The sequence below is a fragment of the Stegostoma tigrinum genome, chromosome 27 (genome assembly GCF_030684315.1).
Source record: "Stegostoma tigrinum isolate sSteTig4 chromosome 27, sSteTig4.hap1, whole genome shotgun sequence".
Taxonomy (NCBI): Eukaryota; Metazoa; Chordata; class Chondrichthyes; order Orectolobiformes; family Stegostomatidae; genus Stegostoma; species Stegostoma tigrinum.
Genome location: NC_081380.1, coordinates 46,896,670 through 47,040,848, shown reverse-complemented (window position 1 = coordinate 47,040,848; position 144,179 = coordinate 46,896,670). Strand labels below are relative to the sequence as shown.

General features: G+C 44.4%; 2 protein-coding genes across 2 annotated transcripts in view; one reads left to right on the top strand and one right to left on the bottom strand.

Moving 5' to 3' along the window:
* Window positions 1-29,493, bottom strand: part of lrrc75a (leucine rich repeat containing 75A) — a 62,010-nt gene extending 32,517 nt beyond the window's left edge. The window contains exon 1 of the mRNA XM_048556756.2: window positions 28,913-29,493. Within this exon, the coding sequence (XP_048412713.2) occupies window positions 28,913-29,170 (258 nt within the window). The 5' untranslated portion in view covers window positions 29,171-29,493. The remainder of the gene's footprint in view (window positions 1-28,912) is intronic.
* Window positions 29,494-56,334: 26,841 nt separating this feature from the next.
* crk (v-crk avian sarcoma virus CT10 oncogene homolog) lies at window positions 56,335-105,710 on the top strand. Its single transcript, XM_048556757.2, has 2 exons — window positions 56,335-57,471; window positions 97,710-105,710. Exons 1-2 carry the CDS (start codon window positions 56,695-56,697, stop codon window positions 97,845-97,847), a joined length of 915 nt encoding a protein of 304 aa, XP_048412714.1. The 5' UTR covers window positions 56,335-56,694; the 3' UTR covers window positions 97,848-105,710.
* Window positions 105,711-144,179: the final 38,469 nt, after the last annotated feature.

The window sequence follows — 144,179 nt, the reverse complement described above, 5'->3', positions numbered from 1 at the left end:
ATTTTTGGAGCCTCTCTATTTAACCAGTAGTTTCCTTTTGGTTCTTCCCACCGAAGTGAGTGACTTCACACTTTCCAGTATTTAATTCCATCTGCAAAAGCATTTCCATCATCTCACACTATCTATATCCCCTTGTGTCCTCATCACTACGTGACCCTACCTTTTTTTTGCATCATCAGCAAATTTAGACGCCATTACACTCTGCCCTGCTTCGTGTTATGAATATAGACAGTACTAGCAGTGATTCTTGTGTGTTAACCAATCCTCAATCCATGCTCATACCTTATCCCCAACACAGTGAGCTCCCATCTTGTGCAATAACATTTTTTGTGGCATTTTATCAAGTGCCTTTTGGAAATTCAAATATATTACATCCATCAGCTCCACTTTATCAACTCAGTATGTTGTATCTTTAAAGAACTTCCTGGCAATTTTGTCAAACATGACTTCCCTTTCATAAAACCATTAGACTCTGACTGGTTTAAGTTTTTCTAAATGAGCTGTTATTTCTTCCTTAATAATGGATTCTAGCATTTTTCCAATGATAGATGTTAGACTTATTGGCCTGTAGTTTCCTGCTCTCACTCTCCCTTCCTTCTTGAACAAGGCCATCAGATTAGCAGTTTTTCAAACTGCTGGAACCTTCCTAAAATCCATAAGGGATATTTTGACCCATACGTCCATTCTGTCTGTAGCCACTTCATTTAAAGCCCTTGGATGGAGACCATCAGGTCCTGTCAATTATCTGTTATTTGTCCCATTACTTTGTCAAATACTTTGTCCTTCATGATAGAGTCTGTTACACGAGCTATCCTTCCATTAGTATTGTGCTTACCCAATATCTTTTAAGATATTTCCACCAGCAGGAACACTGATGCAAAATATTGCTTTAACACCATCTGCCATTCCCCTGTTCAAGGTTACTCACTTTAGTTACTTTTTAAAAATCTATTCGTAGAAGCACTGCTGTTTGCTTTTATTTTCTTGCCAATTTAAGGTCAGGGCTGAGGGAGTGGGCACTGTCGGAGGGTCAGTGCTGAGGGAGGGGGCACTGTCGGAGGGTCAGTGCTGAGGGAGCGCCGCACTGTCGGAGGGTCAGTGCTGAGGGAGTGGGCACTGTCGGAGGGACAGTGCTGAGGGAGGGCCGCAGTGTTGGAGGGTCAGTGCTGAGGGAGCGGGCACTGTTGGAGGGCCAGTGCTGAGGGAGGGCCGCACTGTCGGAGGGTCAGTGCTGAGGGAGGGCCACACTGTCGGAGGGTCAGGGCTGAGGGAGTGGGCACTGTCGGAAGGTCAGTGCTGAGGGAGTGCCGCACTGTCCGGACAGTCAGTGCTGAGGGAGGGCTGCACTGTCAGAGGGTCAGTGCTGAGGGAGTGCCGCACTGTAGGAGGGTCAGTGCTGAGGGAGTGGGCACTGTCGGAGGGACAGTGCTGAGGGACGGCCGCAGTGTTGGAGGGTCAGTGCTGAGGGAGCGGGCACTGTTGGAGGGTCAGTGCTGAGGGAGGGCCGCACTGTCGGAGGGTCAGGGCTGAGGGAGTGGGCACTGTCGGAAGGTCAGTGCTGAGGGAGTGCCGCACTGTCCGGACAGTCAGTGCTGAGGGAGGGCTGCACTGTCAGAGGGTCAGTGCTGAGGGAGCGCCGCACTGTCGGGAGGGTCAGCGCTGAGGGAGCGCCGCACTGTCGGAGTGTCAGTGCTGAGGGAGCGCCGCACTGTCAGAGGGTCCGTGCTGAGGGAGCGCCGCACTGTCGGAGGGTCAGTGCTGAGGGAGCGGGCACTGTCGAAGGGTCAGCACTGAGCGAGGTGCCGCACTGTCGGAGGGTCAGTGCTGAGGGAGCGCCGCACTGTTGGAGGGTCAGTGCTGAGGGGAGAAACATCTGCTGAGCTCCTCATTAACTTATTTGTTCATAATTCAACAGTGCAGCTGGTAATTTTGTTCCCAGATCAGAACTCGTGCATAAGCAGGAAATCACAGGAGATGCATTTATACCCCACCTGCTAACTGGCAGAACTGGTAATGTTTCTTATGGGACCTCATTAAACAGAGTACTGGTCCTTGGGTGTGCATTTCTATCTTTTAATTTTCCAGGTGTAGAATGAAGAAAATATTCCGCCCCAATGCCTGGATTACAGGAAGGAGAGGCTGGCCTTGAACAGCATACACCACACATTCGCCTGCGGCTAAATGGGTTAAATTGTGGGGACAGGTTGCACAGACTAACTTGTAAATCCTTCAGTCACAATCACCTCATTGTGGTACTTGAAATGATAACAGCATCTCCTGGGCCACAGAGAGTATCCATTTTCACTGCAGCTGGTGTCCAGCATCCACAAGGAGGGAGAGAACCTTAAAGTGATAACAAAGTGTGGAGCTGGATGAACACAGGAGGCCAAGCAGCATCTTAGGAGCAGGAAAGCTGACGTTTTGGGCCAAGACCCTTCATTAGAACCTTAAAGTCTGGGTGCTGTCATGAAGCACTTTCTCAAACAAAGAAAATATGGAACATTGTCCCTGTTACCATCACTGAATCCCCCACTATCAACATCCTGGGGGTTACCACTGACTCAACACTCAACTGGGCTCATCATATCAACACAGTGGCTATAAGAGCAGGTCAGAGATGAGGCACAGTGCAGCAAATAACTCACCTCCTGTACACCATCTGCAAGATACAAGTCAGGAGTGTGATGGAATACTCCCCACTTGCCTGGATGGAGGCAGCCCCAACAACACTCAAGAAGCTTGTCACCATCCAGGACAAAGCAGCACCCCCCCCACCTTGTTTGGCACCACATCCACAAACATCCCACTCCCTCCACCGCTGATACACAGCAGCAGCAGTGTGTACCACTTACATACATGGAACACCACCAGTTGCACGTTCTCCTCCGAGCCGCTCGCCATCCTATCGTCATTCCTTCAGTGTCGCTGGGTCAAAACCTTGGAATTCCCTCTCTGAGGGCACTGTGGGTCAATAGGCGGGCTGCAGCGGTTCAAGAAGGCAGCTCCAAAGCATGTGGCAACAAAGCTAATGCAGCCAGCAATGTTCACATCCCACAAATGCATTTTCAAAGAAGGCTCATGGTGCAGGGTGCCAATTAAAACATTTAAGACTGAGATGAGTACACTTTTATTGGGGTAGGGAGTCAGCATCGTGAAGCAATTATGATGGATAGAGTTGAGATGCAAACAATCATAGTATAATTGAGTGACCCAGCAGGCTCAAAGGACTGAGTGGCCCTGTCCTGCTTCTAAAATATTTATTCATAACATTGCATGCAGTTGGCAAGTTAACCCACAGTCCATTATCAACCTCAGTAAATATTATAGCTGAAAGTTTTAGCCTGTTGGTCACGATGCAGACACTTTCCTGCAATTAACTGCAAATCCTGAGCCAGAGCTGCAGCCTAAAGCCTGTCCGTGGGATATCTGTGTGCAGAGGGGAGATGGATTTACTGCCAGAGGCTAACAGTACACGAGTTAGTTTAACAGAGTAACAGCTGTATAAATAGGAGCGAAATATTCACAGTATAGGAAAGGGAAAGATAGGGGAGAGAATCACACACACTCTCACAGACAGTCTCACATGGACACACACTGTCACCCACACACTCTCACGTAGACACACCCCACACCCACACACACTGGTGAATGGACGAGACAAGAGAGAGACGATTGTAGACGGTTTTTGTCCATTTGTTACTGGCCATGACTCGTTGCAGTCTTTGAAAATGTAGGATTCAAGACTGAGAAACCCAACCTTACCACAGCTGAGCGCAAGCTGCTTGGATAATACGGCCATGGCTGTTTAAGAGTAAATATCTGTAATTATAATAAATGTGACTCTGTTGAAGCATGACTAAGGAGTGTGATAGGAACTGTGATATTTAACACTTGTTATTATCTTCTTACAGCTTCTGTGAAGGGAAATTTCTGTTTCTATCATGCCGTAACATTCTCGGGTAGTGTCAAAGCTTTTTACAACCTAGTTTCTACATTCACTCAGAGGATGTGGGCATTGGTGGCTGGGCCAGCATTTACTGCCCATCCTGAATTGTCCCTTGAGAAGGTGGTGGTGAGCTGCCTTCTTGAACCCACTTGCTGGGCGGACCCACAATGCCTTTAGGGAGGGAATTCCAGGATTTTGACCCAGCAACAGGGAAGGAAGAGAGATATGGTGAGTGGCTTGGAGGGGAACTTGCAGGGGATGGTGTTCCCATGTACCTGCTGCCCTGGTCCTTCTGGGTGGAAGTGGTCGTGGGTTTGGAAGGTGCTGCCTCAGGATCGTTGGTGAATTTCTGCAGTGCATCTTGTAGATAGTACACACTGTTGTTACTGAGCGTCGGTGGTGGAAGGAGTGGGATGTTTGTGAATGTGGTGCCAATCAAGTGGGTAGTTTTGTCCTGGATGGTATCAAGCTTCTTCAGTGTTGTTGGGGCTGCCCCCATCCAGGCAAGTGGGGAGTATTCCATCACACTCCTGACTTGTGCCTTGTGTAATGACACAGAGACAGGCAGTTGAACCCAATCTGCCATTCTACCACTGTATTCACGGTACAATAAAACTCAACTGTTAAAGACGTAAAATGGTTCCTAACCAGGCTTTTCAATAACCAAACCCTTACTTTGTGAATAATTAATTGTATGCACTGGCTTCGTATCGCAAACAAAAAACTTAACAATTTATTGGAAACAAAATAAATTTAGCAAGAAAAAGAATGAAACAGGATAATCAGATTAATATTCATGATGAGACACAGACAATTGATGAAGGCAGGGCAGTAGATGTTGTCTATATGGATTTGGCAAATCATTCAACAAGGTTCTGTATGGTCAACTGGTTAATAAGGTTAAATCTCACAGGATCCAGGGGTACTAGCCAATCGGATACAAAACTGGCCTGAGGGTAGGAGACAGAGGGTGATAGTGGAGGGTTGCTTTTCAGACTAAGGTCTGTGCCACAGGATCAGTGCTGGTTCCACGCTTTATGTCATTAATATAAATGATTTGGATGTGAATATAGGAGGTATAGTTCGTAAGTTTGCAGATGACACCAAAATAGGTCATGTAGTGGACAGTAAAGAAAATGATCTCAGAATAAATGTGAGGTGTGACATTTTGGAAAGGCAAATCAAGTAGGGCTTATACAGTTAAGGGTGGGGCCCTGGGGAGCGTTGCAGAACAGAGAGACCTCAGGGTGCAGGATCCTTGAAAGAAGAGTCCAGGTAGACAGAGTGGTGAGGAAGGCATTTAGCATGCTTGCCTTCATTGGTCAGTGTGTTGAGTATACAATTGGGAGGGTCATGTTAGGGCTGTACAGGACATTGCTTAGGCCACTATTGGAATACTGCATGCAATTCTGGTCTCCCTGCTATCGGAAGGACGGTGTGAAACTTGAAAGGGTTCAGAAAAGATTCACAAGGATGTTGCCAGGGTTGGAGGGTTTGAGCTACAGGGAGAGGCTGAACAGGCTGGGGCTATTTTCCCTGGAGTGTCTGAGTCAGAACCTTAAAGAGGTTTATAAAGTCATGAGGATAAATAGCCAAGGTCATTTTCCTGGAGAGGGGGAGTCCAAAACTAGAGGGGCACAGGTTTAAGGTGAGAGGGGAAAGATTTAAAAGTGCCCTAAAGGGCAACTTTTTCACACAGAGGGTGGTGTGTGTACGAAATGAGCTGCCAGAGAAAGTGGTGGAGGCTGGTACAATTACAACATTTAAAAGGCATCTGGATGGGTATAGGAATGCGAAGGGTTAAGAGATATGGGAAAAATGGATCTAGATTTATTTAGGATATCTGGTTGGCATGGGCGAGTTGGACAGAAGGGTCTGCTTCCGTGCTGTACAGCTCTATTACTCTAACTGCTTGAACACGTGGTCTCTTCCAGACTTACTAGAGCCAATTCTCAGGTACTGATCTCATCAATAGCCAACTTCTGTTATCTGTTGAAACACTATGCTTTCCCCAGAGTCGCTGTGTCTGTTGGAATCCTTTTAATCAAGAATTAGCCTGTAATTAGCTTCCAGGCCCGGCCTCCTTGAGAAACAAGAAATTGTTTCTTTCTTCGTTGTCTGTTCTTTCCGTTTTACCACAGTCTGTCCCAAAGTGCACAAGTCACCTTCAGCTCCAATCCAAAATTCATTGAAGAAGATTAAAAATAATGAGAAAGGGTTCTAACACTTGAGGATGGTAGACAAACTTTGGGGAGGCAGGAGTGACTTAAGTGTGTTTGAGTAGTCACACAGAAAATACAACAGGCATTTTGAGCATACTGAGATCCCAAATCAGAAATTTTGTGTCTTTTTTTATGTTGGTTGAGGGATAAATCTCTGGTCCCCGACCCTGGGAGGAACTTGCATCATCTCTAAATAGCGGCTGTGTGACCTTATATCCAAACAAGGGTGAAACCAGGAATTGGTTCACATCTCATCCAAAAGGTCAGTACCACCAAGTGGAGCATCCCTCCACCTGCAGATGTCCTGGGAATGCCAGCGTGGATTCTGGCACTTGTCCCCTGAGGGGGTTTGAATCCACACTTTAAAGGAAGGTGCCATTACTAGAACACTTCAGTATGAAATCATGACGAAAAAAAACCTGGCAATGAGGAAGACTGCAGAATTTTATATAAAAATCAGATTTACTTGAAGATGTGTCAAGAAATATGACCTTTCTTCTATAATGCTTGGTTGAGATTTTAACATGGATTGGAACTGAGATAAGTGAGGCCAATCATTTTATTGCAACATTAGCTGAAACTTTAAAATATGCCCCTGAGTATTCTCTGGGGGAACGGCTGCATCCTGTAATTGGTTTCATTGCTGGGATTCAGAGCGACTTGGAGCTCTGCTTCACACAAGGACATTGACAGGAAGAAGGAAGGTGCCCAGAAAGGCACATCATGACACTGCAGAAACTGTGTGAGTGTTCTATTAATACACAGACATGCTGGAGCATATCATAGCTCGATCCTTGTGGACAGCAGAACATCAGGGGTGAAGTACAATGTCATGAGCAAGCAGGATGAAGGCCGTGATGATTTGTCCATCCAGATGCGTCCTGGTCCATGTTCGGCAGCTGTGGGGATTCAATCCAGCCACAGCAGATTTTTTTGATGTAAAAAAACAAAATATGAACACATAATTTTGATTAAAACATTCATGGCCAGTGTAAATTACACGGCATGCATCCCCCATTTATGTTACAGGGAATAACAATCTGTACATATTATAGGGACATACCAACCTGCTTGTATATTATGGGAAAATACAGTATTGTGTATACGAAAACAGCAATCCTGTGTACATTATAGAGAAAGGTAGCCCCTTTGTGCATTATGGAAAGTAACAACCTCCATATATACAATAGAGAATAGCAGTCTTTGTGTACTGTACAGAAAATAGCAGTTCCTGTCTCTATTATAGAGATTAGCAGCATCTTTGTAGATTATATCGCATAGTGGTCCCTGTGTATATTGTAGAGAATAGCAATGCCTGTGTATGCCATCAAGAATAGAAGCCCACTGGTACATTATAGAGAATAACAGTCTCTTTGTATAATAGAGTATGAAAACACATATATCAAGCACATACTGTGCATGTGGCAAACTGAATTAGTGCATTTCATGATGCTGAAGAGGAAGGAAATGGTGACACTGACAGGAGCAAATGATATGAAACATTTATTCACAACAGGACTGAGTCCCATGAGCATTGCAATGATGCTGCAGAGGTGTATACACTGCTTTCGATCCAGTCAAGTGTCTGAAATTAGTCAAGGGGGCCCTTTGCTTTCACATAAACACAGAATAATGTGCTGATGTCCTCTGAGCTTCCATCAGGCTGATTTAATGCAGCATTAATGGTTCAGCAATAAGCCGAAGGCTTTGATTGAGAGAGCTCAGGGCTTGATATGTCAGTCTGACACTCCCCAGTCAGTCAACAGCTCAACTGTGAACCACTACAGTAATTCCATCAATCGATCCAATAGCTTCACACACACTGATTCATTTCAAAATTAGATCTCAAATTTACCGACATTTTCTTCAAATTGCCCGACATTTTCTTCAAATTGCCATATGTACAGTAGTGCCATTCGTCCCAGGAGGGACCCGATTGCAGTGCCGCTCTTAAGCAGGTGTACCCCAGATACGGGCAGTCCATCTGGATGTTGCAGTTATGACACAGAATTCAGAAATGGCATATGGTGGAACAGAGACAGGTGTTGGGCATGGTGTCCCCTGCCCTTGTAGTAACACACAATGCTCTGCTTATATTGAGCAAACCCTCCTTATCAACTGGTATAGGGATAGTCAGAAATATCATGTGAGAATTCATGTTAAGGCTATTCAGACTGATAACCTCGCAAATCTTCCCATGACTTCATGCTGTTCTCCAGGGATCCCCAGAGTGTCAGTGCTGAGGGAGCGCCGCACTGACGAAGCACCGCACTGACGGAGGGTCAGTGTTGAGGGAGCGCCACACCATCAGACGGTCAGTGCTGAGGGAGCGCCGCACTGTCGGAGGGTCAGTGCTGAGGGAGCACTGCACTGTCGGACGGTCAGTGCTGAGGGAATGGGCGCTGTCAGAGAGTCAGTGCTGAGGGAGCACCGCACTGTCGGAGGGGCAGTGCTGAGGGAGCGCCACACCATCAGAGGGTCAGTGCTGAGGGAGCGCCGCACTGTCGGAGGGTCAGTGCTGAGGGAGCGCTGCACAGAGGGTCAGTGCTGAGGGAGCGGGCACTGTCAGAGGGTCAGTGCTGAGGGAGCACCGCACTGTCGGAGGGGCAGTGCTGAGGGAGCGCCGCACTGTCGGGGGGTCAGTGCTGAGGGACTGGGCACTGTCGGAGGGTCAGTGCTGAGGGAGTGGGCTCTGTCGGAGGGTCAGTGCTGAGGGAGCGCCGCACTGTCGGAGGGTCAGTGCTGAGGGAGCGGCACACTGTCGGAGGGTCAGTGCTGAGGGAGTGCCGCACTGTCAGAGGGTCAGTGCTGAGGGAGCGCCGCACTGTCGGAGGGTCAGTGCTGAAGGAGCGCCGCACTGTCGGAGGGTCAGTGCTGAAGGAGCGGGCACTGTCAGAGGGTTAGTGCTGAGGGAGCGCCGCACTGTCGGAGGGTCGGTGCTGAGGGAGCGCCGCACTGTCGGAGGGTCGGTGCTGAGGGAGCGCCGCACTGTCGGAGGGTCAGTGCTGAGGGAGCCCCGCACTGTCGGACGGTTAGTGCCGAGGGAGAGCCGCACTGTGGGAGGGTCAGGGCCGAGGGAGCCCCGCGCTATCGGAGACAAAACCCTTTACAACAAATGCAAAACCAGCCCTTGTATTCACAGCAGATTACTCGTGGAAGAAAAGCACGAGTTTCTCCTAAGCAACTTTCCACAATCATCAGCTCTGATGGAAACTCAGAGGGTACCTGAAAAATTCTGTGCCTGTCATTTATTGGAAAGTTGCCTGTGGGATCTTGCTTTGCAGCTGCCGCATAAAACGGTCACTGAACTCCAATGTAAGACATTTTATCTGAAATGTGGTCTTTATTCATTCAATGTGATGCAGATGACATTGTCCCCGAATTTCCCAGAGGGCAGTTAACAGTCAACTACATTACCGTGGGTCTGGAGTCACATACGGGCCAGACCAGGTAGGGAGGGCAGATTCCCTTCCCTCAAAGGCATTAGTAAACCAGATGAGGTTTTTCAACAATTACAACAAACTATACTAGATTCATGGTCACCATCACAGAAATGAGCTTTCACTTCCAGATGGATTAATTAAATTGAAATTCCCCCAGCTGACTTGGCAGGATTAGAACCTGTGTCCCAGAGCATTAGCCTGGACTCCTGGGTTACTGATCCAGTGACATTGCCATTACATCACTGTATCCCCAAGGATGACACTTAATAAATGATTTAATTATGTTCATTTATGATGTAGCTTTAGCTTCTTGCACATTAGGCTTGATGATCGTGCACTGTTGATTAGACAAGAACTTTTCCTTCCAAGAAACCAGCATTTGTAATGCCAAGGGATCGGTGAGCTGGTGGTCTCAGCCAGGGCGTGGTATCACCTTGGGCCTCTGATTACAGAAAAAGGAAGAAAATCAGACTCCTTCTGACTGACTCCTCACTACAAACTTCAGCCAAGAATACAGATGTTGTGCATGAATGGACAGCTGTGATGCCCCATTCATGGAACAACTGGCCAACAATCAATGAGTAAGCATGCACACGTCCAGCAAGCAATTAGACCATATCCCAGGTTCCATTCCTCCTCAGGATGTGCCTAGTCCCTGGCAAGGCCCAAGATGTCTTTTGAGAAAGACTGAAAACAGGAGCAAGTGTAGGCTATTCGGCCCTTTGAGCTGCTCTGCCAGTTGTTGTGATCATGGTTGATCAATAGCCAGTTCCTGCTTTCCCCCCATATCTTTTGATCCCTTTAGCCCCAAGTGCTATATCTAACTCCTCCTGTATTGGCCTCGAACATTTCTGTGGTAGAGAATTCCACAGGCTTGCCACTCTCTGGGTGAAGGAATTTCTCCTCACCTCAGTCCAAAATGATTTACTCTCTATCCTCAGAGTGTGAACCCTGATTCTGGCCCCCCCTAACCCCCCATCATTGGGAACGTCCTTCCTACATCTACACTTTCTAGTCCTTTATTTTATATTTTATAGGATTCTAAAGATGCCCCGTTCTCAATTTCTGAACTCCACTGTATACATTCCTAATCAAACCAGTCACTCCCTGTACGTCAGTCCCACCATCCCAGGAATCAGTCTGGTGAACTTTCACTGCACTCCCTCTGTAGCAAGAACATCCTTCCTCAGATAATGATACCGAAACTACACACATCCCAGTGTCCCAGGTGTGGTCTTACTAAAGCCCCATGCTCCTGTACTTACATCCTCGCACTGTGAAGACTGACATACCTTTTGCCTGTATCACCTCTCGTACCAGCATCTTACCTTCAGTGACTGGCATACAGGACTCCCTGGTCTCATTGTACATTCCCCTCTTCCTATTCATGACCATTCAGACAATAACCTGCTCTCCCCTTTTTGCTCCCAAGGTGGATAACCTGACATTTATCCACATTATACTGCACCTGCCCGCTCACTCAGCTTGTCCGCATCACACTGAAGCTTCTCACCATCCTCCTCATAGCTCAGCCTCGCACCCAGATTTGTGTCACTTGCAAACGTGAAGATATTACATTTACCTCTCTCATCTAAATCATTCATATATCGTGAAGAGCTGGGGTCCAGCACTCATCCCTGTGGAACCCTGTGAGTCACTGACTGCAATTCTGGAAAAGACCTGTTCACTCCTATACTGTTTCTTGTCTGCCAATCAGTTCTCTATTCATTTTTATACACTATCCCAATCTCATGCAATTTACTCTTACATGCTAATCTCTTATGTGGGACATTATCAAAAGCCTTCTCCACTGGACACCTCTCTATGAGTTCCATCCTCAAAGAATTCCAGGAGATTTTCAACCATGACTACTCTTTTGTAAACACATGCCAATTCTGTCCTGCCACTATTTTTCCAACTGCCCAGTTATTAAATCTTTTGTAATGGACTTGCATTTTTCCCACTATTGACATGACAATGTGGAAAATGAGAGCGTGCAAAAAGGTGAAGGAGAGCAGCCCGAATGATGCAGACCTGGCATAGATCTCAATTTCTGTTCACAGCTTCTGTTTCCAATAACAGCTGCTGTGCGTCTTTTATGGCAACGGAATCATTCAATGAGAAATAATTTGACAAAAGCAGAAGTGCTTCAGGTCATAGACACTGACTCACTTCACAGTTTCTCAGGAATGAAAATTCAGTGTAACAGATGCTGAAGGGCGCAGATGAGACCAATCTTTAGGACAAAAAGTTCCTGTTACTCAAACCCAAACTCTTGCCAAAGGTGACGAGGAGTGAATCTGAATGAGTAGATGTAAGTGGTTCAGAATATTATTGTCAGAGATTAATATCGAGCATATGCAGGCTGCATCTTGACTTTAAACAAAATGTGGGTTCATGTCTAGTTACAGATGAAAAGGATGGAACGATGTGAAGTTTTTAGAGACCTTGGTCAGATCACAAATGAAAAACTATGTACAGTTCTGATTTTTACATCATAAAATAAATATAGTGATACAGGAAGGTGAAAGTTGAACTGGGAGATTATAACAATCAGGAAAGAGTGAACTACCTGGTAAATAAAAACTGAAAGAACGGCGGATGCTAAAAATCAGGAACAAAAACAGAAGTTTCTGGAAAAGCTCAGCAGGGTCTGGCAGCATCTGTGAATGAAAAATCAGCGCCAACGTTTCGGGTCCATTCCTCAGTTCTGACAGACCTGCTGATCTTCTCCAGCAGCTTCTGTTTTTGAACTAGCTGGTGTTCTCTTCAAAAAAGAGAAGGCTGAGGTGTCACCCGATCAAGGTTTTAAAATCATGAAAGAGTTTGATAGAACAGATACAGAAAATGTTTTAAATTGCAGGAGCTACCAACAGAAGATAGTCACTAAGAAATCGAATGGAAATCCAAGAAAACATCTTTCGATACAGTAACTGGGAAGAAGGTGGGACACACTCCCGCAGGGAGTGGCTGGGGGTATTGTGATGATACACTGAAGTAGGGCATTGAATAAACATGTGAGGGAGAAAGGAATTCGGAGATGCTAACATGAAGAGAAAAGTCTTTAATGCCTTTCACAACCTCAGGATAATGAAAGCGATGAACTACTTTTGAAACGTAGTCATGGTTATAAAGTAAAAACTCTTGTCAGCTAAAAGATGCATCACAGTGACTTATCCAGCCTTCTTCAGAAGCATCTTCTAAACCTGTGATCACTCCCACCAAGAAAGACTAGGGTAGCAGATACATGGGAACATCACCCCCTTTAAGTTTCTCCTCAAGCATGCAACATCCTGACTTGGAAATACATTGCTGTTCCTTCAATGTTGCTGGTTCAAAATCCTGGAATTCCCTCCCTGAGGACCTTGTGGGTCAACCCATAGCACACGGACAGCAGCGGTTCAAAAAGGCAGCTCACTCCAGGCTAATGAGAGATGGACAATACATTCACATCCCATGAACTACTGGAAAAATGCATAGCAGCCGATTTTCACACAGCGAGCTCTCTCAGATTGCAATATGATAACAACCAAGATAATCTGATCTTTAAAGTGATGTTCATGGTGGAATAATGATCAGTCTGTACACATATTCTCCAAAGTTTCCTCCTGCCTGGCCCTGAAAGCACATCTCTCACCAGTTATTCTCCTCTCTCCTCTCCCATCCTCTCCAAACTCAGTCTGAGACCCAAGATAACAAAGTGTGAAGCTGGACGAATACAGAGATGAAGGGTCTAGGCCCGAAACGTCAGCTTTTGTGCTCCTGAGATGCTGCTTGGCCTGCTGCGTTCATCCAGCTCCATACTTTGTTATCTCGGATTCTCCAGCATCTGCAGGTCCCATTATCACTCAGTCTGAGACCCAACTCTTTATGTCGGGAAAAAACAATAATTTTGAAACGGTGAGAGACTGAGACATGTTGGCACTCGGAAGGACCTCAGTGTACCTACATTACAGAAAGCGAACATGAACATCAGGAAGAAATTACAAAGACAAATAGCATTTTAGCCTTTATTACAAAAGGACTGGAGTAATGAACACTGACTGCAATGACATAGGGCAGTGATGACGCCCTGCCTGTAATATACTATCAACACTGTTTTCCTAACCCCAGGCAGGATATAGGCACCTTACAGCGAGTGCAACAGTGTGGGTGCAGACAGTTGTCCTGAGGAGAGACTGAAGATTGTGTTTCTAAAGTTTAAGAGAATTAGAGGTGACATATAATTACCAGAGGGTTTGACTGGGTAAATGCTGAGAAATTGTTGCCCCAGCTGACAGTCTAAGACACAGAGTTACAGCCTGAGAGTAAAGGGCTGATCATTTCCGATTGAGAGAAGGAGAATGTTCTTTACGCAGACAGCGGGGAATCCTCGGGACTCTCTATTGCAGGGTAGGGGGTTAGTTTGCGTGGTGGGAGTTCAGTTGTTGAGTACATCCAAGACCGAGGTGAATAGGTTTTTGGACACTGCGAAAATCAGGGACAGGGGGCTATAATGCTAAGATGTAGCTGAGGTAGAAGATCAGCCATCACGTTATTAATTGGTGAAGCAGATTCAAAGAGCTGAATGGCCTCCTCATGTTTCTGTTTCTTATATTCTAATACTCACTTGACTCTGTTCAATTAAAATACTGACCACCTAAGACCCCTTCATGGTTCTTATGTCTTTTGATATTATTAACTATTCCCTCTCCTGTTTATGCACTCCTTCAAGTTTGCTATTATCACCCAAAAAACAAACCTGAGTCTATCTTTGCTGCGATTACACATTTTCCACGGATCTTTCCAGCCTGGCACTCAATTAAAACTAATAATACCCGATTTAGCTCTGAGGAAGGCAAGCTTTTACTTCTCCTTTAACATGGTTAGGCACACCAATCTCCTCCAATACCTCTTAGCTATCTTCCAACTGAACAGCATTGCACTTGCCTGGCTCTAAACCAGGCAATCATCCAAGCCGGAATCTGAATTAAGAGCAGATGGAAGTTTCTGGTCCTTTGGTGCTTGCTCACCATTCATTAAGTTTGTGGCTGATCTAGTTATTCTGCATTCCCTTCAATAAAGCCCCATTTACTTATAATAATAATGTATCATCTCTGCTTAAGATTTGTCAAAACCTGTCTTCATATCCTTTCAAGAAAGGGTGTTCCAAATATTCAGACACTCTTTGAGATAAAAGTTCTCCTCTTCTCGGTCTTAAATGAATGGCACTCCCACCTTACTTTTAAACAGTGACCTCTCATTACAGCCAGGGAATGACGAGAACCAGGGATGACTGTTAGGTCACATATTCTTCCCATCACCAAGATTCCGTCCCTTTCGCGTGGCCGAATAAGATGAAAGACAAAAGAGAACATTTGAGAAATGTGACCCTTCATTTACTCAAGATAAGCCATTGCAGCAGCCTCAGGCCTTTCCCAACTTAATTTTGTAATCTTATAACAAGTATGATTATCAGATTGTTTTGAATAAAAAGATCCCATCATCTAATAGAGGGCTAGTTTTGAGAATATACATTCCATCAGCTTAGCGTTCAAACTGTTCCGCTGTGGAGAGATTGTCGGACTGATTCTAATGGTCGTAAGAATCTGGGTCCATTCCCTTCACCACATTTAACTTCACACTGTAACCGCCAGTGAATGCCACCTACCTCAACAAATCTGGACACACTGTGCTCAGAAGGAACACACAAACTAGCGTGTGCTTGTACACACACACACACACACACACACCGAACTTGTGCGCGCGCGCACACACACACACACACACACAAAGAGCGCACGTACACACCCCAAGCGCACGTACACACACACGCACATACTGAGCATGTGCGCGCGCGCGCACACACACACACACACACCGAGCGCGCGCACGCATACACACCCACACACACCGAGAGCACATACACACACACACACCGAGCGCACGTACGCATGCACACACACCCCGAGCATGCGCACGCATACAAACCCACACACACCGAGAGCACGCACACACACACACCGAGCGCACGCACGCACACACACCCCGAGCACATGCACGTACACATACACACACTGAGCAAACGCACGCATACACACACACATACACTGAGCACACGCACGCACATACACACCTCGAGCGCACGCATGCACACACACATACCCCGAGCGCACGCACACTCACACACACCCTGAGCGCATGCACGCACACTCACACACCCACACCGAGTGCACGTACACACACACACTGAGCATGCGCACGCATACACACACACACACGCCGAGCGCACGCACGCACACACACACACACACACACACACACACACACACCCACCCCGAGCATACGCACGCATACACACACACCGAGCGCACGCACACACATACACACACACACCGAGCGCACGCACGCGCACACACACCGAGCGCACACACACACACCAGGCGCACGCACGCACACACCGAGTGCACGCACACACACACACCCCCACACCGAGCGCACGCACACACACACACCGAGCACACGCATGCATACACACGCACCCACCGAGCGCACACACACACACACACCGAGCGCACGCACACACATACACACACACACCGAGCGCACGCACGCACGCGCACACACACCGAGCGCACACACACACACCAAGCGCACGCACGCACACACCGAGTGCACGCACACACACACACCGAGCGCACGCACACACATACACACACACACCGAGCGCACGCACGCACGCGCACACACACCGAGCGCACACACACACACCAAGCGCACGCACGCACACACCGAGTGCACGCACACACACACACCCCCACACCGAGCGCACGCACACACACACACCGAGCACACGCATGCATACACACACACACAGAGCGCACGCGCACACACACACACACACACACACAACCGAGCACACGTACACACACACACACACACACACACGGAACACGCGCTCGTACACACACCCCGAGCATGCGCACACATACACACACAGAGCGCACGCACGCACACACACACATACACACACCGAGCACGCACACACACACCGAGCGCACGCACACACAGCGAATGCACGCAGACACACAGACCCACACCGAGCACACGCACACACACACACGCATACACCGAGCGCACGCACGCATGCACACACACACCGAGTGCACGCATACACACACACATACACACACACACACAGAGCACACACATACACACACACACACAAACAAACTCCCATCACTTCTAGCTTCTGTGTTAACTCCTCATCTGCTGAACCCAGACGAGCAAACAATACAGCTCTGTAAGAGATATCGTAATATCAGCCAGATGGTTGACACAATTGGTTAAATTGTTCAGAACTGATCAGGTGCTGCCAACATCTCACAGCGAGAATAGATTCAGCCGAGGAGAAAGATTCTAGACTTTTCCATCTGCTGCCCTACATGGAGTCCTGGAGCAAGTACACAGGCTGTAAACACAACCAGATGTTTTCAAAGGAACGAGCCTTCCCTTTTGTTGCTGAAACTGAAAACAACAGAATTGAACCCAAGGTCCATACTGAAGCCTCTGCCCTCCAACGCTGCACTCGAGTATATATAAAGCATGGTGACATGCCTCAAGAGACAAGAGTCTGCCTGGGACAGGAAGTGATTTTTGATTTCTCTGTTTGTACAAATCTGGGTTCACTGCCTCATTCAGGGGAAAACCAGATATGAGCACCAGGGAAAGACAAATTAAGGTCCTGCATAAATTACAGCCAACTTTGATCTAAATTGGCGGCAAAGCCCCCTTTGATCACTAACAGCGTGAGGCAATGTGCAGTTTCACAAGTCCAGGTTCACATTCACACTTCCATATCTGTCCTTTATAAATCAATTAAATATTTTTAGCCTATTGTCATTTATTTTATTGATTCTTTCACAACATGGGGTATGAGCCAGCACTTATTGCCCCAACCCAAACTGCCCTTGACAAGGTTGTGCTGAGTTATCTTCTTGATCCCCTGCAAGTCCCTGTGCTGTACGTAGAGCCACAATATGCTGAGTGAGGGAATGCCAGGATGTTGACTCAGCAACACCAAAGGAATGGTGATGTACTTCCAAGTCAGGACGGTGAGTGGCTGGGAGGGGAGCTTGCTGGGGGTCATGTTCCCATTTACCTGCTGCCCTTGTCCTTATGGATGGAAGTGATTGTGCATTTGTAGTGTATCTTGTGGAAAGTACATTCTACTGCTACTAGGCGTCAGTGATGGAGGGAGTGGATGTGGTGCCAATCAAGCGGGGGCTGCTTTCTCCTGCAAAGTGTCAAGCTTCTTGGTTGAGTGTTGTTGGGGCTGCACCCATCCAGGCAAGTGTGGAGAATTCCATCCCACTCATGACTTGTGCCTGAGAGACGACGGACAGGCTTTGAGGAGTCAGGAGTTGGGAAGATGCTTCCATTGGTAGGAGAGTCTAGGACCCGAGGGCACAGCCTTAGAGTAAAGGGAAGACCTTTTAGAGCAGAGATAAGGAGAAACCTCTTCAGCCAGAGAGTGGAGAATCTATGGAATTCACTGCCACTGAAGGCTGTGGAGGCCAGGTCATTGGGTACATTTAAGGCTGAGACAGATAGGTTCTTGATTATCGTGGAGACAAAGCAGGAGAATGGGGGTGAGGAACTGATCAGCAATGATTGAACGGCAAAGCAGACTTGATGGGCCGAATGGCCTAATTTCTGCTCCTATGCCTTATGGTCTTATGGAGTTGAATTTCTTGCTGCAGAATTCGCAGCCTCTGACCTGCTTTTGTAGCCAAAATATTTCTATTGTTGGTCCAGCTCATTTCTGGCTAATAGTACCTCCACAATGTTGACAATGGGAATTCAATGATAATAATGCATCTGAATGTCAAGGAGAGTTGGTTAGTTATATCCTCAGGTGTTCCTGGTGCTGCTCCTGACATACCCCTCACACTCTCCATTGAGCCAGGACTGACCCCTTGGCTTGATGGTAATGGTTGAATGGGAGTTATGCCAGGCCATGAGGTTACAGATTGTGCTGGAGTACGATTCTGCTGTTGTCGATGGCCCACAGCACCTCATGGATGCACAGTCTTGAGGTGCTAGATCTGTGAGAAGTCTGTCCCATTTAGCACAGTGATAGTACCACACAACACCATGGAGGTTGTTCTCAATGTAGCTTTGTCTCCAGAGGGACTGTGCGGTGGTCACTCTCACAGACAGATGCATCTGCAGCCAGCAGATTGGTACGGATGCAGTTTGATACATCTTTTTCTCTTGCTGGTTCCTTCACCACCTGCCGTGGCCTAGTTTAGTAGCTGTTGACCTCTAGAGGCACAATGTCACGACCAGAGAATCAGTTTTGCGATGTTCATTGAAGGACAAACATTGACCAAGTCACTGGGAGGAAATCCCCTTCACTTACTCAAAACAGACGCTGTGGAATCCATTATGTTCACCTGAGAGGCTCAAAGGGACTTTGCGTTAACATCTCAGTTCAATCTTCCACCACACTGTTCCCCCATCAAACACTCCCAGGGCAGGGACAGCACTGGGTTAGATACGGAGTAAAGCTCTCTCTACACTGTCCCCCATCAAACACTCCCAGGGCAGGGACAGCACGGGGTTAGGTACGGAGTAAAGCTCTCTCTACACTGTCCCCCATCAAACACTCCCAGGGCAAGGATAGCACGGGTTGGATAGATTAAAGCTCTCTTTACACTGTTCCCCATCAAACACTCCCAGGACAGAGACAGCCATGGGGTTAGATACAGAGTAAAGCTCCCTCTTTGATGGGGGACAGTGTAGAGGGAGCTTCACACTGTAACTGACCCCATGCTGTCCCTGTCCTGGGAGTGTTTGATGGGGGACAGTGTAGAGGGAGCTTCACACTGTAACTGACCCCATGCTGTCCCTGTCCCTGGGAGTGTTTGATGGGGGACAGTAAACACTCCCAAGACAGGGACAGCATGGGGTCAGTTACAGTGTGAAGCTCCCTCTACAATGTCCCAATTAAACACGCCCAGGGGCAGGGACAGCATGGGGTCAGATACAGAGTGAAGCTCCCTCTACAATGTCCCAATTAAACACGCCCAGGGGCAGGGACAGCATGGGGTCAGCTCCTTCAACATTTCCCCAAAAATGTGCTTCTTTACTATTCCAAACTGCCAAGAGGAGAAATAAGTTTTGATTCCTGGGAGTGGGTCTGATAAAACCCAGGCCCAGTAGTGAAAGGTGAGTGGGCCCATCAGTTCCCACGTTCCATTCTCAGTTCCCACTCCCATTCTCTTCCAGTAATGTTTGCTGAAGCCAGGACTTCCACCATGGGTTAAAGAGAGCTCAGCTGTGAAATCTCAGCTCCTTCGTCAGGCCAAAGACTGACTGTCATGCACCAGATGAACTTTGCACAGAGACAGTGGGAACATTCAGCTTAAACTGACCTTTCCACGAAAAGCTGTGCTTTTAAGGATCAGGAGAGCAGCTGTTTGCTGCTCCTGGTGCTGTCTATTCTGAGCCTGGGAAACATCTGGCCATTCTGTACATGAAAGGCATTTCCCTGACCCAACCACTTCAGTCCACTCATGATCAGCAGTAAAGTGATGAAAAGGGTCACTAACCGTGCTGTCAAGCCGCATTAAGTCAGAAACTGACGCTCAGTCAGGTCCCAGCAGGACCACTCAGCTCCAGACCTAATGAACTTTTCAAAATTCATTCCGGGATGTGGGCATCTCTGGCTGGGCCCAGCCTTTATCACCTCATCTCTAGTTGCCCCTTCAGAAGGTGGTGGTGAGCTGCTTTATTGAACCGCTGCCATAGGCAGACCCACATTATCCTTAGGGAGGGAATTCCAGGGTTTTGACCCAGTGACAGTGAAGGAACAGCGATATATTCCCAAGCTCAGGAATATACGGTGTGTGGGTGACTACGCTTGACATCAACACAGTGTTCCACCCAGGTTTGTTTTTTATTAATTCAGGGGATGTCAGTATCTCTGGCTTGGACAGCATTTATTGTGCAGAGGGTAATTAATAGTCATCCCCATTGCTGTGGGTCTGGAGTCACATGTAGGCCAGACCAAGTAAGGATGGCAGTTTCCTTCTTTAACAGGCATTGCTGAACCAGATGGGTTTTAACAGCAAAGAGCAGTTATCATACTTCCAGCCAGCTTTTAATGCTAGATTTTCTGTGGAATTAAAATTTCACCAGCTGTCTGGTGGGATTCGAACCCATATCCACAGGATGGTGACCTGGAATCTGTGATTAACCATTCCAGTGACATTAACACAATGCCTTTGCCACTCCCTTGCAGAGTCTGAGCAATACTAGAGTCAATGTGAATTAAGCAAGAAACAAGACCCCCTTAATTCGTTGGAGTCATACCTGACACACAGGGAGATGGTCACGGTTGTTGGGGGTCAGTCATCTCAGCTCCAGGACATTCCTGCAGGAGTTCCTCAGGGTAGTGTCCTCAGCCCAACCATCTTCAGCTGCTTCATCAGTGACCTTCCCTCCATCATAAGGTCAGAAGTGGGGATATTCGCCGATGATTACACAATGTTCAGCATCATTTGTGACTCCTCAGATACTGAAGCAGCCCATGTTCAAATGCAGCAAGATCTGGACAGTATCCAGGCTAGGGCTGACAAGTGGCAAGTGACGTTCACGCTGATCATGTACAGACTAATAACCATTGCCTTTTGGTGTTCAATTGCATTATCATTGCTGAGCCAGAGTCCTTGAGTTTTGAAGCACTGAAAGAGGCCTTTCAGCCCATATAAGTAGCGAGTCATGCTCAAATGGCTGAATGACCTACTACTGTTCCTAAACACTACAGGTTCACACCACAACCACCAAGATCACGGGGACACGCCTCAGGAGAATCCCCACTCTGACATTTATCTACAAAGTGTCAAGTCCACTATATAACCTGCAGAACAACAGCTGAGGCAAGCTGACAGTTTTTAACCAAGAGCATTTATAGCACCGAAGAAGGCCTTTTGGCCCATTAAGTTCATGCCATCCCTCAGGTAACCAATCCAATCAGTCTCAGTCCCCTGCTCTTTCCCCTAGTCCTGTAACCTTACTCCCCTAGAGGGCCCTTCAATTTCCTTCAGAATTCTTTGACTATCTCCACTTTATCACCAGTATGACTGTGGCAACCAGAGCTGGATGCAGTATTCCACTTGTGGCCAAACCAGAGCTTTGTAAAGGTGCGGCATAGCTCAACTGCTTCTATACTCAATGCATCTGTTAGAAGCCCAAGGTCTTTGCTGATTGCACTGTTTCTCAACATGTCCTTCCCACTTCAAAGATCAATGTATTCGCATCCCCAGATCTCTCTGTCCCTGCACACTCTTTAGAGTTAATGTCATTTAATCTGTAGTTCTTTTTCCTGTCCCATCATCTCCATTACATTAGAACAGACAGGCAAGTGGAAATCCATTTTCTTTTTAATATGGTCTTGTGATGAGAGAGTTGCTGGGGAGGGCAGCCTTTATCCCATAGGAAGATAATAGTGAACAACTTTCCTGAACCACTCCTTGCTTTGCTCTGCTATTTCAGAGAGCAGTTAGGAGTCAGTCACGAGCATTGTGGAGAAACTCAGTGTGTCTGACAGCATCTATGGACGTAAAGAGCTAGTATTTCAATTCCAGTATCATATGTAGGACTTTACTTGGACTTGAAATGTTAAACCTTTTCTCTCTCTCTCTACAGATGATGCCAGACCTGCTGAGTTTCTCCAGCACTTTCTGTTTTTGCTTCTCATTTCCAATATCCACAGTAATATACTTTTGTGTCTGTAGAAGAGTCAACTGCAATGCTGTGGGTCTGGACTCACAGGTAGGATACCAGATTCTCTCCCCCTGAAAGGCATTGGTGATCCAGATGGGTTTTTGCAACAGTCTAGCTGTTTTGTGATTATGAATGGAATTAGCATTTTATTTCAGATTAATTAAATGATTGAAATTAAAATCTCCCAGCTGTTGTTGAGGAATTTGAACTTGTGTCTCTGGTGCATTTGTCTGGCCTAATGGATTTACTGGCCCAGTAACACGATCACTCCTCTCCTGTCCTCACTGGTCTGCTTTATTTGATTGAATTACATACACGGTTACCAGTTCTCCCAGTTTGGTATCACTAACAAGCTTAGAAAGATTTCCAATATATTCCAATATCCAAGACTCTACGTATAATTCGGAAAAGCACTGCTCTTAACCCTGACCCTTGGAAAACCCTGAAATGCCACCATAGTTTGGCCTTTGCCTATGATGTGGCGATGCATGCGTTAACTCCTGTAATGTAAAAACTAGGTGGGGGTAATACAGTTTATTTTAGCTGCTGCTACATGCATATATTACAGTCACAGACATTTCAGTGTCTGGGCTAATACTAGGCTTTTTAGTTAAAACAGTAGCACACTTTCATTAGCATGTCATGCTTCAAGCGGCTTCAGTTAAGATGGAGTTTCAAGCCCTCAGGTAACATGCTGTGGTATATAATGATGACACCATGAACATGTCTCTTAAAGGTCTACCTCATACTAACTGTGAGACATCAAACACCCACTGAAAAATAACCATTTACCACAACTCTCCTTAAGCCAAGTTTTTCTAAGATTTTATCAACCATCCGTTGTCATGAGCCTCATTCTAGTGATATATTACAGAATGTACAGCACAGATTGAGACCAATGAGTCCTGGCCTATGTTTCTGCTCAACACAAACCTTCTCCTACATTTCCATATCACCCTCTCACCATCTCCCTCATGTCCCTTCTCCCTTGTGTTTATCCAGCTTCCTCTTGAATGTATCAGTTTACCTCAACAAATCCCTGCGGGAGACTGCTCCATCCTGTCCCTGCTTGCTGGGGGAAGAGGTTTCTTCTGAATTCCTCAGAGATAATGGGAACTGCAGATGCTGGAGAATCCAAGATAATAAAGTGTGAAGCTGCATGAACACAGCAGGCCAAGCAGCATCTCAGGAGCACAAAAGCTGATGTTTCGGGCCTAGACCCTTCATCAGAGAGGGGGATGGGGTGAGGGTTCTGGAATAAATAGGGAGAGAGGGGGAGGTGGACCGAAGATGGAGAGAAAAGAAGATAGGTGGTGAGAAGAGTATAGGTGGGGAGGTAGGGAGGGGCTAGGTCAGTCTAGGGAAGACGGACAGGTCAAGGAGGTGGGATGAGGTTAGTAGGTAGGAAATTGAGGTGCAGCTTGAGGTGGAAGGAAGGGATGGATGAGAGGAAGAACAGGTTAGGGAGGCAGAGACAGGCTGGACTGGTTTTGGGATGCAGTTGGGGGAGGGGCTGAGCTGGGCTGGTTGTGTGATGCAGTGGGGGGAGGGGACGAACTGGGCTGGTTTTGGGATGCGGTGGGGGAAGGGGAGATTTTGAAATTGGTGAAGTCCACATTGATACCATTGGGCTGCAGGGTTCCCAAGCGGAATATGAGTTGCTGTTCCTGCAACCTTCAGGTGGCATCATTGTGACACTGCAGGAGGCCCATGATGGACATGTCATCTCAAGAATGGGAGGGGAGTTAAAATGGTTCGCGACTGGGAGGTGCAGTTGTTTATTGCGAACCGAGCGGAGGCATTCTGCAAAGCGGTCCCCAAGCCTCCGCTTGGTTTCCCCAATGTAGAGGAAGCCACACCGGGTACAATGGATACAATTGGCAGATGTGCAGGTGAACATCTGCTTAATATGGTAAGTCATCTTGGGGCCTGGGATGGGGGTGAGGGAGGTGTTGTGGGGGCAAGTGTAGCATTTCCTGCGGTTGCAGGGCAAGGTGCCGGGTGTGGTGGGGTTGGAGGGCAGTGTGGAGCAAACAAGGGAGTCATGGAGAGAGTGGTCTCTCCGGAAGGCAGACAAGGGTGGGGATGGAAAAATGTCTTGGGTGGTTGGGTCGGATTGTAGATGGCGGAAGTGTCGGAGGATGATGCGTTATATCCGGAGGTTGGTGGGGTGGTGTGTGAGAACTTCACCAACACCTTCCCCCCAACCTCAAGTTCACCTGGGCCATCTCCAACACATCCCTCACCTTCCTGGACCTCTCAGTCTCCATCTCAGGCAACCAGCTTGTAACTGATGTCCATTTCAAGCCCAACAACTCCCACAGCTACCTAGAATACACCTCCTCCCACCCAACCTCCTGCAAAAATTCCATCCCCTATTCCCAATTCCTCCGCCTCCGCCGCATCTGCTCCCAGGATGAGGCATTCCACTCCCGCACATCCCAGATGTCCACGTTCTTCAAGGACCGCAACTTACCCCCCACAGTGGTCGAGAACGCCCTTGACCACATCTCCCGCATTTCCCGCAACACATCCCTCACATCCCGTCCCTGCCACAGTCGCCCAAAGAGGATCCCCCTCATTCTCACATACCACCCCAACAACCTCCGGATACAACGCATCATCCTCCGACACTTCCGCCATCTACAATCCGACCCCACCACCCAAACTATTTTTCCATCCCCACCCTTGTCTGCTTTCCGGAGAGACCACATTCTCCGCGACTCCCTTGTCTGCTCCACACTCCCCTCCAACCCCACCACACCCGGCACCTTCCCCTGCAACCACAGGAAGTGCTACACTTGCCCCGACACCTCCTCCCTCACCCCCATCCCAGGCCCCAAGATGACTTTCCATATTAAGCAGATGTTCACCTGCACGTCTGCCAATGTGGTATACTGTATCCATTGTACCCGGTGTGGCTTCCTCCACATTGGGGAAACCAAACGGAGGCTTGGGGACCGCTTTGCAGAATACCTCCGCTCGGTTCGCAATAAACAACTGCACCTCCCAGTTGCGAACCATTTTAACTCCCCTCCCATTCTTTAGATGACATGTCCATCATGGGCCTCGTGCAGTGCCACAATGATGCCACCCGAACTCATATTGACTCATATTCCGCTTGGAAACCCTGCAGCCCAATGGTATCAATGTGGACTTCACAAGCTTCAAAATCTCCCCTTCCCCCACCGCATCCCAAAACCAGCCCAGTTCGTCCCCTCCCCCCGCTGCATCACACAACCAGCCCAGCTCATCCCCTCCCCCAACTGCATCCCAAAACCAGCCCAGCCTGTCTCTGCCTCCATAACCTGTTCTTCCTCTCATCCATCCCCTCCTTCCACCTCAAGCTGCACCTCAATTTCCTACCTACTAACCTCATCCCAACTCCTTGACCTGTCTGTCTTCCCTAGACTGACCTAGCCCCTCCCTACCTCCCCACCTATACTCTTCTCTCCACCTATCTTCTTTTCTCTCCATCTTCGGTCCGCCTCCCCCTCTCTCCCTATTTATTCCAGAACCCTCACCCCATCCCCCTCTCTGATGAAGGGTCTAGGTCTGAAACGTCAGCTTTTGTGCTCCTGAGATGCTGCTTGGCCTGCTGTGTTCATCCAGCTTCACACTTTATTATCTTCTCCTGAATTCCCAATTGGATTTATCAGTGATTATCTCAACTTTGTTGTGGGCTCCCCAAACACATTTTCTACAGTTAAGGAAGTACATTTCTGAAGTGAATTCACAAGCTGAGGATGTCTCTGCACCTCTGTCAGCATTCCACCAGCATGGATATTGTGCCCAAGTATCTTGTGTGGCAAAATGAATCAAGAGCTTTAGACAGTGAGAATGAAAAATATGGATCACAAACCGAATTAAATAGAAGAATGACACCATATTTAAATTAGTCAAAGGGTCAAAGCAATGGCTCCCCTCAGCAGCTCCTGCTGGTTTAACATTGACCTGTGGTTGGGACAATCCCTGGTACACTATAATCCCTGAACTGTGTTGTTAACTGATTTCAACTGGCACACTGTGAGTGGCTCCTGGAGCTGAAATGGAGAAGGTTAACCAGTCAGGGCTATTACCACAATCACTATCAACGGCCTCAGCTGGAAACTGAACAAGGACTGGATTGAATTGAAACTTGATGGCCTTCATAGTTGAACAGCTATTTGAAGCTGTATGTCCAGTTTTATTTATGAAAATTGATGAGGATGTCTTCCTCGAGCTCATTCTATTGAAACCCATAGTTCAAGTGTCTCTGGACCAAAAGACTGAAGAGGAGCAGCTTAAAGAACTGAGGAATGGCCATATGGCCCCTCATAGTTACAGCACACAGGAGCATTGTTTGGGTTATTCATTCCTGGGTCTGCATCTATCAAGTGACTGCAAGCGTCCAAATATAAAGGACACCATCTCACCCAGAAAAAGAAGTCAAAATCAAACAGCACAAATCCGAGCTGAATTGAAAGTTCTGACGAGGAATGAGAAGATCGCACACTGGCTGAGAACAGACAGATCATAATGTTGTAAGGCTACAGAAGCTGTGTGCCTGAAAATTAACTTTTAAGCCCAGCAAACATTCAGTGGAACTATTAAACTCTGTGTGTTTTACGTTCCTCTCCATTCAAGGGAGCTTTTAAAAGAAAGCAGAGCATGACTTGGTGCTCAACAATGATTGCTAAAGCCCACTGTGACAGGGACATGGCACCAAGCATCAAAGTATTGGAATTATTGTCTGCTTGGTTAGCTGATGCACCTCTGGTGAGGATTCAGCACTACGCCCAATCTTTAACCGTTGATTCATTATTGATCATTAATTCCTTATTCATTAATCCATCCCAGTCTATTTCTGTAGTTACTGTACAAGATAAACATGCACATTAACACAGATATAGAAAGTTAAAGAACATCACGAGTATTTTCACACTTTGTTTTTGGAAATGCTGGGAAGTTTCAATCATTAAAAAAAGGGAGGTGGCCATTCAGCCCTTCATATCTATGCTGGCTTTTCAAAACAGCTTTCCAATTAGTCCCACATTGCTGCAGCAGAATATGTAAAGCTCTAGTTGTTCTTCAGTTATATGGGGCCATGATCTGATGAATCCATTCGCAGTTGCTGACCTAAGCCTATAGGTCCCTAAAATTAGCTTCAGTTCCCCTGGGCTAAGGGAAGAATGAGTGAAGGGATCCTGATCAGGTTTCCATTCGAGCAGAGCCCTGCTGGAAGTCGTAAGTATATGTGGTAGGGTGGTGTGGCACAAGCTGAACATGAAACGGCCCTTGGCTGTGAAAGTTGAACACCCCACAGATTGATCAGCCTCTCACATGGGAAACAGAAGCCTGAGTGGGATAAGGGAGGACTGGTCAGGTTGACCTTTGAGGAGGTGAATGAATTAGAAGGGGCTGGGAGTGTGGGGGTAGGCTTAAAAGTTAATTTTCAGACACACAGCTTCTGTAGCCTTACAACATTATGATCTGTCTGTTCTCAGCCAGTGTGCGATCTTCTCATTCCTCGTCATCTGTTTTATCAAAATGGACTTTGGATGGAGAAAATGTGTGAATGAAGAGGTGACAAAGCCATGTCAGGGGTTCATTCGCTGACCCAGTGAGGGTGCAGCACACAGCAAGGACCAATCGTTACCATTTGGAGAGGCAGTTTACACATTCTCTTCACTGTCTCTGTAAGATCTTGCCACCCGGCCAAACACACACTGACCCCCACCTTGCGGGCATTCACCCCCACACCGTCAGGGAGGTTTCAGCAAAATGGAATTACACAAGGGAATGAGGGAGGAAGAGCATGGAGGCACTGAGGAGCGAGTGGAGGTGACTCCAGTGGCTGGAATAGACGGGGCAGGGGGGTAGGGGCCGAGGCAGGGTGGGGTGGGGGGTGGAGAACAGGGTAGGGAGGGGAGGGGAGGAGGATGAGCTGGAGAGGGATTGAATGGTCAAGGGGGAAAAGAAGGGGAGAGGGCGGGAGGAGTAGGGGAGGGAGGATTGGGAAGGGGAGAGAGGACAGAGAAGGAGAGGGAGGATTGGGAAGTGGATGGAGGATTGGGAAGGGGAGGGAGGATTGAGATGTGGATGGAGGATTGGGAAGTGGATGGAGGATTGAAAAGGGGAGACAGGATTGGGAAGGGGAGGGAGGATAGGGAAGGGGAGAGAGGATAGGGAAGGGGAGGGAGGATTGGGAAGTGGATGGAGGATTGGGAAGGGGAGGGAGGATTGAGATGTGGATGGAGGATTGGGAAGTGGATGGAGGATAGGGAAGGGGAGAGAGGATAGGGAAGGGGAGGGAGGATTGGGAAGTGGATGGAGGATTGGGAAGGGGAGGGAGGATTGAGATGTGGATGGAGGACTGGGAAGTGGATGGAGGATTGGAAAGGGGAGAGAGGATTGGGAAGGGGAGGGAGGATTGGGAAGGGGATGGAGGATTGGGAAGTGGATGGAGGATTAGGAAGGGGAGGGAGGATAGGTTCCAGCCCTTGGCAGCCATATGTACCCCGAGAGAGGGAGAATGAAAGGGCACTCACCTGCCGCAAGGTCCTCAGTAGGTTCGAGGCCTCCTCCTGCCGGCCTTGCTTGGCCAGGGCCGCCATGTCCTGAATCATAGCAATCCGCCTCTGGTAGGGGGGAGCCCCCGGGCTCCTGGTGCACTTCTCCCCGGACTTCAGCACCAAGCCCCGGAGGAAGTCTCCTCTGTCCCGACCTGGGGGTTTCTTCCTGCAGCTCTGAGGGACACCCTCCGCCTCCTCTACAAACTGCCTCCCTTTGCTCTGCCTGCCTCCCATGGCCGAACTGCCAGCGCGCCCGCAAACTTCAGAGCAGCATTCCCGAGCGCAAGATCGAGCCAGATCCCTGCCGATTGGAGAGCGGCATCTCGCACCATCACTTGGGAACTCGCCGGCTCCCCAGATATCGATCGGAATCGATTAGAATCGGGCTGACAAGTCAAACTAATGGAAGCAGCGTGCTGTCGGTGAATCCAAGTTTCCCGGTGGGAATGCTGATCAGTTTGCGGTTCTTAGAGACATTCCGATGGACTAGGCGGAGTATCGATTAGAATCGATGCGGCAGGGGTTGGTGCTGGTGGTGGGGACGTGGTGGGACGTGGTGGGGGTGGGGGGGGGGGGGGCGGTAATGCTCGGAGAGTGCATCAGGATCGGGGGCAGAGACCGCCCCTGGCCCCAGCCGGAAAAATCGCATCGATTAGAATCGGAAACGAGAATCAATGGAACAAACCCAAAGCGGCGGGGGTTGGGGTTGGGGTTGGGGCTGTGGGGGGGGGGGGGGTGGGGGGTGAGTCCCCAGCGACCTGCCGCCGCACAAAGCGGAGCCTCACCCTCGGGGGAACCGATTCTAATCGGCTGTCGGGCTGACTGAGAGTGGACGTGCGCTCCCCGGGCTGCGATCGGGCAGACTTCAAAGCGCCTCCCGCTTTCGGCAGCGACTGAAATTCACAACAAGAACCCCGGCACGAAGCCGATACCCGTGTGCTGGGGCGGAGTTTGTAACCTTCCTCCCGGGGACGGAGTCCCCACCCCATCAGTCAGCAACGAGCACCCCTTTCCCGGGGCAAACTTGCATTCGTGTGGCGCCCTTCCCGGCCCTCAGCGTGTTCCAGTGCCACTGGGTGTGCTGAGCAGCAATAACCGATCTAACCGCGACAACACACTAGCACACAGCAAGATCCCACAATGAGTGATAAGGTCGAACAGCAGCTTTTGGGATGTGCACATTGGGGAGACGCCCAGTTTGTCTAAACTAGCTTCTCTGCCCACTTCGGAGCCAAATACTTTTTATTCATTAAAATCCGGGGGAACTGCGGCCGCTGTAAATCAGGAACAAAAACAGAAGTTGCTGGAAAAACTCAACAGGTCTGGCAGCATCTGTGAAGAAAACATCAGAGCCAACGTTTTGGGTTTGGTGACCCTTCTTCAGTGCTAATAACTCTGATTTTTCTTCACAGATGCTGCCAGGCCTTCTGAGCTTTTCCAGCAACTTCTCTTTTTGTTCTTTTTTAAATTCATTTTCACTGCTCATCCAGCATTTATTCCCCGTCCCCAGTTGCCCCTTGGGAAGGTGGGGGTGAGCTGCCTTCTTGAACCGCCGCTGTCCGTGTGCTGTGGGTTGACCCACAAGGTCCTTAGGGCGGGAATTCCAGGATTTTGACCCAGCGACAGTGAAGGAACGGTGATATATTTCCAAGTCAGGATGGTGAGTGGCCTGGAGGGGAACTTGCAAGGGGTGGTGTTCTCATGTATCTGCTGCCCCTTGTCCTTCCAGGTGGAAGTGCTTGTGGGTTTGGAAAGTCTAAGGACTTTGGTGACATTCTGAAGTGAATCACGTAGATAGTACACACTTACGCTTCTGAGCACGGGTGGTGGAGGGAGTGGATGAGAGAATTCAGAGGATTAAGAATTAAGAGCATCCTGAACCAGGACTCCCAAATCTTTCTATTTCAGATTTCTGAAGTTTCCCCATTTAGAAAATAGTCTACGCCTCTTCCTGTGCCTCTAAACTGCCTTCCAAAGTGCATAACCTCACACTTTCCCACATTGTATTCATGTGCCACTTCTTGGCCCAATCTTCCAGCCCACCCAAGTTGTTCTGTGGCCTCCCCACTTCCTCAACACTACCCTGTCCCTCTACCTGTCATTGTGTCATCAGCAAACTTAGCAACAATGTTCTCAGTTCCTTCATCCAGATCACTAATGTATAACGTGGACAGCTGTGCTCCCAACATGGACCCCTCCACTAGTCTCCAGCTGCCATCTCTTTATCCCTCCTCAAACAAAACCTGAACTTGTTAGAAAATCTCAGCAGGTCTGGCACCATCTGTGATGAGAAATCAGAGTTAACATTTTGGGTCCAGTAACCCTTCTTCAGAACCGTTTGTCCCTACTCTCTGCCTTCTGCCTGTCAGCCAATCCTCTACACATGCCAGTCCTCTGGGACCCTCCCTGACTCCAGTGATTCCTGAAAAATCATCTCCAATGTCTTCACAATCTCCTGAGCTATCTCCTTCAGAACTTTGGGGTGCAGTCCAGGCTAGTGACAAGCTTCTTGAGTGTTCTTGGAGCTGCACCATCCAGGCAAATAGGAAATATTCCATCACATTCCTGATTTGTGCCTTTTGATGATGGATGGGCTTGGGGTGTCAAGAGGGCAGTTACAAAAATCATGATGTTTTGCCTCATTAAATTGAGTCGGACCAGGCAACAGGGATGACAACTTCATTTGTACAACAATTATTACGACGTCTTTAATATAATGAAATTGTATCTCTTGTTCAGCAGATGAGGGAGGCTTATGTGACGATGAGACGAGATGGTTCAGATGAGGTGATGGAGAGTTACAAATTAGCTAGGAAGGATTTAAAGAGCGAGTTCAGAAGAGCAAGGAGGGGACATGAGCAGACATTAACAGGTAGAATAAAGGAGAACCCTAAAGCTTTCTATAGGCATGTGAGGAATAGGAGGATGACTAGGGTAGGAATAGGGCCAGTCAAAGACAGAAGTGGGAAGTTGTGTGTGGACCCTGTGGAGATCGGAGAGGTGCTAAACAAATATTTCTCATCTGTCTTCACTCAGGAAAAGGAGAATATTGTAGAGGAGAAGACTGAGTTACAGCCTTCTAGAATTGAAAGGACTGAGGTAGTAAGTAGGAGGTGTTATCAATTCTAGAAGGTGTGAAGGTAGATAAATCCCCTGGGCCAGATGGGATTTTTCCAAGGATTCTCTGGGAAGCTAGGGAGGAGGTGGCAGAGCCTTTGGCCTTGATCTTTGAGTCCTCATTGTCTACAGGTTTAGTACCAGAGGACTGGAGGATTGCAAATGTTGTGCCCTTGTTCAAGCGGCCAATAGGGTTGACCCAGGTAATTATAGACCTGTGAACCTTACGTCTGTTGTAGGAAAAGTTTTGGAAAGGATTATAAGAGATAGGATTTATAATCATCTAGCAAGCAACAATTTGATTGGAGATAGTCAACATGGATTTGTCAAGGGCAGGTCGTGTCTCACAAACCTCATTGAGTGTTTTGAGAAGGTGATCAAGCATGTGGATGAGGGAAGGGCAGTTGACGTGGTGTACATGGACCTCAGTAAAGCCTTTGATAAGGTTCCACATGGTAGGCTATTGGAGAAAATACAGAGGCACGGGATTGAGGGAGATTTAGCAGTTTGGATTAGAAACTGCCTTTCTGTAAGAAGGCAATGAGTAGTGGTTGATGGAAAATATTCAGCCTGGAGTCCAGTTATTAATGGTGTGCCTCAAGGATCTGTTTTGGGACCACTGCTCTATGTCATTTTCATAAATGACTTGGACGCAGGCATAGGTGGATGGGTTAGTAAATTTGCAGATGATACTAAAGCCAGTGGAGTGCTGGACAGTGTGGAAGAACGTTGCAGGGACACTTGGATAAACTGCAGAATTGGGCTGAAAGGTGGCAAATGGAGTTCAATGCGGATAAACTTGAGGTGATTCACTTTGGGAAGAATAATAGGAAGGCAGAATACTGGGTCAATGGAAAGATTCTTGGTAGTGTGGATGTGCAAAGGGATCTTGGTGTCCATGTACATAGATCCCTGAAAGTTGCCACCCAGGTTGATAGTGCTGTTAAGAAGGCTTATGGTGTGTTAGGGTTTATTGGTAGCGGAATTGAGTTCCGGAGCTGTGATGTCATGCTGCAACTGTACAAAATGCTAGTGCGGCCTCATTTGGAATATTGCGTGCAGTTCTGGTTGCCCCATTACAGGAAGGATGTGGAAGCATTGGAAAAGGTGCAGAGGAGATTTACCAGGATGTTGCCTGGTCTGGAGCAAAGGTCTTATGAAGAAAGGCTGAGGGACTTGGGTCTGTTCTCATCGGAGAGAAGGCGGCTAAAGAGGGGATCAGAGAATGGTAAGGGCTTGGAATGCCCTGCCTGCCAATGTAGTTAACTCAACCACATTCGGGGCATTTAAACAGTCCTTGGATAAGCAGATGGATAATGATGGGATGGTGTAGGGAGATGGGCTTAGATTAGTTCACAGGTCGGCGCAACAGCGAGGGCCAAAGGGCCTGTTCTGCCTGTATTGTTCTACGTTCTGTATTTCAATCTGTTTGACAGGAGCATTATGAAACAAATTAAAACCCCCCTCGCTACATAAAGGGACATCAGGTGGCAACTGCACAAAGCTTAGTCAAAAATGGACGTTTTAAGAAATATTGCAAAGGATGGGAGAGAGAGGCAGAGGGTATTCTACAGTTTGAGGCCAAGGCAAGACAAGTGGTGGAAACATTAAGTCAGAAGTGTTTATGAGGGTAGATTTGGCAGTGCGCAGGGATCCAAGAGGGTTTTGGGAGTGGAGGAGATTACAAAGATAGGGAGAGGTGAGAATAATGAGTAATCTCTAAGAAAGGGTAAGAATTTTAGAATTGAGATCTAGCCGGTTTGGGAATCAGTGTGAACAATTTGAGGGGTAATAGACAGACAGAATGTAGTGAGAGTTAAAGTGTATGCAGCAGAGTTTTTAGATACATTTCAGTTTGTGGAATCCTTAAACACTTCCCAGAGACAGGGAGGGAAGATTTGGGGATAAATAATTCTCAAACTTTCAGACAATGGGCATAGGCAGACATGTAGATGCTGAGTGGCAGTTGGAGGACGCCCTTGTACCAATCTAATTTTTCCCTTGTGTTAAAATATTTACTTACATTCATGGCGCTGTGAAATAGAGACTACTTTTAAATTAAATCAAAATGGAAAAACAACACCATTTATCATCTCCTCCCACACTGCGCACTGCTGCGAGATAAATATGCTGCTGTGACTGCTCCACTCTGCTGGAAAATTCTCATTTCTATTTAATATTGTCCCTCGATATTTCTGGGCATTTATCCCTCCTTGTTAATTAACAGGAAGAAAATTCAGATTCAAACTGAAGGAGTGAACAGGAGAAAACGGGTGAGTGGGTGGATTGTGAGCATGGGGGGAAAGATGGGCAGGAGAAATGGGAGAAGGAGTGGAGGCACAGTGGAACCAGGGAGAAGGAGAGAGTCAGTCAGTGGCAATAGGGATGGACAAGGGTCGGGAATGTGGGGGAGAGAGAGCAGTGCTGTGTGAGAGGTGAGGAGACAGGTTCAGAGTGGTTAGGGCAGTAGGGGAGGAAGGAGAAAGTTGAAAGGGGTGGGGGAGAGTGGAGGGCGAGGAAAAAGCAATTGGGGGTAAGGGCAGTAGGTAAGGATGGAACACAACAGAGAATGGACGAGGGGCTGAGTGATGAGAGAGTTGTGGGTGAGGAAGAGAAGCAATAGCGAGGGTATTCAAGTACAGGAACAAGGATGTCTCGCTGCAATTCTACAGAGTACAGCTAAGACCACACCCACAGGGACTCTCTCAACACGACTCTCTCAAATACTTTGTTACTTTCTGAGTTAGTAGAGGAGTGCATTCGGCCCATTAGGTTTCTGCCAGTGTTCCTGCGCCAAACAAGCCTCCTTTGTATTACAGCACCATCATGTGGCTGTGATGTGCACTACACTAGAATGATGCCCCAAGTGCTGCTGGAGCTAATTCCATTATTTCAATAACGTTCAGAATTACTGTTCAGAATTGCAATCTGAAAATGGAATACTTGTTGAAATATGATGTGCAATAGCTATGTCTCTTCAATGAAGTGTCAAATCCAGTTCTCATCTGGCCTCTCAGTGATTTTGAAGAAGTAATGGGGAGTCCACTCTGGATTCGGGCCAATATTTAACTGCAGTCCACATTGATATGTGAGTATTTAAGGGTGAATGCAAGTGACTGTAATTTAGTTTTGTCATCCTACAATCAGCGGTATGATCCTGACCTGATTTTGTTAAAAATGTACGATCAATTGATAGTTCAGTGTTGCCCACAAAACTAAGCAAACATCCCTGGATTTCTTTGAATGATTTGTATCAGATCTGTAAGCCCAACAGAGACAGGAGGCAAGGTCAGAGTTCAACATTTCATCCAAAAAAATGGCACCTTTGAAACTGCAGTGCTCCCTCAGAACTGAACTTCCAACAGTGAATGTTCTTTCAGCAGCAACCCTCCAGCACTGGAGCATTCCGCCTGTGCTGACATTCCAATGCTGAGGCGCTCCCTCAGCCCTGACCCACCGACAGTGCGGTGCTCCCTCAGCACTGACCCTCCAACTGTGCCCACTCCCTCAGCGCTGACCGTCCGACAGTGCCCACTCCCTCAGCACTGACCCTCCGACAGTGCGGCGCTCCCTCAGCACTGACCGTCCGACAGTGCCCACTCCCTCAGCACTAACCCTCCGACAGTGCCTGCTCCCTCAGCACTGACACCGCGACAGTGCCCGCTCCCTCAGCACTGACCCTCCGACAGTGCCCACTCCCTCAGCACTGATCCTCCGATAGTGCCCACTCCCTCAGCACTAACCCTCCGACAGTACCTGCTCCCTCAGCACTGACACCGTGACAGTGCCCACTCCCTCAGCACTGATCCTCCGATAGTGCCCACTCCCTCAGCACTAACCCTCCGACAGTACCTGCTCCCTCAGCACTGACACCGTGACAGTGCCCGCTCCCTCAGCACTGACCCTCCGACAGTGCCCACTCCCTCAGCACTGACCCTCCAACAGTGTGTCGCTCCCTCAGCCCTGACCCTCCGACAGTGCCCACTCCCTCAGCACTGACCCTCTGACAGTGCGGCGCTCCCTCAGCACTGACTCTCCGACAGTGCCCACTCCCTCAGCACTGACCGTCCGACAGTGTGGTGCTCCCTCAGCATGATGCTCCGACAGTGCGGCGCTCCCTCAGCACTGACTCTCCGACAGTGCGGCGTTCCCTCAGCACTGACCCTCCGACAGTGCCCACTCCCTCAGCACTGACCCTCCGACAATGCCCACTCCCTCAGCACTGACCCTCCGACAGTGCCCACTCCCTCAGCACTGACCCTCCGACAGTGCCCACTCCCTCAGCACTGATCCTCCGACAGTGCGGCGCTCCCTCAGCACTGACCCTCCGACAGTGCCCAGTCCCTCAGCTCTGATTCTTTGACATTCTTTTGTCTACCCGAATTTCTTGCTTCTCTTGGATGCATTTCTCAAAGGAACCACTTCACTCCTGATATTCTAATAAACATTTGATATCATCAATCCATGCCAGTACTCTGGAATACTTTGTCCAGTTCTGGTCACCCAGTTGGAGGAAGGTTTTTATCAACTGGACGGGGTTTAGAAGAGATTTAGCAGGGTGTTGCTGTGTTTGGCGGGTTTGAGTTATTCAGAAAAGCCGGACAGTCTGGGACATTTTCCACTGGAACACAGGGTGTTAATTGGCGACCTGATAGAAGTTTATAAAATAATGTGAGGGATTGATAGAGTTAGCATTAGTTGTCTTTTCTGTTGGATTATGGATTTCAAGTTTGCTGGGCACATTTTTTGGGTGACAGGAGAGGGATTTTAAAAAAGACCTAAGAGGCAAATTATTCGTGTGTGGAATGTAATTCCTGAGGAAGCGATGGATGTGAGTGCAATTACAATGTTTAAAGGACATCTGGATAAGTTTGTGAATGGGAAATGATTGGAGGGATATGCGCCAGGAGCAGGCAGGTGGGCTTGGTTTAGTTTAGGATTATGTTTGGCATGGACTGGTTGGGTCAAAGGGTCTGCTTCTGTGCTGAATGACTCAATGTCACAGAATTTTGCAGTCTGTCTTACACACGGGACACTCCAGGACAGCCCTGCCTTTCTTTTCTCAGTGCTGCTTGATCATGCCCTGCAGTGTGGCTCGTTTTTTTCACTTTTTTCAATTCACTTTTCCCCAGCTTTTTTACCAAATGGGCACCTTCTCGTCGAGCAAAGAGTTGTTGTAGTTATTGTAACTGTTCTTCCCAAGTTTGGTTGAGCACAGCCAAATTGCCAAATCGCAATTGTGTAAAATCCTCTAAGACTTTGTTTGTTAATTAGAAAAAAGTTGCAAAAGACAGCATGACTGTTTTGAGGTTAAAATTGTGATCAAAGGTAATGGGAACTGCAGATGCTGGAGAATCCAAGATAATAAAATGTGAGGCTGGATGAACACAGCAGGCCAAGCAGCATCTCAGGAGCACAAAAGCTGACGTTTCGGGCCCAGACCCTTCATCAGAGACGGGGATGGGGAGAGGGTTCTGGAATAAATAGGGAGAGAGGGGAAGGCGGACCGAAGATGGAGAGAAAAGAAGATAGGTGGAGAGGTAGGGAGGGGATAGGTCAGTCTTTACTCTCCATCTTCGGTCCGCCTCCCCCTCTCTCCCTATTTATTCCAGTTCCCTCTCCCCATCCCCCTCTCTGATGAAGGGTCTAGGCCCGAAACATCAGCTTTTGTGCTCCTGAGATACTGCTTGGCCTGCTGTGTTCATCCAGCTTCACACTTGATTATCATGACTGTTGTGAGGTCTGCGTTACTTTATTTTGTGCTTTTTGTAAACTGTGGACTTCAGAAACAGCAGTTCTTAGCACAGTGTTTGAAGGGGTGGCTCTGTGTTCTGAAAGGCAAGTAATCTGACAGCAATTTCAGGCGTTATGAAAACAAGCAGTAACAGAAATTTATGTTGCAGACAACTTGAGCTCAGGGGTGTGCACACACAGCTCTTGATGGCATCAACAATTTGACAAGTCTATGGACTCGTGAACAGTTATCAATGACAGTGATGTTTTTGCTGCCTGCCTGATTGATACTCAGATTACTGAGCAGCTTGGAGCTGGGAACATGTTACAGAGAGACCAGCTCTTCCCTCGCTCAGGCATGGTCTCTGTTCTCTGTAGTCAAAACTCTGTAAAGCTGTAGGCTGTGACTTTCAACCAAAAAATCAGCAATTATAAAGGAGCCAGCCATCTTGTGTGTCTTATCAACCAGTGGAAGCATCTGGAGAAAGATAACTGATGCAATGGCTGGCCTGCAGCACACGAGTAATAAGGTTATCTCAACAACAGTACATAGGGATAAAGATGACTGAACTGTCTTTCTTGTGTTTCTCCTTTGCACATAACCTATTTTACCCTGCCTGCGTATCTGTCTGTGTGTGTAAGTGGGAGTTTGTAAGGGAATTAGTTTTGAATTAGTTATGTTATGTGCCAACAGTTTATAACTGTTTATCTGTCGCTAGAGTCAAATTACTTGTAATAAGTATCGTTCTCATTCAGTAATGTAACCTAGACTGTACTTTCAATCAATCTTAGTCTGAAAGTCAAGTAAATTGGGGACTCTGTACACTTTATAAAATCTTTACATTTTGTGACAACTCTAGGGATAATGGGACTCATTTCCAGTGCACTATCCAAGTGACTTAATCACTTCACATTGATCAAGTTCATCTGGTATAAAAACTGGAATTTGATTGGCTTTATCAGTCAATGGAACTTGCCAATATCCTTTCAACAAGTCAATTTTTGTAAAAAAAACTTGTCCAATCCTCTCAATTTTCCGATTGTGAAATCAGATATGAATCTGCCTTTTTAAAAACCACATTGACTTTGCACCAATCATCAATCAATGAACTTTGTGACACATCCAATTTTCACTCAAACACAATAGCTGAAATCCAGCTCCTATGGTTCAGTTCAGTAATGCCATTGTCCATCGTGAACTTAATTTCTTCCCTCATTTGAGCTAATATCTTTGGGTTCAGTCTGTAGGGATGTTTGTTTATAGGTAATGCAGCCCTGACATGAACATCAGGTGTAAATAATCACATTTTTCTTGGCTATTCACAAAATTTATTCTTGAGTCTATAATAACTTTCATCGATCACTTCAGTTTTCTGGAAGAGAGTACAATATTACATATCACTTTATAAGCACCTCTGAATTACTCAATTTTTAAAAATTAATTTTTGGGATGATGACATCACTGGCCAGGCAGCATTTATTGCCCATCCCTAATTGGCCAGAGGGCAGTTAAGAGTCAACCACATTGCTGTGTGTCTGGAGTCACATGTACGCCAGAGCAGATAATAGGGACAGCAGTTTCCTTCCCTAAAGGGCATTAGTGAACCAAATGGGATTTTCCAACTACCAACAATGGATTCATCATTAGACTTTTAATTCCAGATTTTTTTTATTGAATTCGAATTTCCACCTCTACCATGATGGGATTTGAACCTGAGTCCCCAGAACATTACCTGAATCCCCAAATTAACAGTCTAGCAATAACGCCACTAGGCCATTGCTTCCCCCAGTCTGATTAACAGAGGGTTGATGTTAGAATTTTCAATTTCTGATTCATTCTGCACTTGTTCTGATATTTTTGTATCATTCCTTATTTCATTTCCCCATGGTAAATACAGTTATTTTTCTAACTATTGTTCTTGTTATTTTAACTTTTGAATAGTAACATAATACTGTAAGGTTTTGGAGTAGATCTGTAGCTCGGGTTGTGGATGTTGTAGTCGGTTGGCTCGCTGAGCTGGTTCGTTGTTTCGCAGATGTTCGTTACCCAGCATGGTAACAAAATGTCTGTGAAATGACGAACCAGCTCGGCGAGCCAACCAACTACAACATAATACTCTCACTGGTTAGTTTTTCCTGTCTGGAATATTCACATCATTGAGTTTATTTTTGCTATGATAAGGTCCAGTGAACCTCACTTCTAATGATACTGCAAAGACAGGTATTAATTCTAACAACTTGTCTCCATCATCAAGATTCCAGGCTTTGGTTTTGACATCTGGTCTAGTTTTCATATTTTGTTGAGCAATTTTCAAATGCTAATTGGCCAACTCACAAACTTGGTTTAGTTTATCTCTGAAACTTGAAACATAGACTGTGTGTGTAATCTCGGCTTTGGTTCATAATTTTTACTTTAATTTTAAGGGTCCTTTTGTCTCACGTCCACACACCAGTTCAAAAGTGCTGTGTCCTGTGGACTCATTACAGGCACCACAAATAGCAAATAACAAGGAAAGCCCATTATCCTCATCATTAGGACATTCCTAACAATAAGCTCAAATCATACTCTTTAAAGTTTGATGCCACAATTCCAATATTCTTTGTGATTCCACATGATAAGCTGAAGGTCTAAGTTGTATTATTCACAAAATATGCATTACTTCTTTGATCATTTGTAAAAATAAATTTGAAAGTTGATCTGATGTATTTCTTTGTGTAATCCACAGAGAGTCATAGAGATATACAGCATGGAAAATCCTTCAAACCAGCTCAGCAATACCAACCAGATAGCTTAAATAAATCCAGTCCCATTTGCCAGCATTTCGCCCAAATCCCTGTAAACTCTTCCTATTCATATACCAATCAAGATGCTTTTTAAATGCTGTAATTGTACCAGCCTCCACAAATTCCTCTGGCAGCTCATTCCATACATGCACCACCCTCTGCATGAAAACATTACCACTTAGGTCCCTTATAAATCTTTCCAGATCTTGTGAGAAATTGAACTCAGTAACCCAGATTAGACTTGAAATCAAACTACAGTACATCTGCAGATTCTCCTTTATCCGCAACATATGTTACTCCTTCAAAAAAGTCCAACAAATTTATTAAATATGATATCACTTTCACAGAATCATGCTCAAAGAAAACCTTGAGTTTTCCTAAATGGATAGCTATAACCTCCTTAATGATCAATTCTAACATATTCTCTGCAAAGACATCAAGCTATCCCACCTTCTTCAATACAGCAGTTACATTTTCTACCTTTCAAGTCTACTGAAACCTTTCCAGAATCTATCTTACTTTGGAAAACTAACAGTACAAATATACTCACAGATAGCAAGAACCGCAGATGCTTCAGTCAGAGATAACAGAGTGTGGAGCTGAAGGCAGTCAGAGATAACAGAGTGTGGAGCTGAAGGAACACAGCAGGCCTGACCTGAAATATAAACATCCTCCTCCTCTGATGCTGCCTGGCCTGCTGTGTTCCTCCAGCTCCACACAGTGTTAGCACTACATCTCTATAGCAATAGCCTAGTGGTATTATCACTGGACTGTCAATCCAGATAATATTCTGGGGACCTGGGTTCGAATCCTGCCTTGGTGGAAGGTGGAATTTGAATTCAAAAAAAATCTGGAATTAAAGGACTAATGATGACTGTGAGCTGATTGTCAGGAAAAACCAATCTGGTTCATTAATGCCCTTTAGGGAAGGAAACTGCCATCCTTACCTGGTCTGGCCTACATGTGACTCCAGACCCACAGCAATGTGATTGACTCTAAACTGCTGTATGGATAACTCAGGATAGGCAATAAATGCTGGTTGTCCTCATCCCTTTAATGAGTGAAAAAGTATCTACTATCCCATAAGCCACCATTTTTGAGGTGGTAGGATGAAGTCCATCAGGATTTGTCAGTCTGCAACCCCACCAGTTTGCTTAGTACCACTTCCCTCCTGATTGTGATTTCAAAGATTCCTGTCTCCTTTCACCTCCTGATTCACGGTTATTTCTGAAATGGTTTCTGTATCCTCCAAAGTGATGATAGAGCAAAATATTTCTAAGTTCTGAAGAAGAATCATCCCAGATCGAGACATTAATTCTGTTTCTCCCTCAATGTGCTACCAGACCTGCTGAGTCTTTCCAGCATTTTGATTTTATTTCAGATTTCCAAAACCAAAGTATTTTACTTTAATTTTGAAGCAAATTATTTGTTAATTTAAACAATTTCCTTGTTGCGCGCTACTAATTTCCCACACTCACTCTCCGGAGGACCAAAACTAAATATACATAGTTTTTTCTTTAAATACCTGTAGAAACTCCTGCGATCTGTTTTACATTTTTAGCCAGCTTCCCCTCAGATTCTAATTTCTTTTTCCTGATTAATCTTTTAGTTATTCTCTCCCATTCTTTATAGTCTGTCCAGTGATCTGACTTGCCACTCATCTTTGTGCAGTTGTGTATAGTTTTCCCTTAGGTTTGATGCTTTCCTTAATTTTATTTTCAGTTAGCCATAGACAATGGAATCTCCCTTTAGAATTTGTCCTTGTCGTACATATACACATATATAAGGGAGGTTGTGGAGGAGGGTTTCTCCACTGAGTCAGTACGGGTGGAAGTCAGAAACAGGAAAGGAGCAGTCACTTTATTGGGAGTTTTCTATTGCCCCCCCCCCCCCCGCAATAGCAACAGAGACACTAAGGAATAGTTTGGGAGACAGATTGTGGAAAGGTGTGGAAGTGATAGGGTTATTGTCATGGGCGACTATAACTTCCCTAATATAGACTGGATGCTCCTAAGTGCAAATAGTTTGGACGGTGCAGATTTTGTCAGGTGTGTCCAGGAAGGATTTCTGACTCAATGTGTAAATAGGCCGACTAGAGGGGAGGCCACATGGATTTGGTGCTTGGCAACGAACCAGGCCAGGTGTCAGGATCTCTCGGTAGGACAGCATTTCGGTGTTGGCAATCACAACTCCCTGACCTTTACTATAGTCATGGAGAGGGAGAGGAGCAGACGGTATGGGAAAGTATTTAATTGGGGGAGGGGGAATTACAATGCTATAAGGCAAGAACTGTGGAGCATAACTTAGGATCAGATGTTCTCTGGGAAATGCATGACAGAAACGTGGAGGTTGTTTAGGGAGCACTTGCAACGCGCACTGGATAGGTTTGTCTCACTGAGGCAAGGAAAGGATGGTAAGGTGAAGGAACCTTGGATGACAAGACATGTGGAACATCTAGTCAAGAGGAGGAAGGAAGTTTACTTGAGGTTGAGGAAGCAAAGATCAATGAGGGCTTGAGAAGTCGACAAGGCAGCCAGGAAGAAATTGAAGAAAGGACTTAGGAGAGCTAGAAGGGGGTATGAGAAAACCTTGGCGGGTCGGATCAAGGAAAACCCCAAGGCTTTCTATACTTATGTGAGGAACAAGAGGATGGCCAGAGTGAGGGTAGGGATAGTGGAGGGAACTTGTGTGCAGAGTCGGAGGAGGTAGGGGAGGTCCTTAATGAATACTTTGCTTCAGTATTCACCAGTGATTGGGACCTTGAGGTTTGTGAGTACCGCGTGAAACAGGCAGATATGCTCGAACAAGTTGATGTTAGGAAGGAAGATGTGCTAGAAATTTTGAAAAACATGAGGATAGGTAAGTCCCCTGAGCCTGATGGGATATACCCAAGGTTTCTACAGGAAGCGAGGGGAGAGATTGCTGTCCCTTTGGCAATGATCATTGTGTCCTCACTATCCAATGGAGTAGTGCCAGAAGTTTGAAGAGTGACAAATGTCATTCCCTTGTTCAAGAAAGGGAATAGGGATTATCCTAGAAATTACAGACCAGTCAGTCTTACTTCTGTGGTGGGCAAATTATTGGGGAGGATATTGGGAGATAGTATTTATGATTGTTTGGAAAAGCACAGTTTGATTAGAAATAGTTAACATTGCTTTGTGAGTTCCTTGTGACGCACATTACTTGTGTCTCACAAGCCTTACTGAATTCTTTGAGGATGTGACAAAACACATTGTTGAAGGTAGAGCAGTGGATGTAGTGTATACGGATTTTAGCAAGGCATTCGATAAAGTTCCACATGGTAGGCTCATTCAGAAAGTAAGGAGGCATGGGATTCAGGGAAATGTGGCTGATGGGATACAAAACTGGCTACCCAATAGAAGACAGAGGGTGGTAGTAGATGGAAAGTATCCTGCTTGGAGCTTGGTGACCAGTAGTATGCTGCAGGGATCTGTTCTGGGTCCTCTGATCTTTACAAATGACTTGGATGAGGAAGTAGAAGGGTAGCTTAGTAAGGATGCCAATGACACAAAGGTTGGTGGAGTTGTGGATAGTATGGAGGGCTGCTGTAGGTTGCAACGGGATGTTGACGGGATGCAGAGCAGGACAAAGAAGTGGCAGATGGAATTCAACCCAGAAAAGTGTGAAGTGATTCATTTTGGAAGGTCGAATTTGAATGCAGGATACAGGGTTAATGGCAGGAGGCCCATGATGGACATGTCATCTAAAGAATGGGAGGGGGAGTGGAAATGGTTTGCGACTGGGAGGTGCAGTTGTTTGTTGCGAACTGAGCGGAGGTGTTCTGCAAAGCGGTCCGCTTTGCAGAACACTTTCCATCATGGGCCTCCTGCAGTGCCACAATGATGCCACCCGAAGGTTGCAGTAACAGCAACTCATATTCCGCCTGGGAACCCTGCAGCCTAATGGTATCAATGTGGACTTCACCAGTTTCAAAATCTCCCCTTCCCCCACCGCATCCCTAAACCAGCCCAGTTCGTCCCCTCCCCCCACTGCACCACACAACCAGCCCAGCTCTTCCCCTCCACCCACTGCATCCCAAAACCAGTCCAACCTGTCTCTGCCTCCCTAACCTGTTCTTCCTCTCACCCATCCCTTCCTCCCACCCCAAGCCGCACCCCCATCTACCTACTAACCTCATCCCACCTCCTTGACCTGTCCGCCTTCCCTGGACTGACCTATCCCCTCCCTACCTCCCCACCTATACTCTCTCCACCTATCTTCTTTTCTCTCCGCCTTCAGTCCGCCTCCCCCTCTCTCCCTATTTATTCCAGAACCCTCACCCCATCCCCATCTCTGATGAAGGGTCTAGGCCCGAAACGTCAGCTTTTGTGCTCCTGAGATGCTGCTTGGCCTGCTGTGTTCATCCAGCCTCACATTTTATTATCTTGGATTCTCCAGCATCTGCAGTTCCCATTATCTCTGACATCTAACCTACACATCCCTAGTCACTATGAGGCAATTTAGCATAGGCAATCCACATAATTTAGACATCTTTAGACTGTGGGATGAAACTGGAGCACCCAGACGAAACCCACACAGATATAGGGAGAATGTGCAAACTCCACACAGATGGTCACTCAAAGGTGGAATGGAACCCGGGTCCCTGGTGCTGTGAGGCAGCAGTGCTGACCACTGAGCCACCATGCCGCTCCTGTTGGAGTTGTTGGAAGATATTATGAGGGACAAGATTTATGTGCATTCGGAAAGGCAAGGTCTGATTAGGCACAGTCAAAATAGCCTTGTGTTTGGGAAATCGTGTCTCACTAACTTGAGTTTTTTGAAGAGGTGGCCAACAAGATGGATGAAGGCAAAGCGGTAGACGTTGTCTGCATGGATTTTAGTAAGGCCACATGGTATAGTGGTTAGTAAGTTTAGTTACGTGGCATCTAGGGAGAGCTAGCCAACTGGATATAAAATTGATTTGACGGTAGGAGACACTGGGTGGTGGTAGAGGACCGTTATTCAGACTGGAGGCGTATGACTAGTGGAATGCCGCAAAGATCAGTGCTTGGTCTACTACTGTTCTTCATTTACACAAATGATTTGAACAAGAACATGGGACGGATGGTTAGCAAGTTTGCAGATGAACCAAAATTAGTGGTATATTGGATTGTGAAGAAGTGTGGAAGAATAATTAAAGCATAAAGAGACAATGTAGCTAAAGTTTAGAATTAGAGGATGGAATGATGGGAAAATAGGTCAAATGATCTACCATCCTTACCTGGTCTGGCACTACAGATGGTTTATGCAAGTAAATGACCTAACAAGCCACTCAGTTTGGTGGCAGCTTGGAATGGGCACCAAGTGCCCACCTCCCATGATATGGAAAATAAAGAGAGGAAAGAAAGATAAGGATAAGTGACTAAAAGCCTGTCAAAGAGGCACACCTTAAGAGTGTCATAAAGGAGGAGAGAGAAGGTGAAAGCTTTAGGGACAGTTGGATACGTACAGGAATAGGAAAAGTTTGAAGGGCTATGGGCCATATGCAAGCAAGTGGGACTAGTTTAGTTAGGAACACGGTCAGCTTGGACGAGTTGGACTGAAGGGTCTGTTTCCATGCTGTATTACAATGAGAGTATAAGATATACATGACAAATTGTTGCAAGACGCTGCAGAAAACGTTAGAACATGTTGTGCAATGTTGCCTTGCGCTTAAGTTACTTCTGCTTAACAGTAACGGCTCAGCAACCACAAGTTGTGAGATCATGACAGATGGCCTGCCTTGATGGGAAGTGGTAATGTTCTCGGTCGCATGTTTGTAAGTTACCTCCTCCCGTGTAAAAACTACTCTATTTCTGTAATCTGTGGAGACTATGGATCTGGCCTTTTGTCAGTGTTAGCCTTTTTACCTTGAAGTCTAAAGCTCCAGTGTGTGACTAAATTAATATCTTCAACAGTACGGTTATCTAAGAGTACAACAGGATCTTGATCAACTGGATCAGTGGACAAACGAGGGGCAGATGGAACTTAATTTAGATAAATGCAAGGTGTTACATTTTGGTAAGACAAAGCAAGGTAGGACTATACAGTTAATGGTAGGGACCTGGGGAGTGTTGTCAAAACGAGAGACCGAGGGGTGCAGGTACACAGTTCCTTCTAAGTGGCACAACTGGTAGACTGGGTGGTGAAGGAGGTGTTTGGTATGCTTGCCTTCATTGGTCAGAGCATTGGGTACAGGAGGAGTTATGACATTTTATGGCTGTACAGACATTGGTGAGGTCACATTTATAATGTTGTGAAGTTGGATAGAGTTTTAGTGGATTGGAAGGCAGGGCATTAGAATATTTGATCTTTGTAATTTGATAAGGGGATGAGTGCATGGTCCTGCTTAAAAAATTATGTGTTTTTTTCTAGGCTTAGAGATTTAAAAATTCTGCAAACAGCACAGCTGCACAGAGAGTTCCTGAAGGGAGACATTTGTATCGAGGGGGTATATTGTGAGCGGGAAAAGCAGCATCTTTTACTAAGACAACAGGCTTTGAAATTTATCCAATTAATTTAAACCAGGCCCTAGATACTAAAACCCAATTAAATTTAAATCTAATGCTTTTGGCAACCCTGCACCAATTCTATCATAAGAAATTAACAGGTCATCAGAAGTATAAAAGAAGAGGGCATTTGAAAATCAGGGTAAGAGCAACTACCATCTAAGAGAAATAACAACCCATTAGCTCTAAAGAGAAACACTGGCTCCACAGAATTCTATCAGCTCTCAGAAAAAAACCGTCATCTAATTAAAGGTACAGCAGCGTTTTATCAGAATTTGACAGTGAAAGGCATTCCTGGTGGAGAATCAGCTGAGAGGGCATGGAGCATCTGGAAGGTGCATCCTGGCTGTAAATTTGAGAGATCGAGCTTTAAATTTTTTTAATGAATTTAGTTTCTATAAATGGGATAAGTATCAATTGGAACAGCATACCATTAGAATTTTGTTTTATTTGGGAATAGTTAGTAGTTCGGGGGAATTTTTGAGTTTGTTGTGGTTCTGTTAATTTGTTAACTATAAGAGTTAGATAAATAAATTGTTACTTGTTGCTTATAAGGTGAGTATCAGAGAGTTCAATTTATTTCACCTCCCATTTATAACAGATTGGGAGGTGAGAGGCAGGTTATACCACTTTTCGCATTTCCTTTAACAGATTATGAGGTGAGGCAAGCTTCTCTGGGGTTTTTGGTTTTTATTATCAGAAGGGTTTGACCACTCCTTCGTCACAGATTGGTGGCTTGAGCCCATGATCTGGTCAGCTCGTGTACATGATCTGGCCGATTCGAGTACATGATCTGGTCAGTTTGTGTACAGGATCGGCCGTTTCGAGTCAGGATCTGGTCAGTTCATATACAGAATCTGGCCGGTTCGTGTACAGGATCTGAATGGATTCGGACAGATTTGGGGTACAACAGATCCCAGCAGATTTAAACAGACTCAGGGATTAGTGTCCTAGATCTTAAATAAAACTTAGGTGAGAAGCAGAAAATCTGTTTAATTTTAGTTACTTGTGTTTGGTTAAATCAAAGTGAGGTAATGGCTCTTTCAGTCACTAAGAATTTTCTGGGGATGGAAAAAGTGACTTTGTGGGTTTTATAAAAGATGAGCAAGGAAAAGTTGCTGGAATTGCCTGACAAGCTAGTGTTGGGATTTCCTTTGTCTTTGAGAAAAGAAGAGGTAATTACAGCAATAGCTCGACTTTAAATTTGCTGGAAAGACATCAGAACCTTTGGAAATGCCTAGAATTCAACTGCAGATGTAGCAGCTTAAACAGGAAAAAGAGTTGTTAGCATTACAGCTACAAGCAGAAGAAAGACAAAAAAGAGCGTGAAGAAAAGGCAAAAGAGAGAGGGTTTGAACTTCAGATATTGCAAATTAAACTGGATAGCCAACTTAAAATGATAGAAGATAGGCTCAGTGAGGAGGAGAGTGATGATGAGCAGATCCATTGTAGCCAAAGACCTGATAAGGATACACATATAAATATTACATTAGATTCCCTACAGTGTGGAACCAGGCCCTTCGGCCCAACAAGTCCACACTGCCCCTTTTTGAAGCATCCCACCCAGACCCATCTCCATCACCCTATAACTCACACACCCCCGAATACTACGGGCAATTTAGCATGGCCAATCCACCTAGCCTGCACATCTTTGGACTGTGGGAGGAAACCAGAGCACCCGGAGGAAACCCACGCAGACATGGGGAGAATGTGTAAACTCCACACAGACAGTCACCCGAGGCTGGAATCGAACCCGGGTCCCTGGCGCTGTGAGGCTGCAGTGCTAACCACTGAGCCACCGTGCCACCCCATGTCAAAACATTACCAAAATTTGATGAAAAAGATGTAGAAACTCTTTTCATTTCCTTTGAGAAATTGGATAAACAGGTGAACTGTTTTGTTTAGTTCATCTATATGGATATATGGGTACTGTTAATTCAGACCAAGTTGGTAAGCAGGGCTAATGAGGTATTTGCAGCTCTGTCAGATGAGGTGTCTAGAGAATATGAAGTAAAACACGCTACTCTGAGTGCCTACAAATTGGTACCAGAAGCATATAGACAACAGTTCAGAAATTTAAGCAAGGAACTGGGTCAGACCTACGTTGAATTTGAAAGAATTAAACAAAGAAACTTCGATTGATGGATGAGAGCATTAAAGATAGATAAGACATATGAGGATTTTAGAGAGATCATTCTGCTGGTGGAGTTCAAAAACTCACTTCCAGAAGTGATAAGAACTCATGTTGAGGAACAGAAATTTAAAACAGTGAGAAGAGCTGCAGAGATGGCGGATGAATATGCATTAGTGCATAAATCAAAATCTAGCGTCCAACAACAATTTCATTCCATGAGGGATAGAAATTGAGAAAGAGGGAGATCCTTCAATGAAAAAGAAAAAGTAGATCACACTGGGATAACAAAGTGTGAAGCTGGATGAACACAGCAGGCCGAGCAGCATCATCTTAGGAGCACAAAAGCTGACATTTCAGGCCTAGACCCTTCATCAGCATCCCGTTAGCTTTTGTGCTCCTGAGATGCTGCTTGTCCTGCTGTGTTCATCCAGCTTCACATTTTGTTATCTCGGATTCTCCAGCATCTGCAGTTCCCATTATCTCTGATCACACTGGGAACAGTTTACCACATGAGAAAAAAGAAAGCTAAGAGGGTCTGAAAGAGGTGAAAGCCCTTAGGTGTTTTCACTGTAATGGAGTGGAACACAAAGTCACAGTGCCAGCGGTTTAAGAAAGACACTGGGAAAGGGATATGGAAAAAGAGGCTAAACCAGTGGGATTAGTTGAGGTAGTGAAGGAAATCCTGAAAGAAGTCGAGGAGCTGCAGGAGAGTGCACAGCCTAGTTGTAGGCTGGATAGCAGGAGAGCTCCCAATCTCTTCAAAGAGATCTCTTCTTATCTCTGTGGATCAGGTTTATTCAGGAAGAATGGGGGAAGAAGGTAAAGAAGTTAAAATATTGAGAGCTACGGGAGCTGGTCAGTCTCTAATAGTAGGAGACTAAAGTATTTGCACTCCTTCTGAAATGTTACCCAAGATAGTGATAATCTGTGGAATAAATGAAGAGAGATTTAGCGTTCCCTTGTGTAAGATAAGGCTGGAGAGTCCCATCAAGATTGGGGGAGTGACAGAGGGAATGATTGAACAAGTGTCTATTCCAGGAATACACTTTGTTCTTGAATGACCTAGCAGGATCAAAGGTGGAAGTGATGCCTCTACCAGTGAAGAAGCCATAGGAAAACCAGGGAACTGAGGAATTAAGAAGAAATTACCCTGGATTTTTTCTGGACTGTGTGGTGACCAATGTCCTTTAGGGAAGGAAACTGCCATTCTTACCTCATCTGGCCTACATGTGACTCCAGACCCACAGCAATGTGGTTGATTCTGAAAACTCTGGGCAGTTTGCTCATGGGGATAACGTATTGGTGCTGTTACCAGTGGTTGGAAATCCCTTCAAAGCAAGGGGTAATGGTCCCTTTCAGATTGAAAAGAAGTTGAGTCAAGTGAATTATCTGGTAAAGATGCCAGATCGGGATAAAATGTATTATAAGGTATGTCATGTCAACATCCTAAAACCTTACTATGACAGGGAAAGGGAACCTGAGAAACAGATATTAGTTACTGCCACTCAGAGTGATAAAATCGAGATATTTCAGATTTTTATATGCCGCATAATCAATTAAATAATGAGGAAGTCCTGAATGAATGAGATAGGGTAGTAAGCTATTTGTCTCAGGAACAGAGAATTAAATTAAGAGGCTTGTTGCAGCATAATGAAGATGTATGTAGAAATAGAATGGGGAGAACTAATACCAGAGTACATGAGGTTATTATAGGGAATGCAGTTCCAATAAAATAACACCCCTACAGGCTTAATCCTCTCAAGGCAGCTCAGGTGTAGAAGGAAGTAGAAGCGATGCTCCAAGAAGACATCATCAAGCCAAGCCAAAGCAAGTAGAATTTGCTGATTGCATTGGTTCTCAAACCTGATGGTATTCAATGATTCTGTGTGGATTATTGGAAGGTCAATGTCATGAATAAATCATACTCATGCCCAAGTGTGAGGCTGGAAGACAGTGTGGAAAATGTTGGACAAGCCATTTACATCACAAAGTTAGACTTACTTCGTGGATCCTGACAAGAACTTTTGTTGGAGAGAGTGAAAGAAGTTTTTGTGTTTGTATCCCCAAAGGTACTGTAACAATTTAAAGTAATGCCGTTGGAATTAAGAAATCTCCAGCCACTTTTCAAAGACTTATGAACAGAGTTGTGGCAGAGTTGACTAATTGTGGCATCTATAAAGATGAATTAGCAACCTTTAGCCATTCGTGGAAAGATCACATGGTGCATTTGGCAGATCTCTTTGAAAGACCAGGGAAGGCAAAACTGCTCATAAATATTGCAAAAGCTGAATTCGTGAAGGCAGAAGTGACGTCCTTATGGCACAACATTGAACATGGATGGATGACACCAAGAAATGTGAAGACGAAGGCCAATGAGGAATATCCAAGACCATCCTCGAAGAAGGAAATGCTACGCTTTCGGAACTGAGCGGATTCTACAGGAAATCTCCACCAAATTTCAGTAGCATGGTGGTACCGCTGAGGAGTTTGTTAAAGGAGAAGATGAAATTTCGGTGGACAGAACAAGGACAGGAGGCATTTGAGAATTTAAAAGCTACGTTAGCTACCACACTAGTTTTAGCCGCACCAAATTTCTTCAAAGCCTTTAAAGTCACCATCAACACAAACAATGTAAGCGTCGGAGATGTGTTGTTCCAGGAGGATGATTGTGGAATTGAAAGGCCAATCAGTTATTGTTCAAAGAAACTCAATATCCACCAGAGAAAATACTTAGCCATTTAAAAATAGTTATTGGCATTACAACATTTTCATGTTTACATTGCAAACAATGTCTTGGAGACAGTCGTGTACTCTGACCACAACAATTTGACATTTTTGGTGAGATTTAAGGGCCAGAACACTAGCCTATTTTGTTTAGCCTTATGATACAAGCATTTAATTTACATATTGTACAAGTTACAGGTCGTGAAAATGTTACTGCGGAAGCGTTATTTTGGGTTTAAAAGAAAAATGTGTATAAGATAGAAACGTTAGTGTTCAATGTTATGTATGTATACAGAATTAGTATGAAAAGTGTAACACAGGATTAATGAGCTATGGATAGAGTAATAGTGGTGTTAAGGTTTAGATAAAAAAGAAGAAAGAATGAAGCCATTTTTCATTATGATTGTTCATTTTTTTCTGAGGGGGATGTGTTGCAAAATTGGGCATACTATTGATGGATTAAAAGGCAGGATGTTAGATTTTTTTAAGTTTGTAAATTGATAAGAGGGAAAAGTGCATATTCCTTTAAAAATAGATGTGTGTTTTTCCTAGGCTTGGAGATTTTAAAAGTCTGCAAGCAGCACAGCTGCACAGAGAGTTCCTGAAGGGAAACATTTGTATTGAGGGGGTATATTGTGGGTATATCTGCAGGAAAAGCAGCATCTTTTACTAATCAACAGGCTTTGAAATTTATCCAATTAATTTAAACTAGGCCCCAATCTAATGGTTTTGACAACCTTGGACCAATTTTATTATAAGAAATTAACAGGTCATCAGAAGTATAAAAGAAGAGGGTATTTGAAAATCAGGGTAAGAGCAACTGCCATCTAAGAGAAATAACAACCCATAAGCTCTAAAGAGAAACACTGGCTCTCATGGAATTCTATCAGCTCTCAGAAAAAAAACCCATCATCTAATTAAAGGTACAGTAGCATTTTACCAGAATTTGACAGCGAAAGGCATTCCTGGTGGAGAATCAGTTCAGAGGGTGTGGAGCATCTGGAAGGTGTATCCTGGCTGTAAATTTGAGAGATTAAGCTTTAATTGTTTTTATTAATTTGGTTTCTAAGTGGGACATGTATCAATTAGAGCAGCTTACCATTAGAATTTTGTCTTATTTGGGAATAGTTTGTAGTTAAGGGGTGAATTGTTCAATTTGTTAGTAGTTCTGTTAATTTGTTAACTGTTGGAGTTAGATAAATTGTTACTTGTTGATTGTGAGTGAATGTCGGAAGTTCATCTTACTTTCACCTCTCCTTTATGACAGATTGGGAGGTGAGAGGCAGGTTATACTAATTTTCGCATTTCGTTTAACAGATTATGAAGTGAGGCAAGCTTCTCTGAGGTTTTGGTTTTAATTATCAGAGGGGTTTGACCACTCCTTCATAACAATAGCACTCTGCATAATTCTCGTCATCCTGCTATAGGAAGAATATTATTAAACTTGAGAGGTGTAAAATAGATTTACAAGGATATTACCAAGTCTGGAGGGTTTGATCTATAGGGAGAGGCTGAATAGGCTGGGGCTATTTTCAATGGAGTGTAGAAGGCTGATAGATGACTTATAGAGGTTTATAATATCATGAGAGTCATTGATAAGGTAAATAGGCCAAGTCTTTTCCCCAAGGTTTGGGAGTCCAAAACCAGAGGGCAGAAGTTTAAGGTGAGAGGGGAAAGACGCAGAAGGGACCTTGAGGGGCAGCTTTTTCACACAGAGGGTGGTACATATATAGAATGAGCTGCTAGAGGGAGTGGTAGAGGCAAGTACAGTTACAACATTTTTAAAAAGACCTTTGGACAGGTACATGAATAGGGGAGGTTTAGAGGGCAATGTGGCCAAACACAGACAAACGGGAACAAAACCAGAAGTTGCAGGAAAAGCTCAGCAGGTCTGGCAGCATCTGTGAAGAGAAATCAGAGATAATGTTTCAGGTCTTGTGACCCTTTCTTAGAACTCAGTTCTAAGGAAGTGTCATGGGACCAAAAACATTAACTCTGATTTTCTCTTCGCAGATGCTGCCAGACCTGCTGAGCTTTTCCTGCAACTTCTGGTTTTGTTCCTGATTTACAGCATCTGCAGTTCTTTTGGTTTTTATTTATATAGACAAATGGAACTAGTTCAGTTTCGGAAACACGGTTGGTAAGGACTAGTGAGGCTGAAGGGGCAGCGGATTGTCTGACTTACAGAAGGCAGAGGCAAGGGATAAAGGGGTCTTTTCCAGGATGGAAGCTGGTGACTACTGGAGTTCTGCATGGTTTCATGTTGAGATCACAGAATCACATCATATGTTAATCATCTGAACAAAGGAGCTGAGGGCATTGTTGTTATATTTGCAGATGACACAAAGATGGGTGGAAGGATAGGTAGTGCTGAGGAATCAGGGAGGATGCAAAAGTACTTGGATAAGCTAGTGTTGAAAGAATTGGCAGATGGAATACAATGTGGGAAAATGTAATTGTGCACTTTGGAAGGAAGAATAGAGGCATTGACTATTTCCTAAATATGGAAAGGCTTTTGGAAATCTGAGACAGAAAGACTTGGAAGTCCTCGTTCAGGATTCTCTTTAAGAGTTAATATGTGGGTTCACTTGGCAGTGGGGAGGGCAAATGCAATGTGAACATTCATTTCCAGAGGGCTAGAATACAAGAGCAAGAGATGTACTGCCGAGGCTGTATCGGGTTCAGGCCAGACTGCATTTGGAATATTGTGGGCAGTTTCCTTCCTCGTATCTAAAGGAGGATGTGCTGATGTTGGAGGTGGTACAAAAAAGGTTTACAATAATGATCCCAATAATGAAGGGCTTGTCATAATGAGGAGTGGTTGAGGACTCTGGGCCTGTACTTGATTGAATTTAGAAAATCGAGGGGGGATCTGATTGGTAATGAGGCCTGGATACAGTAATTGCGAAAAACATGCTTCCACTTTTAGGAGACATTAGGAACCCAGGACACAGTCTCAGCATGTAGGGGCATCTAGAGCTGAGATGAGATGGAACTCTTCAGTCAAATGGTTGTTAATCTGCAGCAATCATTGCCACACAGGGATGTGGAGGCCAAGTCATCGAGCATATCTAAGACAAAGATAGATAAATTCTTGATTGGTAAGGGATCAAGGGTTACGGGGAGAAACCAGGAGAATGGGGTTGAGGAGCATATCAGCCATGATTACTTGGTAGAACAACCTTGATGGGCCGTATGGCCTAATATATGGTCTAAAAACAAATCATTATTATTTCTGAATTCCTCCATGGTATTGTCCCTCCATCTCTCCTGGGTCCTCAATTCTGTTGCTTGAACATCCTAATTTTAATTGATCCACCTGGTAGCTTTGCTATCAGCTCTGTCCAGGCTGCATAATGTGGATTTGCCTTAGTCCAACATATCTACATATTCGCATGACCGCCCTATCGATACATTCACAAAAAGAAACAAACTATTTCATTAATTTTGATGTGAATGCTATGTAATTAACCTAGGGATATTCACCAGGATGATGCCTTGGATAGAGCACTTCAGCTATGAAGGAAGGCTGGATAAGTTCAGGCTATTTTATTTGGAGTAGTGAAAGTTGACGAGTCTGTATCTGGGTGTATAAGACCATGAAGGATATGGAGAGGGTGGACAGAGAGAAAGTATCAAGTGGAATTAAGAACAAGGCACCATAATTTTAAAGTGAAAAGCCAAAAGGCTCACAACCTTTAAAAAAGTAGTTTAATGAACAACTGAAGTGTCATAACATAGAAGGCTGTGGGCCTACTGCTTGATTACGGGACTAGTATAGGTACTAGCATATTTTGACAGTACAGACTCAATGGACCAAAGCACCTCATCGATACTGTGTGATTCTATGAATCAGTGCCCTAAACTTCTCCACCACCCCTCAGTCCTCAGGCCCTACGGCCCTACCTGAGTATCAAACTAATGTCTTTCAGTGCTTCAGTACCAAAATCTTTGTTTGGTAATCCTCCCTTGAATCATGTTCAGGTGTTTCAATATAAAATTTTCGTATGATATTGAAGAAAGCTCACTGGACTCGAAACATTGACTTTGTGTTCTTTTCACAGACGCTGGCAGACCTACATAGTTTCTCCAGCAATTTCTTGTTTTTGTTTGTTTCGGATTTCAGCGTCCGCAGTTCTTTGTTTCAATTTTGTTTGATGATCTGCAGCCCCGGGACCACCCCTGGTTGACTGGGTTGCAGGCGCCATGTCGGTGCAATTGGATATTGCTGGACCCTCTAGCACAAGAAGGGAGTCCAACACGACCTCACCAAGATGGCAGACGGCTATTCCCATCGCCACGAGCTGCCCTTCCGAGTGGTGGGGTCAGCGCTCGCCCTCTCTCTCTCTCCACCCGACCTCACTCCAGGGAGTGCGCGTGCGCAGTGGGGCGGTCCCTTTTAGAGAACAAACGCCCTAATCAAAAGTCGGCGGATAGAAATCGGCTAAAAGGGTCGGGCGCAGTTAACGATTCCGCTGTTCTCGCGCGCTATTTTCCAACAGATTTACAGTGAGAGGGGAAAAAAAATATAAGTTTCACAAACAAGAGGCGGCCGATCTGAGAACTGACGCGGGGGGACGGATTTTATGAAGTAAACACGCGTCTGTTTGCCGCCCGGGGACTTTATATTTTCTTTAGTTTAGTGTGTTGTGAAGGGAGGCCTGAGGCCTAGGCGGCGAGTAGGCCGCTGCCGGCACCGCTGGGCAGGCAGAGCGGAGCTGAGAGTAGCCCGGCCCGGGTAGAGCACACTGAGGGACATGGCGGCTAATTTCGACGCCCAGAAGCAAGAGAGTTGGTACTTCGGTCCCATGAGGCGGGACCAAGCCGTGTCTCTGCTGATGGGCCAAAAGCACGGCACTTTCCTGGTGAGGGACAGTCGCACCATCCCAGGGGACTACGTGCTGAGTGTCAGCGAGAACTCGAAGGTGTCGCATTATATCATCAACAGCCGGCAGCAGCAAGGCCCAGGCCCCGGGCCCGGGCGCTACCGCATTGGCGACCAGGAGTTCGAGAATTTGCACGGCCTGCTGGAGTTCTACAAGATCCATTACCTGGACACCACCACCCTGCTGGAGCCTGTCCACAGGCCCAACGCCGCCTACATCCCCACCAACAGCGTCCCGTCTGAGGAGGCCCACTTTGTCCGCGCCCTCTTCGACTTCCCCGGCAACGACGAGGAGGACCTGCCGTTCCGCAAGGGCGACGTGCTCCGCATCCTGGACAAGCCCGAGGATCAGTGGTGGAACGCGCAGAACAGCGAAGGCCGCTGCGGCATGATCCCCGTGCCTTACGTGGAGAAATGCCGGCCCAGCTCGCTGCTCGGCCCGGCTAACAGCCCGGAGGGCGGCCAGGCGTTAGCGGCCCAGCACCAGCCCTCGCCGGGGGTTGGCGGAGTTGGGCAGCCTGAGTTCGGGCCCTATGCCCAGCCTAGTGTCAGTGCCTCGCTGCCCAACCTCCAGAACGGGCCGGTGTATGCCCGGGCCTTCCAGAAGCGTGTCCCCAATGCCTATGATAAGACGGCCCTGGCTCTGGAGGTAGGTGCCTTGTGGTCCATTCCGTTTCCTCCCCCTTTTCAGCAGTGCTCTGTCAGTCTGGGTATTCGAGTATTGCTGGTCGCTATACTTGGGGAAGGAAGGCAAATATCCGAAGACGGTGAAAAAGTCGATGATAAGTAATGTAAGATTAAGAACTTTCAGCGTTCTGCCCTGGTTTTAAAGAGAAGTCCTATTGGACGTGAAACGTTAACGCCAGATGCTGCTGGGCTTGTTGAATTTTTCTAGCGCTTTGTTTTTTTTTTCAGATTTCTAGCCTCACATTTTGCTTTTATTCTGCTTGAAAATCTGATTTTGATTAGTGTTAAGCTTTTTTATTTGATAACACTCGTGAAACAACTTGGGCTGTTAGGGATACTGTATCAATATTGAGCGCAGTGTTGAAAAGCTGAGATTGTCCTTTTTTTAAAAAAAGAAAGTGAGGGATATGGGGAATCTGGTGCCTTTGCTTATAAAACATTCCAAGGCACGCAATTGTTAGACCTGATTTGACAATGGGTTATGAGATGATATTAGAACAGATGACAATTTTTGTTGGAGGTGAATTTAAATAGGAGCAAATTTAGCAGGGTGGATATCCAAAACACACAGGCCTCAACTGTTGAAGGCACAACCACCAGTAGTGGACCAATTAAAATCAGGAACAAGGGAAATGCCAAGATTGTGAATCTCAGGTTTGTTGAACTCGGGAAGTTTTTAGAATTTAGAAGGCAGTGCTGCTTTGGGCTGAACACACAGATCCGAATTTTAAAATCAAAATGTTGCCTTAACTGGAATGATACTAGGGATGATGATGTGAGGAAAACTGGATTGTTTTCCTTGTGATTTGTGTGCTTACAATCCCAAATGATTTGGATTGAATAGATAAGGATGAAACAGTTTCCTTGTCAGAAAATGTGGAGCTGGAAAAGCACAGCCAGTCAGACAGCATCCCAGGAGTAGGAAAGTCAACGTTTCGGGCAGAGACCCTCCATTAGGATGGGTTTGATGAAGGGCTTCGGTCCAAAATGTTGACTTTCCTGCTCCTTGGATGCTGTCTGACTGTGCTTTTCCAGCTCCACATTTATTGATTCTAGCTTCCAGCACTTGCAGTCGTTACTGTCTCCAATGTCAGAAAGATCTGTAACCAGAGAGCACTAGTTTTATAGAGATCAGAGATAATGGGAACTGCAGTTGCTGGAGAATTCCAAGATAATAAAATGTGAGGCTGGATGAACACAGCAGGCCAAGCAGCATCTCAGGAGCACAAAAGCTGACGTTTCGGGCCTAGACCCTTCATCAGAGAGGGGGATGGGGAGAGGGAACTGGAATAAATAGGGAGAGAGGGGGAGGCGGACCGAAGATGGAGAGTAAAGAAGATAGGTGGGGAGGTAGGGAGGGGATAGGTCAGTCCAGGGAAGACGGACAGGTCAAGGAGGTGGGATGAGGTTAGTAGGTAGATGGGGGTGCGGCTTGGGGTGGGAGGAAGGGATGGGTGAGAGGAAGAACCGGTTAGGGAGGCAGAGACAGGTTGGACTGGTTTTGGGATGCAGTGGGTGGGGGGGCGGAAGAGCTGGGCTGGTTGTGTGGTGCAGTGGGGGGAGGGGACGAACTAGGCTGGTTTAGGGATGCAGTAGGGGAAGGGGAGATTTTGAAACTGGTGAAGTCCACATTGATACCATATGGCTGCAGGGTTCCCAGGCGAAATGAGTTGCTGTTCCTGCAACCTTTGGGTGGCATCATTGTGGCAGTGCAGGAGGCCCATGATGGACATGTCATCTAGAGAATGGGAGGGGGAGTGGAAATGGTTTGCAACTGGGAGGTGCAGTTGTTTGTTGCGAACTGAGCGGAGGTGTTCTGCAAAGCGGTCCCCAAGCCTCCGCTTGGTTTCCCCAATGTAGAGGAAGCCGCACCGGGTACAGTGGATGCAGTATACCACATTGGCAGATGTGCAGGTGAACCTCTGCTTAATGTGGAATGTCATCTTGGGGCCTGGGATAGGGGTGAGGGAGGTGGTGTGGGGACAAGTGTAGCATTTCCTGCGGTTGCAGGGGAAGGTGCCGGGTTTGGTGGGGTTGGAGGGCAGTGTGGAGCGAACAAGGGAGTCACGGAGAGAGTGGTCTCTCCGGAAAGCAGACAGGGGAGGGGATGGAAAAATGTCTTGGGTGGTGGGGTCGGATTGTAAATGGCCGAAGTGTCGGAGGATGATGCGTTGTATCCGGAGGTTGGTAGGGTGGTGTGTGAGAACAAGGGGGATCCTCTTAGGGCGGTTGTGGCGGGGGCGGGGTGTGAGGGATGTGTTGTGGGAAATACGGGAGACGCGGTCGAGGGCGTTCTCGATCACTGTGGGGGGGAAAGTTGCGGTCCTCAAAGAACTTGGACATCTGGGATGTGCGGGAGTGGAATGTCTGATCCTGGGAGCAGATGCAGCGGAGGCGGAGGAATTGGGAATAGGGGATGGAATTTTTGCAGGAGGGTGGGTGGGAGGAGGTGTATTCTAGGTAGCTGTGGGAGTCGGTGGGCTTGAAATGGACATCGGTTACAAGCTGGTTGCCTGAGATGGAGACTGAGAGGTCCAGGAAGGTGAGGGATGTGCTGGAGATGGCCCAGGTGAACTGAAGGTTGGGGTGGAAGGTGTTGGTGAAGTGGATGAACTGTTCGAGCTCCTCTGGGGAGCAAGAGGCGGCGCCGATACTGTCATCAATGTACCGGAGGAAGAGGTGGGGTTTGGGGCCTGTGTAGGTGCGGAAGAGGGACTGTTCCACGTAACCTACAAAGAGGCAGGCATAGCTGGGGCCCATGCGGGTGCCTATGGCCACCCCCTTAGTCTGTAGGAAGTGGGAGGAGTCAAAAGAGAAGTTGTTGAGTGTGAGGACGAGTTCAGCTAGGCGGATGAGAGTGTCGGTGGAGGGGGACTGGCTGGGCCTGCAGGACAGGAAGAAGCGGAGGGCCTCGAGGCCATCTCCATGCGGAATGCAGGTGTATAGGGACTGGACGTCCATGGTGAATATGAGGTGTTGGGGGCCAGGGAATTGGAAGTCCTGGAGGAGGTGGAGGGCGTGGTTGGGTCACGGATGTAGGTGGGGAGTTCCTGGACCAAAGGAGAGAAAATGGAGTCCAGATAGGTGGAGATGAGTTCGGTGGGGCAGGAGCAGGCTGAGACGATGGGTCGACCAGGGCAGGCAGGTTTGTGGATTTTGGGAAGGAGATAGAAACGGGCCATGCAGGGTTGGGGAACAATGAGGTTGGAGGCTGTGGGTGGGAGGTCCCCTGAGGTGATGAGGTCATGAATGGTGTTGGAGATGATGGTTTGGTGCTCGGGTGTGGGGTCATGATCGAGGAGGCGGTAGGAGGTGGTGTCGGAGAGTTGGCGTCTGGCCTCGGCGATGTAGAGGTCAGTGCGCCATACGACCACTGCGCCACCCTTGTCTGCGGGTTTGATGGTGAGGTTGGGGTTGGAGCGGAGGGAGCAGAGGGCTGCCCGTTCTGCGGGGGAGAGGTTGGAGTGGGTGAGAGGGGTGGAGAGGTTGAGGCGGTTAATGTCTCGACGGCAGTTGGAGATGAAGAGGTCGAGGGAGGGTAGGAGGCCTGGGGGTGGTGTCCAGGAGGAGGACTTGTGTTGGAAGCGGGTGAAGGGGTCAGTGGAAGGAGGGTTAGGTTCCCGGTTGAAGAAGTAGGCATGGAGGCGAAGACGGCGGAAAAACTGCTCTATGTCCAACCGTGACTGGTATTCGTTGATGTGTGGTTGTCGGGGGACAAAGGTGAGCCCCTTGCTAAGGACTGACCGTTCGTCCTCAGTCAGTGGGAGGTCTGGGGGGATGGTGAAGATGCGGCAGGGCTTAGTGTGGCTGTCTCCTCTGGGGTTGCTGGCTGTGGAGGTTGTGGGCGGAGCGATGAGGTCGTCGGCCGTGGGCGGGGTTCCGTCGGCCGCACTAGTTTTATAGCAGTTGTCGGTGGACAAGTGATGGAGGTGAAACTTTTTATGGTAAATTATGATCTGGAACGTACTCCCTGAAAGAATGGAGATAAATACGTTATCCACTTCCACTTTGGAATTAATAAATACCTGAAAATATGGCATGGGAATGATGAGTTTGGCCTGGGGTACTAATTGGATTGATCTCTCAAATGGTTGGAAAGAGCCGAATGGACGTGTTTTTTTTGTCCTGATGGTATTCTGCGGTATTGGGATGGGTGCCTTCTGTTGTGTAAGGAGATCGGAAGTACTGTCCTTGGAGCATGACGGGCTAAGTGGCAAGTTTCAACAGGTTTGTGTTTTGTAGATGGTGAAACCTTTCATGGGGTTAGTAACCAGAGGGTGCAGATAACTTGAGATAACAAGGTGTAGAGCTGGATGAACACAGCAGGCCAAGCAGCATCAGGGGTGCTGGAAAGTTGACGTTTTGGGACTAGACCCCTCTTCATTCTTCATTCCTCGGCTGCTAAGGAGGAAACCCGGATGTGAGGCAATCCATCACAACGGACCCCTGAGTTTAAAAACCAGGCAGGAAAACACTGATGCTTCATCAGAGGCTGCACTGAGGATGTTACCAAGCACGGTAGCGAAACGTCTGCAGAACAACAAACCAGCTCGGTGAGCCAGCCAGCCAATCTCAACACCCACAACCCAAGCTGCAGGTCTATTCCAAAACCTTAAGATATTTCAGTCTATGTTCTGGGATGCACTACCTGAGGTCATAGTGGGAATAGATTTTGCATTTTTTATAGTACCTTTGGTCAAGTTCCAAGGAAAGGTTATTTGAAAAATTATTCAAAAAATGTGTCCTTTAACACGGGAAGCTGTGACCACCAATTTGCACACCACCTTATCCTACAAACAGCAGAGATGAATGAGCAGGTAGTCTATTGAGAATTAAGCATGGGTCTAAGAAGCCATGGAGTGAACTTCCTACTTCAAAGAACAATATCGCCCACGGGAACTTTTTCGTGTTCCTCCAAACAGCAGATGGACCTCTGTTCAGTATCTAATCTGAGATGGCAGGATTGGCTTGGGAGAGGATTTTCAGAACTAACAAGTCTTCATTGGTCAATGCATCGAGTATAGGAGTTGGGATCTATGCTGTGCCTGTACAGGACATTGGTGAGGCCACTTTTCAGAATTAGCATACAATTCTGGTCACCCTTCAAGAGGAAGGATGTTGTTTAAACTTGAAAGGGTTCAGAAAAGATTTACAAGGATTTTGGTGGGACTGGAGGGTTTGAGTTATAGAAAGGCACTGAATAGGCTGGGGCTTTATTTCCACCCCCCCCCCCCCCCAAAAAAAGCTTTGGAGGCTGAGGGGTGATCTTTATAGAGGCTTAGAAAATCACGAGGGGCAAGGATGGGGTGAATAGCCAAGGTCTTTTTGCTAAGATGGGGGAGTCCAAAACTACAGGACATACGTTTAAGGTAAGAAGGGAAAGATTTTTAAAAAAGAGCTGAGGGGTAACTTGCATGTTGCGGTTGGTGTGTGTGTATGGAATGAACTGCCAAAGGTTGCCATGAAGGTGGGTACATTTACCTATAAAAGGCATCTGGATTGGTATATGAATAGCAATGGTTTGGAGTGATATGAACCAAATTGATGTCTGGTCAGCATGGATAAGTTGGACCAAAGGGCCTGTTTCTGTGTTGTAGCCAAGTGATGTGTTAATCATGTCAAAAATCAATATTCAAAGGAGTAGAGAGGAATGATGATGGCAAGCTTGGTTAAGGGGATTGGTTTTAAGAATTTTTTAAGGTAACAAAGTTTAGGAACGGAGGTCTTGAGCCTATGGCCTAGCAGCTGAACGCACAGCTGTCACCTTAGAACACTGGAAGTTACAGATGGGGGAAGGGAAAGTTATTGAAAGATATGAGCGTTGAAGTAGTTACTGAAATAGAGAGACAAGTTTGGAACAACTGGGTATAGACAATATATGTGAATCTACCCAGTTGCCCATGTCAACTGAAATATAAATGATTTAAGCAGAGAGAGGTGTGGGTGATCACACGAACAAAAGTGTCTCAATGTTCTGGGAAGAGTCAAGAGAAGTAGCATGTTAAACTAAGGTGACTCTTGGAATGGGGGAGTGAAATATGATTCCTGTGGCTTAACGATGGCACTAAATAGCTGTTTAAGACATCTACTGGAGTTCTAAGCAAATTATTCTGCAAACCTGCTCTTTGCTAACATGACACCCAAGAAACAGCCTGTTAAGGTGTGCAAAAAGATGCATTCTAAATGGTAGGGAGTAATCCAGATACGCATGAGCTTGGGCTTCATGAAGATTTCCTCTTTGGTTAATACTGTGACTGAATTAAAATGCAAACTATATTTGTATGTGACATTTTGTTGAGATTGCAAAAGTGTTTTCTATTAAAATAGATATAGAAATGTTAAGAATAAAGCCAGGGTCCAAGTCACTTGTGCGTTGGCAATATTGGAAAGAGGAAGAAGTCCCTGAACTTGCAGCATGGTATACAGTGACAATGTCTCAACTATCTTTTTTTCCTGGGATAATGGGAACTGCAGATGCTGGAGAATTCCAAGATAATAAAATGTGAGGCTGGATGAACACAGCAGGCCAAGCAGCATCTCAGGAGCACGAAAGCTGACGTTTCGGGCCTGGACCCTTCATCAGAGAGGGGGATGGGGAGAGGGAACTGGAATAAATAGGGAGAGAGGGGGAGGCGGACCGAAGATGGAGAGAAAAAAGATAGGTGGAGAGAGTATAGGTGGGGAGGTAGGGAGGGGATAGGTCAGTCCGGGGAAGACGGACAGGTCAAGGAGGTGGGATGAGGTTAGTAGGTAGATGGGGGTGCGGCTTGGGGTGGGAGGAAGGGATGGGTGAGAGGAAGAACCGGTTAGGGAGGCAGAGACAGGTTGGACTGGTATTGGGATGCAGTGGGTGGGGGGGGAAGAGCTGGGCTGGTTGTGTGGTGCTTTGGGGGGAGGGGACGAACTGGGCTGGTTTAGGGATGCAGCAGGGGAAGGGGAGACCCTGAAACTGGTGAAGTCCACACTGACACCACCAGGCTGCAGGGCTCCCAGGCGGAACACGAGTTGCCGTTCCTGCAACCCTCGGGCGGCATCACTGTGGCAGTGCAGGAGGCCCATGATGGACATCCCATCTAGAGAATGGGAGGGGGAGTGGATGGTCTCAATGCATATCCACATAATTTGTGCAACTTCATTAAATCTTGGCTTAGTTAAAACTAAAGCCTCAAGTAGACTAGTGATTGTAGGAGAAAATCTAAGCCAAGGTCCACCTGTCAGATTAAAAATCCTGGGGCCCTATTTGAAGCGAGCAGAAGAAACTCCACCAGCATTCTTCACCATTGCCATCAGAACACATTGCTTATTTTTTTTTCAATTGTTTAGGGAATTTAATCGCAGTAAATTTCAAATATAAATGACTTGGAACAGTGTTGTGCCTCAGAAGGAAGTGTTATTTTGACCTGCAATTGTTTTAGATGCTCATCATGACCAGGATAGTTCTGGTTTGGGTTGGAGAAGGGGGGAAACTGACTAGTGACTTTGCCTCATCCGCTGTCTTGACTTATCCACCTGACTTTCTCGGAGTGTCAGGTGAGTACAGGATTTGCATTGAATTAACAACCATAACAAATAAGTCGTCTGGCAATGTTCTTCATCCAGTCACGTGAGCAATTGTACCAATGAGAGGTATAGAAGAGTTGTTGATAATTTTAAATACAATTACATTATTACAAAAGGAGAGAGTATACTAGTCAGTGAAGCTGCAGGTCTGTCTGCACACAGCGAAGGACATTGGGCTGTAATGATCAAGAATTTTTACTTTTTTCATGTATTTTAATTCATTTTGATGTTTAGAGCATCTTGTTGATGCTTCTTAACTGACTTCTGCAAAGTTTGTCTGTACTTATTAACAACCCTTCAATTAACTAACATTGTTGATTCCCAATTAAGCATATTTTCCTGGAACAGTTACATCATTCACTGCAAGCAATCCATTATTTTAAAGTAGAAAGGAATGTAAACTTAAATGATGAAAGAGCAATTGAATTTTAGTCAGATTAGTAGACTGTATGCCATCAATTACACTTTCCTTTGCCACAAAGTTTTTGATAACACAATCAAATCCCAAAGTTAATTGAGTACTGCCTTTCTATAATTCAAGTAAAATCATTGCAACATGGCTAATCGAACATAAGCATTTCTCCTGTCGTGTGTTTTTCATTTTTTTTACTGTTTGCTGAAAATGGACTAATGTGAAAAGGCGGCCAGAGTTCTAATCATTCAGTGTTTCTAGTTATTGAAACTTGAGTAATTATTAGATGTAACAAGTGTAGAGGTGGATGAACACAGCAGGCCAAGGAGCAGAAAAGCTGACGTTTCGGGCCTAGACCCTTCAGAAATCCCCATTTCTGAAGAAGTGTCGAGGCCCAAAACATCAGCTTTCCTGCTCCTCTGATGCTGCTTGGCCTGCTGTGTTCATTCGCCTCTACGTCTTGTTATCTCAGATTCTCCAGCATCTGAATTTCCTACTATTTCTAATTATTAGATGTGGTGATTCAAGTGTGATTAAAAAATTATGCATTGCGTAAGTTCTAGCTGGTAACTGGAGAGATGTGTTTGAAAGTACCCTGCATCAAAATTTGTATGTTGTAGTGAATTCTGTCTCAAGATCCCGTGTTTTTCTCTTTTGGAATGCTGTGAGGTTGCAAAAAAAACTTGCCAGTTGAGTTTCAAAAGATCTTGATTTCCTAAAGATCACAAGTGTTTGCAATGTAGTTTAAGATATTCTTGATTGAAATTTACAGCCTCACTTCTCATGCAATCTTGCTACTTGGTAATTCAGCAAAATCTTCAAGCAAGGGGTTTGAAATTTGAGGTAGAAACAATATCGTAGTTATCTTTCAACATCCAAGCATTCTTTTCATACACGTTCGTGAGCAGGATGCAATTTTTTGATGAAAATGTGAAGGGATAGACTTCACAAATGACTTAATTTTGCTTTTGAGCCTCCCAAGTTCTTGTGTGCTAATATGAAAATACATAGGGCAGAGCACACTTAAGTCAAGGTGCTGTTATTGGGATCACCATTTGGCTGAAGTGGAGTTCCGATGGCAGATCTGTAATCATTGGTTTGCATTACAAAGTTAAGAATGTTCTTTTCAAGCACGATGTTGGGATGATATCACCTATAATTGGGTCTGTTTCACAGTTTGGGTAGATGTACAGGAAGCAAATTTCTGTTGTCTTTACTAAACTACCTAGCCGTGATAGTGTGTTGGAAGATATTAGATTTGGAGGCATGGTCTGGTGGGGTTTGAAAACATAGACCATTGAGCTTGAGTGATAGAACATAGAACATAGAACATAGAACAGTACAGCACAGAACAGGCCCTTCAGCCCACAATGTTGTGCCGACCATTGATCCTCATGGATGCACCCTCAAATTTCTGTGACCATATGCATGTCCAGCAGTCTCTTAAATGACCCCAATGACCTTGCTTCCACAACTGCTGCTGGCAACGCATTCCATGCTCTCACAACTCTCTGCGTAAAGAACCTGCCTCTGACATCCCCTCTATACTTTCCACCAACCAGCTTAAAACTATGACCCCTCGTGCTAGCCATTTCTGCCCTGGGAAATAGTCTCTGGCTATCGACTCTATCTATGCCTCTCATTATCTTGTATACCTCAATTAGGTCCCCTCTCCTCCTCCTTTTCTCCAATGAAAAGAGACCGAGCTCAGTCAACCTCTCTTCATAAGATAAGCCCTCCAGTCCAGGCAGCATCCTGGTAAACCTCCTCTGAACCCTCTCCAAAGCATCCACATCTTTCCTATAATAGGGCGCCCAGAACTGGACGCAGTATTCCAAGTGCGGTCTAACCAAAGTTTTATAGAGCTGCAACAAGATCTCACGACTCTTAAACTCAATCCCCCTGTTAATGAAAGCCAAAACACCATATGCTTTCTTAACAACCCTGTCCACTTGGGTGGCCATTTTAAGGGATCTATGTATCTGCACACCAAGATCCCTCTGTTCCTCCACGCTGCCAAGAATCCTATCCTTAATCCTGTACTCAGCTTTCAAATTCGACCTTCCAAAATGCATCACCTCGCATTTATCCAGGTTGAACTCCATCTGCCACCTCTCAGCCCATCTCTGCATCCTGTCAATGTCCCGCTGCAGCCTACAACAGCCCTCTACACTGTCAACGACACCTCCGACCTTTGTGTCGTCTGCAAACTTGCTGACCCATCCTTCAATTCCCTCGTCCAAGTCATTAATAAAAATTACAAACAGTAGAGGCCCAAGGACAGAGCCCTGTGGAACCCCACTCACCACTGACTTCCAGGCAGAATATTTTCCTTCTACTACCACTCGCTGTCTTCTGTTGGCCAGCCAATTCTGTATCCAAGCAGCTAAGTTCCCCTGTATCCCATTCCTCCTGACCTTCTGAATGAGCCTTCCATGGGGAACCTTATCAAATGCCTTACTGAAGTCCATATACACCACATCCACAGCTTGACCCTCATCAACCTTACTAGTCACATCCTCAAAAAACTCGATAAGGTTTGTAAGGCATGACCTACCCCTCACAAAGCCGTGTTGACTGTATTTGATCAAGCCATGCTCTTCCAGATGGTCATAAATCTTATCCCTCAGAATCCTTTCTAACACCTTGCAGACGACAGACGTGAGACTTACCGGTCTATAATTGCCGGGGATTTCCCTATTTCCTTTCTTGAAGAGAGGAATTACATTTGCCTCTCTCCAGTCCTCAGGTACGACTCCAGTGGAGAGCGAGGATGCAAAGATCTTCGCAAGTGGCGAAGCAATTGCATTTCTCGTTTCCCAAAGCAGCCGAGGACAAATCTGATCCGGGCCTGGCGACTTGTCAATCTTAATGTTTGACAAAATTTTCAGTACATCAGCTTCCTCTATCTCTATCCATTCCAGCATGCACACCTGCTCTTCAAAGGTTTCATTCACTACACAGGTCGTTTCTTTCGTAAAGACAGAAGCAAAAAACTCATTTAGGGCTTCCCCTACCTCCTCAGGCTCCACACACAAGTTCCCTATGCTATCCCTGATCGGCCCTACTCTTTCTTTGACCATTAAGTGAATGAGACTGGGTGCATATTGGGACATAGGTGGCAGACTTTTGTTTTGACTTCAGGATTACAAGGGGGAGATTGTAGAAGGCTGTCCAGGAGTGCAGCTGCAGAGTTTAGAGATAGCGAAAGCATAGATGGCAGTTAAGTTGCTGAAATAGCTAGTTTGTGACAATATAGAAATGGATGAAAGTTTGTATTCCAATGTCTATAATCTGTAGCAAAGTTGGTGTGTGGGAGTCCCCTTTGCAGCAGGGTGACCAAATTCAGTTCCCAAATAGGAGTTGACCATTTGTAACTTACCTGCCCAGTATTTGGAATGTTGATGTCTTCAGGGAGGTGATGGTCCAGTGATATCACTGGATAGTTAGTCCAGAGACCCAGTTAATGGTCTGGGCACTTGGGTTCAAATCTGCAGCAGATGATGGAATTTCATTTCATTAAAATTTTGTGTTTGCATATAATGATGACCTCAATTTTTTTTAAAATCAGGAAATACACACTGCCTGGTTCTGTAATGTCCTTTTTAAGGAAGAAAAGTGCCAGTCTTACCTGGTCTGGCCCACATGTGACTCCAGACCCATAGCAATATGAATGACTTTTAACTGCCCTCTGGTCAGTTAGGCATGGGTGATAATTGCTGGTCTGGCCAGTGACCCTGTAATCCCATGAATGAGTTTTTTTTTAAAAAATGGGAGATGGATGCTAAAAGTCTAATAAAATTAAACTAATGGAATGTAGTCTAATGTTTCTAAAATAAAAAGGCATTATTATTTTAGCATGTAATCAATGTTGCATTCCTGTGTGGCTATCTTTATTAGTTGGAGACAACAAATTTCAAGTGTGATTTGCCCTTGCTAACTGCTGGGCAACATTTCCCCAGGGGATAATACTTGTATACTCAGCCATTGTTTCTTGGGGGTCTTCCTGAGGTCTCCAAACTGATGTGATTTTCCCCCTTTCCAATTTCCCTTCACTCATTTTCCCCCGTGTCTAGAACAAGAGATTTAGGTATTGATTCCCTCCTAGACTCAATGGCTTTGTTACAGTGAACAAAAACAAAGTTGCTGAAAAAGCTCAGGCAGTCTGGCAGCATCTGTGAAGGGAAAAATAGTTAATGTTTAGGTCCAGTGACCCTTCCTCAGAACTGGGGGAAGTGTTCTGAGGAAGGGTCACCAGACCTGAAACATTAACTTTTTTTTTCCTTCACAGATGCTGCCAGACCTGCTGAGCTTTGCCATCAACTTCGTTTTTGTTCCTGATTTACAGCATCTGCAGTTCTTTCGGTTTTTATTTGGCATTGTAACAATGTTGACTTTGGCCTTGCGGCAACCATGTGATCAAGTAATGTGAACACACTTAAAATCCATTCATTATGGTTTCTGTTCCACTGCCATATCAAAACTGTTCTTGTCAAACTCACAAATTATGCTTTGCTGGAGTAATGGGCTGGAAACAGACCTGTCATTCCCAGAGTTGTCATAAAACTTAGATTTCAAAGTATGCAAAGTCTCAACTTGGGTCTGACAGGCGGGTAAAATAAACAGGAAGTAGAGATAACAAAGTGTAGAGCAGGATGAACACAGCAGACCAAGCAGGAAGACTGATGTTTCGGACCTAGACAGAAAGTAGACCAGGTTTCTGTAGTAAACAAAATTATTTATTGCAAGTAAAGATTGTAACCACTGGCAAGCAACTATGAAGTGTCAGCATATATCTCTACCAGTTAAAGCTCTTAAATCCCTTCTAAAAACCTCCCTAAATTTTAAAAAGAGAGAGTGGGGGGGAGGGTGCAAAAGAACTGGCAAAACACTCATGGTTCCAGTCCAATGTTTGCTGAGATGAGCATATTGTTTGCCAGGATTTTCTGTTCAAGATAACAAAGTGTGGAGCTGGATGAACACAGCAGGCCAAGCAGCATCTCAAAAGCACAAAAGCTGACACTTCGGGCCTAGACCCTTCATCAGAGAGCCTGTTCTTCAATCTTTTCTTTTGTTCTGTTCTTCAATTTTTAAAAATTTTCTCCAGGTTCTAATCACTTTGCAGGAGGCACAGGTATATGGTATACTAACTGCACCATTGTTAAAGGCCACAGCTTATAACTGATGAGAGAAAATAAACTAGCTTTCTTCAAGCTTTCGATCTTTTACTGGCAAGAAAGACACACCATTTGCCCTGGGATTAGACTGAAGTCATTGTCTTTGATCCCCACCACAAGCTATTACTCCCTTATCACTGATTGCATTCTGCCCTCTGGCAACCGTCGCAATCGCATTGTCATGTTTTGAGACTGAAATGCTCTTTCAACCCCACAGTTCTACCACTGTTAGAACTGCGTATTTCAACAACATAATGATGTCAGGCTGTGTCACAGGCTTTGCTTTCTTACTGTCGAAGATCTTCTCCACATTTCTGCTACTTTCAGAGTTGACTGGTCTAATGCACATTTTAAAATTTATTCTCTTGAGGGATGTGGGTGTTGCTAGTTGGCCAGCCTTTATTGCCTATCCATGGATGTTTTTAAAGTGGTGTGGATTAGCTGTCTTTTTGAATTGTTGCAGTCCATACTCTTACATTCTGTCCTATATAAATGTGAAGTTGTCCAAACTTTACCCTTGTCTTAAATTAGACTGCACTTGCTAAACACATTGACTCCCTATAAAGCAATGTCTTGAATTTAACATTCTCTGTATACTAGGCCACTGTCTCTATCTTACAACCCTGAAACTTCCAATATCTGCCCTTGATTACCGTATATACATGAGTATAAATGGATCTGTTGTAAAAGTCGACCCCTATTTTTGGCCGATAAGATTTGGAAAGTTCCAGATTTTTGTACAATGTCAACCCTAGTTCTTCGCAGATAACAGGTCAACATTTGAGAGTCCAGGTCCTGTGCATAAATGTTACAATGAGGAAATGAGAGACAACAAAATGTGAGGCTGGATGAACACAGCAGGCCCAGCAGCATCTCAGGAGCACAAAAGCTGACGTTTCGGGCCTCGACCCTTCATCAGAGGAAGGGAAATGAATTTTTTTTTGTACTGTGACGTCCAACTCTCACCAACATTAAGCTATGGATTTCGTATGTTCATTATCAAATGAGAACTATAATTAGTGTGACACAAAGTTTATCACTTCATTTCATATAAGAGGCCTATATGCATTTACTTTACTGTAATTACTGTATCACTGATACCTTTCTTCAGACAAGATTTGATTGGATGTGCAGCTGTTGACTATTTCTCACAGCTACAATGATCAGTTAGACTGTATGAGAGTCAAAAATCTGAACTGTTTTTCAGAAATAAAAACTTAAAATGACTTTTTGAAAAATTTAAAACCGTGGACAAGATAAAATGGAGGGAAATGGAAAGATTTAGCGCAAAAACTGAAGATGCTTCAGATCAGTCAGGTGACAACCTCCCTTTGTACGCAGCTTGGTTGAGCTCTGTTCCCCTATAGCTCTGAATTTCAGCCCTTGAAAAGTAGTATGCTTGAAATAGTTGACTCCATAAATTTAACTTAACTTTTAATGTCTTAAAATTTGACTTGTACACATGTGTTTGTACAGGGTAATTCTGGCCTCTTGTGTAGACTGAATTTGATAGCTGTAACCATCGGTAGCCATACTTCGAGTTGCCTGGGACATAAGTTGTGGAATTCCATTCCTACCCTGTATCTGCCTTTTGTTTAGTCGTCTTCCTTTAAGCTGCTGCATAAAATTTTCTCTTCAATATCCAGAAATCCCCAGATTCCATCTGAGAACTAAGATCCGGATAAGCTTGGTCAAAATGGATCACGGGATATGGGAGTGTTGTGGGAAAATGTAGTTGTTACCAGATCAGTTATGATCTGGTTGATTGGTGGCACAAGCTCAGTATGAGTAAACCAATTGTCATTGTCAGTTCTACTTTGTCCTTCATCCAGACACCCAAACCAAAAACTCTCCAGCTGCTGCAATGAGGAAATAGAGATATATAACACCTTGTCTGTTTAAAAGCCCTACATCTATGCAAGTTGATAGGTGCATAACAGAAGTGTTTGAAAGGTTCTGGATGTGAGTTTGCTCGCTGACCTGGAAGGTTAGTTTTCAGACGTTTCATCACCATTCTAGGTAACATCATCAGTGAGCCTCCGAAGCGCTGGTGTTATGTCCCGCTTTCTGTTTATCTGGTTAGGTTTCCTTGGGTTGGTGATGTCATTTCCTGTTCTTTTTCTCAGGGGATGGTAGATTGATTTGGAGCCCATGTGTTTGTTGATGGAATTCCGGTTGGAATGCCATGCTTCTAGGAATTCTCGTGCGTGTCTCTGTTTGGCTTGTCCTAGGATGGATGTGTTGTCCCAATCAAAGTGGTGTCCTTCCTCCTCTGTATGTAAGGATACGAGTGATAGTGGGTCATGCCGTTTTGTGGCTAGTTGATGTTCATGTATCCTGGTGGCTAGCTTTCTGCCAGTTTGTCCAATGTAGTGTTTGTCACAGTTCTTGCAAGGTATTTTGTAGATGACGTTTGTTTTGCTTGTTGTCTGTATAGGGTCTTTTAGGTTCATTAGCTGCTGTTTTAGTGTGTTGGTGGGTTTGTGGGCTACCCTGATGCCAAGAGATCCGAGTAGTCTGGCAGTCATTTCGGAAATGTCTTTAATGTAGGGGAGAGTGGTTATGGTTCCTGGGCCCGTTTTGTCTGTTTGTTTGGGTTTGTCGCTGAGAAATCAGCGGACTGTGTTCATAGGGTACCCATTATTTTTGAATATGCTGTATAGGTGATTTTCTTCTGCTCTTTGTAGTTCCTCTGTGCTGCAGTGTGGTGTGGCTCGTTGGAATAATGTTCGAATGCAGCTTTGTTTGTGGGTGTTGGGATGGTTGCTCCTGTAGTTCAGTGTTTGGTCCGTATGTGTTGTTTTCCTGTAGACGCTGGTTTGAAGTTCCCCATTGACTGTTCGCTCCACTGTGACATCTAGGAATGGCAGTTTGTTGTTTTCCTCCTCTGAGTGTTATACCAGTAAAGGGTATTATTGATGGTCTTGAAGGTTTCCTCTAATTTGTTTTGTTTAGTGATGACAAAGGTGGTGTCCACGTAGCGGACCCAAAGTTTGGGTTGGATGATTGGCAGAGCTGTTTGTTAAAGTCTCTGCATTACTGCCTCTGCTAAGAACCCTGATATCGGAGATCCCATGGGTGTACCGTTGGTTTGTCTGTAGGTTTTGTTATTGTAAGTGAAGTGGGTGGTGAGGCATAGGTCCACTAGCCAAATGATGTTGTCCTTGCTAATGAGGTTGGTGGTGTCTGGTGTATGTGTCTTCAGTTCTTCTAAAATAGTGTAGTCAGTGCTTCTTTGGCCAGGTTGATGTTGATGGATGTGAACAGGGCTGTTACGTCAAAGGAGACCATTATTTCATCCTCTTCTATCTTGGTGTTTTTGGTGTTCAGGAATTCTTGGGTGGAGCGAATGGAGTGGCGGAAGTCTTCTACTAGGTGTTTTAGTCTTTGGTGTAGTTCCTTGGCTAATCTGTAGGTTGGTGTTCCAGGTAGCGACACTATGGGTCACAAACCAGGAGCCCCCCTCAGACCCAAAGTGTCACTACCTGGAAAACAACACATACGGACCAAATACTGAACTACAGGAGCAACCATCCCAACACCCACAAACAAAGCTGCATTCGAACATTATTCCAATGAGCCACACCACACTGCAGCACAGAGGAACTACAAAGAGCAGAAGAAAATCACCTATACAGCATATTCAAAAATAATGGGTACCCTATGAACACAGTCCGCTGATTTCTCAGCGACAAACCCAAACACACAGACAAAACGGGCCCAGGAACCATAACCACTCTCCCCTAAATCAAAGACATTTCCGAAATGACTGCCAGACTACTCGGATCTCTTGGCATCAGGGTAGCCCACAAACCCACCAACACACTAAAACAGCAGCTAATGAACCTAAAAGACCCTATACAGACAACAAGCAAAACGAACGTCAAATACCTTGCAAGAACTGTGACAAACACTACATTGGACAAACTGGCAGAAAGCTAGCCACCAGAATACGTGAACATCAGCTAGCCACGAAACGACAAGACCCACTATTACTCGTATCCTTACATACACGTGAGGAAGGACACCACTTTGATTGGGACAACGTATCCATTCCTAGGACAAGCCAAACAGAGACACGCACGAGAATTCCTAGAAGCATGGCATTCCAACCGGAACTCCGTCAACAAACACATTGGCTCCAAATCAATCTACCATCCCCTGAGAAAACTATAACAGGAAATGACATCACCAACCCAAGGAAACCTAACCAGATAAATAGAAAGCGGGACATAACACCAGCGCTTCGTCGGAGGCTCACTGATGATGTTACGGTGACGAAACGTCTGAAAACTAACCTTCCAGGTCAGCGAGCAAACTCACATCCAGAACCTCCACCTGAGCTACAAATCTTCTCAAAACTTGTTTGAAAGGTTGAAGAGCAGGAGATATTAGATGGGGCAGGGGATTTTTTTGTGAGAGGCCCCAGTAAGACCTGTGGATGACAAAATACCAGCAGGAACTGGAGTATAATAGCTAAGTTGAATACTGATAGTTAAATTTTTACACAAGGGATCAGCTGGGAGTCGGTTTATAACAAAGTGTCAGTAAACAAATCATTCAAATAACGAATCAGGACAGTCAATGTTTTGGTATACACCTTACACTCTTCAGCAGGGCTCCCGGTGAAGAGTGCATACCCAAAACGCCGACTTTTCTGCTCATCTGCCAGACCTGTAGTGTTGCTCCAGCTCCACACTGTATTGAACAAAAACAGAAGTTGCTGGAAAAACCCAGCAGGTCTGGCAGCACCTGTGAAGAGAAGAAACATCAGTTAACATTCCGGATCCGATTACCTTTCCAAAGAACTGTTTTGGCCCTGTCTCTCTCTGCAGTTCGTGTTATTATTAACAATCTATTTGAATGATCTACAGTATACTTGGGAACATTTATTGGAGGAGATGGAATAATTAGGTTTTATATGAAAAAGGACAACTTTGAATTTCAACTGAAGTTCCTGGGTATTTGTATAGAACAGCAGACTAGTTGTTCCTGCAGTTTAAATGGCTGCATGGTAAAAATGTTTTTCTTCAAGCAGAATTTACATGGTGCATTGATCTGAGCCACTAGCAACCGTAGCATGTGGTAAGGTAGTTGTTTAACAGTTCTTCACTTACTGATCCTGTCTCATCAATCTGGACAAACTGGTCAAAAACCATCAATTGGCAAGAGCTTTTTCAGTAATGCAGATATTTAAGAAAACAGTGATGACTTTCAGCAAAATTATCCCAATGGGGAAGAAGGATTCTTGGAAGGGGAATAAACTGACTATGGATAACCAAGAAAATTAAGGCTAGTATCAAATTAATAAGCAAGAAAAAGTACAATAGGGGAAAGGTTAAAAAGTTTTAAAAACCAACATCAATGACCAAAGGGAAAAAGCTTAATGAATTGAGGGCAAACTATCAAAGTAATAGAAAGAAACGGTAAGAGCTCCTTTAAATATATAAAAAGGACCAGAGGCCAAAGCGAAAGCAGACTCCTCAGGCAGTGGAGCTAGAGAACAATGAGGAGCAACAAACTGGCAGAGGAGTTGAATAAATACTTTGCATCAGTCTTATGGGGCTAGAAGCTGATGAGTTTCCTGGACCTGATGGGTTGCATCCTAGAATTTTAAAGGAAGTGGCTGTGGAGGTAATGGATGCACTGGTCATAATCTTTCAAGAATTCTTTGATTTTGAAAAAGCCCAATAGGATTGGAAAACTTCTAATGTAAAGCCTATTTTATAAAAGGAGGCACAAAATAAACTATAGAGCTATTTGCATAATATGTCATTGGGAAATCTTTATCATAAACAATGCAATTGAGAATTTAGAAATGTGTACTATAATAAAGTACAGTTTCATGAAGGGAAATCATGCCTGACACTTCTTCCAGTTCTTTGGACAGTTATTAATCGAACACAATGGATAAAGGAGAGCCAGCATAATAAATAAATTACAATGCCAAAAGGTGTTTGATTATGTCCTGAGAGTAAAGCTGTTTTAAGATTGGTGTTGGATAGAGGTTTGGCTTTTGATTAGACAGGGTAGATTTGATTTTATTGTCACGTACCTACAGTGGAAAAATTGTTCTGCAAACATTAAGGCAGCTGAAACAAAATAGGTAGGAAGGCAAATGCTGATTGGTGGAGGGATATAAACCTGGTTGATTGTTGAGTCGGGATAAACTTGGCAAATGGAAAGTAATGTGGGAAGATATGAAGTTATACACCGGCAGGATGAATTGAGTAGCTGAATATCCTTTCAATGGGGACAGACTGTACAAAGCTACAGCACAAGTGGATTTGGGGATCCTTGTGCTTGGATCTCAAAAATCTAGCCTCCATTCAACAGGTAATAATGATGGCAAGCATACTGTTATTACCTTTGGAATAAAATTTGTCTCATTTTAGCTAAAATTGCCAAGGCATTGATCAGACCATAACCTGGAATACAGAACAGTTTTGGGTCCCTTATCTGAGGAAAGATGTACTGGTGTTGGAAACAGTGCAGAGAAGGTTCACGAGTTTGATCTGGGTATGAAGGAGACCTCCTCCTGAGAAGAGGTTGAATAGCTTGGGCCTGTACTCACTGGAGTTCAAAAAATTTGAGCAATGTTAATGAAACGTACAAGAAAGTTAGGGGGTTTGATACAATGAATCCAGAGAGGTGGCTTCCTGGCTCAAGGAACAGTGACTTTATTCTGAACAAGATATCACCCATTTAAAACAGATGAGGAAAATCTTTTGGAGTACAGATGTTTATCACTCTGCCACTTTTAAACAATTCTTTGCAGAATACCTGGTCCTATTACAATGACGAAAAGTCCATTTTTAATTTACATGACTTGCTAAACGCACCCAAATTAATACGTATTGATTTGCCCACTTAAGGTAGCTGTGAGAAGCAAGGGTCCCACTTAGTCATGAGTTTATAAAGGGGGATGCTAATGACATGCTGATTTGGTGTATTTGTAGAACTGGGAAAATAGTTGCTGTAAATAGAAAATCAAGCCGTGGCTTGGTTAGTCCAATCTCCCAAGTCAGGCTGTTTCTTTTCTGCCCATTTTATATTAATTTATTCGGATCCAGTTTCTGTTTCCTGTCCAGCTGCTGTACAATCTGAAAGAAGTACTGACTTTCCTGTAAAAAGGTTTTGTATATTTTCTTTTGTGTTATTGCAGAGCAGGTATTTTTATGGTGGGTGTGGTTGCAACAGATGCAAGAAAGACTGAATCTCCTTCCAAAGTAATTTATGGGTACTGTTAGTAAGTTAATTATTTATCAAATACAGGGCATCTGCTGTGCTGTGTTTACTTCGAAGTACCATTGACATCAAGCATGTCACCAGAGGCGCTGTGGTAACTTGTGTAATTACTACATAGTGCTGTAATCCCTCTGAGCATGTGAATTTACCTGCGTTTGGTAATGAGGTGCTATTACTGATGCCAATATGCTTTGTGTTGATTGTATATTTTGTGCATCCCCTTCATTGTGAGGAGTGAATGAATTTTCCCTAATTTCTTTACAGCAATGCATCCTAATGGTTTGACAAATAAAATGGAGACTATCAATGTTTGACAATGTTTTCAGAGCATAAGAACATTTACAAAATCTTAAGCATACCATTCAGTAACTTAAGCTTGGTGACAACATACTTACTGTTCACTTGCAACATAACTGTTCTTTCCTTTACAGCATTAAGTTCCTTAATTAGAGACTTCCACTCAGAACTCAGTTGCCTGCTATTGATAACATTTGCGTATGTAGCAGACTGTAGTTTGTCCAGGTGAGAGTGAAGAACCTCTGTGTGGTATGTGCCAATGTCACGAAAACAATTTCCTGCCTGAATTTTGTGAACTTGGGTGGTGTGCCCTTTAACTCAATCAATCTCATTGGACGTTTTGTCAAATGATTTGTTGTCAGCTTTCTCCAGTGACTTTCTACAGTTAGCTGCGCAACAGTACCTGTGATCTGATGTTTCTGGTTAGCATTGATGCATAGTAACTCTCAGATTTTTATTTTCTCTCAGCTCCTTCAATTGAGAGTCTGGGGAATGGCCTATGGAAGTGTGTTTGTATAGCATGTTGTAACACAGCTAGGCATAATGAGCCCTAGCAACCCTGGAATCACTAGGTATCAGGGGCAAATTCTCTGAAGTCATACCTGGCACTCGGATGATCATGATTGTTGGTCAGCCGTTTACACCCCAAGACATCTCCTTTGTAGGAGTTTGTCTGGTAGTATCCTCTGCTCAACCATCTTCAACTCCTTCACAGGTGATCTTCCTTCCATCAACAGGTCAGAATTGGGGTTGTTTGCTGATGATTAATCAATGTTCATCACCATTCGTGACTCCTCAGATTCTGAAACAGTCCATGTTGGAATACAGCAAGATCTGGACAATATCCAGGATTGGGCTGACAAGTGGCAAGTAACTCATGCACCACAAAAGCTAGGCAGTGACTATCGCCAATAAGAGACAATCTGACCACCGTCTTTGACTTTGAATGGTAGTACCAACACTGAATCTCCACTAACCATGGCTTTGGGGTTACCGTTTGACCATAAACTCAACTGGATTCACCACATAAATGCAGTGGCGAGAAGAGCATGTCCGATATACTGCAGTGAGTAACTCCCTTCCTGACTCCCCAAGGCCTGCTCACCATCTACAAGGCACAAGACAGGGTTGTGATGGAATGCTCCCCACTTTCCTGGAAGGGTGCAGCCCCTACAACATTCAAAGCTTGATGCCAAACAGGACAAAGCAGCCTGTTTGATTAGTGCTACATTCACTCCTTCCTCCACTGACACTTGGCTGCAATGTGTGTCACCCACAAGATACACTGCAGAAATTCACCAAAGATCTTCCAACCGTGTTCTTGAATTAAACTAGTCCCACATACTTGTGCTTGGCCCATATCCTTCCAAATATTTCCTATTCGTGAACTTATCCTAAAGTCTATTAAACATTGTAACTGTACCTGCATCCACTACTTCCTCTGGAAGTTCGTTCCACACTCAAACCACTCTATTAAAATAAAAGATTGGCCCTGATGTCCTTTCTAAATTTTTCTTCTCTTAGTTTAAAAATATGCCTGTTAATTTTGAACTCCCCCACCCTAGGTAAAGACTCTTGATATTCATCTTATCAATGCCCCTCATGATTTTAAAAGCCTCTATCAGGTTACTCCTCAACTTCCTAGTGAAAAAAAGTCTCAGCTTTTCCAGAGATAACACAGTGCGGAGCTGGAAGAACACAGCAGGTCAGGAAGCATCAGAGGAACAGGAAAGCTGACATTTCAGGTCAGGACTTTCCAATCTATTTTTATATTCAAACCCTCCATTCCTGGCAACATCCTAGTAAATCTTTTCTGAACCCTCTCAGTTTAATAATGTCTTTCCTATAACAGTGCAACCCACCTTCTGTCCTGTATCCATGTTCAAATTATTAATGTAATTGGAATCTAGATACATTGATGGAAATACTCTTTTGTCACACCTACCAACCAGATGCTTAGTCACCCACCCTACAGTTTGATCAATACTGCAACCATGTCTAATCATTCTATTATATTCCTTTTAATAGTCTGCCTTTAATGTATGTTCCAGTCTCTCAACTCCCAAGCCTCCTGTTGTATCGTTCTGTAAAATTACCTTTAATTTTATCATGTGCCTTGTATTTCAAGTCTCCCTTTTTTTTAATGTTTGTTTTAAGAAACCATGCAATTTAGAGCTCTTTCTTTATTATAAAGTTGCTGTATAAATGTGGAATTAGCACTGTTGAACATAAATTTAACTTGTGACAGTTTTAAATGAATTTTGGAAATGTCACTTGGAGTCAAACCTTAATAGAATGATGATTTATTCAGTGCCACATTCTAAATAACAGCTGCACCATTAGGAGGGCTGAAATGGGTAGCTAGTACTTTGTTTCCTTACTTCCATTGTTAAAACATGTTGCATAACTTTTCCTGGCAGACTTTGGGGTGTAGCCGGATCCCATTCTGAATTTCTATACTGTATACATTCCTGGATGTGAGTTTGCTCGCTGAGCTGGAAGGTTAGTTTTCAGACGTTTCGTCACCATTCTAGGTAACATCATCAGTGAGCCTCCGACGAAGCGCTGGTGTTATGTCCTGCTTTCTATTTATCTGGTTAGGTTTCCTTGGGTTGGTGATGTCATTTCCTGTTCTTTTTTTCAGGGGATGGTAGATTGATTTGGAGCCCATGTGTTTGTTGATGGAATTCCGGTTGGAATGCCATGCTTCTAGGAATTCAGGATTTAGGATAGAATCTAGGAATTCCTAGAAGCATGGCATTCCAACCAGAATTCCATCAACAAACACATTGACTTGGAGCCAATCTACCATCCCCTGAGAAAAAAACAGGAAATGACATCACCAACCCAAGGAAACCTAACTAGATAAATAGAAAGCGGGACATAACACCAGCGCTTCGTCGGAGGCTCACTGATGATGTTACCTAGAATGGTGACGAAACGTCTGAAAACTAACCTTCCAGCTCAGCGAGCAAACTCACATCCAGAACCTCAACCTGAGCTACAAATCTTCTCAAAACTCGCTTGTATACATTCCTTTCGTACCTTATCTTAGCAATCTTCTATTTACCTTCATCCTAAAAGTGTTCAAAGACCCGGCTGCTACTGCCTTTTGAGGGAGAGAGTTCCAAAGACTGAGAATTTCTGAAAGACTCAACTGAGAAGAAACAATTTAGAAAAAAACTCTTAGCCTTACATAGGTGATCACTCACTTTATTTTGGCATAGCCCCTAATTCTAGTTGTTTTTTCCCCCCAAGTGGTGTTGCCCTGTCTACCCTGCCAAGGCCCTCTAGAATCTTGTACATTTCAGTCAAGTTGCCTCCTATATTAAATTGCAACAGAAGCCTACTTTGTCACTTCTACTGTGGTAAGACAACCTGCCTATTCTGGGTATTAGTTTATCAAAAGTTTGCTGAATTACTTCTGATGTATTTACATATTTCCTTTTTAAAGGAAAATTTTTGTGCTTGTATGTGACTAACTGCAGTTGGAAATGTTACAGTTAATGTTTTAACAATTAATATTTTTAAGCAGCAATACCCATCTAGTGTTCAATAGATCTCAAGAATTTTGAAACCTTTTAAATTTCCTCTTAAATACTGAAAGGTAAATTGTCCCATTGGGAGCACCCAGCATGGCTTCGTAATGCGTAGGTCATGTTTAACTAATTTGGTGGATATCTTTGACATTACTTGCATGGTGGTCAATGGGGAACCTGTGGATGTGGTGTGTCTGGATTTCCAGAAGGCATTTGACAAGATGCCACACCAAAGGCTGCTACATAAGATAAAGTTCCATGGTATTACAGGTAATGTCTTGGCGTGGATAGAGGATTGGTTGACCAGTAGAAAGCAAAGAGTAGGGGTAAATGGGTTTTTTCCTGGTTGGCAGTCACTGGCAAGTGGTGTGCCTTTGGGATCGGCGTCAGGACCGCAATTGTTTACAATTCACGTAGATGATTTGGAGTTGGGGAGTGTGATGTGGTGTGTCAAAATCTGCAGGTGACACTAAGGTGAGTGGTGGAGCAAATCGTGCAGAAGACACAAAGTCTGCAGAGGGATATTGATAGTCTAAGTGAGTGGGAAAAGGTCTGGCAGATGGAGTACAATGTTGATGAGTGAGAGGTCATCCAGTTTGGTAGGAATAACAGCAAAATGGACTGTTTTAAATGGATTTTTTTAAAAAAAGCATGCTGCTGTGCAGAGGGACTTGGTTGTCCTTGTGCATGAATCGCTGAAGGTGGGATTGCGGGCGCAGTAGGTCATTAAAAAGGCAAATGGAATTTTGCCTATCATTGCTGGAGGGGTTGAGTTACAAGGAGGCTATGCTGTATAGGGTCTGGGTGAGGCTTGACCTGGAGTACTGTGTGCGGTTTAGGTGTCCTTACTTGAGAAGGAATATACTAGTACTGGAGGGGATGCAGAGGAGATTCACTCGGTTGATTTCCAGAGTTGAGAGGGTTGGATTATGAGGAGAGATTGAGTAGACTGGGATTATACTCATTGGAATTCAGAAGAATGAGGGGAGATCTTCTAGAAACATATAAGATTATGGAGGAAATAGATAAGCTGGAGGCAGGGAGGTTGTTTCCACTAGCAGTTGAAACAAGGACTAGGGGACCATAGCCTTAAAATGAAGGGAAGCACATGTAGGACTGATGTCAGGAAGAACTTCTTCACCCAAAGGGTTGTGAATCTGTGGAATTTCCTGCCTAGTGAAGTGGTTGAAGCTACATCACTGAATGTGTGTAAGGCAAGGCTAGATAAATTTTTTTTAAGAGTAAATGAATTAGGGGTTATGGTGAGTAAGCGGGTAAATGGCGCTGAGTCTCAAAAGGATCAACTGTGATCTTATTGAATGGTGGGGCAGGCTCGGAGTAGGCCATCTGGCCCCTGCTCCTAGTTCTTACGTTCTTACGTTAAGCTGTCTGATCCATAATTTACATTATAAACTGAAGTTTTGCTGAGAGCAGGGCAAGTCTTAATACTGAACTAACATGTTCCAAGTGAGGAAGTTAGTGATGATTCCGGATCTGATCTATTCTAATACCTCCATAGAAATTCCATAGGCTTGTGCCTGGAAGAGACCAATTAAAAGTAGCAGTTTGTTTCTCTCATTAGATGCAAGAATGCAATTGTAGTAGTAAAATTGTACGTACTACTAGGTGTTCTGCCTTGTGTGAATCATCGGGGTATTTATCCACTTTCAGTTATTTTCTTCTTGAAAACAAATGTATTTTAGATTATTACCTAGTTGTATAAACATGTAGAAGAGACTATTCTGGTTTATACTCCCATTTCCAAAAATTGTACAACACAATGTTTTGTATTTTCCTCTCTGCTGAATTGTAACTGCTGTATTTTGTTTTGTAAAGTGTTGATTTTTATTGCTTTTTGCATGTTGCTGATATTCCTGCAAAACTGAAAATTCCGAAGTGGAGAGTAATTTACTTGGACCCAAATTAAACCCCCCCGATTCTGAGGAAAAAGTGGGCGGCATGGTGGTTGTGGTTTGTACTGCTGTCTCCCAGCATCAGGGACCTGGGTTCAGTTAAACCCTCTGCAAACTCCACAGACAGTTGCCATTGACCCATATCTATGAGTTTTCTCTGAATGCTCCAGTTTCCTCCCACAGTCCAAAGCTGTGCGGACTACGTTGATCAGCTGTGGGAAATGCTTGGTTAAAGGGATGGGTGGTGAGTGTAGGTGGGCTCCCTTTTGAGGATTGATGTGGACCAATGGGCTGAATGGCTTGCTTCCACACTCTGGGGATTCTGTGTGGGGATTTTTATCTTTTTTTAATCTAGTTGGTATTTCTGGGGTTCTACCCTTGTCTTAATTGGAGACACTTTTTTAAAGTCTCATAAGGTCACTGAAGCTAAATTTGCAGATTTACGTGGTGCCTCTGATCTTGGGCTGGCGCTCCAGTGAGAATTACTTCTTCTCCTTGACCTGTTGGAATCAGTTCTGCCTCTGGCCTGCAGTATTGATGAGGTCTTGTAATTGCTTTGGGTTCTTAAGGACTGTTGATTCTGGCCCTCTTTAGATTATACTCAGAAGTGAAACCTATATTCCTGCCCCTGGTTTAGAACCTGTTACTCCTGGTTTCTAATTGTAAAATGTTAAAAGTTGTAGTGATTTGTGGCAGAAGCACAATTCTTAAATCTTGTAATAATTAAACCATCTAAGGGGTATCATTTAAATACCGTGCATTGATTTTAAAGCTCTGTGCCCAGTGTAAAATCAAGACTTTACATTTCTGTTTTAAGTAAATAAACATCAAACAAGTGGTAAAATAATTCAAAGATGAAAGTTTTTAACAATAGAATTGCTGCGAGAATTCACTGTTTTAAAGATGATGTTACAATAAACTATGGAACATGATCTTAGCATGTAGCCTTTGAATTTCAGCTCAGTGAGAAGATTGACAACTTGCAACCACACATCATTTGTAAAATGTGAACCTGGAATCCTTCACTGCACATCCTGAGATGTGCTGCAAAGATCTACGAATGTTTCACTTTTAATGTGATCTTGATCCTCGTTTTGATATCTAATTATTTTGTTATCATATTCAGCTAACAATCAAATGTTCCTTAAGTACTAGTGTGGGAATGTGATGTGTTAACTGGATGGGAATGTTTCCTATTGCATTGTCTTTGTAAGTCTCTAGGACAATTTGATGTTTTAAACACAGCATTTCTGATGGACACACTTGATAATATCAGGATCTTGAAAATCTTTGCACTAGTTGCCTCCCTTCCCTTACCGATCTCTCTCCACTAGAGGCATTGACACCTTACTTTGCTCGAGAGGAGTAAATATACTAGTAAGTAAACTAGTAATTTTGTTAGAGGAATAAATATAGCTCAGCCTTTCCAAAAGAGAACAACTCCAACTGGTAGCAAATGATAAGCATTAGGAAAAAACTGGGATTTGCTAGAAATTAAGCCCTGCCATTCCTGGAGTTGTCACAAAAGTTGAAGACTTTATTTTAAAGAAATGCAGCATTCTCAAATTCCTGTCTCTTAGACCCAGTTTGATAGCACGGACTAGATTTCTGTACTTCATGTAGTTAGTATTTGTTACAAGTACAGGTACAGATGCAGAAACCATTATGAACTGTCAAGCATAACTTATTAAAACACTGAAAAACATGGATGTTGTGAATGGAGGGAAAATTTGGGACAGCATTCAGTAATTTCTGTTCATAAGGATTGCTGAGAGTTCTTATTGTGTTGGTCAGAATGCTGCATCTTGGTTATCCTTCTCTAGCTGTTTCCACTGGTTCACTTAAAAAGTCTCTTAATAATTAAAAGTCACTGCACGCAGCTTTAGCTGAAGGAATGATAACCTGGTTTTTACAGTATAGAACAGAGCTGGTGGAGTTCTAAAAAGCCTTAATCTTGTTCAAAGCCCCAAGCTGCTGAGTTGCCCAAGGACCAAATCACATGCTTGTTGGCAAGCAGAAAACATTTGTCATATCAATCAGCTACTTATTACCAGCTGAATTTCCATTTATACACAATCCCCTTGGCTCGAATTCATCCGCAACTGTGCTTTATTAACATTGCTTGAACAAATGGCAGTGTAAAACTTTGCTTGTAACGTGTCAAATTGCTGCATGTTTTGAAAGCAAGTAATCATCCAACAACCATTGGTTTAAAACAGTTTTGTTTTGTTTAATCCATAATTAAAAGTATATGTAAAATTAAAAAGTTTTAATGTTGGCCACAAACAGCATAGTTATCATGTAATTTTATTTTTGTTTGGGTGTGGCTCCTGCAATCAGTACTTATTTATTCATTAGCGACGTGAAACTGATTCTCTGGTGCAATTCCTTGTTTGTTGGGGATGTTTGCAGTGCTCATACTGGGACAAATGTTCAACAGATTCAGTTGGATTCTTACTGATGGTCTTGATTTTTAGGCTGGGGAGAGAATATTGACTTAATTAACACTTTTTGACGTCAAGGAAGTAGTAGTGTACTTCCAAGTCCAGGAAGATCTCAGTATTTTACCCCAAAACTGTGCTGATCTCTGCCAGGACAACATGAGTATCGCAACCACAATATATAGGCTTGAAGAAAAACACAGAGCCTGCTTCTGACTCCTTGCTGTTGATTTGAATAACTCAATGTTTTTGAAACGTAAACTTGAAAGTAGAACCAGAAGCTGGTAATAGAAGAGATGAGAAGGGTGACGTGAATGCACTTGTGTGGGGGGGGAGGGGGGTGTGAGAGAACAAAAATGAGGGCATCTGATATCTGATTACAGATGTCTGGAATAAATGGTTCTGGGCCTTGTGGCCAATTTCTGACACACTAAATCCAGATGCAAAAATAATTAGACTTCATGCATTGATCAATTTTAAGTCACGTTCCAGTCACTCAGAATTCCTAATTTAAGTCAGAATGCTTAAAGGGGTGGTTTTATGGTAAAGAGTTGAAAAATCATTGGTTAAACTCTTGTTCATAGTCATGTTGCATCAAGGCCTGCTTGATTTAGATTTCCTTTTTGCTGTTACGATGAATTAAGTGCAATTGCCATCACACTTGTCTTGCTTACATGCAACAGTGTCATAGAGTAATACAGCATGGAAATGGGGCCCTTTGGCCCAAACTGATCCATGCTGACCATGGTGCCCACTCAGTTGGTTGCAATTGCCTGCATTTGGTCCATATTCCACTTGACCCTTCCCATCCACATACCTACTCAAAATATTTTTTTTCAAATGTTGCTATTGTACTGTCTCAACCATTTTTCTTTGGCAGGCCAATCCATATATGCACCTCTCTCTACATGAAGTTGACCCCTCAGGTCCTCTGTAATTCTTTCCCCTCTCTCCTTGAACCCATGCCCTGTGGTTTTCAATTCTTTGACCTCCTGGGAGAAAGTCTATATGCATTCATTCTATCTATGCCCCTTGTGATTTTATAACACCTCAATAAGGTCGCCCCTCATTCTCCTAGGTTCCAAGTCCTTCCTGGCCAATCTCTCCTTATATCTTAGGCTTACTAGTCCTGGCAACATCCTTGTAAATCTTCTTTGCCTACTTTACAGTTTAACTGTTTTTTGGTCACCACATTATAAACTGTAAATTATACTTCAAGTGTGGCCTCACCAATGACTTATACTGCCATAACATAATGCCCCAACTCTTGTACTCAATGCCTTGACTGACTATGGCATGCTAAGTGCATTCTGCATCACCCTGTCCACCTATGATGCCACTTTCAATGAACTATGTACTTATACTCCTAGGTACCTCTGTTCCACAGCACTCCTCAAGGACCTTACCATTTACTATTGAAGTCCTACCTTGGTTTGACTTTCCACAGTGCAACACCTCACACTCAGTTGTATTGAATTGCGTTTGCTAGTCCTCAGCCCACTTCCTCATCTGATCAAGATCCTGTTAATTTTTGGTAACCTTCCTCGCCGTCAACAATACCTCCTAATGTTGTATCATCCACAAACTTATTAATCATGCCTTATACGTTCGTGTCCAGATCACTTGCGTAAATAAATAAGCAAAGGTCTCATCTAGCACCTTGTTTTCATATCACACTTCTTTAATATTTTGCTTAAGGAAGAGAAATTAGTCTGAGCAGGAGTTGAGGACTGGATAAAGGAGAACTGACTGGATGAAGTTGAAGCAATAGTTTTATGGAAGATTTAGAGGAGGGAGATGATGGATCAGGCTTTGGATTCAAAACGAGTCCAGGAGTTAGGCTGCCCATCTCTACCATCCCAGTGGAGAGGAGATTTGTAGTTGATCAGAATTACAACTGATGTAGGCCTTGATTGTCAAGTGCACTTTTTTTATTTTAACAATCAGAATTTTGAAATAAAAACGGGAAACACTAGAAGGGCTCAGCAGGCAATGCTCTCAGCAAGGAAAGAGCCTTGAACGCGAGTGCTGCAATCTGCCATGCTTGGGTCATTGCTCATTTTGCCTATGATCTACTTGTCACAGAAGCAATTCAGAAGAGTATAACCAAATAAATGTGGAATTGGGGAGCAATGAAATCTTGAAAAGCCTCGAATTTAGCGGTTGAGGGTGGTGGTTCAGTTTGGCGTTTGCAGGGAAATAAAAAGTGCTATTATAAGAAATCTGAATATAACTGGAAATCCCATTTCAAATTGGCTTTTTCTCTGGAACTTGCTTCTTCTCTGTAAAGGAGCAGCTGTGCTTACACACTACACTCTGCAAATTTTAATTACTTTTTTGGCTTGCATTTCTCTGACTTGTTTTTGTTGCACTCAAGTGCTGAGCTGATGTGTTGTACTCTTTTTTTGCTGGTGTCACTGTGGGCAATTGCAGCACTTGCGTATGTACTTCTGTGTCCCAACAGCCCCTGACCTACCAATACCTGACTTGTTAGGAAAGTGCTGTTCCTGGTTTCTGTTTTCCTCCAGACTTGATCAACTGGATATTTGCGTAATAGACCAAATGTCCTATGCTTACAACTACGTTGGACTGTTCATATCACAGATTTAATTCAACTCTACCATGTTTAGAAACGTACTGGTTAACTTCCCCAGGTCAATCACCATCTAGCTATTGCCTGCATGATTTTGCACAGGCCTATACAACCACAATTTGTTCTTTTTAGAATAGCTCTTGATGATAATTGCTGATTTTATTCTTGGATCATATTAAGTGCTCTTCTAGTGACAACACATTCCAAAGCGCAGAGGTCAAATAGTAACAGCAAACCCAAAGTAAACTTGCAGGATTCTGACAGATTAATACTTCCTGGTTTTTATTTCAAGTCTGCTTTGGGTTATTGCTATTTCTTACTTGCATTTGCTATAAGACCTTTTGTGGCTGAATTTTGAGGTCTTGTAACAACAGTTTTAAGTGATTTTGCTTCTCAACTCTAGTTATGAAATTCCACCTGCACCTCAAGTGCGAACTGAAGAATTTGTATTTTTCTCCATTTGACATTCGTATCTTTGGCTTATTTCTACTAGATGGTAGAATATCAGAATGAGGGATCCTACAATTAAGATAGATGAGGAAATTCAGGATAATGAATTTATGTAGTTCTTTACCACAGAGCGATGGTGAGACTGGGTCAGTAAAGACATTTTTCAATGCTGAGAGGCTTTTAATTAGTAAGGCAATTTAAGGGTTGTAGGGAAAAGGCAGGATAGTGGAGTTGATTATCGGATCTGCCATGATCCCATTGGCTGGCTGCCATCTCTGACTTAGACCCCTATTTAGTTAAATTTGAAAATGTAGATACTGTTGTAACATTAAGAAGTGCAGAATCCAGTTTGTTTTACAGGGACCCACAAATAAACTGAGATGAATGATTGTTTTAATCTGTGGGATAAATGCTGACCAGTGTAATGGTAGAAGCTCAAGTGTTGCTCTTCCAAATGATCTTTTTACATGAGTGTGTAGATGAGCCCTCACTTTAATATCTTAGCCAAAATAGAGGCACTGCAGTGAAGTGTTAGAACCCAGTTGTCTCATCCACTTCTCCCATTGCTTCCCACAAGAAGAAAATCTAGCAGAGAATCAAGATGTCTGTGTTTACAGACCTTTTTATTGGCTATTGCTGAAAATATTTTTGAGAATATTTTGTAATTTCCATATTTGTTGCCCCATCTGCGTTCTTTTCTTGTAGTAAATTTTGCACCTTGCATCGATTGTCCTTCTGTTTGGAGTATCTTCAGTGCATTCTGCTCAGTGGAAACATTTAAAACCTGACTCTGTGCCGATATTTGTTTGCCACAATAAAAATACTCAAACTTTTGAGTTTCCACTCTGCATGTTCCATGCTGATTCTCCTTTTGCCTAAGGAAAGGAATATTTAAACCTGGCAGGTCCATTATTTATAAATCCACAAAGATTTACTGTTTGAGCTCTTTGTTTTATTTCAGGTGGGGGGGGGGGAGTCTTTTTTTTTGTTTTCTGAGCTCTTTATCTGCTTTTCCTAAACATTTTTCCTTGTCTTTGAGGTGAGCAACAAGATCAGTTTAAAGTGTTAATGCAGGTGAAACCTGATCAGATCAAATGCTTGATGAAAGTTACAGCACGTTATTAACAACTATAACTGCCATGTATTGAATTAGTTAAACAGCCATATATATCACACATTCTTTTACTTTTTGTACTAGGCAAGCTTATTGTGACCTGCTGCTTGAAGGAAAACTGGAACCAATCATTTTGAATGTAGGCCAAAAGAACTGCGAATGCTGTAAATCAGGAACAAAAACAGAAGTTGCAGGAAAAGCTCAGCAGGTCTGGCAGCATCTGTGAAGAAAAATCAGAGTTAATGTTTCGAATCCAGTGACCCATCCTCAGAACTGTTTAAGGAAGGGTCACTGGACCAGAAATATTAACTCTGATGACCCTTCCTTAAACAGTTCTGAAAATGGGTCACTGGATCTGAAACTCTAACTCTGATTTTTCTTCACAGATGCTGCCAGACCTGCTGAGCTTTTCCTGCAACTTTATGTTCTTGCTCCTGTATTCAAATGTAAGCATTTTCTTCTGAAGAGGAGTCCCACTGGACTTAAAACATTAACTCCATCCACAGATGCTGCCAGACGTGAGCTTCTCCAACATTCTGTTTGGGTTTGTTTTGGTTTGTCTCTTATGTTAGACAGCCGTGTTAAATCTTTTGTTTTGGTTCTGGGGTTTTATTCCACATGAACATTTTGTAGCCTAACTGGTTGAAGTCACAACTCTGAAATCTTTTTGGGTAGTTTCTGTGTAGTGAGAAGATAGAAATGTTTTTGCTTATGTCATTACTGCTGTTTTACTAGTTATATTTATCCCTCTTATAGTTGATGCCCAACTCGTGGTCGAGCATAATGTTTTTAATTTTGTGTGCAAATTGTTGTTTTTGCAGTTAAAACTCTGAGTGTAATTGACCATACATTGTTTTTGTTTTCAAACAATATTGACTGTTCCTCTGTTATGGTCCAAGCTATGTTACTATGATTGAAGTCTGAAATCAGGCTTGATCACTTAATTTGAATTAGTGTGGTGGGCATATACTGAAACATAGGCTGTAGACTTAGTTTATCATGGAAATGAAAGATTTTGAACTTTAACAAAATCTACTTGTGGGATATGGGTATTGATGGCTGCCTCTATCATGCATCCATGCTTTCCCTTGAAGATGATGAGCAGTTTATGCACTATTGTAATATATTTGGTACAGGTAGACCCACAATAGCATTAGAGATGGAACTCCAGGATTTTGACCCAGTGATTATGGAGGGAGTAGTAATATGTTTGCAAATCAGAATGCTGAGTGGCTTGGAGGACAAACTTGGAGGGTAGCATTTTCATTCTTCATTTGTCCTTGTCTGACAGCATCTTCAGCACTCACGACCACTACCAACCAGAAAGACAAGCCTTGATGAATTTCTGCTACTGAGCATCAGTGCTGGAGGGAATCAATGTTTGTGGATTGGGTATCAGTCACTTGGGCTGCTTTATCCTGAATGGTGTCAAGCTTCTCTTGTTGGAACTGCACTTACCTAGGCAAGTGAAGAGTATTTCCATCACACTCAAGTTGGCAAAATCCCAATGGTTTGATGTAGAGGGCAATTCAGCCCTTGTGCCTGCACTCTCTCTCCAAGTGAGCATCCTTACCTAGTGCCAATCATTTTTTCTCTTTCCTCCTCCATATTCTTGCCCAATCTCTTTCTATGTAAGTAAATTATCTCAATATGCTCTTGAATGCCTCCGTTTGAACCTGCTCCCAATGTTTCGGGCAGTACATTCCAGGCTGATTACTGTGTTTTAAAAAAAAAAGTTTTTTTTCCCCCCCCCTCATACATGTTGCTTCTTTTGCACACCAGTTGAAATCTAGGCCATCCTATTCTTGTTCCTTTTACAAGCAGGAGCAGCTTCTCCTTGTCTACTATGGTAGCAGAGTTGGAGGGTGGGGTTGCTGAGCCCAGTGCTCGTCAGCTTTCTTTCTCTTTTGATTCCTCCCACTTCCTACAGACAAAGTGGGTGGCCATGGGCCCCAGCTATGCCTGCCTCTTTGTAGGTTACGTGGAACAGTCCCTCTTCCGCACCTACACTGGCCCCAAACCCCACCTCTTCCTCTGTTACATTGATGACTGTATCGGTGCCGCCTCTTGCTCCCCAGAGGAGCTCCAACAGTTCATCCACTTCACCAACACCTTCCACCCCAACCTTCAGTTCACCTGGGCCATTTCCAGCACATCCCTCACCTTCCTGGACCTCTGTCTCCATCTCCAGCAACCAGCTAGAAACTGATGTCCATTTCAAGCCCACTGACTCCCACAGCTACCTAGAATACACCTCCTCTCACCCACCCTCCTGCAAAAATTCCATCCCCTATTCCTAATTCCTCCGCCTCCGCCGCATCTGCTCCCAGGATGAGGCATTCCACTCCCACACATCCCAGATGTCCAGGTTCTTCAAGGATCGCAACTTCTCCCCCCCCCCCACAGTGGTCGAGAACGCCCTTGACCACGTCTCCCGCATTTCCCGCAACACATCCCTCACACCCCGCCCCTGCCACAACCGCCCAAAGAGGATCCCCCTGTCCTTGCACACCACCCCACCAACCTCCCCCCGGATACAACGCATCATCCTCCGACACTTCCGCCATCTACGATCCGACCCCACCACCCCGAGACATTTTTTCCATCCCCACCCTTGTCTGCTTTCCGGAGAGACCTCTCTCTCCGTGACTCCCTTGTTCGCTCCACAGTGCCCTCCAACCCCACCACACCCGGCACCTTCCCCTGCAACCGCAGGAAGTGCTACACTTGCCCCCACACCACCTCCCTTACGCCCATCCCAGGCCCCAAGATGACTTTCCATATTAAGCAGAGGTTCACCTGCACATCTGCCAATGTGGTATACTGTATCCATTGTGCCCAGTGTGGCTTCCTCTACATTGGGGAAACCAAGCAGAGGCTTGGGGACTACTTTGCAGAACACCTCTGCTCAATTCGCAATAAACAACTGCATCTTCCAGTCGTGAACCATTTCAACTCCCCCTCCTATTCTTTAGATGACATGTCCATCATGGGCCTCCTGCAGTGCCACAACGATACCACCCGAAGGTTGCAGGAACAGCAACTCATACATTCCGCTTGGGAACCCTGCAGCCCAATGGTATCAATGTGGACTTCACCAGCTTCAAAATCTCCCCTTCCCCAACTGCATCCCAAAACCAGCCCAGCCTGTCTCTGCCTCCTTAACCTGTTCTTCCTCTCACCCATCCCTTTCACCCATCTCTTCTTCCCAACCCAAGCCGCACCTCCATTTCCTACCTAATTACCTCATCCCACCTCCTTGACCTGTCTGTCTTCCCTGGACTGACCTATCACGTCCCCACCTATACTCTCCTCTCCACCTATCATCTTTTCTCTCCATCTTCGGTCCGCCTCCCCCGCTGTCCCTATTTATTCCAGAACCCTTTTTAAGCCTGGAAAGTGGCAGATGAAGGAGGAGGCCTCTGGCAGCAGCAGCAACATCAGAACAAACCAGACCCAGCTCGGTCTCCCAGCGAGTGAGGAACTGGTCTGGACTGACACTCTGACCTGGACTTGCTGACTAGGACTAGGCCTAGGCTCCAGGTCCGTAGCTCGGCTAGAGTCCCTGAAGGAGGAGCAAGGCGATGTAGGGTCAGTGTGGCAATCTTGTCCTGTGTGGAGGTCGTCTTTGTCTTTGTCCTTGTCCTTGTCCAGGTATTCCATCAACCCAACAGGCAGTCTCGCCCAAGACAGGCAGGCGTCTTCGTTAGAGACCTCCGGTCTAGTATTAGCAGCCCAGTGTGTCAGTCTTGTCCCAGCTGTGCCTTCAGGGTATTTTATCATTCCTAAGTTGGCTTTCCCTGAGCCCAGGAGTTGTGAACTGAACTAATGAACTTAGTCTCAATTTTATTTTGTTTTTTTTTTATTATGTATGACTTACGTCATTGATGTAGGTGCCATGGTGGGGTGACTTCTAAAACTTTTCACTTCATCATGTAGAAGTAGACATGACAAATTTGTATCCTATTCTGTCCAGCCCCACTCATCATTTTGAAACCATTGATCAGATCTCCCCTTAGCTGCTGCCTCTTTAATGATCTTTGCACGTATGCCTCAAGGTCCTGTAACCCCTTTTAAATTGGACCTGCTACTATATATTGTTTTCCAATGTTCTTCCTACTAAATGCATCACCGAGCACTTCTCTGCATTGAGCTTCCTCTTCCACGAAGGAAGATGATTATGGTTGTTACTCAGTCATCTTGACTTCGTAAGGTCTCTGCAGGAATTCCTCAGAATAGTACCCTACGCCCAACCATCTTCAGCTGCTTCATGAATGACCTTCTTTCCATCATAAGGTCAGAATGGAGATGTGGAGATGATTGCATCGTGTTCAGCACCATTCGCGATGACTCAGATACTGAAGAGGTCCATGTTCAAATGTGACAATATCTAGGTTACTGCACAAAACCATATACCAATATTGTCCAGCACTACCATTTTCCAATAACTGAAATCTTGATGTATTTCTCTTTTGTGTCAATTCTTTAGGTTTTATTTGACTGCAGCTCCCCAGTCTGTCCTGTGAACTGTGAAGACGACTTAAATGAATACTTCAAAAACTGAAGAAGTAGGCTTTTTCAGTCTTTCAATAGCCTGCCAATTTCTCATCACTCTCTTGGTCTGAAGGTTTCACACACTAATCTCACACACAAAGGCGACTGAGTCTTCCCTGAACTGACACATACTTTCTCACGATATTAGCCTCTGATCCAAATCCAGTCTCTTATGAAAGTGCCCATAAAGCTTTCAATCTTGGGGATTTCTACACTAAAATCAATCCTTAATTGCCTTTGGTTTGGAATCAATCTAATGCCTTCAATGTTTACACCCTGGAGATTATAACAATCTTCAAGTGCCAATGGAGTGTTAAATGAAGTCACATGATGTCTGACACACACTGAGGTCACTGCATTGGAAAGGATTCTGACCTTGGTTATTTTTTGTGGAGGGGTTATACTAGTTTAAAATCCACACTTTCAATTATATTAATATAAGTACATATTTCTATATATACATCACCACATTTTTATCACATCTGAATGTAACATGGGTGTCCACTTCAGACTGAAGATTATCTGCATGATAGATCTCCTGGACAGTTGTCACCTCATGGAATTGGGACGTTGAAACAAATTAGCGTCAAGGGGTAGGGAGCTCTTGTGATTACTATGGGATGAAAAGTGTAATCTTGGTCAATATTTGTTTCCTTGTGTGATAGGGGTATTCTTGAACAAAATGTTCCTGAACTTCCTCCTCCATCTTTGCTCCAATGTTCCAACTTTCTCAACTTTGTTCAAATCAGCAGGGTGTTTCTGTGATGCTCCCTTGTTTGTAGAATGACTCATCCCTTTACATAGTTGTGGCTGATAAGATTCAGCACTTCCCAGAGTGTGTAAGGGCATAGTAATAGGCAGGTGATTTATCAGTCTGAACCTGTCACATTTCAAATGAGTGACTTTGTTTGTTTGAAAGAATGTTGTGAGGTAAGTTTGCTCTGTATTAGTGATAATGGGAACTGCAGATGCTGGAGAATCCAAGATAATGAAATGAGGCTGGATGAACACAGCAGGCCCAGGAGCATCTCAGGAGCACAAAAGCTTTTGTGCTCCTGAGATGCTGCTGGGCCTGCTGTGTTCATCCAGCCTCACATTTCATTATCTTGCTGTGTATTAGGTTCTTTTGAGTTCTGCTTACTCGGATTGTTAGATGTGGAGATTGCTGAATTCAGTTCATTGGTTCCAATAGCTCTGACTAAAGTGTACCTTTCTCACTTTGAATGTATTTCATTTTTCTTGTGAAAATGGGTAGTATTTGCAGGAATGCCAACATCTGTTGGGCACCTTTTTCCAAGTGCTCATTCACCTGTTGAGTTTTCTGAGGCATCATCAATTATTTTGTGCTTGAGGCTGGAGTGGCATCCATGATGTAAGCAGTGTTCTGTGTCAGTGATAGTGGCATTTAAGCTTGTCGCCTCCTGACATTCGCATGCTTATTCTCTTCCAGGGAGTGATTAAATGGAATTCTAGCAACAATCATTTTTCTCCCTTCAAATAACTGGTGTAGACGCCAAACGTAAAGGCTTTTGTTGCGTCAACCTGGCTGCGGTTTAGGAAACTTGCTGTAGGCTGGGAATCAAAACTTGGACCATGAACTGTGTAGCACAGGCCCATATACCTGCTGGACTGTGGGGCAAGTTACATTTGGTATCTCGTGCAAATTACAAAACCGCTTTGTTTTGCTGTTGATTCAAGTCGATTTCAGATTTCCCTAGATTTGGTGTAAACCATTCTTGTAAATCTTAAAAACCTCAACTAATCTTTGTTTTCTAAAGGGGAAAGACTTTGGAAATCTGAAGCACAAAGGCACTTGGACTAGAACTTGGGAGTTCTAGTTCAAGATTCTCCAGGTTAATATGCAAGTTCATCTGGCAGTTAAGACAAATGCAATGTTAGCTTTCTTTTCAAGAGGGCTAGAATACAAATGCAGAGATATACAACATCACTTGTATAAGGCGCTGGCCGGACTGCATTTGCAGGATAATGAGAAGCCTGGATAGAGTGGGCATGGAGAAGATGTTTCCATTCGAGAAACTCTAACTGGGGGATACAGCCTCTGGGTGAATAGATTGCCCATTTAAAACTGAGATGAGGAATTTCTTCAGATAGAGGATAGTGATTCTGTGGAACTGATTACTGTAGAGGACTGTTGAGGCATTGAGTGTATTTTAGATAAGATAGGATCTTGCTTAAGGGGTTCAAGGGGAGAAGGCAAGAGAATGGATTTGAGAACTATCAGCTGTGATGAAATGGCAGAACAGACCCAGGGGGCTAAATGCTGTAATTCTGCTGCTGTATTTTGTGATCTTATGGTACCTAAGTAAAATAAAGATGTTTGCCTGCAGTTTGTAGCGATAGTCTTGGCTGTCCTTTTCCAAGAAACATTTCCAAAACTGATCAGTGTTTGGCAATGCCAGTGGTGGCTGTGGCATCGCTGCAGGACTGGTTATATGTGTTGCACATTCCATTAATATTAAAGTTGAATGTTGGCAGTTTTGATGGATATTAGGATGTGGGACTGCAACTCTGCTCAGGAAAAAGCAGGCAATCTAGAATGTTAAAATACCCATAGGAATTGTCAATCACAGCTGAATAGTGAGGGTTTGGGGAGCACCATATCACCCCACCTCTTATTGCTGATTAACAGGATGTGAAAGCACACTTGTTGAGACCATGTCTGACAGGCATGCTTCTTTCGGTTCTTCCCCATGATGACTTTACTGTGAGACCTCCTAGAAGTCACTGACTTGTTGATGGATATAGCATCTGTGTTTGAAGATTCTTGGGATAAGGCTAATACACATTCAGTCGTCTATGGACTTGTTGTATTGCACCATTTTGTGTCAAAGCCACGTAAATATTGTCTTGTGTTGTGACCCTGTTTTGTTTCTCTCTGTAGGTTGGTGACTTAGTGAAGGTGACCAAGATCAATGTGAATGGCCAATGGGAAGGAGAGTGCAATGGTAAACACGGTCACTTCCCTTTCACCCATGTTCGACTCCTGGATCAACAGAACCCTGAGGAGGACCTAAGCTGAGTGCGTTTATTTTTTAAAAACAATGATTTGAGTTACAAATGGGAACAAGTTTTTCTCTAGTTCATTTTTCTCCCCTGATGACTTTGGCCCTTCTGACGTTTACAGTAACCCAGTAAGATCACACCTGGCTCAACTGAAATGCTCTGAGTCTGCAGCCTGCGGATCCTGATGAAGAACTGTGCTGGTATATGCTTTAATGTCACTTCACATCTGACTTAATAATTTTGTTCATCAGTACTTGTGTTTATGGCACACAATGTGCTGTACAGCTTTCTTGGTATCTCTCCTGCCCCAGAGCAGCCAGTTAGAGAGCTGGCCTCACTCTAGTTGACACTAATTGATGTACACACAAGTATTGATTGGTTAGTGTAGGTGGATGTGTGAGAATATGTTCAAAAACAATGCTCCTCAGTGGCCAAGTGAATAATAAAACCCCTTTTTATTTTTGCAGTACCAAACTGTTCAGACCAGAGGCTGTCTGGTTGCATCCTTGTTCTGCATTGAGTTAGCAGAGATTCTATAATAGCCCTGAACCAGAGGATTAGGTGTAAAGAGAGCTTATTATCCTGTTACCCTGATCCAAGTAGCATATGTGGACTTGAACAGGGACAGGATTCACGTCTACTGTGATGCTGTCTGAGGTTGAACAGCCTGCTAATGCTATACAGGACAAATGCCCATTTTGCGTTGGGGACTGCTGCAGTGAAACAGTTCCCCATCAACAGCCTTAGAGGGGCTCAAGTTTAATCATCCTGTTTGTTACATGTCCTCACACGTTATCTTTACCGTTTATTGTACATACTAAACACTACTGATTGGGAGAATATCTTGCTAATTTTGGATGATTTCAGGTACTTTAATAAGCAAATGAATATGTTCTACAATTTTAACACATGTTAAGACACTACATTTGTCTGGGCCACTGACCTGTCCAGACTACAGCTGTACAATGCATGAAAACAACTCTAGTCGTCTTTTGTTTTGGAGAACTCAAATCACAGAAATGGTGCTTTTACAGGCTCACCATGAGGCCAAGTCTAATGTCAAATGAAATGCTACTTTCTCCAGTTGCAGCCTTCGCCCAGACCTCAATTTGACAAAAATTAAATTCTGAAATTGTCACTTCTTTATAAGAAATGTAAACACATTTTAAGTGCTGTCATGTCTGGGAGAGCAGCAAAATGAAACACTAAGTACAGCAGATAACGCTAAATGTGGAGAGGGTCAACAAGTTTTTCAGCCATGAGTTTTCTACAAATAATAATGTAGAAACTGTCCACCAAGAGCAGTGAATTTCAAGTTTGTGCTTGAGCTCCTTGCTGGATATGTGCCTGATGTTTAGATACACTTGAACATTGACGTTGCAGGACAGTTTTTGAATGATGAAAGTGCTTTCCAGATCTATAACTTAGAACTGTTTGGGATCCAAATGCCTTGTCTTCCCATCCTTGGTGTGAATAAAATTACATTACTCTTCTGAAACAAGTACAATTTCTACATGATAGTACATCATGATAGTACAGGAAGATATAAAGAAAAGCTAAATACTGAGCATTCGTCTGAACTGACTGGGTATTTAATGTCTTACTGATGTTAGGTTAACATACAGCATAGTCAAATATCATTTTAGCAGTTTTGTGCTCTAATTTCCAAAGCATTTGTTTTCCGTGAGTGCAGTTCTCAAATGATTTTTTTTTATCTGACTTTAAATTCTCTTGTTTTAATTTCAGATTGTGTAATAATTTTTTTTCCTCTTTCTTTTTCCTCTGTGACATAGAACTGTAACAACATCAGGACATGGATGTTTCAGTGGCTTATAGAATGTACCATGGAGAAATAGTGTGTGGGTGGGATCAGGATTGGCTGCTTTCAGAGTTGGGACCCCTCTGAAAGGCTTCGTGTTAATTGAAGGGGTGGGAGACACCATCCATTTCAATAGCATCTGGCTAGCAACCAATTTTTTAAAAATCTAATTTCAGTTATTGCTATTTTAAATCCTATCCTTCTGGTATCCTTGAAGCAATTGGATCTCTGCTATCCTTGAAGATGTTTTGATTCTGTTTGCAGCTGTAGTTTACCTATGTCTTTGTCAATTGTGCTAGGAGTTAAATTTAATTCAAGCTACCTGTGGAGATTACCAATGAGAAGTTGAACAAGAATTTAACATATATTGTATCTCATGTCTACTATTAATTTTTTGCCTCACATCCCATCACTTGGACTCAGTGGTGTTGAGAAATTTCAGTTTCTTCATTTCCAGAAGCCATACAGATCTGTAACAAAGCTTAAAGCATTAGTCAGAAAAATTAGAGCTACAAAAAGGGTGGCACTGATTTTTAACTGATGTAACGAATGTTTATCGTATTGCCCACAAAATGTATTTGATTTGGATTTTTATTTTAAAACCCCTTTTATACGAAAGACTGACATAAACTTGTGTTGAGGGGGTGGCTGGATGACATCTTGCTATTCTTCAAGTTCTCTAACCTCTGTATGCACTCTGGAATATAAAGGAAAGCTGAATACCAATTTATAAAATGACCCTTTCTGAAGTCCTTGAGACATTGTTGAAATTGAAGTCAGTTGGTGCTTAACAAGTGTAGTGACTTCCTAATGTTCCTAAAATAACTTGTTATGCTGTTTTAAAAATCAATGGACAGCGGAACAGGAGGAGTAGTATGCACCTGTTGGAGTAAAGTTGGCCATCAGGGAACAACAAAGATCGCATTTGCTGCTGAAGCAAAGGAGAATTTCTGGATAAAACCTTACACCAATGGATGTAGAGCCAAACACTAATCACTTTTATTGGCTTCTTGCCTCATGAATAAATAACTCTTTGCTCAACACTGTTGATTAATGTGGACTTTGATTCCTGATGGTTGCTCTGCTCATCCCAGCTGTAATAATGGATCTGTGCCAATCAGTATTTTAATGTGTATTAATTGGTCATGGTCTTTTGGCACAATCTCAATCATGTCATGATTAAGCTTTCGCTCCAAATTAATGTATTTGTCTCGCAACACTAGTGTGAATAGTATATAGCATTTGATAGTTGAGTAAGGATGTTGAAGCTTTGTCTGTGTGATGGGAGGTGATGATCTCTTGAGCTGGGTCTCTGAGCTTGATGCAGTTTTTTCTGTGCCACTCTGTTTGCTATGACATTGCTTCAGTTGCCATTCAGCAATTTTTGTGCCAATTGAAGTTTTTTTTATCCAGTCCTATTATAGGCGCTATTCGTACAGCAATCTCTTTAAACCAATCATCTTCTGTGCTGCTTCTGAATCACTAAAACTCAGTTCTGTACTGAACTGTGCATGTGTACAATAACTAGCACAAGTGGGATGGGACCTGCTGAACCCACTATAAAAAGTTGCCAAACCATTGGAGCCTCAATTCCAATAACCTTTTCTAACCTTCCTTGTCCTTTAATGTACTTTTGGGGCAAAGAAGTAGCACAGACACCTGGATTTCAGTTTTATAAAACATATTGCCTCTGTGTAGTCGCTGACACTCTCCATCCCTTCACTTGCCCAGTTACTTGTTAAGCCCAGCACAATTTCCTGCTACTTGTCATGGGTCCTTCTGGGGCCAGAGGGAAGATGTTCAGAATGATCCTGAGATTAATGAAGGTGTGAACTTGATGTACTAAGCTGCTCTTCACACTAGTTGCTATTACCCTAATAGTGCCTTTTAAAATATCTTTGTGATTTTACTGAGTCCAATTAACCCAATCCATTTTAACAGTTGAAGTTGCTGGCTGTTGTGTTAAACCAGCTGCTGGTTTAACTGTCTGTGGGCTGATCCTTTCTTTTCTTGGAACAAAGAATCTATATTCAGGATTATCCAACAATTTTCTTTAAATTCAGGACTAAAGGATAACAATAGTGCTTTGCTTTGTACTGGGGCAGCTATCAAAGAATAGTAGCAGCAACTAGTCACTACACAACCCATCCAGTTGTGTAGCAATGGAGATATTTCAGCGCATTTTCCATTTCTTCCAGTGCTGGCTTTGCTGCCATAGTGTCTATCACATTTAGGCTTTTTTTAATGGTCAGGATTTTCTGTTTACTACTTAGTTGGCCTCAGATTGTCAAACATAATCTGAAACCCTGTCCTCTGGTGCAGTGGGCTGCTGCAGGATTCTCGCGTTATCTTGTTAAGCTCCTTCTCACCTAATGAACTTAATTTGCCACATGTCTGTGGCCAATTTGCCAGATGTGGCAAGTGAATTAGACAACTCTAGACCACTATCTGCCTCCGTTTTATTGATGTGGGGTATGGGAAGCTGAGATATTTTATCTCTGCACTACACTGCACCTGCCCATCCATTAATCTGTTTGTATCCTAAACTTTTAATTAGTTTAGCTGTTATATAGTATTTAAGAAAATCTGCACTTTTGTGTCAGTCTAGTGTTTAAAAGTGAATTATGGGCTTGTAAAAGTTTTTGGATTTATCCTGTCTCATGTTGTCACCACTGCAAACAATGTTTGGAAAATGGGACAGCTGTTCATTGTTAACTCATTTTTTTGTCAGCCAGTACATGTGACTTTAGCAGCAATGGAACTTGATACTTTAAATCTTGAAATAACCAACTAGTGGCTACAAGAGTGTTTATTTTCTAGCAGTGGAATATCTTCTAAATCTCACTGGTGCTAACAGTAAGCAGTACTATTGTAAGTGCAGTATTAACTGTTTCTGTGCATCAGACTACATGCTCGTTATTGGTAGTAAACATCTTTTTTATAAACAGTTCTCATCAGTCAGTCCCTGAAGATTTGATATTAAACCCCTTCCTAGTTGCAAAAGCCTCAGACTAGCTCGCTGTAGAGAGGGATGTCGAAGAAAGCACTTTGTGTTGTTATATACTTGAGCGAATCAGTGTTAGCAGTCATTGCTCAGGCTAATTTACTTGAGACTATGCAGTAACATGACCCTATTGGAACAGTTGTACTGCAAGTTGGCAGAGTCAAAGTGTAACTGAGTCCAGTGGACCTGAAATGTCTGGAGATTGCATATGCAGGTTCCTCCCATTTGCTATTGGAATGATAAAATTCACTGTTCTTTGCCTTTAACAAAAGGCTGGATTTGCATAAGTCAAATGACATGACATCTGTGAAGAAAACATGAGTTGATGCTTTGGGTTGGGTGGCATTAACACTCTTCCTCCCCAGTATGTGTGGTAGCAGTCCTTTGTCTTCAGAACAAATCTAATTTGATCACACTTTTTAAGAATTGAACCCTCGTGCACAGACTCACTGTGATAAGCTGATGCTCAATTTTAATAGAATTGGCTCTTTTGCATGGACATAACAATACATTTTATCCCAACCAATCTATTCTGTCATTCATTCCACTGGATTCATATGTCCTGATGAGACTGGTTTATTCACTGGGAAATGAGCTATGGCTGCCAGTTGAAAGATCTGCCCTACCATGCTGTGGATGAAGAAATAAAACTGTAGTTCTGCTAACTGGAAGCAGAATACTGCAAATGCTGGAAATCAGAAATCCAAGAAAAAAATTCTGGGTAGGTTTTAGGCCAATCAGTGTGCGCATAGAGCGAAACGAGTCAAAGTTTCAGGTCTGAGACTTTATATCAGAACGTTTTGGTTAAAGGGTACAGATCTGAAACATTATCTTTCAATAGAAGCTGCTGGAAATGTTGAGCTTCTCCCACCATTTTCTGTATTTATTTGAAAGTTCCTGATTGCACAACAATTGAAGTTTCAACAAGGATGTTAAGTGATATGTAGTTGATCCTGTGCACCATTGCGTCCAACCCCCCCCCTCCCCCAAATAAAGCAAATGTCTTTGCATAGAGTACCAAGGCTCCCAAGGATCGTGTATGGTGGCTGGGCACTGTAAATGAATTCAAACCAAATGATCTGCATTTTCAAGTATGAGGGAGTTGGAGCAAATTCTGCAACAACAAAGACTGACTGTCTCTGTCTCTGTGTTGCAGCAACGTGTGGCTTCAGGTCACTTGGCAAAGACATGCAAGGGGAATATTTCAGAATTTTGTACATGCAAGATCTTGCTCCTGGCAGATAAGCTGAAACTGTCTTGCCTATAACAGTTTGATGTAATAAGGTTTCAGGGCAACTGATTGGAACAGAATAGAATTCTTCACTGATTTTTTTAAAATCATTTACATATGAAAATTAAGCAGAGGCTTGGCTGCTGTGTGAATTGGAGATTCCCTAGATATTCAATATAATAGTCAGGTCATCCTTTTGAAACACCTCCCCAGAGATTAACTGTAGCCCCATGTCATGAAATTGTTTTGTTTTTGGAGGGAGGTTGGGAGACAGGATTTGAACAGTTTTTTTGGTCTAATAGACTATATACCAATTTATAAAGGATGTATGGATGGAGAAGCATTCATCTTAGTTACACTGTAATCTTTCATTTTGAAGTTTGACCAAGTGGTTGTAACCCGTCAATTTGAGGACTTGAGGATGCAGATGTCTTGAGCAAAGGCAACTAACTTTTCTGTTCCTGAAGACGTTTGTTATCTTGGTGAGATTGGATGCTTGCAGCAGTTGAAATGAGTTCATGATTACAAACTCCACCACATTTCTCAAATTTCAAATATTTAAATACCTGGCTAACACACTTGGAAAAAGCGTGGTAAGTTGCCGGTGTATGTGCAGTTGTACTCCAGCCTGCTGTCTGTACTAAAATGAGTAAAAATTGAAATGAATGTAGGTAGTGATGGCTTTTTCTGGTGGGCTGAAGTAATGTGAAAAGTGCAATGTGATGGGTCAAGCCAAACTAAAGCCAGACCAGAGATCCTGGTAATTTGATACGGAGATAGTAGGAACTGCCAACACTGGAAAATCTGAGATAACATGGTGTGAAGCTGGATGAACACAGCAGGCTGAGCAGGAAAGTTTGACGTTTCGGGTTGGGACCTTTCTTCAGAAATGGGTCTTCTGAAGAAGGGTCACAACCTGAAACATCAAACTTTCCTGCTCCTGAGATGCTGCTTGGCCTGCTGTGTTCGTCCAGCTTCACACTGTGGTATCCTGGTAACTTGACCTTTTTTTTCCCTCAGTCTAGTTGCCTGACACTCCCAATGTCCCTTTTAAAAGGGACTGATTTTTATGCCCTTTTCAGGGAACGATATCTGGAATCCTTACCTGGTCTGGCTGCCATGTGATTCGGACTCTCAGCAGTGTGATTGACTCTTAACTGCCCTCTGAAATAGCAAGCTGCTCAGCTCAAGGACAACTTGGGATGAGCAACAAATACTGAGCTTGCCTGCAGCACCATGTCCCATGCAAGAATAAAAGTCCAGACACTTTTTTTTTCCTAAAAGAAAAAGTAGGCCTTGATTCTCTGTCCTGTTGTGTTCAGGACTGACCCGTGTGTTGGGGTTCTGACTGGTCCTGGGCCTAGACCATCCATCCAAGTGTGACTTGGTGAGTGGTTACGGGATGCAGGAAGAAAAGCAACACAGTTTGTGACGTTTCTTCTCAAAGGCAGAGATTGAAAGTGGGGGGCTCTGGATATTTTCTGGGGAAAGAGTTTGATTTCTGACTGGTTTAGCCCTTCTTTTTCCGATATATTAAATGGGGAAAGCTGAATCCATACCCACTGTTTAATACTGCTCTCCCTCAGTAAATGTCAATCAATGTTTTAAAATTCTTATTTTTGTATCTGTACTTGTACCCTTGTTAATCAGTTTGGGGTAATTCTGGGTTGTTACTGTGGAGATATTAATTCATTGTGTTAATATGAAAAGGTGTCATCTACAACACTATATCCTCCATGACAATTAAAATCCAGCTTTATTTTCTGTAGCATGTACTGTATTGTATGTTTATTATACTTAGCGAATAAAATCACTTGAGAAATGACTGCTTGTTTTCAGGAGAAATTATTCACATTTCATTGCACTTGAAAGACTTTGTCCATATGCTTCCAGCTCTGTTGTTTCAAGTACAGTTTGGATGAGTTCTGTGTTCTGTAATGGGTAACTTCCTGAAGTACCAAACTGATAATACTCCAGTCTTATGCAAAGGAGCATTTGCAGGCCACAATACCAAACTTTTGCAGATGGGATGGCGAGCAGATCCTGCTTTTTCCAGGTTAGTGTAAAAGATCCCAAATAGACTTCAAAGTGCAGGATTATTATCCCCTACCATGTCCTGACCAAGACTTAGTCCTCATGTCGCAGAAAAGTTATCACCTTGCTTTTGCACAGAAAGCTCCTAGAAATAGCATCAAATGCAAATTTGTTAATCCATTCTGATGGGATTGCAGTCATCTACGTCCATTATGGCTGATGTGAGATGTTATATTATGATTCTCTTTACCAATTCACTGTTCACTATACTGCATTTTCTTCTGTCCGTCAATACTATAGCCTACTCAGAACAGTGTCATCCCTGTCTCCGTAACCCAGTCAAAATAGGGAATGATTATAATAGTAATTAGCCCTCAGCAACCATCTCTTGAGACCTGAATAGGTTGCAGAACATCAAACAGCTCCCTCCACTTGTGTGTACCTTTTTAAATACCTTATCGAAGTGGTCTGCTACTTTAAGGAAGTTACTATCAAAACAGTGCCTCTGTGAAACCACGTGAATGAATGTGTAAGAACTATCAAAACTAGCAATAGTAAATTAAATCTCAGGACCCAGCTCTAGGAGATCAGTTTAGTATTCTCTATAATTTTATTTAGTACGTGTAATTTTTCACTCCTTTAGATCATACTTTCTAGTTAAAATACTAGATCTATCTTTGCCTCCCCTTGTAACGGCCTAGTAGTATTATCGCTGGACTATAAATCCAGAGATCCTGGGGACCTGGGTTTGAATCCCACCCGAGAATATGGTGGAATTTGAATTCAATAAATATCTAGAATTAAGAGCCTAATGATGACAAAGAATCTATTTCGATTGATGGAAAAACCCATCTGGTTCCCTAATGTCCTTTTAGGGAAGGAAACTGCCATCCTTACCTAGTCTGGTCTACATGTGACTCCAGACCCACAGCAATGTAGTTGACTCAATTGCCTTCTGGGCAATAAATTCTGCCTAGTCAGCAATGCTGTCATCCTGTGAACAAAAAGAAAAAGAATTACTAAATTTAAAGACATAAGGACTAACCTGTCTTGATTACACAAGCTCAGACTGGACAGATGTTCTAATCCCATCATGAGTAACAGCTTAAGCACTTGCTGAGTTCTGGCTATCTCCTGCTTCCCCAGGACAGATGTCATGCAAACTTATGTACAATAGATACATTAAAATGTAAAATCTGTGTATAAAAGAGGAGACTGTAAAACTGTACTTTGGATTCCATCACCACTTCGAGCTGTTCTGTTGTGGATGTTTAAAAAGGCTATTTTTGTAGCTCACTGATCTCAATGGTTATTGAACCTGATCCCATAATCTGGCATGGTCAACAGGATCGCTGGGGATAATGTCAAAACTGACCAGTCACTGACCCTACTCAGAGGTAAGAAGCATCACCCTTGTCGTGACCTAGTTTCTGCACGTGATCCCGAGCCTCCTGTCATTTGGCCCTTTTTCTAATCCCCTCGCATCTAGACCTCAAGTGCTCCAAATTAACTGAAATTGCCTGAGTGACCCCAGTAAGCTGCCTTCAACTGCCAAAGGTAGGCAGGCTGGCCCCTCCTGACAGACTAAGAAATGCTGCGCAGTTGTAAACTACCTTGAAGTACCATTCTTGTTAGGGAAAACACTAACGAATATTAGGAAGAAATACAACACTCCCAAAGGACAGTGGACCCAAGGTGACATGCAGTGGGTCTGGGGAGAAACCAATTGACAGAAAAAGGAGAGGACTAAATTGTCCCTTGTGTTAATGGGGAAAAATCTGCTAAAGGAATGAAATCCTGCCTCGATCAGCCCATGAAAGTGAATTAAACTGTCCTAAACAGCAATTAAATGCAGGGCATGAACAGCTGCAAAAGGAGAGGTCAAAATGGGAAAAAGCTGAACTTAGAAATCAGGAGCTTGAGAAGGAAAACATAGAACTGAAGGATGAGATAACTGGGGAAGAAACTGATGACCATACAGAATTTGTATCCAACTACCTGTGACATTGAGGAAGTGCTCCAGCAAAACCATGCTGTCATCCTTGGGGAAACAGAGGGACAAAAGTGATGAGGACTGTATATCCCCAGCGCCATTTTCACAATCCCTTAAAACCGGGAGGTTAAAAATAAAGGAAGTGATAAGGCAAAGGTTAGAGGACGGTACTGAGGGGGGGGATGTTCTAGTAAAACAGACCGAAAAACACCGCGTAGATGTGAGACTCCTGGTGGTCTAAAGAAAGCCAATGAAGACGTGGGGAAGTCTGGACTAGTTAAGTGGAATATATATGCTCCATCCCTGCAACAGCGTACAGATTCTGAATGTCATTGTCACTAAAAGAGAACGGTGTCTTCTCCATGAGGCAGTCAGGTGCTACTGGAGAATGAGCAGGAGCAGGAGCTGCAAGCTGGCAGGACAGCAATAAAATGTTGGTTACAGGGGTGTAGTCTGCCTAAGACCCAGTGGATGTTACAAGTGGCTGTCAAAAAGCTTTAGTGCAAGTCTCAGAATAAGAGGAAAGATTTTGGATAACTTGGAAAGAGTGTATGGTAAGATAGGGATTTTGATGGTTTTGATAATGGCCTGCTGAAGTCTGCTTCTGTGACTGGACTTAAACCTGAGCTTGCTAAGATGCTAAAGTTCATCAAACCAAACTAGGACCAGAGAGGGATTAATTATTATGAGCTGGTGGATCAAACCCACCGGCTTGACTGAGATGTGAGCGCCAAATGGGACAGAACCCCAGAAAGACCCAAGACAAATGTCCAGCAAGTATTACATCTGTGCGAAGGAAGGCCACTGGGCCAGGGGGTGCCTGCAAAGGAGAAAAGGATGAAGTCACCCAATACGGAAGGGGAAAGCCTGAAAACTGGGAGTAAGACTGAATAGCCAGAGCAGTTTAAAGAATTAACCACCCAGCAGGAGCTGCTGAAGATGACAAAAAAAACGGAGAGCGCTTGCCCTGTGTCCCTCTCCACTCCTATTGGCTTTATGCCAGCAGAGGGGAGACCGACTGTATGTGACGTAGCCACTGAGTGCATTTTGAACACAGGAGCACAGTTGATATACCTACCCTAGAAGTATGAGTTCAGACTCCTGCTAGACGGGACACTGAGAACAGCTTATGGAGCAGGAACTGACAATCGAAATTAAAAGGACCAAAACCATGCATGTTGCATTCAGCCCCTTGTGAGTTAGTAATCTCTGTATAGGTGGGACCTATATCCAGCTGTTCCTCGGAATGGCTTCTTCTTTACGTTTCAAATGATGGACAGATAACGTTGATCAGAACCTGACAAAGGAAAGAATGAAAATACCCATCCCATCTGGGCTAAAGACAAAGACAACTGTGGGTTACTGCAAATAGAACCTGCAACTTTTACAGGAGCGCCCCCACCCTGCACTTAACAGTACCCCATCAGCCTGACGTCTATTGCAGGAATCCTCCTGATGTTTCAGTTAGACGAAAAAGGGATTTTGGTAAAATGCCGCAGCACTTCTAACGGCCTGCTGTGGCCTGTGTGAAAGGCAAATGAGGAATGGAGATTAACTGTAGATTACAGGAAAACCAACCAATGCATTGATCAATAGGTCCCACTAATAGCTGAGCCCTCTACTATATTCAGTGCCTTAACACCAGACAACAAGTGGTTCTCAGGCATAGATGTGATTAATGGCTTCTGGTCAGTACCCGTAGCACCTGAAGAATAGTCATGCTTTTCCTTTACTGTACGGTAACAACACATGGGCCTGACTGCATACACATTGTCTTACAAAATCACCCCTGCAAAATGCCACCAACCGAGTCACTTATTATTCAATAGACAGTAGGTGCTGGAGTAGGCCATTCGGACCTGCGAGCCAGCACCACCATTCATTATGATCATGGCTGATCATCCATAATCAGTATCCTGTTCCTGCCTTATCCCCATAACCCTTGATTCCACTATCTTTAAGAGCTCTATCCATTTCTTTCTTGAAAGCATCCAGAGAGTTGGCCTCCACTGCCTTCTGGGGCAGAGCATTCCATATGTCCACCACTCTCTGGGTGAAGAAGTTTTTCCTCAATGCTGTTCTAAATGGCCTGCCCCTTATTTTTAAACTGTGTCCTCTGGTTCTGGACTCACCCATCAATGGAAACATGCTTCCTGCCTCCAGAGTGTCCAATCCCTTAACCTTATACGCCTCAATCAGATGCCCTCTCATCCTTCTAAACTCAAATGTATACAAGCCCAGTTGCTCCAATCTTTCAACATATGATAGTCCTGCCATTCTGGGAATTGACCTTGCGAACCTACACTGCACTCCCTCAATAGCAAGAATGTCCTTCCTCAAATACGGAGACCAAAACTGCACACAATACTCCAGGTGCGGTCTCACCAGGGCCCTGTACAACTGCAGAAGGACCTCTTTGCTCCTATACTCAATTCCTCTTGTTATGAAGGCCAGCATGCTATTAGCTTTCTTCACTGCCCGCTGTACCTTGCATGCTTGTTTTCATTGACTGATGTACAAGAACACCTCGATCTTGTTGTACTTCCCCTTTACCTAACTTGACTCCATTCACATAATAATCTGCTTTCCTGTTCTTGCCACCAAAGTGGATAACCACACATTTATCCACATTAAACTGCATCTGCCATGCACCCGTCCACTCACCTAGCCTGTCCAAGTCACCCTGTATTCTCATAACATCTTCCTCACATTTCACACTGCCACCCAGCTTTGTGTCATCAGCAAATTTGCTAATATTACTTTTAATGCCTTCGTCTATATCATTAATATATATCGTAAACAGCTGCGGTCCCAGCACCAAACCTTGTGGTACCCCACTGGTCACTGCCTGTCTTTCCGAAAGGGACCCGTTTATCACTACTCTTTGCTTCCTGTCAGCCAGCCAATTTTCAATCCAAGCCAGTATTTTGCCCCCAATACCATGTGCCCTAATTTTGCTCACTAATCTCCTATGTGGGACTTTATCAAAGGCTTTCTGAAAGTCCAGGTACACTACATCCACTGGCTCTCGCTTGTCCATCTTCATAGTTACATCCTCAAAAAAGTCCAGAAGATTAGTCAAGCACAATTTCCCCTTCGTACATCCATTCTGACTCTGACCTATCCTGTTACTGCTATCCAAATGAGTCGTAATTTCATCTTTTACAATTGACTCCAGCATCTTTCCCACCACTGACGTCAGGCTAACCGGTCTGTAATTCCCTGATATCTCTCTCCCTCCTTTTTTGAAAAGTGGGACAACATTGGAAGGTGGCTAATCTGCAGGAACTGATCCTGAATCTGTAGAACATTGGAAAATGATTACCAATGTGTCCACGATTTCTAGAGCCACCTCCTTAAGTACCCAGGGATGCAGACCATCAGGGCCCGGGGACTTACCAGCCTGTTCAGTATGTGGATGTTATAATGATAGCCTCCAAAACAGGAGATCAACCTTAAGACCCTCCTAAACCACCTGCAACGAAGAGTCATAAGGCCAGTTTTTAGAAGGCTCAGATCACCCAGAAGGAGGTAGTCTGTCGAGGTCCATGAATCTCCTACAGGGAAACAGAAATTCCAAAGTCAGACTGCAGCCATACAGGCTGCTAAACAGCCTGCAGCAATTTGAGAACTGAGGGCTTTCCTGGGTCTGTATAACTTTAACTGGTGCTGTGTTGATTGGTATACCTAACTAGCCCAGCCCCTGACAGATATCTTGAAGGGGAAACAGGACTCGAAAGAACAAACTGCATGACAAAGGAACAGGAAAAAGCCCTCCAGGACTTAAACAGAGCACTATATGACAGCGGTGCTGGCCCAAGAATATAGAGACAAAGTGAGACCTGTTGGGTATTACTCAGGAAAATTAGACATTTAGGCCCTTGGATTGGGTTGGTGGGGGTGGGATTGGGGGTCTGTTTGAGAGCCGTGCAAGCTATGTGCATGATGGTTGAAATTACTGTAAGCCTGGTGTTGGATCGGAGGTTAATAGTTAAATATCCACATGCCATGAACACTTTGTTCTTTATGATCAGAGTACCCCAGGTAAATGCTGCCCCGTGGACCTGACAGCTGTCCGAGGAGCCCCTAATCTGTAAATACTTCGTGTGAGCCTGGTCAATCCAGGCGCTGATGCCTGCAGAAGGGGAAGAAGATTTGTGCGAAAATCCTGCAGGAATTGGAGGACAGTAACCAAATGATGAATGAGGCTTTGAAAACCCAGACCTCATCCTTTACACTAATGCATCCTGTTTTGTGGAAAATGATGTAAGGAAAACTGAATGACTGTCACGACACTCAACGCTGTCATGACGTCAGGAAGCCTACACCCTGCAGCATCAGCATCAGCGCAGCAAGCAGAATTACAGGCTTTGACCGAAGTCTGCAGAATAGCAGAGGATCAGTCTGCCAATGTTTTTAACGACTCCCGCTGTGTGCTTGGAGTTGCTCATGCCTTTGGCCAACAAACAGCATGAATTCCAAACGGCTGTAGGTACCCCCGTCGGAAATGGGAAGGAAGTCAAGGACTTAGTGGAGGCTCTGCAGCTGCCCAAAGAAGTGACCATGTTAAAGTGTAAAGCCCACATGAAACATAACAGCATGCAAGCCCAGGGTAATGCCCTGGCAGATCAGGCGCCGAAAAAGAGCCAACTCGAATTATTCCTGCCAAAAGTCTCAAGTGCATGTCTGCCGGCTCAACACTGGGACAACAAATCAAAATCCACAAAGAATGCAGAATGAATGTTCCCCAGAGGAGTAATGGGAATGGATCGATAATGCACACAGGCCATGCAAAGATGGAGTTTGGAGACGTCGCAAATTAAATCGACCATTTGCACCCACTGCCTTGCTGCCATATCTAACACAACACATCCACTTGTGGGGACATTTGGGGCCTGAACAGATGGTAGCATAGGTTCCAGCGCAGCAGGTGGGGACGAGGTTTTAAAGATATTGGCTTGAACAGATTGAGATTGAGGAAGTTGATGTGCTGGAAATTTTAGCGAACATTAAGATTGATAAGTCCCCAGGGCCAGACCAGATTTCTCCTCGGTTGCTCCAGGAAGCGAGAAAGGAGGTTGCTAAGCCGCTGGCGAAGATCTTTGCTTCCTCACTCTCCACGGGAGTCGTACCGGAAGATTGGAGGGAGACAAATGTTGTTCCTCTTTTCAAGAAAGGGAATAGGGAAATCCCTGGAAATTACAGACCAATCAGTCTTGCGTCTGTGGTCAGCAAGGTTTTGGAAAGAATTCTGAGGGATAGGATTTATGACTATTTGGAAAAGCATAGCGTGATTAAAGGGAGTTAGCATGGCTTTGTGAGGGGCAGGTCATGCCTTACAAATCTTATTGAGTTCCTTGAGGAGGTCACGAGACAGGTTGACGAGGGTTGAGCAGTGGATGTGGTGTACATGAACTTCAGCAAGGCATTTGATAAGGTTCCCCACGGCAGGCTCATTCATAAAGTCAGGAGGTATGGGAAACAGGGTGATTTGGCTGTCTGGATTCAGAATTGGTTGGCAGACAGGAGGCAGAGATTGGTTGTATATGGTAAGTATTCTGCCTGGAGGTCAGTGCTGAGTGGTGTCCCACAGGGCTCTGTTCTTGGGCCTCTGCTCTTTGTAGTTTTTATAAATGACTAAGATGAGTAGCTTGAGGGGTGGTTGGTATGTTTGCTGATGACAGAAAGGTTGGAGGTGCCGTTGATGGTATCAAGGGCTATTGCAGGCTTCAGCGAGACGTTGACAGAATGCAGAGCTGGGCTGAAAAATGGCAGATGGAGTTCAACCTGGATAAATGCGAAGTGATACATTTTGGAAGGTTGAACTTAAATGCTGAATATAGGATTATAGGCAGGATTCTCGGCAGTGTGGAGGAACAGCGGGATCTTGGTGTTCAAGTGCATAGCTCCCTCAAAGTTTCCACCCAGCTGGATAAGGTTGTTAGAAAGCATATGGTGTTTTGACTTTCATTAACAGGGGGATCGAGTTTAAGAGCCGCGAGGTTATGCTGCAGCTCTACAAAACCCTGGTGAGACCACACTTGGAATATTGTGTCCAGTTCTGGTCGCCCTATTATAGGAAAGATGTGGAGGCTTTGGAGAGGGTGCAAAGGAGGTTTACCAGGATGCTGCCTGGACTGGAGGGCTTGTCTTACGAGGAGAGGTTGACTGAGCTCGGACTTTTCTCTCTGGAGAGAAGGAGGAAGAGACGTGACCTGATCGAGGTGTACAAGGTAATGAGAGGCGTGGACAGAGTCGATAGCCAGAGACCTTTCCCCAGGGCAGGATTGACTGCCACGAAGGGTCATAGTTCTAAGGTGTTAGGAGGAAGGTATAGAGATGTCAGAGGGAGGTTCTTCACCCAGACAGTTGTGAGCGCATGGAATGGTTTACCAGTGGTAGTCGTGGAAACAGGGTCATTAGTGACATTTAAGCGACTGCTGGACATGCACATAGACAGCAGTGGGTTAGGTTATTTTATTTTTGGATTAGGATTATTCCACGGCACAACATCGTGGGCCGAAGGGCGAGTACTGTGCTGTACTTTTCTATGTTCTATGTGCCCAAGTAATAGTGGGCCACTGCCTCACTTGCCAGAAGAACAACACTAGAACCAAAGTAGAAGCTCCTCAGCTGAAAGCACTAGTGCCCCCAGGGCCATTGCAGCATTTACAAGTTGATTATTTCTCACTCTCACACTATCAAGGTTATTCAGACATCCTTCTGATTGTGGACAGGTTTTCCAGGTAGTTGGAAGCTGCTTCTGCAAGACAGGTACAGCCAATTGTACAGCCAAAGTACTGGGGAAGAATTCCATACTCGGTGGGGGCTACCCACCAGCATTGTCTTGGACCAGGGAACCCGTTTCACGGGAACAGTGTGTCAAGAGGTTTGCCGGTTATTGAGGATTGACTGGAACTTTCACTGTCCCTTTTTATCCACAATCTTCAGGGCTAGTGGAAAGAATAAATCAGACCCTGAAACAGCTACTGGCTAAATAACACCAGGAGGGAATGCCCTGGCCCCAGGCTTTACCTATAGTTCCGTGCAGTGTCAGGGCTAGCTCCAACTAAACGACAGCTCTGGGTCCATTTGAAATAGTGACAGGCAGGCCCATGCCCTTACCTGAGACAATAGGCTAATGGAGGGCCGACTATCATCTTACAAGTGACATCTTATTCTCTTAGTGCTTGTCAGTAACGGACATTGTAAGCTCTGCGTCTTCATACCAATCGGCTGCCTGGAAGGACCCAACAGAGGGAGGTCACGACATTGTACCAGGCAAGTGGGTTCTTGTGAAAAAGATTCACAAGGAACCCTGAGGTGCAAAGTAGGAAGGACCATACCAGCTGATGCTGATCACCCTGTTGGCCGTCATAGTCCAATGAAAGACGGTCTGCATAAACACCTCCCACATCAAAAACAGGCATCCTATAATAGAGCGGAACCAGACTGACCCCCATTGTTTACTTTTGTTATTCTGGCTGTGTATGTTGTCTTCTCTGTTAATGGCTTGTTGGCAACTGCACTTCATAAAAGTATGGACCATCCCCAACTACAATCCATGTCTCTGCAAGCCCCTCCAACATCTCAAAGACCCAAGTGGCACGTTTGAGTTAAAATAAGAATTGAGTGATTCTCCTCAAAGAGTCTCAGTAGAATCAAAAGTCGGGGAGGGGAGTACTGTGAGATATCATGATTCTGTTTACTAACTTGCTCACAAGTGCTGTACGTTTACTATACCACATTTCCATTCATAAAATCACGTTAAACTAAATTAAACATTCCTTCCACTCTATTACTGCTTCTTTACACGTTTCAATTCTTATCAGGCCCATGCTGCAAGCAGCATTCAGGCCTGTTTCTGTATCAAACCTACCCTGTATAAGTGTTAATACTGTAACCTATTCAGAACAATACCATCCTTGCCACAGTGTCTCCATAACTCTCTCAACTATGGAAAGATTATAATATTAATTAGCCCTAAGCAACCATCTCTTGGGACCTCAATAATTTTAAAGACAAAAGGTCTACCATCTCTGAATTTGCAAGCTCAGAGAGGACAGACATTCTAAGCCCATCAGGAGTAACAGCCAGCATTTAGCAAGTGCTTAAACCATCTCCTGCTCCCCTAGGACAGATATCACGCAAACTTGTGTACAATAGATAGAACTATATGACACCATAATGCTAACATTTTACTCTATGTAAAAACTGTACTTTGGATTCCATCGCTGTCTCAAACTGTGCTACAGCAGATGCTCAATAAGGCGGCTATTTTTGCCACTTGACGATGTTGGTCGTTATTAAACACAATCCCACACTGACCTGTATCTCTGATCCATTTACCCAACTTTGATCTATTTTACATGAATACAAAAATCTATCATTGTGTGCCTTGCAAGCTCCAGTATCCTCCTCTTTTATTTAATGGAGGAGTTCCATGTTGCCTTGACCCTTCATAAATCAGGAGTACTTTTCACATTCTAGTTTTAATGGTGAAATTATTCTCCTCCTCTTGGGGTTTCCCTTGCTTTCACTTCTCTCTATTCTGACCTGTAAAAACACTTAGTAAACACCTTGATCCAACAACCTTTGACCTACTAAATTTCAGGTCGAAGCAAAGTTTGTGATTTGTTACAATGCAAATGAGTCCTTTAACTGGCCTTCCATTGCATATGAGAGCAATAACCTTCCCACCCAGTTTTCTTCTGCAAAGTTGGCATCGTGCATTCAGTTCCCTTATCCTAGTCATTAACATATGTTGTTAATAATATTGGCTCCAGCACTGATCCCTGAGGCACTCCAGTAGTTGCAGTTTTCCATCCTGAAAATACCCCCACATCCCAGCTATCTGACTGATAGAAGACAATTTTCTATCCATGCTAATGTACTACCGCAATATTTGAGTTGACTGAGTTGAGATTGCTTAGTGTCTTTGTAACTCTTCTTAGCATCACTGCGGAGAGATGGAATCAGCTTCTGACCAATATTCAGTGACTTATGTTGGGTTTTATGCTCTGCAAGGGTGAGACTGGATGATATCCAGCAATGACACTGTTGCAGTGACCTGTGCATATTTGACTGAGGTACCAGCATATGTGGGATGGAATAACTGCATCAGATTGGGAGCTTCTGTCGTTGGTTCGTGGGAGTGTTTTGTCTAATTCAGCAAGAAGGTATTCACGCATTGGGAGACAGTGCTATAGGACAAGTGAAATTTATGAGTTTCCGATTTGGGTGTTGAGACAGAAGAGGACCTTGTGCTATATTCTGCTGGTATACTGCTGACTTGCTCTTAACCCACTGCTGTATCTTAGTGACTTTTTTTTTCTTCAGTCTCAGAATGTGGTATTACTGGCATAGCTGATATTTATTGCCAGTCTTTAGTTGCCTTGGGAAGTTGGTGTTGGATTGCTTGTAATGAGAGTCTGAACCTGTCAGCCATACTCACTCGGTAACACTTTCTGTCATTGGAGTCAGAGTTGGTGACTTTGAGTCTTGCTTAAATTTGAACCCAACTTCTAAACTGGGCCTTGGTGCATTGCTGGGGAAGTTCTGCACTGTTGGAGGGTCAGTATGAAGGACACTGTCCTGTGAAAGTCCATATTTAAAGTGAGAAATTAAACCTGGGCTAATGGTGAGATGCTTAGTAGTGTAGATGAGCAGAGAGATCTCGGTGTCCATGTACACAGATCATTGAAAGTTGCCACCCAGGTTGACAGGGCTGTTAAGAAGGCATACAGTGTTTTAGCTTTTATTAATAGAGGGATCGAGTTCCGGAACCAAGAGGTTATGTTGCAGCTGTACAAAACGCTGGTGCGGCCGCACTTGGAGTATTGCGTACAGTTCTGGTCGCCGCATTATAAGAAAGATGTGGAAGCTTTGGAAAGGGTGCAGAGGAGATTTACTAGGATATTGCCTGGTATGGAGGGAAGGTCTTACGAGGAAAGGCTGAGGGACTTGAGGCTGTTTTCATTAGAGAGAAGAAGGTTGAGAGGTGACTTAATTGAAACATATAAAATAATCAGAGGGTTAGATAGGAAGAGCCTTTTTCCGAGGATGGTGAAGGCGAGTACGAGGGGGCATAGCTTTAAATTGAGGGGTGAAAGATATAGGACAGATGTCAGAGGTAGTTTCTTTACTCAGACAGTAGTAATGGTATGGAACGCTTTGCCTGCAACGGTAGTAGATTCGCCAACTTTAGGTACATTTAAGTCGTCATTGGATAAGCATATGGACGTACGTGGAATAGTGTAGGTTAGATGGGCTTTAGATCGGTATGACAGGTCGGCACAACATCGAGGGCCGAAGGGCCTGTACTGTGCTGTAATGTTCTATGTAACCTTCCAAACCCACAGCCACTTCCATCTATAACATCAAGAGCAGCAGAAAAATGGCAACACTTCTACCTGCAAGTTCCCCTCCACACACCTTCCTGGCTTGGAAATATTGTGCCGTTTCTTTAGTGTTGCTGAGATAAAGTCCTGGAACTCCTGCCCTGAAACTATTGTGGGTCTACCTATAGCATGCAGGCTGCAGTGGTACAAGAAGGCAGCTCACTGCCACCCTCAAGGGCAATTAAGAACAGGCAATAAATGCCAGGCCAGCCATTGATGCCCAAATCTCGTGAAGGCTATAAGGACTATAGTAGACAACACATTCTTCACATCCACTTTCCTACAGTTTCCACATAATCTTTTGGTTCTTGATCAGTCATAGAGACTGTACCTGCAGCTTTCTGTGGCAAGGAGTTCCAAAGACACTCAGTCCTCAGAGAGAAGAAATTCCTCCTTGTCTCAGTCTTAAACTGGTGCTTCTTTATTCTGAGGCTGAGCCCTCTGGTCCTAGACTCTCCCATGATGGGGAAAACGTCCTCTCAGTGTTTACCCTGCTAAGCCCTGTAAGAATCTTAAATATTTCAATGATTTCACCTCACATTCTTCTAAACTCCAATGAGTAGAGTTCCAACCTGTTTCACCTTTGCTCATAAGACAATCTCCCCAAATGAGGGATCATCTTAGTGGACCTCCTCTGAACTGCCTCCAATGAAATGAGATTTTTCCTTAAATGAGGAGGCCAAAACTGCTTGCTGTGCCCTGGGTGTGGCCTCACCAAAATCTAGTTCAATTGCAGGAAGGCTTCCTTACTTTTGTATCTCAACCCCCTTGAAATTAGGGCTGACTGTCCATTAGCCTTCCTGATTACCTGCTGTACCTGTGTGCTATCTTTGCATATTGTGCCCAAATCCCTTTGTGTTGCAGCTTCCTACAGTTTTTCACAATTTAAATAATATTCTGTTTATTTAATCACCTTCCAAAATGAAGAACTTCACGTTTTCCCACATTATACTCCATTTGCTAATGTTTTGCCCACTTAACTATCATTATCTCATGAATTTAAAAAACCTAGCATTTTGGGTGTTCTCAAGGGATCCAATTTAATTGTGTTGAAGAGCAGCATAATCTTCCTCTGTGTCATGGCTTATCACAGAATTAATGCCACTAAAAGTAGATTATCTGGTCATTACAATATTCAGCTTGAACAATTATGCTATGTATAAATTTGTTGCCATATTTCCTAACGATTTCTAATCAGTGTGTTCAGAGATGTTATTACACACCTCTTTGCTATGCTACAACTGCAAATGCATTTCAAATGTGCTTCATTAGATGTGAGGCACTTCACAGGTTGTGAAAGTCACTGCAGAAATGTTAGTCGTTCTTTTGTGAGTGTATTGATGGAGCGCTGGATCAAGAGACTCCTTACCAGATGTATGCAAATGAGATGTTCAGTCTAAGTCACTAGGCAATGCTGAGGGGAGGGGACTCAAGCTCAGTTCCTCTGCCCTCACAAACCGTTGTGGTTCATAAAGATAAAAAAATCTCCTCTGCTATCCCAGACCACTCAGATATTTATCGCAGGAACAGGATTGTAGCATTCACCTACTGTTCCCTCAGCAGAATGGTCCATTTCTTAACATTGTGTGATTTTTTGAATCGTGGAACATTGTCTCTGGAAATCCATCTTTCCCTTCTTGGCATGAAATGGTCCCTTTCTGCTGTAGTGTTTACGGACTGCAGTGACCTCTGGTGGAGTAGCAGATTGAGAATGTTGTAACAGTTTAGAGACGGTAAGAACTGCCAATGCTGAGATGTGGAGCTGTGAGGAACACAGCAGGCCTGGCAGCATCAGAGGAGCAGGAAAGCTGATGTTTTCGGGTCGGGACTCTTTTTTTTTCCTGAAGAAGTGTCCTGACCCGAAATATCAACTTTCCTCCTCCTTTGTTATGATAGTTTACTTTCCCTAAACCAACTTGCATCTTTCGTACCAGCTGACCAGGAATAGCTAGAGCAGTTCTGCATGTGTCAGGCTCGGCTGAATATAGATGTTTCAGCTAAACATTGAAAATCTTCAGAGCCCTCAGCTATCTAAAACCCTATCATCATCTAATACCCTACAAAACTCGAACTCCAGATTGACTTAATCACTTCTTCAGTTCAGATTTTTATCTCATGGTTCGACAGAACAAATGCTGTGTTTCTCTCAGTATGTGCATCTGCCTACTTCAACTCTCCAATTTTACTGATCTTAGCCCTAGTATTGGCTGAAAGACACAGTTTTTAGTAGACTATATCTTTTGTTGCCTCCAGACTCAATTGTTCCTGTCAACACCAACCCCCTCGGCTGCCTGAATCTTACCCTACACAAAGTTCCGTGCGCTCACCATTTTTACGCTTGCTGGGCTGGATCTGTGTCTACAAACACCTCCAGTTTCAGGGTTTCTTCAACAAAAGCAGAATTATACAGATGCTGGAAATCTGAAGTTAAAAATAGAGAATTCTGGGAGCACGTGAGGAGCCAGAGAGTTGAAATGGCTGTAGCCGAGGTCTTTTCCCCAGGGTGGGGGGAGTCCAAAACTGGTCGGCATAGGTTTAAGGTGAGAGGGGAAAGATTTAAATGGGATCCAAAGGGTAACTTTTTCACACAGAGGGTGGTGTGTGTATGTAATGAGCTGCCAGAGGAAGTGGCAGAGGCTGGTTCAATTACAGCATTTAAAGGGCATCTGGATGGGTACATGAATAGGAAGGTATATGAATATGAAGGTTTATGGATATGAGTCAAATGCTAGCAACTGGGACGATAGGATATCTGACGGGCATGGACGAGTTGGACTGAAGGGTTTGTTTCCATATAGTACAGCTCTATGACTCTCTGCCTGCCCACATGTGTGGACACAGACTGTGGCAGTAACAGAGCAGGCTGCAGGAAGAGCCTGTACATGTACCAGTTCTAAGGTCATTATCACTGTTGGCATTTCTGATGAGGGGCCGAGAGGTGCACTGGAAGCTGGGATCCTGGAAGGAGCAGGGACAAAGGTCTGTGGGGAGGCGTGGTACAGAGCAAGAGCGAGGAAAGGAAAGGCCTATACAAGGAGCAGGAGGAACCAACTTCCATTTGTGCTTTACATTTTTTTTATTTGCAGAAGTCATTAAAAATCCGAACTTTTCTAAACTTTGTGAGTCTGAGCCTGCTGTTTTCTGTCACTTACCAATGAGGCAGCTTTCTCTTTTGGGGATCTTTGTACTATCTGCAGGTGGTGTTTATGTGAATCTGAACCAGGCTGGAATTTCTCAGCAGGTCAGATAGCGTGAGGAAGAAGAGAAACTGAGAGAACTTTTCAGGTCAATTATCTTTCAATCAGAACAAGGGGGAGGTGGGAAATGTGCGGTCATCAACTTGAATCTCTGCTTCTCTCTTTGCAGCCTGACTGTTTGAGTATTTCCAACATTTCCATGTTCGTTTTGAGTCCCCATCCTGGTGTTAAATCCCTCCACCACCTTGGTCCTCCTTTCATTTAATCCTCTCTAGCCATACAATCTTTCTTATCTCTCTACATTCTCTCATCTTCAAATGTAGCCTCTGTGCATTCACACTCTCCATTCCAATGTTGTCAACTGGATTCTCGTTTGTCTAAGTTATAGGCGCGAAACTGTCTCCTTTAAATTTCTCCTCATTCTCTTTAGTTAAGATCCTATTCACTGGCCTTCCCTATGACCAAGATAGTATCACAACTCACTGCCTGCTCTGAACAATCTCCATGGTAAAAACCAGGCACCAACATCTCAAGGTGATTCCATGGGCTCTGGCAACATGCATCTCATGTCCATGGATACTGGCATCTAACATGTGTCAGCCTTTTATGAACCCTCATGGCACATCTACACTTCTAAGATATTTCTTCTCTTCAAAGCTGCCCCTCGTATGCCCTGGTAACTCTCACGGTAATGCTGTGGCAAAGGCACTGTGTGGTCAGGGACAGCCCCTAAGCTCAGAGACTTCACCAGGTTGTATCTCACTGTCATATCACTCATGCACTCTAAGCCTGCCTAGATGCTCACAGCCTTACATCCCTGCCTTTTTCTGCCTCACCTTTTCAGCCAGAGATGCCAGGTTCATGTCACTTCTGTCTGGCCATGCCCTTTAGAACAGACATAAAGCCAGGGAGAGGTGAGGGGCACCCAACACATCTTTAGTCATTCTGCACCACTGGGGGCTGTCCTCCCCCTGAAAGAAAGGAGCAGCAGGTTTTAAGAAAGCTGTAAATGGGTGGCACAGCTGCTGATGCAGGTGGGGAGGTGTCCTGTGCTTGAGTGGCAAAGCAGAGGGCATCTAGGGTTAGTGGTGTGGTGTCAGAGGGTGAGCTGGCTGACAATGAGTAGGGAAGGTGGTGTCACTCAACAAGGCAGAGTGGAGAAGGGCATTCCTACAGCGCCGAGCATTCCTCCAGATGCTGAGACTACACTGACCCAGGGTGGCTCCTTCAGTGCAGGCTGGGCATGGGCTGGTGGCGTGACCTCCATTGCTGGTCCTGGGGAACAGGGTGTTCTGCCTCAGCTCCACCATGTCCAGAAGGAGCTCCAGGCCCCTTTCCAAAAAGCAGGTGCTGAATTTCCCTCATCTGCTGTATCCAGGGCAAATGGAACCATGCAGGGCAGCCCCAGACTGACAGAGTTTGTCTGGGTGCACCATGGCCTTTTAAAGATGGCACAGCCACACGGGATGCCAGTGGTTATCTGGTGAGTGGCGAGTTGTTCCAGGAACAGCGTGTGGTGAGATAGTGCAGAAATCATAGCATAGGGACCACATAGGCCATTAGGGTTTGGTGAGATAGTTCAAGAGAATGAGGCCGCACACAGACAAACTCTCCAAAACACTCGATGCAACTCAGACTTAGCCAAAAGAATGTAAGATTCAGCCCTGAGAGACTCACTGGGAAAGTGATGGAAAGATAGTGAGGGGGAGAGAGAGGGATACAGTGAGCGAGGGAGGAAATGTAGGACTGAGTGAGGGAGAGTGTGTGGTTGTGACGGATAAGGGAGGAAAGTTTGAGCGTGTATGTGAACAGTGAGACTGAATGAGCCAGACACACACCCACCTTCCTCTTCACCTCCCCACAAAATCCTTCCAGGAGGCAGGATGGGAAAAGGAGAAGCCCTAGGATGAAAGATAACCTGTTTTCAACCTTCACTTTGGTATGAATCCCTCAAAGGCCAGCTTGGAGTGTTTGTCACGAGAGGCAAAAGCAAGATCAATCTTACTTAAACCCATCTCCTTACCTTACCCTGGTAAGAGGACGCAGCATCTATCAGTCTCGGCTTTGCTCTGTGTCTTAACTGAAAAAAAGCATCAATAGGTTTTATTAGTTAGTTTCACTGCTTGCATTTTAAAAAAATATTTTTGTTGATTTCTTATCTGTAAACAATTAATATATTGTTATGGCAGTTCTTGAAAATTAATGTTTGATATTGTTCCGAGCCTAATTTTACTCAAATTTCCTGCCCGCACCTTCTAGAATGTAAAAAAATTGAAATGTGTCCCTCCATACAAAATGTCAGGTCTTGTTCTACAAGATACATTGGAACATTTTGCCAAGGCTCCTCCGAAAGCACCTTCCAAATCCACAACCACTTCCATGTAAAAGGACAAGGGCAGCAGATACATGGGAACACCACCCCTTGCAGGTTCCCCTCCAAGCCACTCACCATCCTGACTTGGAAATATATCGCCATTCCTTCACCATCACTGGGTCAAAATCCTGGAATTCCCTCCTTGATGGCATCATGCCTTGACCTGCAGCAGTTCAAGGAGAGCAGCTTACCACTGCCTTCTCAAGGGCAATTCGGGACAGGCAATAAGTGCTGGCCAGCCAATGAAACCCATGTCCCCTGAATAATTTGAGTAAAGGGATTTTCCAGGTTTGAATTGTAAGCAAACAACCCTACAATGGGATGGCAGAGTGAGTGAAGGAGATTTTGTTGATACTTTCAGGGCACCCAGTTTGGAATTGGAGATGCAATTGGAGAAGTCCTACCCAAACCCTGAAGACAGCAGTGTATGTTCGCACAGTGACCTCGCAGTGCCCCTGTTATATGTCACAGGCTAGTGTGTTCTTTGTGTGGTTGCTCTGAATGATTGTTATCTGTCATCAATGTGTTCTAACTGTTATTTTTCCATGAATATCAAAGTCACTGGCCTGGACTCCTCCTTCCCTTGATAATTTTAGAAAATTATAACAAACACTTTCTGATTCCCCAATTCCCATCATCTTGAAGTGTCTGGCTGTGAAGATAATGGTTTCATATTCCATGCATTGCAGTTTTTTCTGTTGTGATAAAGCTCATCATTTCCTTATTATGACCTCTGCAGTCACTGGTTTTCTGGGAAAGCTAGTCTTTGTTTGAGCAAGGGACATAGTTAGGCAGAAAGGAACCTGTCCTTTCTCTTACTCAGATATTCTGTTCCTGGTCATCCGTAGCCCAACTCTAACACTGAATCTCAGTCCGATGGGCAATGATGCTGGCCCAGGCAGTGACGCCCATATCCCATGAATAATGTTTATAAAATGTCCGGGATAATTGATTAAGTTGCTGACTGCCAAATCTGTGTTCATTTTTCCCACAATTCCCTCATTGAAACCTTTCAATCCACCATTACAAAGCACAGTGGCTCAGTGGTTAGCGCTGCCTCATAGTGCCAGGGACACGGGTTCAGTGCCAGACTCAGATGACTGCCTGTGTGGTGCACATGCTCCTCATGTTTTCATGGGTTTCTCCGGGTGGTCCAATTTCTTCCCACGGTCCAAAGCTGTGCAGCTTAGGTGGATTGGCCAGGTTAAATTGCCCAGTGTCCAGGGATGCGTAGGTTGAGTTTATTAGCCATGGGAAATATGGGGTAGGGTAGGAGGGTGAGTCTGGCTGGAGAGTGAGTGTGGACATGTTGGGCTGAATGGCCTGTTCCTACACTGTAGCGATTCTATGATTCGAGGAGAACAGGACCTAACCATAACCAGCCATGACGTGGAGGTGCCAGTGTAGGATTGCGCTGGGCACAGTCAGAAGTCACACGACGTCAGGTTGTAGTCCAACAGGTTTATTTGAAATCACAAGCTTTTGGAGCCTTGAGTGTATTTTCAAATAAATCTGGTGTCAGTGATTTCTGACCTTAACCACAGCCACAATGACATCCTGTGACCGTGATGAACTGTCCTTCCATAATCTCTCTGATATAGTGGATCACACAATAACCTACAACTCTTCTCTTCCTTCACTCAACTTCTCTGAGAGTATCCGAGCTGGCTACACTCTGATCCAATCTTATCCAGAGAATCACATGCTGTGAGCTCTCATACCTGCTCCATTGTTACTGTACTCTGCTAAAGTTTTATCTTTAAACCTCCACCTCCTCACCGAGATGCTGGCCCCTGGCAACATGTGACCCCTGGCTTCCCCATGTAAGATGTAGTGCCCAGCTGGAACACTCCAGACATTCCTTTGACTTCACCATTATCTCCAGTCTATTGGATTGCGTGTTTAATATCGAGATACAAGGACCCACAGCTAGCTCCAGGTAAATTCTGCCAACACTGAAGCTAATGTCTTCAAGCCATTGTCAGCATCTTCCCCCAGTCACCAGTCTCAGGTTAAACAAGGCTATTCTCAAACTATTGTGTATGTCTACCCACTTTCCCCACCCCATTCGCAGCATTTCTATCCACCTGTTCTCAGCTACAACCAGTTCTGAAGAAGGATGACTGGACCCAATTTTCACACAGGGTGTGGTGAGTGTATGGAATGAGTTGCTGGATGAAATGGCAGAGGCTGGTGCAGTTACAATATTTAAAAGGCATTTGGGCAGGTACGTGAATACGAAGGATTTGGATGAATATGAGCCAAATACAAGCAAGTGGGATGAGACTAGTTCAGTTCAGCACACCTGGTCAGCATGGACAAGTCGGACAGAAGGATCTGTTTCTGTGCTGTATCAGCCGATGATGTTATCACTCTATGATACCTCCACTTTCTCTTCACAGATGCTGCCAGACCTGCTGAGTTTCTCCAGCAAATTCTGTTTTGTTTATGATTTCCAACATCCTCAGTTCTTTGGTTTTTCTGCTACAGAGGCACTGAGTCATTGAAATATACAGCACAGAAACAGACCATTCAGTCCATCCATGCTGAACAGATATCCCAACTTAATCTAGTCCCATTTCCCAGCATTTGGCCCATATCCCTCTAAACCCTTCCTATCCATATACTCATCCAGATGCCTTTTAAATGTTGTAATTGTACCAGCCTCCACCACTTCCTCTGGCAGCTCATTCCATACATGCACCACCCTCTGCTTTAAATAGTTGTCTCTTACGTCCCTTTTAAATCTTTCCCCTCTCACCTTAAACCTATGCCCCTCTAGTTTTAGACTCACCCTTGAGTCTAAAAGACCTTGGCTATTCACCCTATCCATGCCTCTCATGATTTTATAAACCTCTATAAGGTCACCCCTCAGCCTCCAATGCTCCAAAGAAAATAGCCCCAGTCTGTTCAGCCTCTCCTGTAGCTCAAACCCTCCATCTCCGGTAATATCCTTGTAAATCTTTTCTGAATCCTTTCAAGTTTCACACCATCCTTCCTAAAGCAGGGAGACCAGAATTGCAGTATTCCAAAAGTGGCCTAACCAATGTCCCCACTCAGCTGTGGCATGATTTCCCAACTCCTATACTCAATGCACTGATCAATAAAGGCAATCTCAAACTTAATGGCTTCTTCGTCCCTGAGCTCAGCTTCTGAGCTCACATAGTACCCTGTCCAAGACTGAGGTTGTCTATTCCCACATCTATAATATGCTTTTCTCCACACCTCTATCAATTTATCTGCAGGTAAAACCCATCCACTACATCTTAGTTAGCTCTGGTCTCAAGTACTTGTTTGTGGCTGACTAATGGGTGAAGGTGGCTAACATTGCAAGGTTAGTCTGTTTGCTGGAGAAGGTATAGGATCAACCAGAACATTGAAATCAGTGTAGTTCATTCTGAGATCACGACCAGGGTCAGAGAGGCATCTGCAGCGAGGAAACTTCAAAGACAATGGCTTCAATCCACCCAGTGTTCAATCTTCTATCCAGGACTGGAGGCAAGGCAAACGCTCTGACAATATCGGAAGGATCGACAGAGCTGATCTGGAGCTCAGGCTGGTTCTGGGGGTGAGCTGGGTGCTGAGAGTGAGCTGGGTGCTCAAATCATGTTTAAAAAGTTGATGAATATGATAACAGTCAGCACGTATCCCTGCTTCACAACATTAGAGGTTCAGAAGGGATTTTGAAATGTTGGTGTCCAAACTGATTGTCATGAAACTGCTTCACCATGGCCAGGAGCTTGGGTGGGCATCAAAGATGGTCAAAGATTTTCTAAAGTCCATCATTTCTCACTGTTGAATACCTTGGTACTAAAGTGATGTCCGGGTAGGGCTGGGTGCTGGGGCCCTTGCTGTAGCGGGAATGATGTAAGAAGTTTGCGAGTTGGTAAGCTGGTAAAAAAATGAAGGGGGTAGCTGTAAAGTGCAAGAGATATTCAACAAACCAGTCAGCTGGGCAGAGCAGTGACAAAAGAAATTCAACCCAGAAAAATGTGAACTAACGCACTTGAGAAGGACTGACAAGACAAAGGATTACATGATGAATGTTAAGAGCGTGAAGATCAGAGGGCTCTTGTTGTGTAGATCCATGGATCCATGACAGTAGCAGGATAGGTAGATAAGGTGGTTAGTAAGTTTTATGAAATATTTCTCTTTCTTAGCTGAGGTGTAGAACACCAGAGTTAAGGATATAAAACTGAAACTGTATAAAATGCTGATTAGGCCACGACTGCAGAATTTCTGGTCACTACAATATTGGAAGGATGTGATTTCAGAGGAGAGGGTGCAGAGGAGATTTACCAGGATACTGTCTGGGCTGGAGGCTCTGAGCTTTGAGGCTAGATTGAAGAGGCTGGGGTTGTTTTCATTGGTGTGTAAGATTATAGCAGGTGTAGATAGGGTGGACATTAGTAGAAAGGTTTATGATCACGGAGCACAGATTGAAGGTCAGAGGTAGAAGGTTAAAGGGGAGTTGAGGAGAATTGTTTTCTCCACTAGAAGTCTGAGAAATGGTGGGTGGAAGTCTAAAACTCTACCAGAAAGGATAGTTGAGTCAGCAATTCTCAACACTTACACAGAATTTAGATGTTCACGTGTTATTTTAGCTTCCAGGGCAACAGGGCAAGAGCTGTAAAATGGGATTAGTGTGGTCATATCTTTGTTGACCAATGCAGACATGATGGGCTGAATGGCCTCCTTCTGTGCTGTCTATGAGTAAAGCAGTTCTGAAATATTCTAGCCAGGATCTTCCCAACAATCGAAGGATGATAGTCCCATGCTAGTTGGATCAATCTAGCTTTCCCTTCTTTGTTTTTGTACAAGGTTATGATAGTGGCTTTACAACAATCCTCAGGGATCCTGCCCTGTTCCCAGCAGACCATGAAAACTCTTAGATCTTACTATGTAGAGCACAGCCACCAAGCACCAAGAATTTAACCCTAAGAACTGTAACTAACTCCTTCTTGAAACCATTAAATATTTTGGCCTTAACTGCTTACTGTAACAGCAAATTCCACAGGCTCACCACTCTCTGGGTGAAGAAATTCCCCCTCATCTCAGTCCTCAGTGGCCTAACCAATATCTGGTTCTAGACTATCTGGGGATCAGGAACATGCTTACTGCATTTACCTTGTCTAGTGCTGTTAGAATTTTATAGGTTTCTGTGAGATCTCCCCGTCATTTTCCTAAGCCCCCAGGAATATAGTATGAGCCAATCCAGTCTCTCCCTATATGTCCTGCGAACTCAGGAATCAGTCTGGTAAAACTTAACTCCTCCACGGCCAAAATGACTTTCTTCAGATCAGGAAACCAAAACTGCTCATAATACTCAAGTTGTAGTCTCACCAAGGCCCTGCAGTAAAACATCCCTTCTCCTTGCTATGAAAGCCAGCAAACTCTTTCCCCTCTCCATTGTCTGCTGCACCTGCACACTTACTTTCAGTGACTGGTGTACAAGGACACCCAGGTCTCTTTGTACCATCTCTTGTTCCCTGAATTGTTTTTGTCTTTTTTTTAAAAACAGAAGGATTATATTAGCAACTCTCCAACCCAAAGGAACTGTTCCAGAGTCTTTAGCATCTTTAAACATGACCACCAATGCATCCTCTATTTCTAGAGACATTCCCTTACATATTCTCCGTTGTAGATTATCAGGCCCTGTGGATTTACTGGCCTTTAATACCATTAACTTCCCCAGCATTGTTTCTTCATTTTTGGGACGTTATTTGTATCCTCCCTTGTGAAGACAGAACAAAAGTATGTATTCGTATTCAATGAATCAACCTGAATTGAAGGCTAGTCTTGATACTGGTCACCATGTAATTAGCATCGATTGTTGTAAAAACCCATCTGATTCACTAATGCCCTTTAGGGTAGAAAATCTGCCATCCTTCTCTGGTCTGGCCTACATATGTCTCCAGACCCACAACAATGTAGTTGAACCTTAATTGTTGTCAGAAATGTCCTGGCAATCCATACAGTTCCAAAGCAATTAGGGATGCTGACCTTCCTACACTCCAGATGAAAGGTGAGAGCCACTGCCCTTGACATCAGGACAGTATTTGCCCAAGTGAGTCCGAGCAAAACTAGAGTTAATGGGAATCGGGGCAGAATTCTGAGTTGGCTGGAGTCATGCCTGGCAAGTAAGAAAATGGTCATGGTTGTTGGAGGTCAGTCACCAGGACAGCCCTATAGGAGTTCCTCAGGGCAGTGTCCTCGGCCCAACCATCTTCAGCTGCTTCATCAATCATTAGGTCAGAGTTGGGGATGTTCGCTGATGTTGTACAATGTTTAGCACTATTCACGACTCCTCAGATGCTGAAGCAGTCCATATTTAAATGCAACAAGATCTGGACAATATCCAGGCTCGGGCTGGCAAGTGGCAAGTGACATTTGTGCCACACAAATGCCAGGCAATGACCATCACCTATTAGACACACTCTAACCAACGCCCTTTGACATATAATTATGTTACCGTTACTGACACCCCCACTGTCAACATCCTGGGAATTATTATGTAAGAAAGTAAAGATTTACATTTATCTGACATCTTTATAGCCTTCAGACATCCTAAAGCACTTTACAGGTAATTGTGTACTTTTTCAAGCGTAATCAGTGTTGTCATGTAGGGAAATGTAGCAGTGAATTCGACACAGCAAGACCCCAGAAAACAGCAACGGTTGAATGACCAAATAATCAGCCTCTGTGATGTCGAATGATGCATTGGCTACAATACTAAGGTTAAATCCAGTTGACCAGGAACTGAACTACACAACAATATAAACACTGTGGCTATAAGGTCAGAGGCTAGCTGATTAACTCAGCTCCTGATTCCCCAGAGCCTGTCCACCATCCACAACACACAAGTCACGAGAGTGACTCTCTACTTGTTTGGAAAGTAAGCTTTACATGGTCAGGAAGGAGAGACAACTTCTAGAGAGAGACACAGCCCGAGTGAGTATATAGTTTGGAGAATTTGGAGGTGGAGTGAGTGTGAAGTCAGTGCAGAGGGAAAGAGGTGTTTTTTGCTTGCTTTTTTGGCTGACAGTTTGTAAGTTTTTTTAACAGAATAATTTGATGTTTAGGATTAGGGCACAAAACAATGATGACATCACAGATAAACCATAAATTCATTGGTTGGTGTTAGCTACTAATTTAACTATCTAATATAGGTTCCTTTCAGATTTAAGGTAAATGGGTGAAACACTAACAAGTTACAAACTAAAATACCAGCAGGGAAAACCTAAATAAGAACTAAGTAAATAAAATAGAGATGCAGGGCTAAGCCTGCATGGTGTTGGAGCTGATGGCCCACATTGTGATTCACAGTGACTACATCTTGTCCTTGTGGACTTTCGTAAAGCCTTTGACAAGCTTCTGCCCAGTAGACTGGTTAGTAAAGTTAGATCACATGGGATACAGGAAGACCTTGCCAACTGGATACAAAATTGGCTCTCTGTCGAGAATGGTGGTGAAGAGTTGTTTTTTGGACTGGAGACCTGTGACCAGCGGTGTTCTGCAGGGAGCGGTGCTGAGTCCACTGTTGTTTCTCATTTATATAAATGATTTGGATGAGAATTTAGGAAGCATGGTTAGTAAGCTTGGGGATGACAACAAAATTGGTGGTGTAAAGGAAGAAGGTTATCTAAGATTACAAAGGGATTTTAATCAGTTGGGCCAATTGGCTGAGGAGTTGCACATGAATTTGGATAAATGCAAGGTGTTGCACTTTGTAAAACAAACCAGGGCAGAACCTACCTGGTTATTAGTAGGACCTTGGAGAGTATAGTCAAATAGAGAAATGTAGGGGTTCTGCATCGTTCTTTGAAAGTCACAGGTAGGCAGGGTAGTAGAGAAGATGTCTGGCATGTTTGCCTTCATTGTTCAGACCATTAGGTATGGGAGTTGGGACATTATGTTGTGGATGTTGGTGAGGCCACTTTTGCAGTACTGTGTATAGTTCAGGTCGCCCTGCTATGGGAAGGATATTATTAAATTGGTGATGGTGGAGAAAAGATTTATAAGAGTATGACTGGGGGCTGGACGGTTTGAGTTATAAGGAGATACTGGATAGGCTGGAACATTTTTCACTGCAATGTAGGAGGTTAAGGGGTGACCTTATAGAGAGAAATTTATAAAATCATGAGAAGCATTGATAAGGCAAATAAAAAAGGTCTTTCCCTTAAGGTAGAGGAGTTCAAAACCAGAGGGCACAATTTTAAGGTGCAAGGAGAAAAATTTAAAAGAGACTTGAGGGGTAACTTTTTCACACAGAGAGTAGTTCATATGTGGAATGAACTGCCAGAGGAAGTGGTAGGATGCAGGTATAACATTTAAAAGACACTTGGATCGATAAATGAATAGGAAAAATTGAGAGGGATATGGGCCAAAAGCAGGACTAGTTTAATTTGGGAAACTTGGTCGGCGTGGACTTGTTGGACCAAAGGGTCTGATTCTGTGCTGTATGACTCCATGACTTTATGACTCCATAAGTGTTGGTTGCTTGAGGAATTCCGGCTCAGAATTAATGGGCTAGAGTTTGAGCTTTGAACATAGTGACACATTAGTGAAGGGGAGAGTTACCAGGATACTTGTTTCATGAGGGAGTTGCACGCCTTAAATTAAGGACCTTGAATTCAGTCAGTGGTCAAGGATAGCAGAGTGTAACTATGAGTGAGGCAGATAGAGGGATCAAGGAGGTAGTGCTGAAGGAGCCTCGGCTCTTGAGCCTGTCTAACAGGTTTGAGGTTCTTGGTCCCTGTGTGGATAAGAGTGGGGGCTGGAGGGAGGATGAGCAAAATGACCATAGCACCATGGTGCAAGGAGCCCTTCAAGAGGGGGAGAAAAGAGAAGTATAGTTGTAACTGGAAATTGTATAGTAAGGAATAGACACTGCTCTGTGTGGCCAGGATCAATGGTCTCAAAGACTGTGTTTCCTGCCTGTTGCCTATATTCAAGACTCTCACTGGGCTGCAGAGGAACTTAGAGTGGGAGGGGAAAGATCCAGTGTTATGCTCCACATAGGTACCAACAATATAGGTAGAAAGAGCTAAGAGGTTCTGCTGAGGGAATATGAACAGCTAGGGGCTAAATTAAAAAGCAGGACCAAAAAGGTAATAATTTCTGGATTACTACCCAAGCCATGAGCTAACTGGCACCGGGTCAACAAGCTTAAAGAGGTAAAGGTAGGGCTGAAAGATTGGTTTGGGAGAAGCAGTTTGAATTCATGGCACACTGACACCGGTAATGGGCAAGGAGGGAACTGTTTTGGAACCAGGGGGATCTGTACCATCGGGATGGTCTCCACCTGAACCGATCTGGAACCAGTGTTCTAGCGAAAAGGATAAATAGGGTGGTCAATAGGACTTTAAACTTCTGAGTCGGGGGGAAGGGAAAGTGAAAGAGACAGGGACTATGGAGGTAAATGGAAAAATAAGCAACAGGATAGCATGTGTACAGGTGGGTTTAAGCTCGAGGCAGACGAGGAATACAGCAAAAGGAAGGATAGTTTCAGACATTTTAGGATTTCCAACCTCTCTAATAATTTTAAGAAAGTTAGCATTAAGGCACTTTATCTAAATGTTCGTAGTATTCACAACAAAGTAGATGAATTAACAGCACAATTCCTCTTGAATGATTATGATGTGGTAGGCATCACAGAAACATGGTTGCAGGGAGCTCAGGACTGGCAGTTAAACATCCAAGGATTCACAACATATCGAAAAGACAGGGAGGTGGGCAGAGAGGGCGGGGTTGCTTTGATAGTTAAGAATGAAATTAAGTCTACGGCACTGAATGACATCGGGTCAGAAGATGTGGAGTCTGTGTGGGTGGAGTTGAGGAACTACAAAGGCAAAAAAACTATAATGGGAGTTATGTACAGACCTCCTAACAGTGATCAGGACCAGGGGCGCAAGATGCACCGAGAAATAAATAGGGCATGTCAGAAAGGCAAGGTCACGGTGATTATGGGGGACTTCAATATGCAGGTGGATTGGGTGAATAATGTTGCTGGTGGATCCAAAGAAAGAGAATTCATGGAGTGTTTGCAGGATGGCTTTTTGGAACAGCTTGTGATGGAGCCCACAAGGGAGCAGGCTATTCTGGACTTAGTGCTTTGTAATGAGCCAGACTTTATAAAAGACCTTTAAGTAAGGGAACACTTAGGAGGCAGCGATCATAATATGGTAGAGTTCAGTCTGCAGTTTGGAAGAGAGAAGGCAAAATCGGATGTAATGGTGTTACAGTTAAATAAAGGTAATTACAGGGGCATGAGAGAGGAATCGACTGGAAGCAGAGCCTAGCAAGGAAGACAGTACAGCAACAATGGCAGGAGTTTCTGGGTGTAATTGAGGACACAGTACAGAGGTTCATCCCAAAGAAAAGAAGGATTATCCGGGGTGGGATTAGACAGCCATGGCTGAGAAAGGAAGTCAGGAAATATATCAAAGAAAAAGAGACAGCCTATACAATGGCCAAGAGCACTGGGAAATCAGAAGATTGGGAAGGCTACAAAAACAGACAGAGGATAACAAAGAGAGCAATAAGGAAGGAGAAGATCATATATGAAGGTAGGCTAGCTAGTAATATTAGAAATGATAGTAAAAGCTTCTTTCAATACATAAGAAACAAACGAGAGGCAAAAGTAGATATTGGGCCGCTCCAAATTGATGCTGGAAGGCTAGTGATGGGAGATAAGGAAATAGCTGAAGAACTTAATAAGTACTTTGCGTCAGTCTTCACAGTGGAAGACATGAGTAGTATGCCAACAATTAGGGAGAGCCGGGGGCAGAGTTGAGTACGGTAGGCATTACAAAAGAGAAAGTGCTAGAAAAGCTAAAAATTGATAAATCTCCTGGCCCCGATGGGCTACATCCTAGAGTTCTGAGGGAGATGGCTGAGGAAATAGTGGAGGCTTTGGTTGTGATCTTTCAAAAGTCACTGGAGTCAGGGAAAGTCCCAGATGATTGGAAAATTGCTGTTGTAACCCCCTTGTTTAAGAAAGGATCAAGGCAAAAGATGGAAAATTATAGGCCGATTAGCCTAACCTCGGTAGTTGGTAAAATTCTAGAATCCATTGCTAAGGATGAGATTTCTAAATTCCTGAAGTGCAGGGTCAGATTAAAACAAGTCAGCATGGTTTTAGTAAGGGGAGGTCATGCCTGACAAACCTGTTGGAATTCTTTGAAGAGGTAACAAGTATGTTAGACCAGGGAAACCCAGTAGATGTTATCTATCTAGATTTCTAAAAGGCCTTTGATACAGTGCCTCATAGGAGGCTGCTGAGCAAGGTGAAGGCCCATGGTGTTCGAGGTGAGCTACTGGCTTGGATTGAGGATTGGCTGTCTAACAGAAGGCAGAGAGTTGGGATAAAAGGCTCTTTTTCGGAATGGCAACTGGTGACGAGTGGTGTCCTGCAGGGTTCAGTGTTGGGGCCACAGCTGTTCACCTTATATGTTAATGATCTGGATGAAGGGACTGGGGGCATTCTGGTGAAGTTTGCTGTTGATACGAAGATAGGTGGACAGGCAGGTAGTACTGAGGAGTTGGGGAAGCCGCAGAAAGACTTAGACAGTTTAGGAGAGTGGTCCAGGAAATGGCTGATGAAATTCAATGTGAGTAAATGTGAGGTTTTGCACTTTGGAAAAAAGAATACAGGCATGGACTATTTTCTAAACGGTGAGAAAATTCGCAAATCAGAAGTGCAAAGGGATCTGGCTTGAATTAAATGGGAGACGAGCGACAAGGAACAGTTCAAGGAGCAAGGGAAATGCCGGATGAGTAAAACATATTTTGCATCAATCTTTACAGTAGAAGATACTTTGAATATCCCATTAATGCCAACGAATACGGGAGTTGGTAGGGGTGAATCCTAAAAGAGATAGTGGGCTGCATTAGTTATAATTTTCCAAAAATCTTTGGATTATGGAGAAGTACCGGAAGATTAGATAACTGCTATTGTGACAGCTCTATTCAGAAAGAGAGGCAGGCAAAAATGGGTAACTCCAGGCAGATTAGCCTAACATATATTGTTGAAAATATATTGGAATCAATTATTAAGGAAGTCATTGCAACACACTTGGAAAATCATAATCTAACCAAGCAGAATCAGCATGGCTTCATGAAAGGGAAATCCTACCTGACTAATTTATTCGAGTATTTTGAGGAGGTCTCACCCAGTGTGAACAGAGGGGAACCCGTAGATGTGTTGTCTTTGAACTTTCAGAAGGAGTTCAACATGGTACTTCACAGAAGGTAAAGTCAGGAGAGCTCATGGTGCTGGAGGTAGTATATTAGCACGGATAGAGAATTGGCTCATGGGCAGGAAACCGTGAGTGGGAATAAGGAGCATTTTCCCAGGTTGGTAACCTATCACCAGTAAGGTTCCACTGGGATCTGTGCGAGACCACAACTAGAGGAAGGAATTGAATGTACTGTAGCCAAATTTGCAGATGACACTAAAATAGGAAAGGCAGATTGTTAGAGGGATGCAAACAATTTACAAAGAGATATTGATAGGTTAGGTAAGTGTGTAAAAAGCTAGCAAATGGAGTATAATGTGGGAAAATGTGAAGTTGTTCATTTTGGAAGGCAGAACAAAAGAACAGAATACTATTTAAGCTGAGATAAATTGCATGAAGCTGCAACACAAAGGGATCTTGCGGGAACTTGTGCAGGAAACACAGAAAGCTAGCATACAGGTGCAGCTGGTCTTCGGGAAGGCACAGGGAATGTTACTCCTCATTTCAAGGGGGTTGAAGTATAAGTGTAGGGAAGTCATTCTACAAACGTACAAGCTGCTGGTGAGACCACGTCTGGATAACTGTGAGCAGTTTCGGACCCTATATTTAAGCAAAGATATTTCATTAGAAGCCGTTCGGACAAGGTTCACTAAGATATCCCCGGTACAGAGGGACTGTCTTTTGAGCAAAGACTAAACAGGTTGGGAGTCTACTCACTGGAGTCTGGGAGATTGAGAAGTGATCTCATTGAAATGTGTAGGCTTCTTAAAGGGCTTTATAGGGGAAATGCTGAGAGGATGTTTGCCCTTGTGGCTGTGTCTAAGACTGGAGGGCAGTGTCTCAGGATTACAGGGTACCAATTCAAGACTGAGATGAGGTGGAATTTCTTCTCTCAGAGGGTTACAGAAAGCTGTGGGACAGAGTTCTTGAATATATTTAAGGCTGAGAAAGATAAATTCTCGATCAGTCAGGAAATCGAGGGTTACTGGGAAAGGACAGGAAAGTGGATATGAGGAATGTTGGATCAGCCATGATCCAATTGAATGGCAGAGCAGGCTCAAGGGGCTGAATGGCCGACTCATGTTCCTATTTTTTATGGTTTTATGGATAGATTAACTCCAACATGCACTCCCTTCATCAGTGGTGCCCAGTGATAGCAGGGTGTACCATCTACAAGATGCTCTGTAGCAATTCATCAAAGTCCTTCAGCAGCATCTTCAAAACCGACATTGAAAGTTAAGGGCAGCAGATACATGGGAAAATCACCATTTTCAAGCTCCCCTTTAAGACACTCACCATCCTGACTTGTAAATATTTCGCTGTTAATTTGGTGTCACTGGGTCCAAGTCCTGGACTCACTACCACCTTGTCATGGGCAATCAGCAAAGACTTAGCCAGCAACACCCACATCCGAGAATGAATTAGTTAAAAAAAAAGCACAATAACCAAGAACACTGCAGTAACCTACAAATGTCTGACTCAGAGATGAGAATCATGAGCAACACTTTCCAAAGATCAATGTTACTCATCTGTCTGGTGCCTGCACAAGATGTTGAGTGACATTCCCATCTATCTGAGGCATTGCATCAGTAGCGAGACAGGGTGAGAGAGAAACAGGGGGATTAAAAGCCACAGAAACATACTTCCAAAAAGATTCTGATAATTGCAATTTTAGTTATTAACTGGTTCCTATTATCTCATAAAGGCATAAAATACAGAAGTGATTGTCACAAGAGATTAAAGTGACCGGATGTATTTAAGGGGAAAACGCACAAGAGGGAGGTGGTAATACGGTGAGATAGAGAAGCATTGGGATGAGGATTGTGTGCAGCAGAAACCCCTACTTTAAAGAAGGTGGGCCAAATGACCTGTTTATGTGTTGTAATTTTTATGTGCCATTATCGAGTGAACACCTTCCTCCCACTGGATTGCTTCCTCAGAACAACAAACTGCTTGATGATGATGCAGCTTCTGTTGCCATGGATCTTACACACGATGAGCTGCAGTTCAAACCCTTTTCTCTCATTACGCTGTCCACCTCTTCTGAAGACTTTGATTGATTCTGAAGGGAACAGCTTCCTTGCTTCACTAACATAGCTGAACACTGTGTACGTGTGTGTGTGAGAGTGTCTGTGTGAGTGAGTGTGTGTATGTGTTTGTGTCTATGAGCTTAGTTGTTGCGGATTTTTGTTGGATTATGGAGGAACATCAGAGTTCAGCTCACGCCCAGCCTTGCAGAATCCCTGAATTACCTGCTTTGATCCAGTAGGGTGTACTGGAGAGTGATGGGGACCAGAACCTGCACGAATCATCATTCCTCACCTCCCCCATCTCAGATACTGCACAGAAATGACTTGCATTTATGTAGCACCTTCCACAATCCCTGCAAGGGCCGAAGCTTTTTGCAGTTAATGATGAATATGTGAATTATAGTCAGGAAGTTCTGGTTCAAATCCCAAATGCCCCAGAGCTATGTCATAACATCCCCAAACAGGTTGATTAGAAAATATCAAAATTAAGGATTTTATGGCTCAGCAGGTAGTCCATAAGGACTAATATTGATGTAGGATCTGAAATGCCAAACCTCTGACAGTGCCCACTTCCTCAGCACTGACCCTCTGACAATGCTCAATTCCTCAGCACTGACCCTCCGACAGTGCCCGCTCCCTCAGCACTGACCCTCCGACAGTGCGGTGCTCCCTCAGAATTGACCTTCCAACAGTGCGGCGCTCCCTCAGCACCGACCCTCCGACAGTGCAGCGCTCCCTTAGCACTGACCCTCCGACAGTGCGGCGCTCGCTCAGCACTGATCCTCCGACAGTGCGGCGCTCCCTCAGCACTGATCCTCTGACAGTTCGGCATTCTCTCAGTACTGACCCTCCAACAGTGTGGCACTCGCTCAGCACTGACCCTCCGACACTGCAGGGCTCCCTCAGCACTGACCCTCCAACTGTGCAGCACTCCCTCAACACTGACCCTCCGACAGTGCAGCACTCCCTCAGCACTGACCCTCCGACAGTGTGGTGCTCCCTCAGCACTGACCCTCCGACAGCGTGGCTCTCCCTCAGCACTGACTCTCCAACACAGCGGCGCTCCCTCAGCACCGACCTTCCAACAGTGTGGCACTCCCTCAGTACTGTCCCTCCAACTGTGCAACACTCCCTCAGCACTGACCCTCTGACAGTGTGGCACTCCCTCAGCACTGACCCTCCGACAGTGCGGCTCTCCCTCAGCACTGACCCTCCGACAGTGTGGCACTACCTCAGTACTGACTCCCAACACTGCAGCACTCCCTCAGTAGAAACTCCCTCCAACAACAACACATACGGACAAAATACTGAACTACAGGAGCAACCATCCCAACACCCACAAACAAAGCTGCATTCGAACATTATTCCAACGAGCCACACCACACTGCAGCACAGAGGAACTACGCAGAGCAGAAGAAAATCACCTATACAGCGTATTCAAAAAGAATGGGTACCCTATGAACACAGTCCGCCGGTTTCTCAGCGACAAACCCAAACACACAGACAAAACGGGCTCAGAAACCATAACCACTCTCCGCTACATCAAAGACATTTCCGAAATGACTGCCAGACTACTCGGACCTCTTGGCATCAGGGTAGCCCACAAACCCACCAACACACTAAAACAGCAGCTAATGAACCTAAAAGACCCTATACAGACAACAAGCAAAACAAACGTCATCTACAAAATACCTTGCAAGAACTGTGACAAACACTACATTGGACAAACTGGCAGAAAGCTAGCCACCAGGATACATGAACATCAACTAGCCACAAAACGGCATGACCCACTATCACTCGTATCCTTACATACAGATGAGGAAGGACACCACTTTGATTGGGACAACGTATCCATTCCTAGGACAAGCCAAACAGAGACACGCACGAGAATTCCTAGAAACATGGCATTCCAACCGGAATTCCATCAACAAACACATGGGCTCCAAATCAATCTACCATCCCCTGAGAAAAAGAACAGGAAATGACATCACCAACGCAGGAAATGACATCACCAACCCAAGGAAACCTAACCAGATAAATAGAAAGCGGGACATAACACCAGCGCTTCGTCGGAGGCTCACTGATGATGTTACCTAGAATGGTGACGAAACGTCTGAAAACTAACCTTCCAGCTCAGCGAGCAAACTCACATCCAGAACTCTCTCCATGATGCATTGCTCCCTCAGCATTACTTTTCTGACAATAGATTGCTTCCTAACTACTGATCCTCTGCCTGTGGGCAACTTCCTTTGTACCGACTCTCTAACACTGCAATGCTTCCACATTACTGACCCCTCAACAGTACAGCACTTCCTCAGTACTGACCCACCAAAAGTGAAGAATCAGTGATATTGTTCCCTGTAAGGATGATGTGTGATACTTTTTAATTCACTCGTGGGATGTGGGTATCGCTGGCTGGCCAAAACTTATTGCCACCCTGGTTAACTTTGACAAGGTGGTTGTGAACTGCCTTCTTGAACCTGTGCAGTCCATTTGCTGTGGGTTGACCCAAGATGTTGTTGGGGACAGAATTCCAGGTGTTTGACGCAGCAACCCTGAAGAATGGAGATATATATCCAAGTGAGGATGGTGAGCAGCTTGGAGGGGAACTTGTATCAGTTGCCTTTGTCCTTCTAGATGGAAGTGGTTGTGAGCTTGGGATGTGCTGTCTGAGGATCTTGGGTGAATTTCTGCAGTGCATTTTTAGATAGTACACACTGCTGCTACTGAGGGAGTGGTTCCCTGTGGACGTGGTGCCAATTGAGCAAGCTGCTTTGTCTTGGATGTTGTCAATCTTCTTGAGTGTTGTTGGAGCTGCATCCACCTAAGCAAGACCTGACTCGTGCCTTGTTAATGGGGACAGGTTTTGGGAGGCAGGAGTGAGTCACCCGCTGCGGTATTCCTAGTCTCTGATCTGCTGTTGCAGCCACTCTGTTTATGTGGCTCGTCAATGATAAGTGGAAGGTGTTGATAGTAGGGTATTCAGTGATAGTAACGCCATTGAATGGCAAAGGGCGGTGGTTGGATTGTTTCTTATTGGAGATGGTCAGTGCCTGACATTTATGTGGTGGTGAATGTTATTTGCCACTTATCAGCTCAAGCCTGGATATTGTCCAGATCTCGCTGCATTTGAAATGGGCTGCTTCAGTGTCTGAACATTTTGCAATCATCAGTGGACATCCCCACTTCTGACCTTATAATGGAGAGAAGGTCACTGATGAAGCAGCTGGAGATGGTCCTGCAGAGATGTCCTGGAGCTGTGATGAGTGATGTCCACCAACCATGTCCATCTTCCTATGTGCCAGATATGACTCCAACCAGTGGAGAGCTTCACCTATGATATCCATTGATTCCAGTTTCACTAGGGCTCCTTGATGCCACACTCAGTTGAATGTAGTCTTGATGTCAAGGGCTGCCACTGTCACCTCACCCCTGGAATTCAGCTCTTTTGTCCATGTTTGAACAAATCTGTAATGACATCAGGTGCTGGGCGTCACTGAGCAGGTTATTGCTGAGCAGGTGCTGCTTGATAGCTCCGTTACTGACACCCTCCATCGCTTTACTGATGGTCGAGAGGAGACTGACGGGCGGTAATTTGCTGGGTTGGATTTGTCCTGCATTTAATGCACGGGACATACTTAGGCAATTTTCCACATTATCGGATAGATGCCAGTGTTGTAACTGTTTTGGAACAGCTTGGCTATGGGAGCGGCATGTTATGGACCATATGTTCAATATTATTGCTGGAATGTTGTTGGGGCTCGTAGCCTTTGCAGTATCCAGTGTTTCCAACCCTTTCTTGACATGTGGAGTGAATGGAGTGTGCAGTGGTCACACTTACCAGTACCATCACGGACTGATGTGTCTGTAGCTGGCAGATTGGTAAGGTGAGGGCATGTTTTTCCCTGTCATGACTGTCTTTTTCCTTCTAGGTGGTAAAGGTTGATGGTTTGGAAACTGTTGTTGGATGAGCTTTGGTACTAACTGCAGCACATGTTGTAGATAGTACATGGTACTGTCACTGTGTACTGGTGGCGGAGGGAGTGAATTGGTGAATTTGGTGGATGTGATGCCAACCAAGTGAGCTGCTTCGTCCTGGATATGTGAAGCTTCTTGAGTGCTGTTGGAACTGCATTCACCCAGGCAAATGGGAGGCATTCCTTCACACTCCTGACTTGTGCCTTGTAGATGTTGGACAGGATTTCGGGAGTCAGGTGAGTTACTCATCCAGAATTACCAGCTCAGTATTTTTATAACTGGGCCCGTTCAGTTTGTGGTCCGTGTCAATCCCAGGATTGAGTTCTGAGGAAGGGGCACCGGACCCGAAACGTTAACTGTTTTTTTGCCTTCACAGATGCTGCCAGGCCTGCTGAGCTTTTCCAGCAATCTTTGTTTTTGTTCTTAATTCCAAGAGGTCAATTTTACATTGTTAAAATAAGTAACCGTGGTATGAGAAAAAGAATTTTCATGCAGTGAGTATGAAGGTCTGGAATACATTGCCTGAGTGTGGTCAAGGAAGTTTAAATTGAGGCAGGCTGACTTTTGGAAAAGGAAAAATGTGCAGGGATACAGAGAGTATGTAGGATAATAACACTGTGTGCAGTGCTGACTTGGAGAGCTGGCGCAGCCAGGAAAGGCCAAACAGCCTCCTTTTACAATGTAAGTCATAGAGTCATACAGCACAGAAATAGACTCCTTGGTCCAACTCATCCTTGCTGATAAAGTTTCCCCTAAACTAGCCTCACTTGCCTGCATTTGACCCATATCTCTCTAAACGTTTCCTATTAACATACCAGCCCAAATGTCTCTCAAATGTTATAACTGTACCTGCATCTAATGAACCACCCTGTCTAAATTTAGAGACATCAGAACCTGGCTGAATGAAACTTAGGAAAGTACATCTTCTTTCAAGCCACAATTTCAAATGTTTTAGAAAGGTGTTTTCAGCCTAATTTGTAGAAATTTTCTTTTTTATTGTTTGACAATGTCCAGTTTATGCATTGCAGAAATAAACTTTAAAAATAATTTTAAGAGCTAATTATAAGTGCAAACAGGTAACTACTTTGAGCTGTAAAAATAGAGTTTTGTCTGGTTAGATTACTCTTGTGTTGTATGCATATGAGTTCTGAAAAGCCTAATTATTTCTGTAACAAAGTTGATCAGTCAGCCCTCAAGCCTTGTTCACCAGTCATTAGGTTACGAATTGTTTGTACTCCAATTCCAAATTGTGTGATTGTAGCCCCTTCCAAAAGCTTGTGATTTCAAATAACTTGTTAGACTGTAACCTGGTGTCATGTGACTTCTAACTTTGTCCACCCCAGTTCAACACCGGCACGTCCAAATCCTGTAATGATCTTAAAAATGTATCAATCAGGCTCAGGTTTGTAACACATTAAAAACAGAGAAATCAGAGTTAATGTTTTGTGTCGAGTGACCCTTCTGAGAGGAGTTCTGAGGAAGGGTCACTCTACCCAAAACATTAACTCTTGATTTCTCTCCCCAGATGCTGCCAGAACTGCTGAGCTTTTCCAGCAATCACTATTTTTGTTTCAGATTTACTGCATCTGCAGTTCTTCTGGTTTTTAAAAAGACGTCAAATTGGCTCAGCGTCCATAACTTTTTCTACTACTCTTTATGAAATGTTTTTCTGATTTTACTTATAAACTGCCTGCCTCCAATTTTAAGGTCACATCTCTTTGGGGCGACATGGTGGCTCAGTGGTTAGCACTGCAGCCTCACAGCATCAGGGACCTGGGTTCGATTCCAGCCTCAGGCGACTGTCTGTGTGGAGTTTGCACATTCTCCCCGTGTCTACGTCGGTTTCCTCCGGGTGCTCCGGTTTCCTCCCACAGTCCAAAGATGTGCAGGTGAGGTGGATTGGCCATGCTAAATTGCTTGTAGTGTTCAGGGGTGTGTGGGTTGTAGGGGAATGGGTCTGGGTGGGATGCTTTAAGGGGCAGTGTAGATTTGTTGGGTCGAAGGGCCTGTTACCACACCGTAGGGAATCTAATCTAATCTAATCTCCTT

Coding starts and splice junctions, on each gene's coding strand:
- crk (XM_048556757.2), top strand. CDS start 56,695: ATGGCGGCTAATTTCGACGCCCAGAAGCAAGAGAGTTGGTACTTCGGT. Junction 57,472..97,709: donor AGACGGCCCTGGCTCTGGAG/GTAGGTGCCTTG, acceptor TTCTCTCTGTAG/GTTGGTGACTTAGTGAAGGT.